The 135,764-nt window shown below is 42.3% G+C and overlaps 12 protein-coding genes across 15 annotated transcripts; 11 read left to right on the forward strand and 1 right to left on the reverse strand.

Annotated features, from left to right (window-relative positions):
- The first annotated feature begins 2,536 nt into the window (after window positions 1–2,536).
- Window positions 2,537–12,182, forward strand: cnpy3 (canopy FGF signaling regulator 3). Its single transcript, XM_083788645.1, has 6 exons — window positions 2,537–2,810; window positions 4,468–4,597; window positions 6,142–6,238; window positions 6,784–6,906; window positions 8,088–8,205; window positions 9,409–12,182. Exons 1-6 carry the CDS (start codon window positions 2,684–2,686, stop codon window positions 9,684–9,686), a joined length of 873 nt encoding a protein of 290 aa, XP_083644771.1. The 5' UTR covers window positions 2,537–2,683; the 3' UTR covers window positions 9,687–12,182.
- A 495-nt stretch (window positions 12,183–12,677) lies between these two features.
- Window positions 12,678–19,693, forward strand: LOC310875514 (molybdopterin synthase catalytic subunit). Its single transcript, XM_083788783.1, has 7 exons — window positions 12,678–12,794; window positions 14,402–14,523; window positions 17,303–17,442; window positions 18,013–18,218; window positions 18,645–18,798; window positions 18,902–19,025; window positions 19,363–19,693. Exons 4-7 carry the CDS (start codon window positions 18,029–18,031, stop codon window positions 19,435–19,437), a joined length of 543 nt encoding a protein of 180 aa, XP_083644909.1. The 5' UTR covers window positions 12,678–12,794; window positions 14,402–14,523; window positions 17,303–17,442; window positions 18,013–18,028; the 3' UTR covers window positions 19,438–19,693.
- A 6,493-nt stretch (window positions 19,694–26,186) lies between these two features.
- LOC310875901 (RING finger protein 175-like) lies at window positions 26,187–38,493 on the forward strand. Its single transcript, XM_083789334.1, has 9 exons — window positions 26,187–26,288; window positions 26,828–26,865; window positions 27,445–27,586; window positions 30,191–30,345; window positions 30,703–30,810; window positions 31,558–31,678; window positions 32,316–32,449; window positions 34,012–34,113; window positions 34,601–38,493. The coding sequence occupies exons 1-9, from the start codon at window positions 26,253–26,255 to the stop codon at window positions 34,719–34,721; spliced, it is 957 nt and encodes a 318-aa protein (XP_083645460.1). The 5' UTR covers window positions 26,187–26,252; the 3' UTR covers window positions 34,722–38,493.
- A 14,371-nt stretch (window positions 38,494–52,864) lies between these two features.
- LOC310876093 (uncharacterized protein) lies at window positions 52,865–63,042 on the forward strand (the record flags this gene model as incomplete). The annotated part of the gene is made up of 8 exons (XM_083789539.1): window positions 52,865–53,006; window positions 53,381–53,521; window positions 56,739–56,917; window positions 57,545–57,652; window positions 58,277–58,387; window positions 60,125–60,214; window positions 61,424–62,149; window positions 63,035–63,042. The coding sequence occupies exons 3-8, from the start codon at window positions 56,809–56,811 to the stop codon at window positions 63,040–63,042; spliced, it is 1,152 nt and encodes a 383-aa protein (XP_083645665.1). The 5' UTR covers window positions 52,865–53,006; window positions 53,381–53,521; window positions 56,739–56,808.
- Window positions 63,043–63,483: 441 nt separating this feature from the next.
- Window positions 63,484–88,254, forward strand: LOC310875370 (rano class II histocompatibility antigen, A beta chain-like). Of its 2 annotated transcripts, none has more exons than XM_083788576.1 (7): window positions 63,484–63,499; window positions 66,598–66,782; window positions 67,689–67,958; window positions 69,144–69,434; window positions 87,040–87,147; window positions 87,315–87,344; window positions 87,467–88,254. In XM_083788576.1, exons 2-7 carry the CDS (start codon window positions 66,722–66,724, stop codon window positions 87,478–87,480), a joined length of 774 nt encoding a protein of 257 aa, XP_083644702.1. In that variant the 5' UTR covers window positions 63,484–63,499; window positions 66,598–66,721; the 3' UTR covers window positions 87,481–88,254. The 2 variants fall into 2 exon arrangements, with proteins under 2 accessions (XP_083644702.1, XP_083644701.1); XM_083788575.1 differs by lacking the exons at window positions 87,040–87,147; window positions 87,315–87,344; window positions 87,467–88,254 and adding exons at window positions 72,918–73,025; window positions 73,215–73,235; window positions 73,497–73,643.
- On the forward strand, window positions 75,176–83,079 carry LOC310875373 (H-2 class II histocompatibility antigen, A-U alpha chain-like). Its single transcript, XM_083788580.1, has 6 exons — window positions 75,176–75,212; window positions 75,328–75,532; window positions 78,227–78,487; window positions 79,181–79,281; window positions 81,273–81,450; window positions 82,759–83,079. The coding sequence occupies exons 2-6, from the start codon at window positions 75,460–75,462 to the stop codon at window positions 82,905–82,907; spliced, it is 762 nt and encodes a 253-aa protein (XP_083644706.1). The 5' UTR covers window positions 75,176–75,212; window positions 75,328–75,459; the 3' UTR covers window positions 82,908–83,079.
- A 3,664-nt stretch (window positions 88,255–91,918) lies between the features above and the next one.
- On the forward strand, window positions 91,919–94,698 carry LOC310876094 (HLA class II histocompatibility antigen, DP alpha 1 chain-like; the record flags this gene model as incomplete). Its single annotated transcript, XM_083789540.1, has 4 exons — window positions 91,919–91,955; window positions 92,569–92,669; window positions 93,345–93,525; window positions 94,297–94,698. The coding sequence occupies 4 exons, from the start codon at window positions 91,919–91,921 to the stop codon at window positions 94,443–94,445; spliced, it is 468 nt and encodes a 155-aa protein (XP_083645666.1). The 3' UTR covers window positions 94,446–94,698.
- Window positions 94,699–95,577: 879 nt separating this feature from the next.
- LOC310875371 (rano class II histocompatibility antigen, A beta chain-like) lies at window positions 95,578–99,810 on the forward strand. 2 transcript variants are annotated; one of them, XM_083788577.1, is made up of 6 exons: window positions 95,578–95,710; window positions 96,889–97,158; window positions 97,732–98,016; window positions 99,106–99,213; window positions 99,381–99,410; window positions 99,535–99,810. In XM_083788577.1, exons 1-6 carry the CDS (start codon window positions 95,650–95,652, stop codon window positions 99,546–99,548), a joined length of 768 nt encoding a protein of 255 aa, XP_083644703.1. In that variant the 5' UTR covers window positions 95,578–95,649; the 3' UTR covers window positions 99,549–99,810. The 2 variants fall into 2 exon arrangements, with proteins under 2 accessions (XP_083644703.1, XP_083644704.1); XM_083788578.1 differs by having other exon boundaries at window positions 95,653–95,706.
- Window positions 99,811–104,637: 4,827 nt separating this feature from the next.
- LOC310876095 (HLA class II histocompatibility antigen, DP alpha 1 chain-like) lies at window positions 104,638–106,884 on the forward strand (the record flags this gene model as incomplete). The annotated part of the gene is made up of 3 exons (XM_083789541.1): window positions 104,638–104,649; window positions 104,820–105,033; window positions 106,427–106,884. 3 exons carry the CDS (start codon window positions 104,638–104,640, stop codon window positions 106,573–106,575), a joined length of 375 nt encoding a protein of 124 aa, XP_083645667.1. The 3' UTR covers window positions 106,576–106,884.
- A 1,140-nt stretch (window positions 106,885–108,024) lies between these two features.
- Window positions 108,025–114,972, forward strand: LOC310876096 (rano class II histocompatibility antigen, A beta chain-like; the record flags this gene model as incomplete). Its single annotated transcript, XM_083789542.1, has 6 exons — window positions 108,025–108,067; window positions 112,738–113,007; window positions 113,595–113,879; window positions 114,450–114,557; window positions 114,748–114,777; window positions 114,902–114,972. The coding sequence occupies 6 exons, from the start codon at window positions 108,025–108,027 to the stop codon at window positions 114,913–114,915; spliced, it is 750 nt and encodes a 249-aa protein (XP_083645668.1). The 3' UTR covers window positions 114,916–114,972.
- Window positions 114,973–117,319: 2,347 nt separating this feature from the next.
- LOC310875225 (H-2 class II histocompatibility antigen, A-U alpha chain-like) lies at window positions 117,320–121,830 on the forward strand. The gene is made up of 5 exons (XM_083788388.1): window positions 117,320–117,413; window positions 119,154–119,414; window positions 119,911–120,011; window positions 120,666–120,843; window positions 121,620–121,830. The coding sequence occupies exons 1-5, from the start codon at window positions 117,341–117,343 to the stop codon at window positions 121,766–121,768; spliced, it is 762 nt and encodes a 253-aa protein (XP_083644514.1). The 5' UTR covers window positions 117,320–117,340; the 3' UTR covers window positions 121,769–121,830.
- Window positions 121,831–123,799: 1,969 nt separating this feature from the next.
- LOC310875359 (uncharacterized protein) lies at window positions 123,800–129,254 on the reverse strand. Of its 2 annotated transcripts, XR_014570643.1 has the most exons (7): window positions 129,061–129,254; window positions 128,835–128,921; window positions 126,814–127,365; window positions 126,113–126,246; window positions 125,499–125,596; window positions 124,128–125,141; window positions 123,800–124,093 (listed from the first exon to the last, which is right to left on the reverse strand). XR_014570643.1 is itself a non-coding variant. In XM_083788564.1 (6 exons), exons 1-6 carry the CDS (start codon window positions 129,185–129,187, stop codon window positions 124,997–124,999), a joined length of 1,143 nt encoding a protein of 380 aa, XP_083644690.1. In that variant the 5' UTR covers window positions 129,188–129,254; the 3' UTR covers window positions 124,091–124,996. The 2 variants fall into 2 exon arrangements, 1 of the variants encoding a protein (XP_083644690.1); XM_083788564.1 differs by having other exon boundaries at window positions 124,091–125,141.
- Window positions 129,255–135,764: the final 6,510 nt, after the last annotated feature.

The following is a 135,764-nucleotide window of genomic DNA, read 5'->3' on the forward strand; positions in this document are numbered from 1 at the left end:
GATCCGGAACGGGCTGAAATCCCACCACTGCCACCAGAGCTGATTGCTGCTACACGGGAGAGTGTTGACGGGGTGGCTCCCTCAACCTCTATCACTGCAGAGACCATCCAGTTCCAGCAGTCTCAGGCCCTGAGACGGTTCATTTCAAGACGGGGGACCCCCTTCGAGGTCCTCGCTGATTGTGGTACCAACGTCCGATCAGGATACACCAAGCTAGAGGAAGCTTTCAGAACGATGGAGCCTCAGCTTCAGCACCAGTTATCTGACCACCAGATCTCCTTCAAATTCAACCCCCCGGGTGCGCCGCATGTCGGAGGTACATTGGAACGGGAGATCAAATCCGTTAAGACGGCCCTGACAGTCGCCTTGGGTGACCAGACCTGCAGCGAGACTGTCATGATCGTGGATCCCCAATTGCCTCGTGCCTCCTGGCCAACCGGCCGGGTCACGAAGACCATTCCTGGTCGTGATGGTCGCGTCCGAACTGTTGAGGTCAAGGTGAAGAACCGGACTTATCTCCGCCCTGTTGCCAGGATAGTCCCTCTTCCGGAGGTGTCTGAGGAGGAACATTGGGCCTTTCATAACAAGGAATTTACCTAAATTCCGGGGTGGCTGTGAAAAGGCCCATGGAGCCTCCCAGCCACTCCTGCAATCAAGGCTGAGTGGCTGGCAGCTTGCTCACTGCACACAGGTGTGGGAGGCTACAAATAGGACTCAATGCACTCACTCACTCATTCATGCATGCTTCACCATACTGGCTGGTATACCAAACCTCCAGCACCATCTCTCTTCACTCTCCAACTGTGTGCGTCCACTAATCAAACGTGAGTTCAAAAGCCTCTGGAAACCCAACTGTTTATTCATTGCCATAACTATTAATCACCCATCATGGACTCACTTCATTGCACCTGTTTATACTATATGACTAGCAGTACTTGAGTTGTTTAATTTCTTAATGGGTCATTGAATCGAACTGTTGACTAAGAGACATAGTGTTTGGCCTGCATAACGGCATCACCCATATGTGTATTCACACATGTGTGTGTTTATGTATATATATATATATATGCATATGTATATGTATGTGTATGTATATATGTAGGTATGTGTATATATATATATACTGTGTATTCAACCTATTATATTCACATATTATTCAACCTATTATATTCATATATATATAGATATGTGTGTATTGTGTAGGTGTTTGATATTGTATATATAGGCTGCCCATGACCTGAATATTATTTAGTATTGACGTTATCGGATGTAACTGCTATTTATGATTTGGATACGTTTACTGATGCCACACCTTGTATATTGTTTGTCCCCTTTGTACAGCACACACCAATTAAAACCTTAAACCGAATCCTCTGCCTCTGCCTCGTCTTGGTCAGCCTGGCCGGTGGCCTTGCCTGCTCACCATTTTGTCCATTACACCTCACCTATACCCATATACGAACTATTCCGAGTGCCAGCACTCTTTCAGACAGCCTGACAGGTATCAGTCAAAAGAGAGACCTCAAAGAGGAAAGATGGATGGGGAAGGATCACCCCCAGGCGTCAAGTTCAAGCTCCGCCTATGCCCGAAACCCCGATGACCTTGGGCTACATCACTGAGGATATGTCCCAGGTGCATCCATGCAATGTTTTTTGTTATAGTTATGATCCCTGATTTACTATCATCCCTGATGATGTCATAGTGATGTCACGAGACCTGGGCACAATATATGGGGGCTTTCCCCATGTATGGGGATGTTACTGTCATCCCTGATGATGTCATATAGTGATGTCACAAGACCTGGGCACAATATATATGACGTCAAATTGAGTGAGAAAATTGAGTGTGACATGAGGTTAAATTGGTCCACTCCTGAGGCTGACCAACAACTCCTACAGAAGGGGGAAAGTGGTCACAGCACAGAGTAAAACAAAACACCTACAGGTGCATGGTCTCTGAGACTGACCATTTTTTTAACAATGTGGGCTAAAATAAAGCCCATTTTAAATTCAACGCTTCATACGCATAGCTATAAGCCAGCCACACATCACATTGTACTTGTAGTTGTAGATCTGCTGTATACGCAATTTGTAAATAATAATACATAATTCCTAATAATTGTAATACACTGACTGCAACATACAGTCATGTCATGGTTATCAATATGCTTATGCAGATACAGTAGGCCTATATGTGTTGTCACTGAGTCAGGCAGGCCGTATCATAACAATAATAATAGTCAGAATGATAATGACTAAATACAAATTTAAATTATCATTTTATGACATGAACAAAAGAGGGATGCCAAGTTTAGTGATTAAGCTACAATATTTTAACAAAAACAAACTCATACTCCTATTCAGTTCCATCATGCATGATTTGATCTTTCTCGCCATCTACTGGATGCTGCTCATCATTGCAGCGTGTAACTGCAACTCCCCCCTCCCGCAGCTCGCTCGCTCGCGACAAGGGGCTGCCACTTCTCCCTCGTTGATTGGTCCACACTAGACGACACGCCCACAACAACACGGAAGTGAGCGGTCAACAACTGTAATACAGTGAGTGTAGTCAGTGAGTGAGTGGATGGAGGGCAGAGCAGAGGCAGGAGACATGCAGGCGTAAATCAAACGAAAAAGAGGCATATTTAAGGCATTGTTTTGTATTTTCCATGCACGCGACATAATGATCGCAGCGGTGGTGTTGTTCATGGTGTGGCTGCAGGTCGCCCCAGCGGCCGCCGCCGGGAAGAAGGACGTCGGAGCGGTGGCGGCTGACGACGAGTGGGTCCACCTGCCAAACAGATGCGAAGGTAAATAATAATTATTATAATCTAATACACAAAATTACTACTTTCTACGTGAACATACAAGCTGCCATGAGCAGATCTACAAGCCCACAACGCGCGGCGAGCTTGTCTGCTCATGATGTCACAGGGTTACATTCGATCTCTCAATCGATGCACATTCTGAGTTGAAATCAACACCCGTTTGTGTTTCGTCGTACAAACGTTTTTTTTTTTTTTTTAATTGATTTATTGAATACTTAACACTAACAGGTTGCCATTTGCCAATAGTACTGTGGTACGATTATAGAAATATGCAATGGTGCCAAAAGGGATAACACAAAAAACTTGTTTACATTGTAGGCTGTGCATTCAATTCATATAGACATTATTTAATTATAGACACACAATAATATATCAGACATCATCAACATAATGTATACAGTTCGGATTGGGGGGTCAATTCTGGTTAATAAGACAGTTAAGACTGTTAAGACCATGCAGTTACAATTTGAAATCAGCATTCAGTTACAGTTGATGTTGTGGTTTGATTTCTAACTTTGTCTCGTCTGTGTGTGATGATGATAATCTAGGTCAAATGTACCGCATAGGGCAGCATCTCTGAGGCGGCCTGCCCTTATAACTGTATCCCTATAATAGACAACCTAATCTTACTTGGAGGAAAAACCCAGGGCCTCCACAGCCACAGGCGATTTCATATGTATGTTGCTGTATAATGTGGCTGGGGTTTTCAATGGTTTTGGAGTGGACCCCTTAGTTGAGAGAGAGCTGAACAGGGACCACCACGATATTGTGTAAAATTGTGTTAGATTAAACAATTTCATGGATAGCTTCATAGACTTGTTTGACAGCGCTGTCAATATCTAGCGTTGTGGATTCATGTTAATGTGGTATTTTCAGACGGTTCACCACTTAAACCCTTGATACTTAGTAAACTTGACCTTTTATTGGCTCTGTACTTGGTCTGCTCTTTCCCTCTGGTGAGACTGAGTGGATTCTACACCAAACCTCTTTGCTGAAAATAGCCAATTTGTTGTTTTTGGCTAACGTTCTCCTCAGAATAGGGATGCTGGGGTTCAAGTGTAAAATAAAATAAAAAATCCAAACTCACAAAGATTTGGCGCCCCTCTCCCTCTCCCTGTAATAACTCTGAGTACCCCTGTTGAAGAACAGTTTTCTGTTGAGAGAACTGTTATTATTAATTTCAGATGAACCCATCTCGCTTAAAGGATATTTGACCAACTCTAAACATGATGGGTTCATACTATCTCCCGACTTCAGTTATTTCCCTTGGTTATTATCTATTAGCCAATACAACACAATATTGTTTATTCTCTGGTCCATCATAGAAGCTGTCCCAGTTAGTCAAAGTAGTCATATACTACTATTCCTTTTTAACATGTTGGACAAACTAGCCAATTTTACTTTGAGGTGCCAACTCTTCCTTATTGGCCATTCTTCCAATATTAGCAGATTGTTAACAATATTAGTGTTGTTCTCACATTGTGTGTGTGTGTGTGTGTGTGTGTGTGTGTGTGTGTGTGTGTGTGTGTGTGTGTGTGTGTGTGTGTGTGTGTGTGTGTGTGTGTGTGTGTGTGTGTGTGTGTGTGTGTGTGTGTGTGTGTGTGTGTGTGTGTGTGTGTGTGTGCGTGCACGTGTCCAGTGTGCAAGTTTGTGTCCATAGAGATGAAGTCGGCGTTTGATGAGACGGGGAAGACGAAGGAGGTCCTGGGGACAAACTACAATTTCATAGACGACAACAAGGGAACGCCGCCAATCAAATATGTCAAGTCGTAAGTGTTTATGATGATGATTGGGGTGGTTGATGGGTTGAGACTGGCGGATAGATGCTACGTTAATCAGTTGTATACGTTGAACCACAATGGAAACTAGAAAGATGCAATCCTGCGGAATTGCGAGTGTGGTTGCCTATCTCTACAGGAAACCACACTATTATAGGCAAAAGTGTAACAAGAGTATACTGTCCAATCAGATGAGAGCGAAGCGCACAAAAGCCTTGGCAAAAGTTCCGAATCGCTGGCACAATTTAAGTGTTTTAAACGGGGATGGAGTGCAATAACAATAGTCTGCTTCCTATAGGCAACCGCACTAACAAGTACCCAGGACCTTTTTGTGTTATACTTATAGCCTTGATAATGTCTTGCTGTGCCATGTTCTGACTAATACAAGTATTCAATCAAATCACATGCTACAGTGTTGTTGAAGTCTGGAACATATGAATACAACTTACATTTCAGTTTGGCTTTTAGGCTTTGAAGTGGCACAGGGCAGATATGACAAATAACCTAAAACAATTACTGACATGTTTAATACAAAATAAATAACTAAATAAACTTCAATGGGTGCTTACAAATGTGCCTGTTGCTAAGAATAAACCAGGCACTTGTCACTAGTACATTCAACTTGAAAAGAGATAGATGAATGGCTTGATACTATATATATATTTTTTTTATAATTTTTTTTTTTGCGGCTTACGCCTTTTATTGATTTTTGAAGGGACAGACAGTAGGCTGACAGGAAACGGGAGAGAGATGGGGGGATGACATGCAGTAAAGGCCGTGTCGGGCTCGGGAGTCGAACCCGCGGCACACTGCGACTGGATTACCAGTCAGGTGCCCAGACCGTTACGCCACGGCCTGGGCCGCTTGATACTATATTGATCAATACCTACATACTGTAGGTGTCTTTTGTGTCTCAAATACAGAACATGTTCCACAAGTCTTCATCAGTCTACCGGTGATGGTATTTCTGCTAGAATAGAGAAGTTGTACTGTGTGTGTGTGTGTGTGTGTGTGTGTGTGTGTGTGTGTGTGTGTGTGTGTGTGTGTGTGTGTGTGTGTGTGTGTGTGTGTGTGTGTGTGTGTGTGTGTGTGTGTGTGTGTGTGTGTGTGTGTGTGCATGCGAGAGATAAAGTGTGTGCATGTGAGAGCAGATGTTTTAGTATTTGTAGAAGATGTATTGTTGATGTTTCTCTATTTGTCACCATAACTGTGAGTTTGTTTATGAGAAATTCTTGTGTGTGTGTGCGTGCGCGTGTGCGACTGTGAACTGATAATCTCCGGCACCATTAGACTGTTCAGCATGGAACGACCTCTGCGCAATGACCTGTTATAGCGCCACCAGGAGGCAGAGTTCATTGATGTGGAAAACTAGTCTGCGCACTATTTCCATGCAATGTCCTCTGTTTCCTACTTTCTCACCATTCATCCCCTACCATGTGTGTGTGAAGGTTTTCACTTCTGCTTTCAGCTGTGAATGTTTAACTGAAGAACTCTCTCTCTCTCTCTCTCTCTCTCTCTCTCTCTCTCACTCATAGAGACCTGAGGTTTATTGAGGTTGTGGAGAACGTGTGTCAGAGACTGACCGAGTACAGCCTCCACAAGGAGCGGTCAGGCAGCAACCGCTTTGCCAAGGCAAGTGTGTGTGTGTGTGTGTGTGTGTGTGTGTGTGTGTGTGTGTGTGTGTGTGTGTGTGTGTGTGTGTGTGTGTGTGTGTGTGTGTGTGTGTGTGTGTGTGTGTGTGTGTGTGTGTGTGTGTGTGTGTGTGTGTGTGTGTGTGTGTGTGTGTGTGTGTGTGTGTTTAGTCAAGGTCGCTTTTCGCCCTCAGGCATCTTACTGGTATAGAGGGTTTAAGTAGTACGGAATTGCAGCTCAACAAAAGCCAATTCATCCTGGTGTGTGACGGAGGACAATTTCACGATGAATTTAAATCTCTGCGAGCCGATTGTTGAGAGCATTTATTTATCACAACAAACGATAATACCTACCAGTAAGACGCCTGAGATATGGGGGCTTTCCCCATGTATGGGGATTTGACAAAAAAAAACGCAAGGTTTCATAGTTAACTGCGACCTTCGGCCGCAATTATCGTCCCATTCCTAGTTAATAAAGGAATGGACTACTCGTGCACACAACCCTAGATAAAAGTCAATTTATAATAGAAGTGTGTCTCTCTGTAGGGGATGTCGGAGACCTTCTCCACCCTCCATGGTCTGGTGAATAAAGGAGTGAAGGTAGTCATGGACATTCCCTATGAGCTGTGGAACGAGACTTCTGCTGAGGTGGCCGACCTAAAAAAGCAGGTAAATGATGTAATGGTAACTTTAACCCATTTAGACCTGAGGACGATTCTACACATGCCTGACAGTTTTCTGAAAAACCCATATTTCTATGTCAGTGGTTCAAGGACCCCCAAAGATATATGTAATTGGCCGCCGACCCCCGTCTGAAAATATGTTGTTCCAGGGACCCTCCGGAAGCAAAGATTAGAGTTAAAAACGAAATAATTTATATTCAAAGATTTGTGCCCCATTTTCACGATTTTTTCCAAAATAGCTAAAGTATAACATAATGCTTAAAACACCAAAAGGGGTTCCCGTCCTGAATGGGTCAACTTTTGTGATGTGAAACTTTTTCATGTCAAGGAGCCTCAAAAGTATTTGTATTTGGCCTCGGACACCCATCTCAAAATATTGTTATCTCGGAATTGAGGCTCAGATTGACGTTTTTGAACAGAACGTTTTTCATGTGTCTGAGGTGACAGTAATTAATTGGGCACCCTGTGGAGTCGTTTTTAGGGGCAATGATGTATTCCCTTTGTATTTAGGGTTTCCCAAATACCCTTGACAGTAAAAAAAAAACTGTAATTTAGTGAGATCACATTATCAACCCCTCTCCTAAGGCCTCACTCACACCAGACTGATGTATGCTTGTTGTATACAGGGGTGTGATACATCTTGCCCCAATGCATTTCCAATGGGAGTCACATGGTTTGACACACTATTTGTGTTGTATGAGGGTGAGGGGGGCAGTCGAAACACAGCCGAAAGCCATACAACAGCCTGTAGTCCAAAATGTTGTATCAAACCATGTGACTTCCATTGGAAATGCATTGGGGCGGCCATGACACTTACATCTTGCTTACATCTAGCATGCATCAATGTTGTATGCTAGATCAAAAGGTGTGAGTGAGGCCTAACCCCTCTCCCTTTATCATACAACTACAGCTGTGGGTGCGGCTTAAGTTCAGGTGGATCACCACCCATCACCACCCACCAGGCAAACCAGGCATACTTAATGAACTGGTGGGGGTGCCCACATAAAAACAACATTTTAACGAAGTGTGTGTGTGTGTGTGTGTGTGTGTGTGTGTGTGTGTGTGTGTGTGTGTGTGTGTGTGTGTGTGTGTGTGTGTGTGTGTGTGTGTGTGTGTGTGTGTGTGTGTGTGTGTGTGTGTGTGTGTGTGTGTGTGTGTGCGCGACAGTGTGACACTATGGTGGAGCAGTATGAGGAAGTGATTGAGGACTGGTACAAGGGCAATCAAAAAGAAGACCTTACCTCCTATCTGTGTGAGAAACACGTTCTCAAAGGAAAGGACTCAGGTACACACAACACACACACTCATATCCCGCTTCTGTGATTTGTTCAGGATATTTTAATCCACTGTATGACCAAAAAACCCTTTTCTAGTTAGTGTTTCCAATTGGTGCCGTTGTTCCATTGAATGGCAATCTTATTATTGCTACAGCCACAATGACATGGACTAGACAAGCGTGTGCTTCCAATTCTGTGGCAACGGTTTGCAGGAGGCCACTTCCTGTTTCAGAATGACATTCATGGGGATTGTCTTTGGTGTGAAACGGGAAGTGGTCTTCCCCATGCACAAATGATATGCAGAGACGAGACACATGAGTGACAGTCCTGGCGGTAATGACTTGAACCTAGGGTGACCACTGACCAGAGTTCATTTTAGGGACAGAAGTAAAGCTTGTGTGGGACTAATATTGCCTATCATTTTGTTATTAAACCCCTCTTTTGTTTTAAAATGCAAATGTTGTTAATGGGTGGTATAGGGCGACTTAGTACTGTAGCTAGCCCTAGACCTAGAGGAATATTTCTGATATGGCTTATAAACCATATAAATCTTGGTGGAAAAGAGACTATGAGAGAGCTTTACAACAGAACGCCAACTATTTGGGGACTAGCTATTTTGGGGCATTTGAGCCTGTCAGTCACAATGTGGGACAGGCTCTCAATTTGTGGGATGCCTGAAAAGTCTTTAAAATGAGGTACTTTCCCATGCAAAGGGGGACTTCTGGTCACCCTACTTGAACCAGTGGTTCTCAACCTTTCCAGGCCGCGACCGACCCCCCCAGAATAATCATATTTGAACTAGACCCTCCACCCTGACAAGCAATTGGTTTAGTTTGACTCGGTTCCACAGATAAATATTGTGAAAAAAAGCTGATCTACAAGCTCGCAGCGCGAGAAGTTAGAACGCAAGGCGTTGTGATCTTGTAGATCAGCTATTTTCAATTTGTTCTGCCTTTTTCTTATATTATTTGACAATTTTGGTCAATGTTTGACCAGTTTTTATAGTAAATAGGATATTCGCCCTCAGCATCTAGGCATGCTAGTGTTCACGTTTTTAAGATTTCCAAGAACACTAATTCGTCACTGACCTTTGGGGCATAATGTGTATATAATCTCTTGCCAGATTAGATCACTTGTGATCTTACTTCACTTCCCAGTCTGCGTAAATGGTACATTTGGCCTAATGGGAACACTTTATTTCCTCCATCCAGCCTGTCTGAGTGAGGACTGGAAGCCAGAGAAGAAAGGAGACCCGGCCGCACTGTCGGAAGACAAGAAGAAAAAGAAGAAGGGAGCGAAGAAGGGCGAGGGCAGCACGGACGGAGAGAAGACGAGCAAGAAGAAGAAGGAAAAGAAGGCAAAGAAGAAGAAAAAGAGCAAACACCCTGTGCACAAGACGGAGGGAGGAGGAGGAGGAGGAGGGGGTTTGTCCTCGGACGAAGACATCCAGGGGAAGGCATCTCTTCCTGGGAAGAAGACGGAGCTGTGATCCCCCTGGACAGACCATACAACAAAACGAACTCTTCTGTTTTTTTTAATCTGTACTCTTGGACCAGAACAGCTCGTTTTCCGATGTATGAATGAACACGTCCCCTTTTCCTACATGGCACTGAGATTGTCCTCGTTTACCAGTGTTATCCAATCAGAGTGCGAAGAAGAAGCTGCCGGTAAATATTTACCCCCTCCCCCCCCCCCCCCCTCTCTTCTGGCCACACTTTGAGCCCGACCTCCGCCTAATGATAATGCTGCCGCGATTACACATTGAAGTAGACAATTGATTGTCTCACAAAATAATTGCGGTTAATGAATTAATTTTGTTTGGGGAATTGAACAATGTAACTTAATTCCTTTTCTTTTTTAGGCTTCATGATCACAAATTGCACAGGGCAGATATGACAAATAAACAAACATACACAAAATAATAATAATGCTGACACGTTTAAGAATATTATAATATAAAACAATAGCAGAAATATCTGATCTACAAGCTTACAACCCGTCACTTTGATGTGTTGTGAGCTTGTAGATCAGCCATTTCAAAATTTGGAAAATGTTTGAAATGTTTCTACTGACAATTATGTAAAAATAATTTAGATTATCTCAAGTAATTGCGAGTAGGTGATTATGCAATTGTGACAGGCCAACGATTGGGATCGTACATTTTAATTCACCATTATCTGTACTGCTAGCAATCCGTGTTCCTTTCTACTTATGTGTTACTTTTCTATACTTAGATGGAAAGATGTGACAACACACCACAACACATTCTTAGGTTTTTTGATCGATTTTTCTTCACTTCTGCATGATACCCTACATAGTATAAACACTGTTGCCTCGGAAAACAAGGAAGTGTTTATCAAATAGAATCAATTTTCGGTTACTGCATCCTGAGAGCAATGTTTAGCTGTAAATTGCATTGTGCTTTTGTTCACATGACTGCGATGTCATGTATGGTGCTCTGAGTCTTTGATCAGACAGTGGTCTGTCATAGAGCTCATCGGTCATTCAGAAATACCACACCGCTGAATTCAGTGATCAACCCGTCAGAATCAAGCATTAAACCAAGCCGTGTAATAAACGAAAGTAGTGAACACGCACGCAAGGAAATTCAATAATTAAATTCTCTTTTCTTCCTTGTTTTAATGGTAATTAAACACGGACGCAGACATATTTGTGCACCACTGATTTGTTTGAAATGATGCGACTCGTCTCTCTACACATAATTCTTAGATGTCACAGACGTATCAGTAGAATCGTCAAGAATGAGATAGTAGAATCGTCAAGAATGAGATCTCTTGATCATCTACGCAAAACTAGCTTTCACCCAGTGAACAGTGAAGTCCAGAGAAAAGAATCACTAGTATGGGTCCTCGAGACTGGAGCTGGAAATGACTGTTGTCACTAGCATACATGCATCTGGAAATATATGTCCCCCTTTTTTTTTTCTGGCCCCGTTATTTATGTTTTATATTTTTAACAAAAATGGATGACAGCACCGGTTCATTTATCCCTTATCATAATGTGAAGTGTTGTTCAGTCTGTGCTTTGTTACAATCCTATTTTTAATACCGTTTATTTTGCATTCCTGTCTGAGGTCCAGTGTTTTTAATTACCAACCTGCATTTAAATAATTTCATCATCAACTTGATTATATGCAGTAGTTTTAAACTGAGAAACTTGAATAATATTGTATTAATTTATAAAATTGGAGTTGAGCAACTTCGTGTGTGTATACCGTGGCCTGTCTTTTGAAATATAAAACATTTTCATGTAAGGCTGTGCAGTATATTCATATATTGACAAATTTATATAGTGATATGGAACTAGATTGAGACTGCATGTAGTAATATGACATGACATGGGTGTTGTCCTTTCCTGGTTTTAATGACTTTTTATACTGCAAAAATAGCACATGTAGATTTGCTATTTTTGAAAATGTTTTATTTTCGTCACAATACACACAATTAGAGAATGTAGAATAATTGCTATTTTGATCAATGTTTGCCTGTTATGATACCACATCAATACAGTATGGAATTGTGGACAAAATCTCACCATTTTAAGTCTTGGTTCTGAGAGGATAAATCTCATCAAATGGTGGTCAAATCCCTATTTTCCCATATTGTCATTTTGCTGGTTGTGTATGTGCTGCTATTTAAGTGTGTGGTTTTGAGTGCTGTCTGAGTGATTGACCAGCTGCTGCTGTTACTGTATGTCTGCCTTTTGCAAATTCCAACATATTTTTTAACTTGAAGAGGATAATGCTGTTCTACAGAACTGCTTTTTGGAATCTTAAGGGACATGAAATAAAGTTATTAAATGTATTGCTTATTGAAACATGAATTAGGTTTTCGTAACTTTCTTATTGTTGCATAATTTGTTTTGATATGTTTCGTTTTGCTCCTTTTTGTTCTAGAGTTGTCTCTTGTCTGTGTGGTTTCTTGTACCATTTTTATTTTCATTAAATATTGAGTTTGTGACATTATTTTGGTGTGTGTGTGTTTATTTATATTAAAGTGTAAATGGGGTTTTCTTTCTTTTGTACTTCATACATACACTTGGAGCTTGTAGATCCACGGATTGCTAAGCTGTGTATATCCACGGCTTGCCAAGCCGTGTATATCCACGGATGTATATCCCAACTTGCCGTGTATAATGTATATGCACGGATATCCCTGTACTTTTCCTGTACTTTTAAATATTAGAAGTCAATGTATTGGCACAGTCAGTATAGTTTCTTGATTTGCTCTTTTCATTTTTTTTTTAGGTTTGAGCATACATGTCCATCTTTCATGGGTGACAGGTCCATACAGTGGAAGTTGTTGACTTTTCCTGTGTGTGTGTGTGTGTGTGTGTGTGTGTGTGTGTGTGTGCGCGTGCGTGCGTGTCACGTGACCCTCTCACGCAGCTCTCACATCGTGACCGGAACCAACCAATCACGTTACGGGGGTAAGAAACACTCCTCTCCCTTTGCACCAATGAGCAAACGGCCGCAGCAAGCAACCCGGAAGATGTAGAAGGAACGTTGGAGAAAGTTCCAAATATGAAGGAAAACATTTCTACCAAAACTTCATAGAGATTATTAATGACGGCGCAGGTAAGATACATATTCATTCTGTGTGGTGTGTCAGCACTAATAGTAGTATTATTGGTTATTTAGTAGTGGTTGGAGCCAGGACTGATAACAGCAATAGTATTGAATCATTTTATGTACTTTTTCTTGGGAGGTGCATGCGAGGGCTCCTGTTAGGGTCTTCAATATGTTTTTGTTGACCAGTCATTGTGATGACTGATAATAATCTCAATTACAGAGGAAAGCAACCAATGAACTGTACTTTCCTGTGCTTTTTTTCTGCAAACTGTTAATAAAGTATTACACCAATCAATACTAGTATTAGTAGTAGTAGACTATAGTACTAGTAGTAAAAAGAAAAGTTGGTGAAATTATTTTATTCATGCATCATTTTGTAGTTTTGGTGAGAGTAGAAAGCTGAAGGAGAGTTAAGGAAACCAACACAGGATTGTTTATTGTTTATTGTTTATAAGGATCCCCATTAGCCCTGTAAACATGACTCTCGGGCTAGATCCCCATTAGCTTTTGCCTTGACAAAAGCTAGTCTTCCTGGGGTCCGACACAGACAAACATTTTACATAGGCAATACTTACAATTGTTTACAAACACTAACTCAAAATAAAACATAGTGAAATAAAATATAAAATACGAAATAAATAACATAGGAGAAATAAAAAACAAAGAAAAACATAGCAAAAATCACTTTCAACAAATTATACATTTGAATTATTATTTTCCCAGGGTTACAACGGGTACCATTTGGTTCCATTTATACACTGTCAGAGTTAAGGGACGACCTTGAAATGTAAAAGTTTGAGAACCACTGGTATCTAGTATCTACAGTATGAAAACTAGTAGTGTAGATAGTAGTAATATAATAATATAATAGTATTATATAGATAATAGTAGTAGTAGTAAATAGTCATGTAATTTACAATGTAGGCATTTAGCAGATGATCATCCAGAGAGATTTACAGGTGTGATATCTATCAGAGTAAATGTCATCATAACTCTGTAAAAAAAAGTATAGCACTAGTCAGGTGTAGTGCCTCAAAATAACTACACCAGGTGAACTCAAACCTTACACCTGTCTAAACCAAATAGCATTCCTAACATTTGTGGCCATGCAAAACAAATATAACTAAATGTGTGAGAAGTTGCCGGTATGCACTGCATTTCTAGCTTCCCCACCATTTCCTCAACTATGAAATATCCTCTAAATTCCCCGCTGTCATCCATGGTCTATCCTGGCAATTGGTTGCTTTTCTCTGTAATTGAGATTATTATCAGTCATCATTCACAATGACATTGTCAATGTCTTGTCACTTCAGTTGAACCACTTAAAACCTCTATAGTATACTTAGTAAGACGGACCACCAAACCTCGCCAAAAAATAGCAGATCTTTGGTGGACGCACTCTGAGCCCCCCCACCACACCACTGTATGAAATGCACGTTTTGGCCAGAAAATAAACTAAAGTAACTAATATTATTTTCTTCCGGACTTACGCTTCTCTATTTCTCTTCTCTCTCTGCATGGTGTGTAAGTGTTGTATTTAACTCTATATTTCTCTTCTCTCTCTGCATGGTTGTAAGTGTTGTATTTATCTCTCTATTTCTCTTCTCTCTCAGGTGTTGGTGTTGTATTTTGCACAGAGTGCAGAGGTAGCTGGACTCAGGTCAGAGACCTTGACTCTGCCGGCACAGCTCTCCAGTAGCCTCCTGTGGCAACAGCTGGTACTGCGACACCCACGGTAAATGCAGTATAATTAATTGCGATTGCAATGAGCACTAACTATGAGACCCTGCAGATCATGTCTGTGTGTCCGTGTGTCTGTCCCGCTGTGACACCACCCACCCGCCACCAGAGGGCGCAGCTGTAGCACACACACACACACACACACACAAGCTGCGTTCGCTTCCCGCGTTTGCGCGTCTTACTTGTATTATCAATATATTATATTATAGAGGGTATGCGCATGCTTAAAGTGAATGGAACATCGAGTGGCAAAGTGAGTTTAACATTGTTTAATGTTGTTTAATGCAATCAGATATGACTTTTCTGTTTGGATGCATGGTCTGTCAAGGCCAGAAAGTAGTTTTTTACCACTCAGTAGGCATTCCTGCATAACTTCCGGGTTTGATGATAATGTCATGCGCATACTCTCTATTATTAGGGCTGTCAAAATTCGATTCTTCTTTTTACGCAATGAATGCATGCTTGAATGACCCACCCCATAATCCCATCCACTCTGCACTATCTAGCCCTTTCTGGATGGGGAAAGAGTCAGTTATTGCCTTAAAAGGCTGCACAATTTACATAGGCAGTAGCTCAAATCGCATAGCACGACAACGGGGTGAGAGACACCATCCTACCACACTGGATTAGTTATAAAGAATTAAACATACATACATACATACAGTATGTAAAATCTATATATCTGCCTTCTGTTATTAGTGTGGTTGCCCGAATGGGCAACCAGACTCTTGTAACTGTGACACTTTATTTTCTCACTGGAGTAGTCTTTATTTTGACGCTTTATACCTCCCACACTGTACGCTGTACGCACTTGAGCCATATGTCAAATTGACCGGAAAAATCGGGAATCGTGTGCTTGTATTTTGTTAAGAGAAATGTTGTATAGTTTAATTGATATGAATTTATTAGTGAATTAAATTTCCCCATTGACATGAATGGGAAAAGGCAAAAATTCACATTCAAGTATTTGTTCCTCGGAGACTGTAATCACTATAGTTACAAAACTTTTAGGGATAATTCAACATTATCCCTAAAATTATTTAACCCTAAAATTTTATCGGTCGGCCTCATGGTGGCGCTATAACAGCCCACTTTACCTTTTGGCTTATAACTCTTGAACCGTAGGTCGTAAAATCAAAATATTTTTTTCCCTGGATTCCTTGGGTCATGACGCATCTCCCCATATCTCCGCCATGATAGATTTTCCGCCATTTTGAATTTTGTCCAAAACACACTTTTTGCTTTTCCTCCTACAGATTTTGTCCAAATCTCACAGAAATCGGCACACGTGATCTCTGGACCCATCCAATTAAAACTGAGCCGCAGAATTTTGAAAGTGCGTATCGTTCGGCCGTAATCGTCTTCCGAAGTTAGTAGGAGGGGTCTATATCACAAAAAATGCCATAAATCACGAACGGAATGTCCAATCCATCCCAAATTTCAATCACATGTCCGGGGTGGTACAGTCAACCAAGTTCTAAAAGCAATTCCATTTTCATCCATAGGGGGCGCCGCAAATGCGAGAAATGTAACCGTTTGTCGCAAAAACATGAATTTCGGGGGTTAAATCCCCTCCGAATTACTTACGCATGATCTAAGGCGTGACTTGAAATTGTAATTGGCTGGCAATACTAGTGGGAGGGGCATATGTAAGCCACTGCGGCAACCACACTCTGCAATTTTTTTAAATTGCGAATTTTCTAGTTTATCTTTGCATTCCCACAACAATATACAGAAAAACATGGCAAATTTTGGTTCAAATGGTGATTCATCAGGATTAATTGATTTTTAAGCTGTAATTAATCAGATAAAATAATGTCATCGTTTGACAGCCCTAATTATTATTGTAGTTATTATTGATGTGATTATTGGCATCAAACAACAAAACATGTTTTGAGAGAGAGAGAGAGAGAGAGAGCTGGGATCGGTGCGGAGTGATTGATTGATTGCGCAGTGGCGGCAGCCGGTCACTCAGGGGAGAGAGAGACGCTGAATCACTTTTTTGTGCACGCAAATCTGCGAGAAATGTCACGATTGCACTGTAGTGTAGTTGGAAACAATTGCTCTCAAAGACGTGGTATTTTCATCCTGGTGCTCCTTGAACCAGGCGAGTCTCTTTGGTGAATTCCTGATCAGTGTTATTATGTCACGACTCAAGAACAACTACCATGAAATTCTGACACGCTTTGATGTTGTGGACATCTGGCTAGGTGAAAACAAAAGAAACCCGATTAGCATTTGAGTACTTTTTAACACCTCTTGGACGACCGGCGGAGTAGTCTCGCAACAGTTGAGGAACAACAGGGGAGGCGCTGTTTTCCCGAATATTTGACGATGGGATTCTCAGATTTCCGGTGGAGAGGTCCAAAATGTTCGGAATTCCCAGAAAATCTGTAATGTAAATGTAAAATGTCCACGAAAATCTTCATGGGGGCCTAAAGGGGCCCTGGGAGTCTTCATGGGGGCTGTGGCCCCGTGGCCCCCACAGACTCTACGTGGTTGCTCTCATGTACAATTCAAGATATTTCATTGGCATGAATGTACCAAAAATAATATTGGCAAAGCAAGCATTTATGGCATGGAAATAATGAAATATAAATATAATTGATCAAAACAACCAAAATACTACTTGAACAGACTGACATTTTGAAAAAAAAAAAAACAGGTCATAGTAGCTCCACATCTCCTGTCTTTCTCTACTCTTCTCTACTGAACCACTGCTTAGTTCTCTTCACCCTTCTCTAAGCTCTCTCTCTCTCTCTCTCGTCCTCCAGACTGGACATACTGAGTGACCAGGTGGTCCTGGCAGTGGGCCAGCAGTACGTGGAAGTGGGCGACCAGGCGGTGACGCTGTCGGACGGCGAGGAGGTCGCGGTCATCACACCCGTCAGTGGAGGCTAGAGGGGAACCCAAGGTGGGACACTTGTTTTCAAATGTAAAGTCCTTTTCCACATGTCCCCCATTGGTAGGAATGGATGGAGCTTGAAACCTGATACCCCAAAAAATCTGATAACAAGCTTATTGAGTACCCATTATCAATAAGCTTTGGGCTTATCAAGCCTGCGATCGAGCATAGCGGCCCATGACGTCATATTTAAACAATCAAGACAAGAGGCGATCAAGAAATGAATGTAATTGCCCATGCTGCATTGCTGCCACAAACAAGTACGGTACACACAATAACCAGTTAACAGTTTCTTAAATATTATTTAAGTAAAAAGGGTTTTTAACGATTGAATTGTGGTTTTGGCATTGAACATTGGAACATATGAATACAAATGTATTTTCTGTCTGCCTTTTAAGGCTTCGTAATCAAATATTGCACAGGGCAGGTATGACAAATACCTTTAATATACAAAGATTAGATATAATGCTATACTTATTATAAGAAATGGTAACTAGAGCTAGACAATTAAAACTAGACTAAAACGAAAATATGACTGAAACTAAATAAAATATGACTGTGAAAATGAACACCGATCAGGATATCGTTATTGCTGATGAGCTCAGCCGAGGAGTTGGAGGACGAGAAGAACGGCAAGCGAAGGGATGAGAACGGAGGTGCAGAACAAGCGATGGAGGAGAGGAAGGGCAGCGATTGGCTGAAACTGACGAGCGAGCTGCTATCGGTGGACGACGCCACACGCCTCGTTGGCGACGAAGGCTGTGGAGCCATCGCTATGTTTATAGGTACTGCACAAAGTGTGTGTGTGTGTGTCAGTGTCAGTCTGTGCGGTGTTTTGGTAGCACATTTCTATTTTAGTTTAGTTATAGTCTTTGGAACGAAACTTAATTTGGTTTTAGTCACATTTTAGTCACCTGGAATGTTTTAGTGTTACGTGCTGTGACATGTTGTGAACTTATAGATCTGCTATTTTCAACATGCAACCAAGTGTAAAATGACTTGTCTTACTTATACTGGATCTTTTTTCCACTAATCCCTTGCAAACATTTTAGTCTAGTTTTTATTTATATATTTAGTCTTACTTTTAGTCATCATAGCTTAGTTTTCATGTAGTTTCCATTTAGTTTTCGTCAGTGAAAAGAGGTAGTCGACAAACATCATAGTTTTAGTGTGTGTGTGTGTGTGTGTGGGTGCGTGCGTGGGCGCTCCAGGCACGACGAGGGACACATTCGAGGGGAGGCGTGTGATTCGCCTGGAGTACGAGGCATATGAGGCCATGGCCCAATCGGAACTAAGGAAGGTCTGCCGAGGCGCCAGGGAGGCGTGGCCAGGTGTGAGACACATCTGCATCCATCACAGACTGGGGTATTGATTGATTATATTAGCTATCGTATCGTCACTGGCGGGTAGAAACGATATATATACTATATATGTGTGTGTGTGTGTGTGTGTGTGTGTGTGTGTCCAGCATTGTGCCAGTGGGCGAGGCCAGTGTTGTCATAGCGATATCGTCACCCCATCGTCAAGACTCCCTTCAGGCTGTCCAGTACTGCATCAATACCCTGAAATCTACTGTCCCCATCTGGAAAAAGGTACTACTACTTTAGGAGTACAGTGATTCATACTCAGGGGTTCTCAACCCGTGGGTCGCGACCCCTCGGGGGGGGGGGGGGGGGGGGGGGCGCCAAATTATTTTGGGGGGGTCCCCTAATTATAAAAAAGAAAAAGAAAAAGAAAAACTGAATGGCTGGAAAATATAGTAGTACAACAGTAGTTGTATTAATGTACAGTAAATGGTATAATAGTAGTTATGTGTTTTCTACACAGAATTTAGTGTGTGTGTGTGTGTGTGTGTGTGTGTGTGTGTGTGTGTGTGTGTGTGTGTGTGTGTGTGTGTGTGTGTGTGTGTGTGTGTGTGTGTGTGTACAGGAGGTATATGAGGACGATGGTGCGAGCTGGAAGGAGAATCAGGAATGTCCATGGGGTCACTCTAAACGAACCTGAATCTATTATTAGTTATTGTTATCATTATGAAAACAATGATTATAATAACAATATGTCTTATCATTATAATGTTAATGTTTTATAATTATATACTATTATCTCTATTGCTCTATTGTAATATTATAATTTACAGTGCTAGTATTGGCTTTTACTGTTAGCAATATTAAAGGCTCTAGAGTCTAGAGGTACTTTTTAGTACTGACAGGCTAGATGGAGAAAATCTAATAAAACTGTCTGTATTAAATTTCATTGTAGTCGTGTTAATTTATTAGCAATACTGGTAATGCAAGTTTTTATTTATTTGTATGAATACTACTTGCAATCGTACAAGCAAAAGCACAATTTTATATTTATATATATAATATATTATATTCTTTCTTGTAATACTAGTAACTGCCGTAGTAATACCAAGTTCCATACAGATTCACAATATATGGGTCATAGATGATTGTGTACACTGGTGTGATGGGGCATTCTGAGTGTGTCAATTACAAAGGATTGATTGATTGTAGCCATTTGGCTATTCTGAGTGGCCAAAGAGCATTGATCACGCCTCCAGGTCTTTAGTTTACTCAAGTTCGGTAATAAGACCTGGTACTTAAGACACACAAAATACAGCCCCTAGAGTTATAGAAAGAAGAATATTTCAGCTCCAGCACAGAGAAACATCACTGCAACAACCGTTTCTTCAAGGGGTAGAACACCCTTGTAGATAAGACCCTTTATTATAAATCCTATGTTTTGTTTGTCTTACCACTTTCCAGTCAGTACTAAAGTCTTTTAGGGATAATGCAGGCCGCTGTGATTCTTCTTCACAACGTTCAAAATGTGTTAATTTATGCTCTGTTGTATGATGTTGTGTGCTGAAAATAGCAGACCTACAAGCTCAAAATGCACCATTCCACATCACAGCACCTCTGATGCTGGACAGACACACACGGCCACTCTTGACCAGGAGGAACATTCCCCCTGCTTGCGGCCAGAATGCCCAGAGTCAGTCCCACTGCACAGACCACATCCGCTACAGAACTGGCCTTCACCACCTGCAGAGGGACAAAAAATCACAGAGACAGACGTGGCTGAAGCAGAAGTGATTTCTTTTTATTTAGCCTATCACTTGGTTAATTCCTAGTTCATTCTCAAACTGCTTAATTTTAAGGACGCCCAGTTTGGTATGCATTCGTCGTACTCAACCTTTTCATTCCCCACTATTTAGAAAGGGGGCTTAAATTTATTTAGGAAATTAGGCCTTCATGCCTTGATATTGTAAATAATGGCTGATTCTATTTTACACATGCTGAAAATAGCCATATACTGTACGTGTTGTGCTCTTTTCAGAACACATCACCCGAGCGTAACTAAACATGAAATGACTTGTCTTCTACATAGTTCTACTCAATCTCTTCTCCACCAATACCTCTCTAACATTTTAGCCTACTGTAGTTTTTATCTGTTGGTGAAATTGTCAATATATTTAGTCATGGTTTTAGTCATCATAGCTTAGTTATTATTTAGATTTTAGTTTTATAATTAGTTTTCGTCAGTGACAAAAGGTAGTCGGCGAAAAAATTTCTTCCTAGTTTTAAATCAACTGGGAGGGTATTAGGGTAAGTATGAAATATGTATGTCGGTGTTGTCCACCGGCCAATAGAGGGTATGCGTGTGACATCATCATACCTGGAAGTTATGCGGGAACGCCTACCGAGTGGCAAAAAAATACTTTCTGGCCTTGACAGCCCATACATCCAAACAGAAAAGTACTATATGATTGTATTAAACGATGTTAAACTCACTTTGCCACTCTATATACAGTAACCCAAGTGCAATAGTGCTGGTGCAATGTAATAGTGCAAAGTTCAGTGCAAGTCCAAGTCCATTTTCAGTACCCTTTAATACTATAGAGGGGGGGGGGGGCTCGGCGATGGGGGGGCAGGTTGTTCATTCAGCAGCCTGACGGCCTGTGGGTAAAGGCTGTTGGACAGTCTGTTGGCCTGTCCATCGAATTATATACTTTTACTCCACTCCACAAACTTTAGTTACAAAACATACATTAAACACTTAAGCCCTATATTGTTGGCCTTTGGAAACAAGCTCACACAATGGCTAGCGATGCGACACATTGTGAGCTTGTAGATCGGCTATATATTTTCAAAGGATTTCATATCAATTTGAAAACTGAATGGGACATTCCGCCATTGACGTCCCTGGACATCATTTCAAATCCAACACTTATGATGATCCTTGCGTGAGGGACATGAGGGACGTCACGTGCAGTGGTCCACGGCGTGAAGTGTGAAGTGTAAAAGGATGCGTTCCAAAGACTGGGGGGTGATTGTATACAGCACTCAGCCAAGACCCGGCTCACAATAGCCCTGCCAATCAGGCTCAGTCCTATTGGCACGATAGGTTGTGCGTCGGTCTGGCAAGTGGAAGACTACATCGGGTTCAATCCCTGCTCCTGCGCATGACCACACATAGAAAGTTTACTGAATTTGCAGCTAAACCAAAGCTAATTCATCCTATAGTGTATGACGGAGGACAATTTCACGTTAAATTAAAAACTCTCCAATATGTCCCATTACCTAAACTGTGTACATGACGTTCCTGAGTTTATGATGTAACAACAGTACCTGAGGGAAAATAAGTCCATAATGATATGGATGCTCCAGAGAAGTGTATAAGTAGCCTATAAACATATCATCACCTTGTATTGCTCCTTGGCATAAACACACACCTGAGGTGATGGAGCGGCAGTCGCTCAGTCATGCAAAGTAAACTGACGCACTAATTATTGCGTGAGCTTCTATGTGTGTGTATGTGTGCATACATAGAAGTCTGGAAAAAACAGATTCTACCCGAGGTTTGAAATTAATCCTCTCCTCTCCTTTCTACTAGTAACACTGTACTTCCCTATACTATAGTACTACGTGCGTCTCTCTCTACTAAAGGCAACACCATCTTCGTCATTATCAATTGCCATGCGGATGCTGACTGCCTGTCTATTTCTCTGCGCTTTTATTGGTCTGACTGAAGCCGAACTAGGTGAGTGTGTGTGTGTGTGTGTGTGTGTGTGTGTGTGTGTGTGTGTGTGTGTGTGCACGAGCGCATGCACGAGTGTGTTTCTTTGGTGTAGAGTCACTATTACCCTATTGGTCTGAATATAAGACTATGTTTGTTTGTTTTTTCAAATGGAAATATCCTAAAAAAAAACTGGGTCGTAGTAATCAGGAACTAGACTATTTGACATTCAATGTTCTTTTCCACAAATTAGTCTGAAAAAATGGGGTCGTCTTATATTCGGCACAATACGGCAGATGCTGTCCAGATCAATGGGAGTGAGAGTTTTCACTGTTTCTTTGTTTAAGGCAAAGTCTCCTGTTTGTCTCTCTCTCTCTCACACACACACGCACACACACACGCACGCATGATGTAAATGTTCATAATGTGGGCTGGTATCTTAAATCTATTGTGGACCAAAAATTGACCCGTAATGGTCCATTTGGTTCCATTTGAACACTCTCAGAGTTACAGGCCTGTTGTGGTCATTCAGGGATATCTATTGATGTGTTATGGTATTATTATTGTCCACTCATGTCCGTGGTAAAAATGGAATGTTGACAAAAATGTCCGCCACAAGCCATGGCGATGACCCCATGTATTGACATTGTGTGCATGTCTTTGTGTGCTTATAGTTTTCGGGGTCCGGAGAAGGTGTCCAAATGGATGGTCTCATTTCAACCATCGCTGTTTCCGTTTTGTCAGAGGTGGAGTGGATTGGATTACCGGGGAGGTAATTAGAATGAACAGTTGTTGAAATGCATACTTTTACTTAAGAACAAAATCTGAGTAGTTCATGTTAATGAAACGGGATAATATAAGGCCCATAAAATAAAGTACAAATATAACTACGGTTTTACTATAGGCTAATAAAAGTGTAAGTTCACACTTCACATGACCCTAGGGTTTCTTTTACAGTAACTTGCTGTTCCATTGAAACTGGAACATGAAAACTTGCTAAAATTTGTTTAGGCTAAAATTTCATTTATTTAAGATAAATACAATATATTTGATGTTGACAGAAAAAAGGAAAAGACCAATTAGTACTGTATATAGCTCCAGGGGACTCGAGTCAACTAAGTATATATGTAGGGTTTAAGTGGTTAAGCCCTACAGTATAGCCTATACTTTGTTGATAGATCAAATAGTGAAAATATCCAAATGCACGCTTACAACATTGAGCTTGTAGAGCTTGTAATGTTTACCTATTAAAACATACCCAGAATACTGAGAACAGAGGTGCTAGCTAGGGTTCATATGGTTAATGATTGTTTTATTATTTCTTATTTGATCAATATATTTATTGCATTTTTCTTTCTTTTTTCACAACACAAAAAAAACATGAAATCAGACAATACAATCACTTAAAATGACAAAACAAAAGACATACAGTATACATAAATACAAGTCCTTATGGCCACAATACCAAACAACATGCAGAGAATACAATTATCCAGCCGTTAGATGAGGTAAATCCTCCCCATATCTTTTCAGCTCTTGTACATTCTTTATACTCTTATTATACTATTTTTTTTTTATGTCCATCTATCGATCCATTCTCTGACATGAAAGGTTATTTATTCCCTTCTCTTCTCTTTACCTTCTCCAGAGATTCTGTTTGTCCAAGGGTGGAAACCTAGCATCAATACGCAGTAAAGATGAGCACGCATTCATTCAGGAACTAGTAAGAAAAGCAACTGGCACAGATTCTGGCACAGCTTCAACGTGGGTTGGAGGCCATGACGCAGCAAAGGTATATGAACCAACCATTAGAGGGTATGCGCATGCATAAAGCGAATGGCAATGTGAGTGGCAAAGTTAATTTAATGTTGTTTAAAGTCATTAAAGTCAAGGGGGAGGTAGCATTAAGCATTTTTGATTGGGTGGGCAGCATTTTATGAGACATTTAGACATACCTCAACACCATCACTCTGTTTGCCATCAAGAGAGAGTATACCAGTAATCAGTTCCAATTATATTCTTTCATGTAGGAGGGTTTATGGTTGTGGACCGATGGTACCCCGATGGTCTTTAAAGACTGGAGCAAGGGAAACCCTAATGATGGAGGACGTATGCACAACCAGGATTGTATGGCTATTAACTACGGAGGTAAGTCACAACATGTTGAATTAACCATATGGGGAAAGAGGGAGAACTTACCTTACCTACAGTATATTTTAAATATATACATTGGCATGGTACGCTGCAGAGCAGACAGCACAACGCAAAGATTTATTGTAAAGTAACTTCATCTGTCTGACATTTTTAATGCTTTCTGTCTACATAGGTGAACACCTTTGGGACGACGACAACTGTGAAGCAAGAAAACCATTTGTCTGTGCTAAAACCATCTAACTAACAGTGGTTTTCAACCCTTTTCACATCAAGGCCCATTATTTATTCTTCATTTGAGCCACGGACCACCGTTTGATGAGATTTAGCCTTGCAGACCAAAAACTAAAGTATATGTCCATCACATTTTCATGCTGTATTGATGTTGGTACCATTAGGAGAGATAACAGGCAAACATTGATCACAATAACAATTCTTCTACATTCTCGAATTAAGTAATGCAGATGTTTAACAATGATTTAACTCTTGAGAGTGCAAATTGAAACCGTTCATTTGGTTACCAACTCCATCATATGGTGGGGACCACCTGGAACCCCCTCAAGGACCACTGGTGGTCCCTGGACCACTGGTTGAAAACCACTGATCTAACTGAACAAGTGACCCTTATAGGTCTTGTGCCGATAATAAAAGAAACAGGGATGGAATGAGGGGTTAAGCTTCACTTAAACACAACATGCCTTTATTTGAACCAATGAAAGGCCAAATAAATCATTACTGAAAGTCTGTGTGATTCGGTGTGTATATTGTACCTACCAGCGGTGGAACCTACCGCCTACTTGAGTACTATCCCAAGCGTCTCCCAATATCGTATGGAACAGTAACATGCCATTGGTCCGACCTCCCGTTTGTCCAACCTCCCATGCTATTCTCAATCTATTCGATGCATATTTGCGACTGTATAGGTCGCAGTTTACTATGAAAACCTGCAAAACCTGTCAGACTGTCCATCACGCTAAAACATCAGTCAGTCCGTCACGCCTCGTGACACACTCCATATATGGCCAATACAGAATTAATTTCATACGTTGATCTGACCTCATCAAACCCAGTATGTACACTCAAGACACTGCCCCCACTGCCACCCTTAGATCTCCATGAAGCTGACCTGTTCTGACATGTTGATCTGACCTCATCAAACCCTGTACATTCAAGACACACAATAGCAAATAGATGTCAATGCTTACTACCTCAAGGTGGACAAAGCCTAGCTGTTTAGTACTAGTCTCATTGGTGGAAAAATCACTCTATTTTAAGTATCAATACCGCAATGTAGAATTAGAAATATACTTAAAAGTAAAAGTCTGGAATACTGGTGCATTGGTTGGAACACGCACACTGTCAGAGTTAAATTAACAATGATGATTTTACTTTACAGTGTACAGATTGGGGTCCCAGAGATCAAAAACATAGGCATGACCCCAAATGGGGACATCAAAATGTTTCAGGTGGTGCGTGGTGGCGGTATGCACCTGAAAGCAGTGGTTGAAGCCCGCCATTAAATCAAAAGAAGAAGAAATAGAAGCAAAAGAAGAAGAAGAATGAAAGTCCCTTTCGGCTCCCGTCGTCCTGTGCAAACGCGGCGCTGTTAGCCGAACAGGCTAGCTGTTGTTAGCCGATAAACAGCCATGGCAGCAGGTGACAGTGTGCAAGTACAACCACAGGTAGGTGGTAGTTATTATCCGGTTCGTTACCATTACATGGCGACATATTGTATGGAATTGTAAAGTTGTATTGCTCATCATAATACGGTAACAGATGTGACAGCTGATATGGTATTAATTGAATTGTCAGGAAGGAAAGCCTGAACTATAGTTGACGTGTTGCTGTTAAAGCTGTCAGATGACGTTTCCACTGTACTTTACGTGCCACAGTTTAATCCACAGATTTGCCCGGTTTAAAGCCTGTTGGCAGACCTTGTATTGAACTGTACTTTCCAAACTGTTAATAAAATATTCAATCACAATCAATCATCTTAACCTCGACCTGTTGTCTCCCTGTCTGCCCTAACGCTAAACTCTTTATTTATGTTTGTCTTCTCTCTCTCTCTCTCTCTCTCTCTCTCTCTCTCTCTCTCTCTCTCTCTCATATATATTCCCTTCTCGCCCACTATGCCTTTATTCTTGTTCAATACCTATATATCAATCCATGTATATCTCGTTCTATCTCTACACACTCTCTCTCTCTTTTCTTCTCTCTGTAGGACGATCTCCTGAAAATGACACACAGGGAGAGCTGGAAGTAAGTTTGAGAGAGAGAGAGTGACAGACTGTGTGTGTGTGTGTGTGTGTGTGTGTGTGGAGGGGACTCATGCTCCCTGTCCTGCCCTCTTCAGTCCCTGCAGCAGTGTTGATTTCGTCGACTAATACTCTTGACAAAAAATGTTTGACTACTTTTTTTCACTGACAAACTAAGCTATGATGACTAAATATATTGGCAATTCCGTCAACAAATAAAAACTAGACAAATGTTAGGAAGGGACTAGTGGACAAAATGAGATCCGGTATAAGTCATGCATGCTGAAAATAGAAGATCTACAAGCTCACAACAACGCGTCGCAGTGCTTGTAGATCGGCGTGTAAAATCATTACGACGGCATCAAGGCCCACCAAAATACATTTTAGTCGACTAAATCAACTGTAGATTTAGTCGACTAAAATCTCATGATATTTAGTCTACTAAACGTAGACTAAAACACTAAAGCATTTCAGCTGACTAGAATGTGACTAAAAACTAGATGAAAACTATTCAAGAGACTGACTAAAACAAAACAAAAAAATTATAATAATCTTGCTGTAAAAATCAACACTTGCCTTGCAGGGTCAGCCATGAGCGCCTCCACGTCATGCACCGCGGCCACGAGGCCATGCACGCCGAGATGATCATGATCCTCATCGCCACGCTGGTGGTCGCCCAGCTCGTCCTGGTGCAGTGGAAACAGCGCCACCACCGCTCCTACAACGTGAGTATACTAGCCTTGGATCCATAACCATAGAAGCAAGCAGATCATTAAATTGCATTGGACTATAATACTCAGTCTTATTTATATTGGGATTTGAGGCAGCTCGCTCCCGTGTCAGTCTGTGTCGCTTGCGTCTGTCTTGTGCAGTGCTGCTAGTCTCATGCTGCTCGTCGAGTCGTCGGTGTGCACGACATGCGCATTTTCAATGAAAAAACAGTATTCAAAGTGAGACTTATTTTCTGTGACGTTGGAATCTTTTTGTAACCACCGCTTGGAAATGAATCTTCCACACCGAAGTTCCGGACTAATATCTGCACAGTGATAGTAGTCTGGCCTGACAGGTGAACAATGTGATTAAGCAAGGACAGGTGGGAGGAAGCCGTTAACCACATGAACCCTATTTTTCTGGGGGCGAACATTAGGCAAAGCAGATCTACTTAACACGCTTCCTTCCATTGCCGTAGATCTGCGTCAATTAATAAATACCACACTTGGCGCCAATAACGTAGCTCTACGGCTAGCTCTTGCTAGCTGATGTTCTCAACACTGGAGTGCGCCATCTTGAATTGCGCACGCATCTGCGCCCACTCTTATCTGTTTCTTTCAATCGCCTTTATCTCCAAATACTTGTCCCAGATGGCATTTCTGGCCAAAATGAGGTCTATTCCACAGCCCATAGCCAATGCAGTGATGGTCGCGATGACGCTTTCTCGCCTGGAAGTGGATGCGACAATACACAGTAGTAGTAACATTTGTATCATCCGGTCGCAGGTTTTGGTTCTTCAAAATAAGAGTTGAACGGGGGAAAATCTTGGCGTGAATTACATCGATTAGGTACTGTAATCGGGTAATTGCAACAACCGCCGAACATTCCACGATTCTGCCAGGGCATGGGCCATGAATTTGCTCAATATTGACTTATGTCATATCCAAACAGCGCTATCTAAGTGATTTAATAATAACTACTACCCACAAATGGGTTTATTCAATACTCCCATGTACAAACTGTAGTCACTGCTGATCCCTTGCCTTGCAGAATAGCTGACCCCTAGCATTGGTCTCGAGGAGTATGTAGACAACCACGACTCAGACGATATACAGGTAGTAGAGTCACCAGTCATTTCATTTCACCCGACATTTTTATTCTACAGTACAAATCATTCACATTTTCCTCCTGTCCTCAGCACTCCCTCACTCCTTAACCAACAGCACCATCTAGTGGCTGGATTTCCTACCTGTCCCCATGGCCACCTAATTCTTCTGCCTACACATAATTTGTCACCTCCTAGATGAGAATCATTTTGGGTCGCACCATATAACATTACGTTTGCCAATAACGAAACTGTATCAGGAAACATGTAAATAATACAAATGTCATTGCGACCAAAGGTCACAGTTAACTTTGGAATCGTGCGTTTTTTGTCCGTCAGTCACTCAAAATCCCCATATATGGGGAAAGACCCCATATATTGTGCCCAGGTCTCGTGACATCACTATGACATCATCCGGGATGATAGTAAATCAGGGATAATAGTAAATGCGACGTGCTGTCGCAATTTAGCCCATATATGGAGATCCCTGATGTCATCAACATTATTATATGGACATATGTCAGAACCTTCTGACATTCCATATGTTGATCTTTCCCAACCCATCCTCCTTCTTCTGTGTCTCCCTTTTGACTGATACCTGTCTATTTAAACTCTAGACGGGCCTGCCCTAGAGTTATTTGTGCAGCCGCGCCCGGCAGCCTTGTGAAAACTAGAGTTCTCAACAGGCCCGAAAATGTATTCCCGGCCTTACCTGGGCCCTCATCAAACCCTGTACACTCAAGACACTGCCCCTGCTGCCACCCTTTTCCATTTACGGAGCTGACCCGTTCTGACATTCCATATGTTGATCGGACCTCATCAAACCCGGTACAATAAAGAATTATGGCCAGTGCACGCGACCTTACTGGTAATGTAAGGCTGCGTATGTGGATTCTGGCCACAGTGACGCGTAGCGATTTGAACGTGTGCTGCTGAGATCATGTGATTTGCTGTCAAATGCGGTGGTCCGCCATCTTGTCTGCAGTCTCTCCAATGAATTCCTCAGTGCAGAAAACACAGACGCACAGAATTGGGAAAACGTATGTCACACATTACATGGAAGTGCATGGAATTTTGAGATTGATAGATGGTTTGTGAACATAGTGTACTCTGATAAATGGTCTGCATTTCTGTAGCCTCACTATCCAAAGTGCTTAAACCCATTTAGACCTGAGGCAAATATTTATTTGAAAATTACAAAATATTGATTACCAGCTGGCTTATTATATCTGCAGAATTGTGCTATGAAATGTAAATATCTGTGTTTGCGTGTATTTGTGTGTGTGTGTGTGGAAACAAATTAGAGCACTGCAGAAAGCCAAAAGTAATACAGTAGTACACATCCACACGCAAGGAACCTGCTCAGTGGTTCAGTGTCTTGCTAAAGGCCGGCATAGACGGTGGAAACTCGCAAATCGGTGCCATAGGGTCCGACCAGTGTTTTTTGCATGTGTTAATTTAACCGTGTGTGTGTGTGTGTGTGCGGCCGTGCGTGCACGTTCTCTCCATCCAGATGGTGACTCTACTCCAGATGTGGGTGGTTCCTCTGTACTTCACCATCAAGCTGTACTGGTGGAGGTTTCTGTCCATGTGGGGCGTGTTCTCCGTCATCACCAGCTACGTCATCTTCAGAGCCACGCGCAAGCCGCTGTCCGGCCGCACGCCCCGGTACAGTACCACCATGTGCTCACATGCTGTCATAATTACAAGTTTAACCCATTCTGGGTGGGAACCCCTTTTGGTGTTAGCATTATGTCATGCTTTAGCTATTGAAAAATAGCAGATCTACAAGCTCATAGCTATTTTTGAAAAATCGAAGAACGACTGACATAGAAACAAGACATTTTTAGAATCTGATCTCAGGTCAAAATCGGTTAAGCAGATGATTAACCCATTTCAGACCGAGGCTGATTCTAAAAAAATAATCTTCTAAATCTTAAAAGTAGATTGTTAAAATTATTTGGTTAACTGTGTGTGTGTGTGTGTGTGTGTGTGTGTGTGTGTGTGTGTGTGTGTGTGTTTCAGGATGGTGTATAAGTGGTTCCTATTGATCTATAAGCTGAGCTATGCGGTGGGGGTTCTGGGCTACCTGGCCATCATGTTCACCATGTTTGGCTTCAACGTCTTCTTCAGGTGAGGACAGACACGGTCTCCGGTTGCACGACGCCTCATGCATTTCAAGTGTAGGCCGGAGGAAAGTGGAGAGCCAAGATGGAGGACTTTCTGTTTCGCCGTCGCATTGTTCTCCCAAACATAATGTGCAGTAATAAACGGTATCTATTTTTACATTTGAGAGATTTCCATGCCCACATTGTTGTCGACACATTTTTGTCCACACAGAGGAATGTGAGCAGCACCCCCGTTCCACCATTACTAAGTCTGTGTACCATGTAATAAAGTTTATTTCTCTTCAGAAGCGTTAATATTATAACCGTGACGCAGCATAACATCAGAAGTGAGCCCAGAACATCTGCGAAAAAAAGAGTTTGAAGACGGCACTGAAACAGGAAGTGGATGGTGGGCAAATCACAAACGATTGGCTACGGCTACGCCCGTTCATGTGACACGCACGTTGCACAACTCAGTTCACACGGGTGTGATTTATGGGTGTGATTTTTAAATAACGGATGTACAACCTCACAATGTGTCACTGTGAGCTTGTAGATCAGCTATTTTCATTTGTGCTTGTTTTCATAGACCTGGCCACTTGTTTCTCTTGCAAAACTGGCAACACAGCAAGAGAAAGAGGAACTTATGCAAACACAAACGCAATGCACTATGGGCTGTAAGAAAAAGGTGAATATTATTATCTCTCTCGCTCCTCTCTCTCTCCCTTTCTTGTATTCTCTCTGTCTCTCTCATATCTCTCTCATATCTCAGGATCAAAGCAGAGGATTCTATGGATGTTGGAGTGATCATGCTGTTCTATGGTCTGTATTATGGCGTGATGGGGAGAGACTTCGCGGAGATCTGCTCAGACTACATGGCTTCCACAATCGGGGTAAAAATCAAACGAGTCTCGACTCACAAAGTTATCAGTCTGTGTCACTTGGAATGTATGTGTGTACTGTACATACTGTATGGACGGGCGCATAAGCGAATCTCTGAGTGTGCAGGAGTACGCATGTATACAGTATGTGTGTATGTATACGCATATCTGCATGTATGTCTTTGTGAGAGGTTCTGTGTTTCCGCAAGCACATGGAGAGGGCTCTGACTTATCTATTTGAAATTAATGTTAAATTATTCATATCCAGGTCTTTGATTGATTGAATGAAGAAATGTCAACGATGAAGGGGGTCATTATAAGGAGGTGGGGGGTAGTCACTTGACTAAGGGGTCAATGAACACAAAGCATCTAATGCTTAATTTATACACTACCAGGCCCTTTTTTCTGTGAGTGAATTATAATTCTGAGTCAAATTGGTGCTTGCTTCATTGTTGACATCATAATCGATGTGCTGCCTAGGATCTATTATTCTGGTATTTGACTGGCACTGACCTCACGATCCCGCTTAGTGTAACAGGAGGGATTGTGTTAATTTTTCATGCAGCGAACGGGTCTTTCTGCCAGTTATCCTAGCTTTTGGACTTGAATCGGATTTGATGGGAGAACTGCGTTGGTATTTTTCTTGCAGTACTACAACGTGGGAGGCATGCCCAGCAGAAGCCTGTCGGACGACATCTGTGCGGTGTGCGGTCAGCGGATTCTGGTGGACGTCGATGAAGAGGGAATCCTCGAGGACACCTACCAGCTCTCCTGCAACCACATGTATCCTACTTTACTACAATTCATGGATCACTCGAAAAAGTTAAAGACCGTAGGGAAATGAAAAATACCCTCCAGGTTATGGAACGTAGCTCCGCTGCATGTGTGCGACATGTGAGTTGAGATTGTTTAGATATGTCACACAGAGACGGGCAGCAAAGCTCGTGGCTTATTTCTAACTTATGTTTTCAGATGCATATTTTAGCATGCTGATTAAGTTTAAAATGAGTAATACTATTACACTGTCTGAATGTCATCTTGAATGAGAGTATAGACTGAGTAGTTCTGTAATCAGCTGTGTTGGAGTTGCATGCAGCAATGGGAATAAAACAGGTGAATGAAATTAAGCTTAATATTTATTCATGCAGGTCTCGATAAATCACCACATCACGTTTTTGTTCAAATTAAGTAATTAACGGCTTAATGTTTTTGTTTGTAGTGTACTACTAAAAGATAATGGAAGTAAATTCATCTGTTATTTTGGATTATTAGAAACTAGAAAGCACTTTGTTTATTAGTCTCATAGAGAGAGTGACATTTGTTCAAATCATCAGGTACCTAGAGAATTTACGCCCCTACTCTTTAATCAGTGTGTAGTAGGAGATATAGCCAGGGTTCCCACAATCATGAAATTCTTGTAAATATATTGAAATGAGTTCAGAAATCAGTTTTCCAGGCCTGGGAAAAGGTTTGGAATTAAATCAAATACTTAACTTAAGAAACATTTGTTAAAAAGGTGTTGGAACCCTTTTTGACATCATGACACAACACACTGATCCTAAGCCATGTTTAGGACCTGTGTAGTGTGATTATGGGGTTGATGTAGTACCTGGTCTAACCACCAGATGTCGTCCTTACATTTCAGTTCTTTGGCCTACTGGCAGAGTGCTGTCCTATGGTTTGTGAGATTATCTCTGTACACAAAAATAGACTATCTATCTAATCCCTTTTATAGACTGCTAGACACCCGCAGTGCCACCCCGTAAACAAAAACACATGCCGCCTGCCTAAGCCAATGGGAGTTTGACCCAATACTCTGAAACACCGCCTAAACCAATGGGAGTCTGACCTCACCCTAACCTCCCACGGGCAGCACACCTAAACCTAACCTTAACCCTCTCCCAACCCTTAACGCACCCCTCACCAACCTTAATCCGGTCATTTTAACGCACCCCTCACCATCTTAATCCGGTCGTCTTAATGCACCCCTCACCAACCTTAGTCCGGTCGTCTTAACGCACCCCTCACCAAGCTTATGTCTAACCAGTGACTACTCTAAACTAAGTATGCACCCCATGATTGCCTGCCTCCTAAACTATGACACACACACAGAGGAAGGGCTGCTTTCAACCAACACCCATACACACACACCGCAGCAGAGCACGGCTAATGTTATGGCTTATGACCTAACTGGAGAGCAGGAAAGATGCACAACGGAGACAGCGTTTGTTTCACCTGACAAATATGACTGTAATATGTCTTGTTTCATTGTGTGTTACTAGGTGACCATATTTATTTCACAGTGGTTGTCATGCCTTAACCTTTGCCCCCCCCCGGGCCCTCAGATTCCATGAGTTCTGTATCCGTGGTTGGTGCATTGTGGGTAAGAAGCAGACGTGTCCCTACTGCAACGAGAAGGTTGACTTGAAGAGGATGATGAACAACCCGTATCCTTTTCATTCAACATTTAGCATCGGCTCATGTCATGAATGCAGGTTTAACCCATAAGACCTGAGGCCAATTCTACAAACACCTTCTAAAACGAATATTTTTGATTGTGTGTGTGTGTGTGTGTCTGATTTTCGCCGGACCGTTGAGTGATTTCCACCGAGCGCTGCAAAACGCCGCTACTCAATGTTTTGCCACTCGGTCTAGCCCATTAAGCCCATTAACCATTTTTGCTACTGTCTTTTATATCAAAACCGTGGGGTAGAGTTCTTGACGGGTCCAAAAAAATGGTTCCGAAATCCGAAATGAATCTGTCCTCTCCTTCTGCAATGTACTCCTTGTTGATTTGCGCATGCGCACAGCCTTCACCTTTTGCGGCTCCAAAAGAATGGCTCGTATCTCCTAATCTAGGGAACTCTCCATGGTTTTGACGAAAAGAACAATGCTATAAGTGACGGTGTTCTCCTTAATGCATTCCCCCTCCAGTTGGGAGAAGACACATGTTCTGTATGGACAGCTGCTGGACTGGCTCAGATACCTGGTTGCCTGGCAACCCATCATCATAGGAATCGTCCACGGAATCAACTTCTCCCTGGGCCTAGAATAGAGCCCTGCAGAACACCCGTGCGATGTCGCAGGGCGTCCCAGGAACACGTGGAACCCCGTGACAAGGTTTGACAGGAAAATGTTGGCCCTCTAGGCTAGCGCTACCAGGTGTCGATGCTTCATTTGTTTTTAGCTTTTTCTTTTGCATACATTGAGGATTTACAAGCTATGTCTGGAGGAAGAATACCTTAATGGTGTACACGGGATGGTGCCAATATATTTTTTTAAACGGATCTGCTTTGTAAAATTGTGATGCAAGTTCCAAGAGTATGTAAAAAGAGGACATGGCGGTTGCCATGGAATTTGTTGTGCACCTTGCCTCTGGTGTGGGCCTAGTTTGGCCAAAAATACAACTTTACACATTGTTATGTAATGGGGCAGATTGCAGGATGAACCGTACTGATTTTGTTGATCTGATGGCCTTCCCTACAGCACCTTATACACTGGTTATGCCGTATTCCCTAGCAGCTAGTGATGAAGGGTTAGTGCTAAATGATCTTTTTTTTCTTCGCGGACTAAATGCTGCGTTAAAGCTACAAAGCGAACAGGCGGGGTCAGCTACACCGTCACAGAGACATGATTATGAATCCCACCTCAGCTCTAGGATAGACCCGTCTGATTGGCTCCCGTGCAGGCATGGTTTTGCTGAGGTTAGGTTTAGGTATAGCTTTTCTGAGGTTAGGGTTAGGTTTAGGCATAGTTTTACTGAGGTTAGGTTTAGGGTTAGCTTTTACTCAGGTTAGTTAGGTTTAGGCATAGTTGGAAAAAAAACAAGAACTGTCAATCACAGCGACTACTGGCCAATCACAGCGGCGTTTACCTAAAGCTGCGGTGGGGTCCATAACGCATCGCAGTGTTGCTCAACATCCTTGTTTGACGTCGTCAAGTGTGCGTCTGTGTGTGGCGCCGACAAGTGAGAACATTATTAAGGCTTGGGTTAAAAAGAACAAGGGAATTGCAGGTGAGAAAAGTCATATCTCTCCCCATTACAAGCAGCAATTGTGTGCAGACTGAAAGAAGGCTTGTGTAAAGGGTGAAACTTATGATTAAGTGTGACGTTGGAGTGCTGATTCTTTTTGTTGCTGCCTTTTTTAGTTTATTTTTTAGTTCTTGTGGGCATCTTCAAGTCGTCGGGTTGTAGCCTGTGGCTTTGTTGCCACTAACGTGAACACAGCATAATGATGGCAATGTCTGTCAGTTCAAACAAACCACTTTGTTCTGGCTGGCTGTGATGAGCAGCATTGCCTCTGGGGGGCGCTTAGCAGGGCTTTTACCTTTTAGACGCTAAAGGGCCACCTACACCTAGAATAACAACTATGAGGACAATGACGTGAACATTGACGCTGATAAACAATACCGTTCTGTGAATAGTTTGTACCAGAGCCATAGAGTAAGACAGAGTTACGACAACTCCGTTCACTTTATGGGGCCAGTCCAATCTGTTCTACATTGACTTCTATTGGCGAAAAGCATTGCGAACAGTGACAAAGTCAGAATGCACTGGACTCGGGCAACAGCCCAGCTTTAATGATCTTAAATCCCTTTATTTTAGATAGTTTCTTTTTGTAATAGTGGTACAACATAAACATTACAGAGACTTTAGTTGTCACTATACAATACTTTAAAGCAGTTGTTTAAAGCACATGCCTAAAATAGCTCTTATTTGCGCCGCCCTCGTTGAAAACATTGTATTTCAAACTCCAGCTGGTCACCGTCCATTTTTACTTATAGTTATCGTTCCTGGTGTGGATGGTCCTTTAGGGTTTTGTTTTGCAAATCATATCATATTTATTGCTATCAGGTTTTTTTTTAATATCATCTGAAGACCATGTTATGTAAGTGTGTTTACAAACTAGAATTGGCTAAAAACAATTCTTCACATGTTATTTAATATATTTAGTTTTATTTACATATTTGATTTTGTTCATAGAAGAGAAAAATCTGGACATAAAAGATGTTTTTTGTAACTTGTTTTAATAGTTTACATTTTGTTATTGACACTCCACATGTTTTCATCTGATTTTATGAAAAAGCCTTGTTATTCACTCCAGAGTATCGCACACGTGCGTATATGTGCGATTGTGTTAAATTTAAGTCACATGACTACATAAATTCATAGTTTGCTTTCTGAAGAGCTTTGTTAAGCTTTAGCATTATTTTTGTTTCGTGACAGTATTAATGAGGGAAATAGAATGGAGCACAAGCTGGGACCTGCACATGCTATGGCCATTATCTAGTGTTTGCTATCATAAAATGCTCCTAAGCCATACGGTTATCCCACAATGTGTTTTCTATTTCCTCATCATTTAATGCATTAGTTTTGTCAGCTACTTGACTGACAATACAACCAGTCTGTTTGCTTTCATTTCCTCAATATTTCAGTGATGATGACAATGCTTGACGTTTTGTGCAGGAAATGGAGAGATGTCTCTCTTACAAGTTGCAGTGTGCAATTCACGAATGAATTTTGCAACAAAGAAATGTGTCGAACGGTCCATCAAATTTATCCTTTGATTCATAGGGTTGAAATTTGGAATGCACAAATCGTTTATCTTCTATCTTTTTTTTTAAAGACTTTTTTTTCTTTTTTTTTTTTTAATTTTAAGCTGAAACAATGTTTTGTGTGATTGAAGGCTGAAAAATAATATCTTTTTTTTAAAGATATTTTTGGGGGCTTTCTACCTTTATTGATTGACATATTGCTCTCCGCTGCAAACCCCGCTGCGAAACCTGTTACTCGGGAGCTCGGTGATGAAAAGCACAAGCAAAGGAAAGCTTTGCCCAGGTTGCTAATTGAGCACCAATCGTGTACTGTACTTCTCCTTTGAGCATTGTTTACTACCAATTGTTTTATGGGAAATATTTTTTATTTAAAGTCTTATAGGTTTTTACAGTAAAACTGTGGTTGACACAAGACAGCAACAAGCAACAAAGATGGTTGGGATACTCTTAAGCCTGCTTCTTTCTTCTATCTAGTCAGAATGTTCCCTATTAGACCCAATCACACAGTCTGTTATGGACTATTCAAAAAAGGCTTATTTTGCCTCATATGATGATGTGTTGACAATTTGAGCCCCATTTGCCTTGCTTTAAAATATCTCTTGTGTTGCGTTTATGATTTATACAGAGGAGTCACCATGATGCAAATTTGTCTTGGGACTTATGTTTGAGTCCTTAAAGTTTGTCAAGCTCAGCTGTCAAATTAAATTATGTTTTTTTCCAACAACAAATTAAATGCAATAAGTAAGTGTGGATGATAAATGGAAAAACGTAAACCACATATCAATAAGGCAATGTTTCCACTGTCGATTGTCTTAGGTTCTCTCACATCTCGATGTTCTGCAGTATGTTTTGGTTGTCGACAGTCGACACAAACTACAGATTTGCTTTAGTTTCAAACCATGTGATGGAAGCCTATTGTTCCCAACTGGCATCTAAAGCACTCCAATCAAATCAAATAACAAATCCTTTATTATTGCTGGGGATAGTAGTTACCGGTACTAGTTTCTCACAAAAATAGTAAACTCACACAAACCGCAAAAGACAGGAAAGTTTAACAATGACCTTCTGGCAAGATGAAACTCCTTCATGACACATTGGTACACCTGGTATAGAGTCTTGTTCTTGCTCGTTCGGAGCACAGTGGACATGGACAGTGGAAGAGAACTCTCTTAAGTGCCAAATTCTGGCAGACCACACAGTAACCTGCCATTTTGCTGTACTAGTGGAGGCTGCTGCTGGTATACCGTCTTCATATTTGAATAAATATTGTACAAAAGTCAACCAGTCAGTGTGGTTGTATTTTCAAACATGTCAGTTGTCTCGTTACTTCCTCTTCTCTCTTCCCCATGTTGTCCGGTCTCTCCATACACCTGTTCATGTGTTACATTATGGATGGGATACTTTGATGATATATTTCCACACTCGGAAACCTTATCTCCGAAATTTTAACTTTTTACTGTAAATGAATGCCTATACTTTTTTTAATTGTTATCCTGAAAAGTTAAATGCATTTAATTACACTTCCAATATATACATTGGATATAGTGTATATATTATATATCATTAAAGGTTTAGTTCAGATTTTTGGACTTAAAGGTATATTCAGTGATTTCACTTAATTCAAATATCACTTATTTTTTTGTTTTGTTGTGATAATCCTCCCTACTATAGAGTGTGCTGGCCATATAAGGAGTTCCTCCCTCTCCCCAGTTAACCCCTGGGGGTCAAAAAACCTTTTTTGACTCTCTATCCTGATTGGACGAAAGGCTGGGTCCCACAGCCAAAAACGAAACCTAAGGTTTTTTGAGTGAAATCACTGAATATACCTTTAAACCTGTAGGAGGCCCAGGCCGTAGCGTAACGGTCTGGGCACCGGACTGGTAATCCAGTCGCAGTGTGCCGCGGGTTCGACTCCCGGACCCGACACGGCCTTTACTGCATGTCATCCCCCCATCTCTCTCCCGTTTCCTGTCAGCCTACTGTCTGTCCCTTCAAAAATCAATAAAAGGCGTAAGCCGCAAAAAAATATCTTAAAAAAAAAAAAAAAACCTGTAGGAAATAATTGCCATATAGTGGTTGCAAATTAGTTAATTCATTGCCTGAGTGTAGTTCTGGTCATTTGGTGGGACACATTCACATGCCTAAAATAGGTCTTATTTGCGCTGCCCTCGTTGGAACAATGTATTTCAAACTCTAGCTTGTCACTCCAGGCAGCATGAACGGCGCTCAAGCGCTCAGTTTTCTGCCCCCTCAATGTTGTAACTCTGTCTTACTCTATGGCTCTGGGTCCTTTAACAACTTAAACCCCAGCATCTGGAAAATGTCCGGTAACCGGAATGCTCGCCTTAAAACACGTTCACTCTTTTTATTCCGACGACCTCACGCCAAACACTCAGCCGGGCCCTTCTTGTATTCTTGTAATTTTTTCTAAATTTCTAAAAGTTTAAATTACGCTTAGAGCTATAGGCATAGTTTGGCTGAGGTTAAGTTTACTAATAATAGGGTTAACTTTTGGCACCGTTTTACTGAGGTAAAGGAATATAGGAATAAGGTTAGGTTTAACCGTTTAGGCATGGTTTACTGACGTTACGTTTAGGAATACCAGGCTGAGACAGTTCCACCGGCTGTATGCCCGCAAAGCTACTGTACTGTGTTTTGCGTCGAGCATTCTGGTATTCTACCAGCTCAGTGGCCTTGTGTTTAGAGTGTCCGCCCTGAGACTGGGAGGTTGGGGTTCAATCCCCGGGCCGGGTCATACCAAAGACTGTAAAAATGGGACCCAGTGCCTCCCTGCTTGACACTCGGCATCAAGGGTTGGATTGGGTGTAAGTCCCTGCGACATACTAGCGTCATATCCAGGGGGTGTACTTGTACATCAAGCTGCCTCACGCTACAGAGACAGGAGATAGGCTCCTGCCCTATGGGCCCCATGGCTCGGCCATGGAAAATAGCCGATCTACAAGCATTTGTAGAAGGATTTGAAAATGTGTGAAAATGGATATTCTGCATAATGAGTACTTTTACTTTTTGTTCAATGGGGAGACCCAAAACTCCATTGCTGTACTTCAATATATTTTATTGATACATATTTTTATGGAATATTTTACATTAGGAAAAATATACCTGTGTTTAGTGATGGTGTAACAAAAAATATGTTTAGTGTTCCAGGGTTGAGAATTTAAAATGGCAGAACTTTTTCAACCACTGAGTGTGACAACATGAACATAGTGGTTATGTTGTTGTCATCGTGCTGGGCAGAGAGCGGATGTTCTTTGCACACAGGAAGGGCTTCTCGATGTTGCATGCTAGGTCGTTCCATTCCATTGACACTGAACAGGACGACAGACAGTTATTATTAATGGGACTGTGCACAGTTATTATTAAATGGCATTCTGATTGTGTGTGCGCGTGCACTCACACGCTCGTGCATGTGCTTACCTCCAACATTCATTTCCAGACAGAGTTCACTAGAACTCATGGTCAGTCCCCGGAGAAAGTTCTCATAGTCGAACCTGCTCCCATCGCTCCACAGCCAGAATCCATTCTACACACACACACACACACACACACACACACACACACATATATACACACCAGTAAGACGCCTGAGGGCGAGAAGCGATGAGGTCGTGTGATGCATCCGCCTCATTGACGGCAGACTTCTGGGCGAGAGCTGGCACTTTGTCATGGGGGGTCAGATCAACATGGAATGAATCCTGTACTGGCCATATAAGGAGCATGTCTTGTACAGGGCTTGATGAGGCCAGACCAACATTATGGAATGTCAGAACAGGTCAGCTCCATACAGTATATGGAGATCTAAGGGTGGTAGCGGGGACATTCTCTTGAGCTTATAGGGTTTGATATCCATCCCTGATGATGTCACGTGATGTCACGATGACCTGGGCACCATATATGGTGACTTTATGAGCATGTTTTCTTAAGTCTCGATCTAAGGAGTTCTCCTTTATTTTTATACAGTGAGCGAGTCTTTTTCCGTCAGCTCTCCTCTTGATTCTAGGCTTAAAATAATTGATATCAATATTTTTGTGAATCTCTATATGGGAAAAATGAATTAGAATTTTTCAGTGGAACCAGAAATCCACGCCCACTGCTATGCCCTGCTCAGAGTGTAGAGTAGGAGAGTAGCGACACGCTTTGATCTCACCGCAAAGCGGGTGCCTATGAGCTATAGCTGGAACTATCCCATTGAGATAGAATGAGCACTTCCGCATTCCATTGTTACAATGGGACTCAACGCTAGTGTCGCCACTCTCTTACTATATTACTCTGGCCCTGCTATAGTACCTAGCCTGATTATCAGGCTGAACTAAGCTGCAACAAGCTCAACTCAGAGTAGGCGGGGTCTATCCTGGCTTTGTTATGATATAGTCAGTGGTGGAAAGTGACTAAGTACATTTTGAGGTACTTTTGGAGTATTTTAGTTATAAGTTACTTTGTAGATTTTGATTATTATTACAAAACATCCAGTAACCACTTTAGCCATTTGAAAATAGTAGATCTACAAGCAATGTGCCGCATTGCGATGCATTGTGAGCTTGTAGATCTGCTATTTTCAAAATATTTTTATACCTTTGAAAACTTGAAACGACATTCTGCACAATGAGCACTTTGTACTTTTGGTACATTTTGAATTCTGGACTTTTACTTATAACGGAGTAGTTCTATATTGCAGTATTGATAAAAAAAAATTAACTTTACTTTTTTTTCCCACCACATGGTTATAGTACCTGTATTGCATCCGTTCCTCCTATCCAGGTACGAGGGAAGTCATGGCTGTCTCCTCTGGTCAGAGTCTGCAGGAAGTGATTCTCCTCCGCGCTGTGGACCGACGCCAGCGTGGCCCCCTCAAACAAACAGTACGCCTGGCAGAGACAGACAGACAGACAGACAGACAGACAGACAGACAGACAGACAGACAGACAGACAGACAGACAGACAGACAGACAGACAGACAGACAGACAGACAGACAAGACAAGACAGCAGTAGTAGTTTGGTATAGTATACATATACAGTAATCCATTTCTGCTCTCTCTCTCTCTCTCTCTCTCTCTCTCTCTCTCTCTCTCTCTCTCCATTCTACTCACCTCAGCTTCCAGCCAGGTCTTCAGGGTGCTGATGAAGATGAAGCAGTGCGTGCCGAAGCGAGACCAGCCAGGCGCACAGAAGTCATTCTCTCTGTATCCCTCCGAGCTGGAAGCTGAGGAAGAGGATGGATGGACGGGTGAGTGACTGCCTGGGTGGCCCGGTGGGTGACTGGGTGGGTCTAATATTGAACCAGTTCAGAGTGTTTCCATTGAAAATGAATTGGTTCAGAACCCTAAAAGTTGGTTCGGAACTGGAACAAAAAACAATACTTGTTTTTTTCTTGCCCTGAACTGTGAACCAAAGTGGGCGTGTCACTATTGTACAGGATGGAAGGCGCAGATGCTATAAAAACAATGTCAAAAGCAAGCAAAAAACCATTATTAAAAAAAGAAAATGAATTGTGAAACTTCATCTGCCTTTGTCCATTGAATTTCGAACCTGGAGCACGTTTTGTCCCAACGCGACCCTTTGGTGGAATCTAGAATCCAGGAATCTTTTGGTGGAAAAGGGGTTCAATGGGGAGACCCAAAACTCCATGCTGTATTGATGTTGGTACCATAGGTCCAGATAACAGTGATCAAAATAACAATTCTTCTACATTCTCTAATTGTGTAGACTTCTTGTAAATTAAGTAATGCAGATGTTCAACAATAATTTAACTCTTGAGAGCGTAAAATGAAACCAAATGGACCTCTCAAGCATTAAAGATCTAATAAGGGTCCATTTGGTTACCAACTCTCCATTATTTAGCTGGGGACCACCTGGAACCCCCTCAAGGACCGCTGGTGGTTCCCCGGACCACTGATTGAAATTGAAAACCACTGTTTGACACCGGGACTACCTTTTTTGCCGATCCTCGGTTTCGTTGGGTGCTGATGAAAGGTAACAAGAAAACTCACCCTTTTTGCACCTCCAAGTGAGTTGTCCGGACATCTCACCCCGAAAGTCCGGACAACTCACCAGACATCTCACCACTTTCGGGGTGAGTTGTCTTCACTTTCGGGGTGAGTTGTCTGACTGAATATGTATACCCTTTGAGAACAACTCACCAGGGTGAGTTGTCCAGTATTCTGATGGGACGCTTGTTTTAGGGTGACGGCTACTGCTAGGTAAGGCCTGTATAACGGTGCAGTACCGAACTAAACAGTGAGAGGCAGCAATATGCCGATGGGCGTCCAAACCTAACCCTAACCTCACAAAAACTATGCCTAAACCTAACCCTAAACCTAACCTCAGTAAAACTATATGCCTAAACCTAACCCTCTAACCTGTAAAACAAGCGCCCACCCCTTAGCGACCATTGACTCCCAGGCTCAGCAAAAAAAAGACTCAACCGTTTGACACCACTGGAAACTCACTGCAGTCCACAGGTAGAGATCCAGGCGGCGTCCTCGTGGCGGGGATCTCCGCTCCGCTGAGGACGTTCACACACCAGCAGTAGCCCGAGGAGGCCCAGCACTGCTGCGGCAGGAAGGTCCCGTCCGGGCTGCACTGCGGGACGTATGCTCCGTACGCTCTCCCCTCTCCTCCCCTCTCCTCCCCAACCTGCTCAGTGGTGGTGGGACATCTTTTTTTTAACATAACCCATTTTTCAATAGCTAAAGCGTAACAACGCTAACACCAAAATGGGTTAAGTAAAAGTATCAATACTGTAATGTAGAAGTGCTCTGTTACAAGTCAAAGTCTGCTATTCAAAATGTACCTGAGTAAAAGTACAAAAGCATTGGTATCAAAATGTAATTAGAGTATACCAAAAGTAAAAGTATAGTCATCATGTGGAATGTCCCGTTTCAAAATTTCAAATGTAGAAAAGTCTTTTGGAAATACAATCAAATAAACCTCTTGTATTTTCAAATGGCTGTACATGTAGAGCTGAAGTGACAAATCTGTGTTTTGTAATAATAATAATAAAAATCTACAATCTACAAAAATCTACAAAGCAATGTAAAGTTTAACTAAATGTAGTGGAGTAAAAGTACAATGCTTGCCCCTGAGATGATTTGGAAATACTCAAATAAAGTAAAAAATACCTCCAAATTGTACTTCATTACACAGTACTTAAATAAATGTACTTAGTGACTTTACACCACTGCACCTGTGTGACGACCGCACAGCGTGACGGAGACAGCCCCTCGCGACCGTCGACGTCACTGTCCATGATGATCGTGGAGTTCAAGGGCATGCCGCTGACCGCGAAGGACTGGCAGAGGACGAGGAAGAGGAGGAGGAGGAGGAGCGATGGGAATGGCGGTCGAACGACACTGAGGGTGTCTGGAGGATGGAGAGAGAGAGAGATCACCAGTGTTTATTTCGTCAACCTAAACTATGGCGGAAAATGTTCGTCGACTACCTTTTTTCACTGATAAAAACTAAGACTAAATATTTTGACAATTACTATGTCAACAAATAAAAACTAGGGAGGGAATAGTGGACAAGAGATCCAGCTGCGACGCACTGTGAGTTTGTAGATCTTCAATTTTCAGCATACGACGCCATCAATTCAGTCGACAAGACATCAAACGGGGAAGAAAACTAAACTATTTTGTAAACTAAATACAAAATATCTACATACAAATTACATGGTTTTAATCAATTAAGCTTCATTTATTGTCAAAAAAGAAAAGCTCACAACTGTTATGAGCTTGTCGACCTTCGACCTTTTTTGAAACAAAGGAAAACGATATTATCATCACAATACGTATTTCGACAAAAACATTTTCATTTGATTTTGTCCATATCCTTCAGCACTAACATAATAACTTTAATTTAAAGCTGCACTATTTAACTTTTCCTATTTTTAACTTTCCAAACTCTGTTTCCTGTGCTGAATGTTTCATCATTGAGCTCATGAAGCCTGCCCTGCTCGGGGGATACAATTATTGAACCTTGACCTTTGTCTAGGTGAGACATGACCTTTGACACAATCTAAATGTCTCAATAGAATTGCAGGCGGAAGACATATACAACCATCCCAATTGCATACGTTATATTGTATTTACATACGGTAGGCTACTCCACCATACAGATTGGACAAAATTACATTTTATTCGTCAAAAGGTTGTGCCGCTTTAGGATAACTTGAATTAAACATAGACACTCACTTTTTGAAGAGCATAATATTGCAGGTCCTGAGCGTATCTTTGACATTGGTCCAAAGTGAAGTTCTGCGTCTGTGTATTTCTCATGTCCAGCCAGGCCGTTCTGCATCCTTGCTACATATGGCGTCCGGCCCGTCCCAGCCTTTATTGGAGTAGAAGCCAAATGAAACTTGAATCTTCCGACAGGCCCGGCAGCATCACCTTACTTCCCCAAGGCTTCAGTTTGAGTGAGTGGGTCAATTCCATATTTCAAAGAATATCCGCTCTCGTATGATTCCTATTGTGTGTCTTGTCTAATACAATAGCACTTATCCTCCTGTGGTCTTGTGTGGATTATATATCTATTGTGTGGTTGTTACCATGATACAAGGAAAGTCATTGTAGACGCACACGATTCACTAATCCCCGTTGATATCAAATGATACAGCTTTTCTGCTCATTAACTGCAAAACATTTGTGGCAGATCACTTTGCTGTCTAACTGATTAGGTTTGTCTTTATTGTTAGTGTAGCAGTATGGGCTTTTGGTTCCCTGCTGTGCAGCCCATCCTCTGCCCACACATTAGTAGGTTGATTAGTAATAATATTTAGGCTGCACAGCTCTTACCAGCAGCAGCTGTCTGTCTCTAGTAGCCCGTGGTGCCACGTTTGTCAACGGCGCGTGCTACAAATGTCCTCGATCAAAGTTGGCTCAGTCTAACTTTGTGGGGGGGGGGGGTTTTATGTTTTGTTTTGTGTGGGTTTTGCCTTTATTATTATTATTTTCTTTTTATGGAGGGATAGACAGTAGGCTGACAGGAAATGGGGAGAGAGATTTGGGGAAGACATGCAGTAAAGGCCGTCGGGATCGGGAGTCGAACCCGCGGCACACTGCCAGACTGGCTTACCAGCCAAGGTGCCTGGACCACTGAGCCATGGCCCAGGCCAACTTTGTGGTTTTAATGTTCACCAAGAACATATTCTGTCTACTACACTCCTTCCCATCCTGTCCCATCCACGGCAAGGTCTCCCATGAGATGGAAGGGAGGCTTTCTATCTGACTGAGTCTGAGAGAGAGAGCAGACTAATACTATGATGGCCAACCCTTGGTAGCCTCTTATTATTGTTTTCTGTCTTGTGAATTATGTTGAGTTTCTTCTGTTTTAGTTGGAAGTTTTGTGAGGCCACCGGGCGCTAGGCCCATAACAGACTACAAGCCACTGTTGTAGGCTAAACTATTTCCTTTGAATGTAATCCACTATGAGTCCCTAACTGCTGTTCTGTTCCCTCTTACAGGACTGGTGCTGGGGAGCCCCGTTTGGGACCAGGTGACGTGGCAGCCCATGGCAGTGGTGGTAACCCCCTTTCTGTTGTGTTTGCTTTGATTTGTGGGGGTGCCCTCTCCTCTTGCCCTTAGCACTGGTTCCTATAGGCCCAGTATGGTTATTGGTTAACTTACTGTTTTAATACTTTTATCCTGAATGCATTACTCTTTTAATGATCATGATGATAATGATGTAACTGTTAATATAACCCCTTTGTACTTATTATGTTATACCCATTTCTGCCATTATTATAACTAAGTGTACAACAAACCTTGTGCTTGTGGAGAGTAATTCATGTTTCAGGTGGTTTATTAGTATTTGGAGTATTTACTAAAACTATTTCCTAGGGCGCAATCCCTACTAGGTGGCGTAGTTGGCTATACTAATTTATACCGCCATGCTACATTAGACAGCAGCATTGTTGTGTCAGGAGGACTCAGAACCTGTTTTCAATCTTCTCATCTAGAACTAAAACGTCACTCAGCCTCGCCCTCTGCAAACAGGTAAGACAGATTTAGCAGCCAGCAGCAAATTGACGAGACGTTCTAGCTAGAGCCAGGCCGACATATCGGCGTGGCACTCGCGGCAGTTGTTATTATTATTATTATTATATATATTTTTTAAACAAATAAACTAATCAAATTGATTAGAACTGATTTTGCACTTTTTGCCAAAATATTGGTCAAACCATCGCTAATCGGTGGGCCATTCAAGGCTATCTCAGCATTGTTGGGGTGGGGTGGGACGGTGCATATCTACGCCTTTGATCTGGAATGTTTGCAATCCTCCCAGTAGACATGACAGGTCGGTGATGAAATGGGACGGCACTTCATTCATTTGACGATGGTTCCCAGAGGTTTGTCGCTCTGCTTCACCTTCCCTGTGAGCTGACATTGTTTTCTGTTTCCTGGTACCGAAACACAATGATATGCATTTCTTTCCTTGACCGTCGTCCAAGTATCTGCAACAAAAGGCGGACTCAGAATGTCTTTATCCCTTCAGTCTGATTCCAGACGTTACTTTACACCCTCAGTTTTGTTTAAAATCTAGGCTGCATCTTTCATGATGCTGGGCACACCCAGGCCCTTGGCAGAGCAAGACATTCTAGGGTTTAAGCCCTTCATTGTTTCCAGAGCAGTGCCCGTATAGGAATTTCACGAGACATGAGAAGATTTGGTCGAGGTTGAACTTCTACCTTCCATTGTGTTTACAGAGGAGTTTATCAGTATTTTATCAGTCTCTGTAACTTAACCAGTAAGACGCTCTGAGGGCGAGAAGCGACTTCGCCCTAAAGGCTGCTGAAATAACAGGTCTGGGAATGCCCATATAAATAACTTTTTTTTTTTTTTTTATGTTTTCGGGCCAGGTAGAGCGTAAAATGTGTGTTAATTACTAATAAGGCCAGACCCAGTTACACTGAATGAATTGAAAGATAATAGATCATACTATCATAATGTATATTGTATATCTGCTATTTTTGAATAACTAACGTAAAAAATATGGATAAAGGGGTTAATATGTATTATCCCAATTTGCTGGGGACCCCCTGGAACCCTCCAGAGGGAGCCCACTTTGAGAACCAATGTCTTAGAGAACTGGTCTCGAGTTTGAACTGTACTCTGAACACATTTCCATCCGACTATTCCGTCTATAAGAAATGTCTCTGCTCAGAAAAGAATACCCTGATCTACAAGCTCACAAAGTCACAATACCCAGAACACCTGATCTACAAGCTCACAATGCCCGGAATACCTGATCTATGTTGCAATGCGACTAGTCTCGCATTGCCAGACCTCTCGCAATTTCCAAATGCTTCGGTCATACAGTCTGGAGCAATGGAAAAGCTAATAGCAAATAATAATCTCAGCTATAGGCAGATGGCTTCTTGGTTAGTGGGTGACAATATTATCACATGAAAAGATGGAATTACCTACCTAGGTTCCATCCTGGAGGCTAATCTTCCCGGTGATAAAATGGCCACCAACGTAATAAAAAAAGTCAACCAAATAACAAGATTCCTTTACAGGATCTCCTCACTGGTCAACACAAACACCTTGAAGACCCTAACAGGAGCCCACGTACAAGGTTTCTTTGACTATGCATGCACCTCTTGGTACCACAGCACCTCAAAGGCCCTTAAAACAAGGTTCCAGACTTCCCAAAACAAACTGGTCAGGCTCCTACTTGGCCTCACCCTCCGAACCCACCTCACCCCTGCCCACTTTGACAGGCTGGAATGGCTTAGGGTCGACGACAGAGTACAGCATCTTGCAATGGGTCTGGTCCACAAGATTCGATACACCACCAAGATACCCATGTACCTCTCTAAATACTTCCTTAATGTTAACGAAGTCCACACCCACAACACCAGAGGGAGTGCAACAAACCATGTGCAACCCAGATTCTGCACAAACAAGGGACACATTCTTTTCCACTCCTATGCCATCAAAATGTGGAACGCCCTACCAACAGTCATTAAGACATGCAAATCCCTTGACTCCTTCAAAACCAAAACTGGCCCCCGTAAAATCTGAACCCCCCCCCCACCCCTTTTCCCCCTCACTAGTGTATATGTTTCTTTTCCCTTTTTACCTGCTTTATGATGAATTCCTGTTCTCTTTTTTTTTGCTATATAGAAGTGTATTTGTACGTCTCTAAATGTTTTGATGATTTGAACAAGTTGGACCCTCTTGTAAACAAGTGTAATGCTTGGGTCGTCCACTCACAGTTAACAGTCTTTGTATTTAGTTGTGCTTTAAATGTACTGTAATTTTGCAAACTATAAATATGTCAATCAATCAATTAAAATGTAAATTTTCCCTTCAATGTCATGGCGTTTAATGTCTTGGTGTTTAATTTCCGTCATAATTAGTGGAATTTTGACCTAATTTCTCCGTTCATTGTCAATGGCAAATCGAGACGTGTGGGGAGGAGATTTAGCGGACATTTGACCTGAATTCCCCTTTCATTGTCAATGGCAAATCTTGAGACATGTGGGGACAAAAGCTGTATATAAGAAGGGGCTATTGAGTCAAAAATCACACCCGTGTGAAGTGAGGCCGTGGATCTACAAGCTCCAAGTGTTTCGTAGTTCGTACACAGCGCGCGTTGTGAGCTTGCAGATCGTCGGTGCCCCACTCTCACTCACCATCATGAATCCAAGCACAGGTCCTCACAAGTAGGCCTATAGTAGGCTATAGGTAAAACACTACAAGTCATGTTTTTAATATGCCATTATCAAATTATATAGATCTATATCATTTGATAATGCAAGTCCAAACTAGCCAAGTGCAAGCGCTTCGACAGTGATCTCCAAACCAAACTGCACAACCTAAAAGCCCAGTGTAACAAGCTAAGAAACGGTGTAATTGCCATGACCAAATCAGCCAAATGTAACTTTATCAATGATAAAGCCGAGGAAATCAAAAACAATCCTCGGGAGCTATGGAAGTTACTAAACAACCAACTAGGCTGTGGTCGGAAACTAAAAACCAGGTTTACTAACATAAACATCAAATCGAATAACACCCTCATCACTGACAAACTCGATGTAGCCAACCACTTGAACATCTTCTTTACAAACATTGCAACAAAGCTTGTTAGCAAACTGCCCTCCCACTCTGGGCGTTTTGGTGTAGAGCACATCAAAGCCTTCTACAAAAACCTTGGTGTTTGTAAAGATGATTTTAAAATGGCAATGGTAACAACCGAGGAGGTACTTAAAAAACTGAGTGCCCTCCAACCCCACAAGGCCACTGGCCATGACAATATTCCCTCCAAATTTCTCAGAGACTCAGCCTTTTCCATAGCTCCAGTCATCACCCACATAGTTAACCTCTCCATCAAACAGGGACAGGTCCCCCAAGATTTTAAACTGGCCAAAGTAACCCCCTTGTACAAAAAAGGGAGTAAATTAGAACCCGGCAACTACCGCCCTATTTCTATTCTAAGCTCCATCTCGAAAGTGATGGAAAAAATAGTCTATGAACAGGTTGAAAAGTATCTTGCCACTAATAAATTGCTGTACGAGTTCCAATCTGGCTTCAGAACATCCCACTCCACTGACACATGCCTCCTCTATTTGAGCGATCACATCAAACACGAGGTGGATGCTGGAAAATACTGCGGCATGGTCATGCTGGACCTCCAAAAGGCTTTTGACACCGTGAACCACTCCATACTGGTTAACAAGCTTAAAGCTATTGGTTTTGATAGCACATCAGTGAGCTGGATGCAATCCTACCTGGAGGGGAGAGAACAGATGGTGGAGGTGAACGGAACACTGTCCCCTCCCCTCCCAGTGAGCTGTGGTGTCCCACAAGGAAGCATACTAGGGCCTTTACTGTTCCTAATTTATGTTAACGACATGACTTCAGCTTGTGACTGCAACTTGTTCCTGTTCGCAGATGACTCAGCACTGCTGGTCTCGGACAGGAACAAACTGCAGGTTGAAAAGACCCTCAGCTCTGAACTCGGTAGAATCTGCACCTGGCTCGCTGATAACAAACTATCCTTACACCTGGGAAAAACTGAATCCATCCTCTTCGGATCAAATAGTAAACTCAGCAAGGCAGATGGCTTCTTGGTTAGAGTGGGTGACAATATTATCACACGAAAAGATCAAATTACCTACCTAGGTTCCATCCTGGAGGCTAATCTTTCCGGTGATAAAATGGCCACCAACGTAATCAAAAAAGTCAATCAAAGAACAAGATTCCTTTACAGGATCTCCTCACTGGTCAGCAAAAACACCTTGAAGACCTTAACAGGAGCCCTCGTACAAGGTTTCTTTGACTATGCATCCACCTCTTGGTACCACAGCACCTCAAAGGCCCTTAAAACAAGGCTCCAGACCTCCCAAAACAAACTGGTCAGGCTCCTACTTGGCCTCACCCCCCGAACCCACCTCACCCCTGCCCACTTTGACAGGCTGGGTTGGCTTAGGGTCGTCGACAGAGTACAGCATCTTGCAATGGGTCTGGTCCACAAGATTCGATACACCACCAAGATACCCATGTACCTGTCTAAATACTTCCTTAATGTAAACGAAGTCCACACCCACAACACCAGAGGGAGTGCAACAAACCATGTACAACCCAGATTCGGCACAAACAAGGGACTAAATTCTTTTCGCTCCTATGCCACCAAAATGTGGAACGCCCTACCAACAGTCATTAAGACATGTGAATCCCTTGACTCCTTCAAAACCGCTCTCAAAGGGCACCTACGGATGGCTGCAATTCGAAACTGGCCTCTGTAAAATCTGAATCCCCCCCACCCCCCCACCCCATTTCCCTCACTGTATATTGTATATTTTCCCAGTGCTTGTATATTTTCCCTTTTTTGCTTCCCATATGATGAATTCCTGTTCTGTTCTTTAGCTACATAGAAATGTCTATTTGTATGTCTCTAAATGGTTGTATGTCTTTAAATGTTTTGATGAATTGAACAATGTGGACCCTGTTGTAAACAAGTGTAATGCTTAATTGGGTCGTCCACTCACAGTTGACAGTCTTTGTATTGAGTTTGTGCTTAAAATGTACTGTAAATTCTACAAACTGTTAATAAATATTTCAATCAATCAATCAATAATGGCATATTAAATAGTCCGGCGGAGGACACGATCGAAGGCGCGGGGACCGCCTCACGTCAGCCGCGTCACGCCATGACTTCTAGCTGGGAATAGACGACGTCACACCGATAACATAGGCTACCGGCAGTAGAAGAACCCTGCCTCCCATCCATAAGATGCAATGGAAAAGTTCTAGCTGCACTCACGTGTAAAAAAAATGCACCATCAAACTTTCAGATGCTGTTTTTCTACCAGTGTGGAGGAAGAATGATTAGGATAAGGATTCGTATTGTAGGCCTATTCTCTCACTCTTGAAATATATAATCCATTGGTTTCTGTTGTGTGTGAACAATAATAGTAATTCAAAGCAGTTGTCCTCAAAACCACACCTCCAGTCGCTGTCATAAGAACGGGAGGTGCGCTCGGCAGCAGAGCCTGTTTGTCCACGGCTGCACGCGCACCAGCCCATCAAGTATAATTTATGCTTCCTCCTGATGATGTCGCGCACGCAGACATCTATGCTCACAACAGTCGCGTCCGCGATGCGATGTGAGCAGCTTGTGTATATATCAGCGGTTCTCTCTGTGCGCAATACTGTTGCGCTTTTAAGTATAAATGTCTCCTAGACTCGAGTGCACCTCGCTAGCTAACACACAAGAGGAGGTTGAATGAACTGAAACCAGCGCTCCCCAAAACAACAGGTTTGGAGATCTGTTGGGAATTGATTACATGGAACAGTCACCCCGTGCAGCTCTTATCCCAATGTTTGTAAACAAATAATTGGTCTATAAAGTCAGACAGACTTGAGGTTTAGATTGAGCGGCATCATTTTGTTTACGACGAGCCATCAGTGCCACTGTACGATTATAATATAGGCCTACTAGGCTTCTACCGAATTAATGTAGTTACTAGCTCATATAAAGAAGGCGGTTGCCTACTTCCTCTAAGAGCTCTGCTTCCTCTAAGTCTAAAGCATAGAGTCTAAAGACAGGAAGACAGGAAGTTCGGCATTCGACAAAGAAATACAGAGGTACCGTATTCAGATTTCAGAAGCGTGTCTTTCCTATTTTAACAGATGGTATACATGTCCGAAGAAACGGAGAACAACAGCAACAACTATATGACGGGGTTTTGACCAAAAGCTGTTTTCTGCTATTCGTGAGTTGTTGAAAGTTTAAACAACAAACCAGAGAACAAGACTCAGTCAGAAGAACAGGTATGTGCAGTTACATTAGTCACTTTCGTTGTTGACTGTAAACGTTTGGTCTAATTTACTGTTTTTTGTCCTAAACTAAACTGGGTAATGGATATAGGCCTACATTTCATAAGTTATGGCGGAAACATGTTTTCTACCACAATTTGACAGTTTAACTGTTCTTAAATCTTTGTGAGCTTGTACTTGCAACTCTCTCTCTCTTTCTCTCTCTCTCTCTCTCTCTCTCTCTGTGCGTGTGTTCATAATGTTAATGTCAGAATCATCTTTATTGACACTGTGTTAATCACCAAATGTTTAACTCTGAGTTAAATTAACATTGATTTTACGATTAAAAGTGGGGTGCCAGAGATGTAGAAATGCCATCAACTACATGGGGCTCCGTAATGCAGGTCAAACTGGGGGTCGATCCTTGACATTAAAATGGTTGAGACGAGAGTCACTGCCAGAGCCATACAAATCTTCTCTTATGGGGGTCCTTGATATGAAAAAGTTTAAGAACCACTGTCCTACTGAAACAAACCTATTTAGGCCTACAAATGTCTTCCAAATCATGACAGTTTTCTGAGAAACCTATATGTTTCTATGTCAGTGCAGTTCTCAAACTATTTCATGTCAAGGACCTGTAATTATTCTTTTCAAAATCTTTTTATTTTCGTTTTTATAACCGTATGCGTGTCAAGTCACAGATTCATAGAAAAATTTAAATTAAAACATTCGATTTTAGTATCAGTGACTGTGGGGTAAACAAACGTACTGTATAAATCACAGAGATCGTGGGCAGACATATTAAGAAGACTGTTATTGTGCAAAACATGGCCCTTCAAGACAAAAGAAAAACGAAAAACATTTTCTCCCCAATTTAGTATAGCCAATTCCCAATTCCCCAGCCTCTCTACAAGTACTCCATCTCTGCTAACCCCCACAATCAGTCATTGGGAGGGTGAAGAAAGCCTCAGGTCTCCTCCGATACCCGGGCCGTCAAGCCAACATCTTCTTTCCACCCGACAGTGAAAGGTCTCACTAGGGGGGCGTAACGCATGTGGAGGTACACGCTATCCCCCCCACCTCCTCCCTCCCCTGTGTGTGCTACAGCTGTGCCCTCTGGTGGCGGGCGGGTGCTGTCACAGCGGGACAGACAGACAGACAGACAGACACACACACACACACACACATACATGATCTGAAGGGTCTCATAGTTAGTGCTCACTGCGTTCGCAAAAATGTTTTTTTTAATGCCGACTGGGACGGCGATGCATGCCCTAACAGGGATGGCGATGCCAAGAGCGAGGACGGTTCCGGCGGCCACAAGGATGACCCCGACCGCGATTATGGGAGAAAACGCCAACGTGTACAAAATCTTTTGTTTTGTGCTCCACGAAAAGAGGCGACAGCCTGACGAAGAAAGGAAGTGGTCGGCTTGGTTGACAGACGATAACTTCTCCATGCACAGCCAGCAGAAGTCACAGCTGCAGACGGTGCAGGTCATGTGATTGCATCCCCCGTCGCCCCATTTGCTGATGTGGACGGCGCAGCCGGGACACGGCCTGACCTCGCCAGACGCCACCGCGGCCTTAACACGTCCGCTCGGGATGCCAGCGTTGCCTGCAGCCGTAGCAGAACTCTGTGCCGCAGCCCTCGCGCCCGCACGTGATCTTGGGAGAGCAGCGGCCGCCATGGCCGAGGGCGATGACGGCGTAGCCACAGTCGGGCGCCGGGCACCAGCGGCAGGCGGGATCGGCCGCCAGGCACCTCCTCAACGCAAACTCCTCGTACTTGTCCGCGAGGGCCCGGTCGACGCTGTCGCCGGCCAGGATCCTCCGGATGTCGCACGGGTCGAATCGCTCCGGGCACTCGGGGCAGCTGACGTCGACCCGGGACTCGGAGATCTCGCCGCAGGCAGTCGGCGCACGATCGGTGGCTGCAGGTCGCGATGTCCGGGAAACGGTCGGGCGCTCACTGCAGCCAGCACACCGGGCACCGCAGCGAATCTGATGACGACGGGGAGGCTCCCTCGCTACCCGGTGGTGACAGAAACATATCGTTGGTGTCGAAGGTGACCTCCATTTGAGACATATCAATACAGCAACTATGACCACACTCCCTGTGGTGCTGTTGGTTCAGATCTACCTTTGTGCCGAAAATGTCACAGGTCTGAGGCATGTAAATAAATATAGCCAGTACTCTGACATCACAGTGACATGGTTTCGATTGGTCAATCGAGGGCATTCTGCTGACGGTGCACACGTCACGCCACACGCCGTTCTGTGATTGGCCAGTAGTCCGCTTCGATTGGCCAGTAGTCCGCTCTGATTGGCAGTTCTTTGTTCTTGAATGGGCGTGGGACACATTGTCGCGCCAAGAGGTGGCATGAGAACACCTAGTCCACGCGTCTCTTCCGGGGGTTTTAAACGCATGGTGGATGGAAATGACGCTCGTGTGCGACTGCAACTTGACGCGTCGGGAAAGCGTTTACGTTTTTGTTGTCGTTTAAAAACACGGGAAGAAACGCGTGCTCTAGGTGTTTTTTTTTACATAATCTGTTCATTATTGTTCTCTTCACATTTTGTAACTTCATCATTGACATTAATCACAACTAGAGCGGTGCCCGTGTTGTGATGTCAGAACAGGCCAGATCCATAATATGGAGATATAGGGGTGATCAGGTCCGGAGCCCACATCTATCCTGGTGGAGACCTGTGTCCCGAGGGGCACTTTTTCTAGTTTATATTTGGTCAAGTGGCCACGTTGCTCGATGAAAAATGTCACGGTCATGTGATGAAGGCTCATTTTGCCTCAACACCCATTATGTCAACATTGCTATATAACCAATCAAAAGGCAGGAGGGAACAAGAGAAGGAACAGGGAACAGTACATGGAGAGGAAGACATACTGAGAGAGCCACGGTGCTGTTCTGAGAATCAGTGCCTCCACAAGGATGTTAATGGTAGGGTCACAAGAAAAAAACCCTATAAAAAAGTTGCTCAATACCGACAGCTGGTCAGCAAGTGGATTCATGAATATAGACAATAATTTTATTAACACTGAGGAAGGCCCATCTGGCGATAAACGCTTCCTTCTTTACTGTTATTCTCATAGCCTAGTGTTTTAAATTCAGTTGCCGTTGCGCAGTGCTGTGCGTGTGTTGCATTGTGTTTGTGTGCTGCTCAGTAAGTTTGACATGGTGTGTTTTTACCTCTCTTTCTCTCTCTCTTCACAGAGAAGGTCCAGTGCGGAAGTGCATTAACAAGGAACCTTCCAGTCCCCGAAAGGCAGGCTTGCTGTTTGGTATGACTATGGAGATGCCAGGGATCCGTGCCGGGCATTACCCTATGTCCGAGCGGCAGCAGGTGGCCTTGCTGATGAAAATGACGGCCGAAGAGTCCGTCAACAGTCCAGGTGCGTGATTGTAACGGAGGCCCACGTCCCCATTGTATCGCCATCGTCTTGTATAGATTTATTTATTGATAGATAGAAAACATTTAATAATAATAGAAGTTGCAAGTCTAGGCAGCAGGCATATGAACTGTAAAAAAGAATGGACACACTCCAGAGAACAGAGATGGACAGCTTCCTACGGCACAAAATTATTTATTAGCATGATGCATTTTGCTGTGAGCTTCGTCAGGTTCTACAGCTATAGCTTTGTCAGGACTCAGGTGCTATAGTTAAAGTATATACCGGTAGCTATATAGTATATAGCTATTCCCTGTGGTATCAAACATGGTATTGAATATCGATATTTTGCACAATATAGTATCAAAGTTGGAAATTCCATTACAATTCTCTCTTTTTCTCTCTAGTTTTACCTTTAACAAACAATCGATGAATAAACGCATTCTATCTCGGCCATATGGGCTCCTCAAAACATTAATGTCGAGCTTGCTCTCCTTAACACTTGCTCTGCATCATGATCAAAATAATTCCAAAATTGATACACAAGTGATTGACCAACTCTCCTCCTCCTCATATTGTCTGTTATTATTGAAGTTAAGTATTGTATTTCCCTTGGATCCTTCACTACAGACTCTATGAGGTCCAGACTGCAGGTTAAGATGAACTCTCCAGACCCAGCTGTTCCCACGTCCAAGAGGCAGAGTAAAATAACAGCTGAGGAGTCCGTCAACAGTCCAGGTGCGTGCTTGTAACAGAGGCAACATCTCTCCAGTGTATCTCCATTGTCTTGTATAGTTTTATTTATTGATAGAAACAAAAACAAAAATCACGCTCCTGTGAAGTGAGGGGCGCTCTTATCATCACACATCATCATACATCACATTCCGTGCGCAGCCAATCAAATCGTCACAACTGTCATTCCGGTCAATCACTTTTGGCGTCTTCACTTTTCTGCTCTCACTTTTATCCTCAATATGTAAATCATCGCTATGGGGTGATCAGCCAATCAAATCATCGTGTTTGTGTTCACACAAAAACAGACAAAGCTGGGCATAGGACGGGCTAGAGCCCCTCAAAAAGGGGACATTAAAAAACTTCACTCGTGTGAAGTGAGGGGCGCAGCGACGGCTGCATGTCATGACATCACAGGTCCTCTCAAATTTTGAATGGCTGGCTCCCCGGCTATTAGAATACTGGACAATATATAGTTGCGGGAACACCACAGTGTTCCCACCACCTAAAATATTTTTGCCCCCCCCCCCCCCCCAAAACATGTGTGTCTGGTCTGTTTGCATGCCTGCTGTTATTATTGAAGTTTGGTTAATCCTGTATTCCCCTGGGATTTCAATTCCTTCATTACAGACAAGTCTATGAAGACCACCAGACTGCAGGTGAAGATGAACTCTCCAGACCCTGCTGTTCCTCTTAAATTGAAGAGGTTGACAGTAATGCTTGACAGACTGCCCGTGGCAGGTAAATAAAACGGTCGGGCAAGTGAAGTTTGCTTTCAGGTTGCCCCTACGGGCAAGTGCGTTTTAGTGGGGATTGCACAAACACACACACACACACACACACACACACAGCGTGCATTGGAAATGGAACGATAAACTGTGTAGTCCTAGACTGCTAGGTGTGCAAATCCGGCGACCTGGGAACGATCGCCAGCAGGTACTCCTAAACACAACCTCAGTAAGAAATGGGGGCGAGTGTGTTTTTTCCGGTTACCTCAGGATACCGTCTCTCTCTCATTGCGATGTCATTGTTTGGCGACAGGGCACGGTGCATTCGGGAAATGCCATCGGCTCACAGAAGCCTTTTTGCCTCGACAACGCTAATAGTAGGCATAATGTCTTCGGCTATCATCTTGGCTGTCAAATCAGTGATCAAGTCGCCAGTCATCACAATGGCCCGCCATTCTGCTTTGCTTGGGTGAAGGCCCAGGGCTGAAGGCTTTGTGTGTCTCGCTTTTGACATCACTGATGTTGACTGACATTGTTCATCGTCAATCTGGACAAAAGTTTCCCCACTCCTACAGTATAAAGCTGCCATTTTCAAGCAGGCTTTCAAGCAAGCAGAAATTAAACAAAACTAGTCAGCGCACACACGACCAGACCGAACATGCACTAGAGCAGTGGTTCTCAACCTGTGGGTCGGGACCCCCAGGGGAATCTCCACATGATTGTTTTGGGGTCCCCAGCGACGTGACAATTCAAGGACTTTTAAAACCTTTGTAATACCTCAAAAATAAAATGTAGAGAAAGAAATACCATTTCTGCATCAAAAGTAACAAACTGTACCATAAACTATACTATAAAAACTCGTCAAACATTGACCAAATTGTCAAATAATATAAGAGGCAAAAATTGAGAAAATAGCCGATCTACAAGCTCACAGCGCGAGGCATTGCGAGCTTGTAGATTGGCTATTTTCACAATCTGTGGATCCGAGGCAAACAATAACAACTTCAGTTTAAATATGATTATTTTGGGGGGTCACGGCCATATGGGCTCCTCAAAACATTAATGTCGAGCTTGCTCTCCTTAACACTTGCTCTGCATCATGATCAAAATAATTCCAAAATTGATACACAAGTGATTGACCAACTCTCCTCCTCCTCATATTGTCTGTTATTATTGAAGTTAAGTATTGTATTTCCCTTGGATCCTTCACTACAGACTCTATGAGGTCCAGACTGCAGGTTAAGATGAACTCTCAAGACCCAGCTGTTCCCACGTCCAAGAGGCAGAGTAAAATAACAACTGAGGAGTCTGTCAACAGTCCAGGTGCGTGCTTGTAACAGAGGCAACATCTCTCCAGTGTATCTCCATTGTCTTGTATAGTTTTATTTATTGATAGAAACAAAACCACACTCCTGTGAAGGAGGGAAGGGATTTAAATTCCTTTGCAACACTCAGTTCACACGGGTAGTGAGTAAATGTCTGTTAATGACCAAATGAATAGAAAAAATACAAATAAAAAGTATGTCATGACATCACAGGTCTTCTCAAATTTTGATTGGCTGGCTCCCCGGCTATTAGAATACTGGGCAATATATAGTTGCGGGAACACCACAGTGTTCCCACCCCCTAAAATATTTTTTGTTCCCCCCCCCCCAAAAAAATGTGTGTCTGGTCTGTTTGCATGCCTGCTGTTATTATTGAAGTTTGGTTAATCCTGTATTCCCCTGGGATTTCAATTCCTTCATTACAGACAAGTCTATGAAGACCAGACCAGTGAAGATGAACTCTCCAGACACAGCTGTTCTTAAACGGGCGGGACCTAAAGACCAGCAGGAACTCTGTAAGTTCGCCATATTTAAGTTTGCCTATAGAGCGCCGAAGTCCTGACGTCACTCGCTCAGACCCTTGTTCATGGAAGTGTTTCTCTATGGAGAATAACATGGGGTCATCTTAAAATCAAGTATTGTGGTCCAAAAGTAAACAAACTATCTCTGCGAAATTGTCGGGGAGGTGTCTCTGTATCGTTTAACAGTCAGTCACTCATATTTGATAGTCTGTTTCTAGTGAAAATGTAACAAATTCAGCAGCAGTAACATTAGCCTCAGTTGATTCTTCATATCCAATTATGAGTGAAATGCCAGGGATGATTTGATTATTTTTCAATCACAGTTCTTATATGAGGCGATCTAAAATTCCTATGGGGATTACAATGCAAATAAAAAGTACAGTAACCTCTGGACTTAGCGCCCTCTATCGATATTGACGTCAGACTCTATTAGGTGCTCTATTAGGTATGTCCCGATCACGTTTTTTTTTTTTTTTTAAGATTTTTTTTTTGCGGCTTACGCCTTTTATTGATTTTTGAAGGGACAGACAGTAGGCTGACAGGAAACGGGAGAGAGATGGGGGGATGACATGCAGTAAAGGCCGTGTCGGGTCCGGGAGTCGAACCCGCGGCACACTGCGACTGGATTACCAGTCCGGTGCCCAGACCGTTACGCCACGGCCTGGGCCCCGATCACGTTTTTTGCTCCCAACTCCGATCATTTGATTTTGAGTATCTGCCGATACCGATATTTCCCGATCAGATATTTATATTTTTATAGAATACTTATGCCATATCACAATAGTACAATATCCAAAATTACAGACAATATCCAGTCTAATATCATGATATGGATTTAATATTGATACTAGGGATAACGTCTTTTTGCTCTCGATCCGATTCCGATCATTTTCAAATGATGACGTGATCGGCCCCGATTAATCTGTTCTCATCTCCCACTTCTCATGATGTATAGACCCATATGGTCTCACATGACCACAGTAACTGTGCTGCTACCGACTAATAGACACCCAGACACACAACGTCACCCCAGACACACAACGTCACATGTTGGAGCACCGCTCAAAAAATAAAACCTAAGAAGAATATGAATTGTGTTATTTATTTTTTCTTCTTTTTAAGTAAAACTGACTTGTACTGCTGGCTCTGAACTCAAAGGCTAGTTGATGCATGAAGCCGGTTATTTTCTGTTTTCTATCTCAGATGCCCGTCTTGCCCCGTCCTCAGTCAAACCAAGAAGTTGGAGCTGTGACCAATGTGGTAAATGCTTCACTCGATGCTCTCGTCTCACAACACACCAAAGAATTCACACTGGAGAGAAGCCTTACTCCTGTGAGCTATGTGGGAGAAGTTTTAATCAACAGAGTGGCCTCATCGTGCACAAGAGAAGTCACACTGGAGAGAAGCCATACTGCTGTGACCAGTGTGGGAAAAGCTACAGTCACAGCTCTAGTCTTATTAAACACAAGCATCTTCACACTGGAGAGAAGCCTCACTGCTGTGACCAGTGTGGGAAAAGCTTCGCTACAATGGCTTACCTCGCTTCGCACAAGATCATTCACACTGGAGAGAAGCCTCACTCCTGTGACCAGTGTGAGAGAATGTTCTCGCATAGGCAACACCTTGTATCACACAAGAGAAGTCACACTGGAGAGAAACCTTACGGCTGTGACCAATGTGGGAAAAGCTTCGCTCATGCATGTGGGCTTTCGACTCACAAGAGAATTCACACCGGAGAGAGGCCATACTGCTGTGCCCAGTGTAAGAAAAGCTTCACTCAAATCAATCAACTTGTGCAACACAAGAGAGTTCACACAGGAGAGAGGCCCTTCTGCTGTGACCAATGTGGAAAAAGCTTTACTTATGAGTCTTCGTTTGTGGCACACAAGAGAACTCACACTGGAGAGAAACCTTACAGCTGTGACCAATGTGGGAGAAGCTTTAATTACAGATCTAACCTCAAAGCCCACAAGACAATTCACTCTGGAGAGAAACCTTTCGGCTGTGAAACATGTGGGAAGATCTTTTCTCGGCATGAAACATTAAAAGTTCATCAACGCAGCCATACTAAAGAGAAACCATACTGTTGTTCCCTATGTGGGAAAAGCTTTTCTGAAAAGCGTATCCTTAGGAACCACAAGAGAATTCACACTGGAGAGAGGCCTTACTGCTGTGTCCAATGTGGAAAAAGCTTCATTCAAAGGTCTGAGCTCATCTCGCACATGAGAATTCACACTGGCGAGAAGCCTTACCATTGTGACCTATGTGGAAAGTGCTTCGCTCAAGGAAATGGCCTCTTGAGACACAGGAGAATTCACACCGGAGAGAGGCCGTACGGCTGTGAGCAGTGCGGGAAAAGGTTCAGGCAAAGTGATGTCCTTGTGAAACACATGAGAGTTCACACCGGAGAGAAACCTTACTGCTGTGACCAATGTGGGAAAGGTTTCACTCAACGGACTGACCTCGTGGTACACGAGAGACTTCACACTGGAGAGAAGCCGTTCAGCTGTTATGAGTGTGGGAAGGGTTTTTCTTGCCAGAAGTACTTAAATGCCCATAAGTGCGTCCATGCCGTGTCCCAACCAGGGCCATCCCTATCAAACTAACCTGTAGACCACCAGTAAGTGATATTCTCTGTTTCTTCTTTGTTTCTTCCTCTCATATCCAGGATAGTTCCGCTATTAGTACAGTAATTCTCAACCTTTTCAGGCTGCGATCGTCTATATGTTTCGCAAACTTTCTTGTACATATACATAAACTACATAATATAGTTTCAGTCAGTTATTGTGGTGTTTTTGTATGTTTTTTTTCCAGTTCTGTAATCCAAGAAATATGCCGTTGTATACAACTTCCTGAGACGTGTGTGTGTGTGTGTGTGTGTGTGTGTGTGTGTGTGTGTGTGTGTGTGATGACTTCAAACTTGCTGTGTAACAAAAAATTGAAAAAAAAAATTAATGATGAAATTGTAAATGATTGCAATCCAATTCAAGTGAGATTTGTGTTTAGTTCTTGTATATTTAGTTGTATTATGGTTAAAACATTGAGAGCTTCTGCTCTGCTGTCTGCACTGACAGTAGGGAGTTTAAGCAATGACTGTTTCCGGGACGGCTCCGCTAGGCGGATGAAGCAATCGCCGTAGCAGTCAAAATCGTTAAGCAAACGGTCAGCGACGGGTTCCCACCCCTTTTTGCTTCCCAAAGCTAACAGTTGATCAACTGATTATGACGAATAGGCTATGTGTAGAAGGCTACTGAAACGTTTTGAAGGCAACATGATCTGGTAAGATTGTAAGATGTTACTTTTTGACAGTTTGTGAAATGTTCAGTGAATTAATTTAGACTAAAGTGTAATTAGCAGAGCTCATAAATACAAACGCGTCCAAAGTACTAAAATCACAGACGTTGTAGTCACTACGTGGAAGGCTAGTTCCTGCCATAGTAGGAAGGCCTGCGACAGCAAGCAGGTTTATCTATCGAGCACTGATCCATTTCTGGTTGCCGCCGGAGCATGACTTCATTGCTTAAAGTCCCTAATGCCTACTGTGTTGTGGGGTAGCTTAGGCCTTATCCAGTCCAGTCTAAAGCCCACCATGCAGAGCGACTAGTGTCTGTCTGTCTGTCTCTTTTGGGGGGGTGGGTACCCCAAAATTAAACCAAACTACCCCCTTTTTTCCCGGCAATTTGTGCACCGCGCAGGGCCCTGAAATGTTGTCTAGCCCGGGAGCTCTCAGCCAATACTACTGTAAATCCAGCCCTGCTTGAGGGTGTGCTTTACCTTGATTATCGGCACTTCAGTGATCCTTGTGGAACTCGGGTCATCGCTGGTGTGCCAATAATCAGGGTAAAGCACACCCTCTCTTGTAATGTTGCTTAATCAGAACATAACTAGTAACTACATAAATTACAGTGACCTCCGTGTTCAATAGACATACTGAACAGCAGCAGCCAATGAGGTGCCCATTTGTAATTTGTAGTTCTCAAACATTTGAATGTCACAGACCCCCAAATTGATATATATTAGGCCACGGACCCCCATCTGAAAAGATTATGTGCCAGGGAGTCAGGGACCCCATAAGCTCACATTGCGACATGTTGTGAGCTTGTCGATTTGCTATTTTTGAATAGCTTATGAAATGGAGGCCATTCAGCTTTAATTCTGAGTGTTATTCATCTTAACTATATAGCTTAACCTGACCCGGATATATTTATACTTACAAAAAAATAAAAAATAAAATAAACCTTTCAGATGGTGTTGTAGGAGTACTTTGGAGAGGAAAATATCGTGTTTATTTTATGTTTGTGTAAGGTTTTATTGAAATGTAATATTACGACGTTGGGTCTATTGGGTAGCAGAATTTCCTATAGGCCATTTTAGTCAGAATAACATGACGGATGTCTATATACTTCACTAAAACAACTTAAGGGTTTATATGGTTATGGTTTATTATTTGGCCTCAGAACAGTATAGGCCTATACAGTAATATAAGACGACTCTGATTATAAGAAGACCCCCATTTTTCAATGACTCATTTGTGGAAAAAAGAACATTGAATGTCAAGTTGTCTATAGTCCCCGATTATAATACAACCCTGTTTTTTTAGGATATTTCCATTGATGTTATTATTCATATGAATAATAACATCAATAAGCCATATTTTTAAGAATTGTGATTGTATTAAGAACAACAAAATGAAAAACAGTACAATTTTGAATGTACCAAAGAATCCTAATTACAATAAACACACACAATACAGAGTTTGTCCTTTTCCCTCTCTGGCACTGTCAAGTTGTCAACTATCATGTAACGAGGTCAACAAAAACTGAAATATGTTGCGTGGCATCACATCAGCTACAGGGGTGTGCCGTGTGGCGGCTTCCCAGTACATTTGGCATCTATTCATTTGTACAAGGCAAGGCCCATCTTCAGGTGCATGCCCATCATTTGCTCTATTCCTTTTCTACTACTTTTCCATGTTCCTGTTGTTTGAAGGCTAGGTACACAATTTTGTGTTTGTTGTCGGAGAGTCAATCATGTCTTCAGACAAACCAGCGGACGTACTGCAGTGGTGTGTGGAGAGAACTCACGTCTTCAGTCAGAGGAGGACCAGAAAAGTGTATTAGGGCTGCCACTGATTCACGGGGCTGGCCGTGTTTGGCCGGTTCGGGTTGTCTTTGGACTCCCCTCTTCATTCGACTTTTCATCAGTTTCAGTGAAGTGAGGCTCTTTCCTTGCTTGTGGCAGTAGTTCACTCAACAAAGGGTAGCTATAGGGTGGGTAGCTTGTCAGAGGTTAGGTTTCTGGTTGAAGCCAAGGACTTCTGTGTTTTGTACCATACATTTGTATGTATAAGTACAAAACAAAGATTCGCCAACTTTGTTGAAGAAGAGTCTGGGCAATTATGTTTCTGTTCCTTTTACGCCAGTGTTTATTTTTGTTTAGCTAAAACTAGACTAAAGCTAAATAGTTTAAGTAGACTAGGTAGGCCAAGAAAATGACAAGAAAATGTTTTGACAACCATTCCTTTGTCACTTTGTCTGCTATCTGTCCACCACTGGGCGGTGCTGAAAAACAAAACCAGTCAGACACCATAAATGACAGATGATGAGCCACACAGCTCAACTAAACACATCTCTAATTAAGTTAACATTCAATTTACTAATTGTTGTCAAAATGATATTTACCCGGGATTCGACCGAACTATTGCAGGGGTTTTCAACCTTTTTATACAAAGTACCACCTCAGAAAATATTTGGCTGTACAAGTACAAACCAACTGACGTTACTACAGGAGCGTAGGCCTGCCCCATCCTATTCAGCTACCAAAGGAGGAAAATGTAATTTATTCTTGAATTGTTCTGCTTGTTCCAATCCTAAGCCAATAATGCTGCTGCTCTGACGAAACTGTCTAATCACTAATCAACACAACTGATGATATTTCTAATGTGATTAATCCATTCTCAAATCTTCTATTAACGGCTATAGGCTACTGTTATGCTCATTTCAGCATGGCTGGAGAGCCTATTTTAACCAATTGCTTGGTCAGAAGAATTACCTGTAGTAATATAAATATTTCATTCCACTTTTGTCTTTTCCCCCCTTGTTTGAGGAGACTCCTCTGCATACCAGTGGTTGGGAACCTCTGAACTGTTGTACTTCAGGCAATACTACTTGTCATCCAGTAGGTGTCCTCCCAACACTAGGGTGTGAAATTTGTGAACGTCTCAATGTAAGACCAGGGAGAAAAAAGGGGGGGGGAAAGTACGGTTTCAAAATTCAATGCTAAAAGGATTTAACCCAAGAAAGCACTATGGCTTGTTTCCATTGGGGATCCTGTGTATTCAATTCATAGAAACATAATCTGTTGTTTGTGTTGTATAGTAATCAAATCACAGCTTGTAGCTTTCCTGGTGCACGCCCACCGTCGAACGCCAAAGTCTAGAAGGAGTGCCACTGTGCCAGTGACTGCAGAATGTTTCCTCATCCCTCCATTCCTGGATAAATCATGGCTGTGCTTAAATGCGTCTGCTCTGTTCTCTGGCTGCTCCTGTCTCTGACTGCAGTAGGTGAGTTGAGTGGAGATTGAGAAGTGTTTATTTAAAAAAAAATGTGACATTTCAGAGTTTATTTTGTATCATTATGATCATTATGACACACACACTTGTCTGTCTGTGTGTGTACAGTGTGTCTGTCTCATAAGTATGCATGTTCAATTAGGCAGTGCATGCGTATTAGGCACACACACACACACACACACACACACACAAGGGGGGGACCTCTTAAAGGTCACTGTGCGTTAAAACTTGTTGCAGACGAGAGAAGTATCACCTTTCACTTCCTACTCTTGTCTCTCTTGTTCTGGAATCATGTTTCAAAACCTTTTTTGACAAAGATTTCAGAGCGAGGACAGGGGAGCACTTGTTTTGTTTGACTGCATCCTGTGTGCGGTATGTGAAAACCAAATACTGTACAAACTAAGCTATGAGGACCAAATTGGGGTCCATGGCCTAATGCATATCGAACTGGGTCCATGAACAACTTTGAGATTCACACTGACCTAATATTCCTTCCACAATGGCTTTCCGACTTGGATAGCGCGGCGCATGTGTCACAGCATTCAGGTCATTGGCGGCTTGACACGGGCTGTCCATAGGGGCTATCTGGCACTCAGGCTTGATTCTCAGGCCTTGCTGTCGGCGCACCAAGCACCTCCATTTATGAAGTGCGTGTTAAAAGCATTCCGTTGAGAGTGAAATAAAACCAGCACTTCCCCCTCCCTCACCCATTCAGTCTAGCATTAAAACGCCTCAGAGCATTCTGATGGTCTGGTGGAGGCTTTTTATTGCATGTTCTTATTATTTATTTAGATTTGAGGGTTTGTGCACACACAAACATTGAAGACGAAGGTGAGTGGCCGGAATGAGTTGAAGTTGAAATCCAACCATTGAACATCACTGTCTGTCACCCTGCAGATGGTCTGTTCGCTCATGGCGTTGTGCACTGCCAGTTCTCTGCCAGAGACGGCAGTGATGCTCTGTACCTGGAGAAGGTCTACTTCAACAAGATGCTGGTAGCGGGGTACAGCAGCGCCACGGGCAAGTTCACTGGCTACACGAAGGAAACCAAGCGCTACGCGGAGGACGCTAACAAGGACCCTGACATCATGGAAAAGCAGAGAAAAGATAGCAACAACTCCTGTTTCAGCCGAGTACCTGCTGTTTATGATGCACTAAAAGTTACTGGTGGGTATATGAGCCGAGTACAGCCAACAGGCCTGGCTTAATGCACAGGCTTTAAGGGCTGTAGCCCTTGGCTCAAAATGTGCAAATACTGAAATACTGTCCGGGGGCTGCTGAAATATCATTTAATCAGTGCCGAAATGTGCCACAGCACTCCTCAGAGTCCTCACCTCGAGGTCAAACAGTCAAGTCAACTTTCAGTCAACTGAAATGTAGGCCTATTTTTTGTTATTCGTATTCGTAATTCAGACTGAGGTTTGGCCAGGGGTCATCACCATGTTGGTTTGTGGTGGACATTTTGTCAAAATTATATTTTTGCCATGGCATGGACACAGTGTTGTATAGTGCAACTTTTTGAAGTGGGGGGGACGCCCCATAAGACACGTGAGCGCACACATGCACATGCATTTGCATGCACGTTCGTAGACACGCACGTGTGTAGCCTATACAAAATGAGTAGACAAACACATAAAGAGCTAGCCCTAAAATGACCATTACAGACCTGTCTGTATGGGTTATGGGTGTCCTTGAAAAGAAAATGCTTGAGAACCGCTGACCTAGGTGACTCCTAATGTGTCATAAGCCAAATTCCAAAACCCCACATCTCGGCCACTCGCTCACTCCAGCATGGTGGTGTTACGGTGAAATTGGTGACCTGCTGAAATATGTGAAAATCTTGCAGACATCACATAATGTCAGTGTCCGAATGAAAATCATTGCAGTTTGTTCATTAGCAGAGTTCAACCTAGCGGTATTCAGGCCACATATTTAAAGACCTCCATGTAGTTGTGTGAAGTCCACAAGATGGTAACATATTTCAGCAGGTCACCAATTTCACCATAATTTGCCATACTGGAGTGACCGAGTGGGAGTGAGCCGAGAATTTGGGTATTGGAATTTACCTGGAGACTGACATTCAGTGAATTGGGTCTTATGATCAAAATGTATATCATTGCATTATAATGGTGTTATTGGTGTGTAAAAACAACACCACGGATGAGGCCAAGTCTTGCCACGGACACATTTCTGTACTGTGTGTGTGTGTGTGTGTGTGTGTGTGTGTGTGTGTGTGTGTGTGTGTGTGTGTGTGTGTGTGTGTGTGTGTGTGTGTGTGTGTGTGTGTGTGTGTGTGTGTGTGTGTGTGTGTGTGTGTGTGTGTGTGTGTGTGTGTGTGTGTGTGTCACCTAGTGCCGCCCAACATCAGACTGAGGTCAAAAGGTCTAAACAGCAGCAGCAATCATTCTGGCCAGCTGGTGTGCAGCGTTCACCGCTTCTGGCCCAAATCCATTCGAGTCACATGGCTGAGGAACGGACAGGAAGTGACCTCGAACGTGAGCTTCACGGAAGTATTGTCTGATGGGAACTGGTTGTACCACACTCACGCTTACCTGGAGTACATGCCCGTAATTGGAGAAAAGATCACCTGTAAGGTAGAGCACGTCAGCCTCCAGCAGCCCATGTTAACTGATTGGGATAATGGTAATAATAACTAGAACTGCACTCTGTCGAGTGACTACTTGCTTGTTGCACACAAGTAGGCCATAAATGGCCTACTTGTGCGCAAGAAGAGCGTGCAAGTACTGTAGATCTCAGCCTCTCTATGAAAGAATGTTTACAATATTGAATTATTAGGTTTAGCTATTTGCTACGTACCTTGCGTTTGGAGGAGAAAAAGTAGTATTTTGAAGTATGGTAATGATTACTTCTGCCTGTTATGGCAGTGGTGTCAGATTACATACATGTATACATAGGGGAATTACCTTTAGCCCACCCGACACTGAAACATGTCATCGTTACGTCACCACCGATAACCAATTATACCCTGACATTGTTACATATATTAATCACGTCATATGCTCATATGTCTATAATATTACATATACACATATATTATATGTGTATATGTAATTTCTGAGTGATTAGTGGTATAATGTGGTTACTCGGGTGGTTTGATGCGTATGTCCCTGACACTGAAACATATCATTACGTCACCATCGTAAACCAATTATACCCTGGCATTGGTACATAATCTTCACGTCACGGGACATCTGCGGAAAACATACCTGCGCGGTCTGCTTCCGTATGTCCGGGGCCAGCATAGCATATGACATCATATCATATGCATTCTAAGGGACATTGGTACATATCTTCATGGGACATACTGTATGCTTCGTAGCATGACGGAAAACATACCTGCACGGTCAGCTTTGTGCCAGCATATGACATCATAACATATGCTGGCCCCAGACATGTCACGTGATGTCACATGCTCTCTCAATTAATAATAATAATAATAACCACAACCACACTGTGCAATTTTGAAAAATTGCAAAGTGTGGTTGCCACAGTCGCTTACTACAGCCTATTACAATGTCACGTTACCCCTGTGATCATGTGTCGGGGGGATATATCCCCTAAAAATCGTGTTTTTGCAATAAACCTTTTTAGCCCTGTCTTGGTCTTGTCCTTCAGATCATTAAGTGATTTGGAAATTCCGTAACGCTTGAACAATTGGTCTTTTGACCCTTTGCTTCAACCTCTGTCCAATTTATGTTAGTGGACATTTGACGTTGCTACATAAGGTGGTCCCTTATTGGCCAAGCGCTCCCACCAACATGTGATTGGTTGGCTGATTTGCTCGTTTACATATGATGTAAATTTTCCCTTCAATGTCTGTCATATCTTATAATGTGATTCTTATTGCATGCTGTTATGTTGTCTACAATTACAATCCGCGAATTTGTCTATTCAGTATTTTAGCCGTGACGTAAGCGCCCCCCTCCAGAGATACTTCCGGGTCCTACTTTTGTGTCGCTTTTGTGTCCCCATATAGAGTTATACTGTGTCCCTCCGTCTGACTAAATCTCAGATGAAAACAACCATGAAAGTCTCATTTTACCGCTTTCCTTGCAACAACAAAACTACTGGTCTCCCAAATCTGGCTGTGACAGGCCGTCTGCCCCACACTGAATACTATCGGCATTTTATTTCATTGTGCCAACTAAATCCTCCATTAAGATCGTATTAACGCAAACTAGATTCAACATACTCAACCCTGCACACATTCTAAATATGCCCCCGAAATATTGTACTGAGCAAATGGACTGTTACCACCTTCAATAATAATGACAATAATAGTCTTTATTGTCTCCACATCATATATTTTCCTTGTCATGGACAAAACATTAATAATTCTACGCGAGTTGGAAGCATTAAGACCCATTTCAACCCTGAAAAATAACGTAATTGTAAAAAGATTCACACGTTTAGATATTGCCATTTACAATGAGAAGCGGACGGGAGCTGGTGCCACTTGGACCCGGGCGTAATGTAAGACTATACAACATGACGTCGGACTTAAATACCGAATAGAGCTCTCCTCCAAAACCGCTTTCAGTTCTGGCCGTAGACTCATAGAGGGTGCCACTGCCACAAATAAGTGAAGTTGCACCGTTTTCACACACATGCTGTCTTTCCAGTTTCCTCACACGACCACAACCTATGACTAAGGGCCGATTCATACTCCTATTTTAGAGCCGAATAAAAGTCGGTTCGGCGCTGTAGAGCCTACAATGTGACGTCATTTGAGGTTCGGGGGGGGCGGGTACCGTCCTAAAGCCAGCAAGGGCAGAATCCATTTGTACCGGCCTATGAGCCGGCCGGTGCGATAGGTCGGCCGGTCCGTGGATAGGTCGGCCGGTCGTTTGATATGTCGGCCGGTCCGTGGATAGGTCGGCCGGTCCGTGGGTAGGTCGGGGGTGGGCTCATTTGAATCGTGTTGCCCCCCTGAGGGCGTCTTTGGGGGTCTCAAGGTTCGGGGACCCCCAGGGACCCCCAAATGGTAACTCTGTCATTCCTCTACCGTTTTGGACGGGGTGGGCTCATTTGAATCGTGTCGCCCCCCTGGGGGCGTCTTTGGGGTCTCAAGGTTCGGGGACCCCCAGGAATGACAGAGTTACCATTTGGGGGTCCCTGGGGGACCCCGAACCTTGAGACCCCCAAAGACGCCCCCAGGGGGGCGACACGATTCAAATGAGCCCACCCCCGTCCAAAACGGTAGAGGAATGACAGAGTTACCATTTGGGGGTCCCTGGGGGTCCCCAAACCTTGAGACCCCCAAAGACGCCCCCAGGGGGGCGACACGATTCAAATGAGCCCACCCCCGTCCAAAACGGTAGAGAAATGACAGAGTTACAAAAAAAAGAACTTTTTTTTTTTTTTTCGGCCGGCCGACCCACCCACGGACCGGCCGACCTACCCACTGACCAGCCGACCTATCGCACCGGCCGGCCCATGGGCCGGTACCAAAAAAAGAAAAAATATTTTTGTTTCTTTTTTTTCGGCCGGCCGACCCACCCACAGACCGGCCGACCTACCCACGGACCGGCCGACCTACCCACGGACCGGCCGACCTATCCACGGACCGGCCGACATATCAAACGACCGACCGACCTTTCCACGGACCGGCCGACCTATCGCACCGGCCGGCCCATCGGCCGGTACCAAAAGAAAAACGGCCGACCCATCGCACCTGCCCATTGGCCGGCCGGTACAAATGGATTCTGCCCTCCCTCCCTAAAGTCGGCTCATCGGTGCTACTGAAAATTTCTGACGAGACGAAATCATTTCGGCACTACAGCGCCGAAACAGCGTATGTAGTGTATGAATCGGCCCTTACAGTACACAGCCTTGACAAGGCAACTCAGCCTGGCAGAGATAGGGCATTTAGAAGAAGCAGTTTTCTAGTCTTGATATTAGTGGCATTGTAACATACTGTAGAATGAACTGCATAATGTTATATGGTATAACATAGTTTGCTACTTTGCTCAAACATAACCTGTCATATGTAAGCCATTTCACAGTTATTTTGTGTGATTGATGTTTGCAGATCACAAACAGATGTGGTCTGAAATGTTAGTTGTTTATTGACTGTGTTGTTGTCGTCGTCGTCAAATCCTACAGGTATGACTGTGTCCCAGAAGGTTAAGATAGGGATGGGAATAGCTGGCCTGCTAGCGGGACTGATGGTTCTCATTGCTGGATCCATCTGCTACAAGAGGAACACGTCTGGTGAGACTATGAACACAAAGAAAGAAAGAAAGAAAGAAAGAAAATAACCTAATATGAATTTGTTAGAATTCAATGAGTGTTTGTCATGAGTAGAATAATTAGTATACAGTTGTAATTGAAAGACTTATGTGTTCTGACTTATGTGTTCTGAATTTTCCATGTTAACTTTCCACCGCTGGACTGGCGCAGGTGTGCAAACACTAAGTGAAGGTACGTACATTACTGTAGCCTTTATCTTCAAACATTACATTTAACCGGTTACACACCGCCATTCAGAAACACTGCCATTCAGAACCCTAACCCTAACCGGGTTTCTGAATGGCGGTGTTTCTGAATGGCGGTGTTTCGGAATGTGGGTCTGTTCCCCATTTAACCACATGAACCCCCAGTGTCCAGATCTACAAGCTCACAATGCATTATAGATTAGTGGTTCCTTTCACCTCTCTATACCTGTCTCTGTGTGTGTTACAGCATCGTCAATGAGAGACGAGACACCTGCCGTTCCACAGTGATGTTCACCTTCACCAGGCTTTCAAACCACATGCATTTTTGACATTGTTTATTTTTGTAATCTAACTTGTGATTTAACAGTAAAAAGTGACTAGTCTGTGACTCTCCGTACTATACATTTTCTTTAACTGACATTATTGCCTTGTGCTCAGAGGCGTATTTACAATAGAGCCAATTAAGGCAGGCTGCCTCCCCAACTGCCTAACTAACTAAGAAAAACAAGAGAGGTAAATCACCAAACCGAGAACTATTAGTGGTCGGCCTCACCCGTAGGAATGCAAATGCATGGCTTTGTCTCATGGGGTGCCCGGTGTGGGGGTCTGAGTGCACCCTCACCTGTACTCGCCTGGCAGGAACAATCCCCGTTTAGTGTTTCTGAAAATGCATTTGAAAAGTCGGATGCAAATTAAGTTTGTACAGCCCGACAACGCTATAATGTGTAATTGCCTTTCGCAGACCTCCCGAGGGGGGGGGTCTGCGTATTTTGCTCCCTAAAATATCATCCCTGCATACGCCACTGCTTGTGTGTATTCATTTAGGTTGTTGTGTAATGTTTTTCCGAGCATACATATTCACATGTGCAGTATGTACCTTAAAACAGTGCATCTAGGCCCAGGCCGTAGCGTAACGGTCTGGGCACCGGACTGGTAATCCAGTCGCAGTGTGCCGCGGGTTCGACTCCCGGACCCGACACGGCCTTTACTGCATGTCATCCCCCCATCTCTCTCCCGTTTCCTGTCAGCCTACTGTCTGTCCCTTCAAAAAAAAAAAAAAAACAGTGCATCTAAAAGTGACAATAAAGTGAATCTGAAATCTAAGGTTGACGTTTTCCAGGGTGCTTAGCACCTGTACGATAATGTCTTACAGTATTGTCAGATGTCATTTGGGACATTCAGCTATATATATCTGCACCGTGATTATCATCAGCGGGGTTGTTTTTTTCCCCGTTCACCCTGCTCTGTTCCCAGTGTCAGAACGGCCTGACGGTTGGCATCCTGCCAGGCTGACACTCTATCTTACCATCAAAGATGGAGTGTCTTAAGGATCTTAAGTCAAATTGTCTGGGAGGGTGAAAAGGCCGGGGTGGAAACCGTAGTTGAGGCTAGGGCTGGGATGTTGATGGGTGTGGCTAGGTGGGAAGCTAGTCAACACATGACGGTTTGGTGGTGGTGTTGGGGCAACATGGTGTGTTGGGGCAACATGGTGCATGAGGACATGTTGCAGCCCTGGTCGTTAAAATTAGTACATATAGCACCTTTCGAAATGAAGTTACAAAGTGCTTCACAGAGAATAAAGCAATCCACAACATGGAAAAACAATGTAATGTAATATGTTTCTTGTTTCTTATTCTTACTAGGTATTTGTATGCTATGTCCTGTATGTCAGTCCTGTTTGTATTGTTTGATGTCTGGGGACTGCAGATGGAAATTAGCAAGTTTTGCTAAATCTGGTATATTTACACTGCATTTCTAATGTAATGTTCATCAATATACACTGTCCCGACCAAATAAACGTGTAAAGTAAGTAAACAACAATAAGTAATGATACAGGATAAAACAAGCAAGCAATATGGAGAAATGCATTAAGATACAATAAGTTAAACAATTAAGGGATAAAAGCAGCTTTATATAGTGTGGAGGGCTCCATCCATTCATGCCGTTTGTGTCTCTGATGACTGTGAGTCGAGAGATGAGGAATCCTACCGCCACCATCCTCCCGTAAAGTCCCAGTTTTATTGCTTTTTTCCATTAACTATGAATCAGTTTTGTACTTTGCTCCCTATAATACAAAGGCAATCAAAGGAGTTGAATGGCAAGACTGTGACTCATTGGTGAGAAGGAGGAAGTAAAGTCAATACAAGTGCTGTTGAATGACTCCAGTAGTGTCTGATGTCTGCATGTGAGCCACCTTACTGCCGAGAGAGATGAAGAATCCTACCACCACCATCCTCCTCTTCATCTCACTGACTTTCACAATCGGCTACGTCACTTCTCAAAGTAAGTAATCTTGCCACAAATGAATAATGACGATGATGAAAATAATTAAACGTTGGCCAATATGTTTATAGGATAATATGGAAGGACCAGTATCAATCCATTTGAACTGCAGGAGTATGAACGCAAACTTTTAAAACGGTGTTTAACACAACTGGGAGAGAAATTCACAGAAATCTCTGAGAGCTGGCTTGCAGTATATGTTATATAATTTGAGGGATATGAGATATTTCTTAATACTAGGACTCATAAAAAGGGTGGGGAGTTATGCTATATATTGATAAAAAGCTATCGAATTAAATATGTAAGTAAAATGTCAATGGTAGTAGTAGATAATATCATGGAATGTATTACTGTAGAAATTGAAAATTCAAATAAAAAAAATGCATTGATAAGTTGTGTCTATAGAACACCGGGGTCTTCCAATGAAACGTTTAGAGATGTGCTAATGGAGATGTATGATAAAATAATAAGAAGATGGTCTCTGTCTGTGGGGACACTAATATCTATATACTTTCTGAGAATAATACAACCACAGAGTTTATTAATTCCATGTACAGTAGGAGCTTGTATCCCACCATCACAAGACCCACTAGAACAATGCATAGTGCTACACTCTTTACTAACGTTATTGATAGGAAAATAGTAAGTGGAATAATTATTAATGATGCAACTGACCAGTCTTTGTCACTAAGGGCGGTATCAGAACCAACAAGGATACAAAAATTCAAATATTGAATAGAATAAAAACACTAAAGGCAGTTCAGTCTTTTAAAAGAGAGTTATATAACCAAGACTGGAATAACATTTACGTTGAGGTTGTGAATTATTCACTTTTTTGACCACATTAACTGCTCTCTATGATAAGAACTGTCCTCTAGTGAAGAAAACTGGAGGTTTAATATGCAATAACCGTGGTTATTTAATCATCATTTGCGAAGAATACGCATTGAGAGTCCTCTCTGACTATCTATAATACAGAAAAAAAACGTTTCATAAACTCACAAGACCCCTTTTAGGTCTTGGGCTTTAGTGCGTGATGACGCCAGCACCCGGTACATAAGACGGGGCCACGCCTCCACGCACTCACCCAGATTAACCTTTTCTTCTGCTAACACAAGCGAGAAGGACAAACATGGCATATTCTTCGCAAATGCTGATTAAATAACCACGGTTATTGCATAACCTCCAGTTATTTTAGATCAGCTATTTGCTCTGAATACACATTGAGAGTTGTTCATACACTCCCTTAGCTATCACGAGAGAGAGAACAACCTCCCGGGCTGATCCCGTCCTTGAACGGCGAACACGCCCTCATAGGACCATCAATCTACCACTCAGATCCCCGGGCTGAAGGAGAGATAGGGTCAGAAGGTCGAGGCTCACTGGGTCCCTGGCCGTACACTTGCAAAAAATCACTCCAAACTCTGTAGATCCCTACTACTGCCAAATTTAACATATTGTGTGGAAGTGTGGGGAAACACTTATAAAACCATAGTTCATCCCATCTTTATGCTACAAAAAAAAGCTATTAGAATTGTAAATTTGTCTGACTATCATGCACCAACAAACCCACTCTTTATTGAAAACCGTACACTGAAACTGCAAGATTTAGTCAACCTCAACTCCACTGCAATAATTTACAAGGCTCATAATAACTCACTTCCAAGCTGCATGCAGGAGCTGTTCAAGCCAAGAGAGGGCAAATATGACCTCAGGGGAACAGCTATGTTTAAAACAACAAAGGCAAGGACAAACACCATGGGGAGATGTATAACTGTGATAGGAGTGAAACTGTGTAACCAATTGGATAACGAGCTTAAATTGTCTAGGTCAATACAAACATATAAGAAATTATTTAAAGCAAAGATAATTGATACATATATAGCAGCAGAACAAACAAAATGAGAAAACGGTTGAATGGGTGCTTGGCTGTATATATTTGTAAAAAGAAAACAAAAACAAATATGTATACATTTTCATGTATAGACATTTAGATAAGTATGGTTATATTTAGAAATCTATATATAATTATATTTATGTTTATATTTATATTCATATCTATATTATTATATATTATATTATAGTATGTAATGACAAATGTAAATCAACATCCTGTTTACTTTTGTTATTTCTTTTTCGTTTTCTGTTTTTAGTAATATTTCTATGATATTACTCTTTTTTTTCCATTTGTGTTTTCATAAATGATGCTACTGTGATAATAAATTGATCACAGACTATTATTATTATTATTATTTGTATTATATAAAAAGGTGGGCAAAATAAGCTTTATGCCATGCTTCAGCCCATACCTTTTCGGTCAGAACTAGTCACTGCGTTGACTAAGTAATGTAAATTGCTTACACCTATTTTTGTTTATCTGTTTTGTAAAAATGACCGAAATAAAGATTCAAACTCAAACTCAACTCAAACTCAAGGAGCTGGCAACCGAAGTTGCCTCATAAGCTCTGATTCGACCATACTAGACTCAACCCCCTAAGTAACTTAACCCTCAGGACAAGGACTAGGTATTGGATCAAGAGACTAAAACAATGTCTGAGTTGACATGGAAATAAGCCCAGAAGTGTTGAATTAGTGATAGTGAAATTCCCCTTTAATGACCAACCATGGAACGTATCAATGCATACATTTTCTACTAATTAATGTAACATTGTTTTTTTTTGTTTTTTTTTTCAGTTAGCCACGATGTTCAGTATTTGGTGGGCTGCTTTGTGAACAGCACTGAGATAGAGTTGACCGTTGACGGCGACGAGACATTTTACGTGGACTTCCAGAGAGGAGAGCTCGTGTTCACCTTTCCCCTATTCATTGACACCATGGTACCCTCAATCTTCGACGATAAACACATGTTTGTCAATGCTGGGAAGCACAAGAGAGTGTGTCACGATGTTCTGTCAGCGATGACAAACGTGGAGAAGAATCCACTCGAAGAACAAGGTAAAGCAGGCGTTCTCAACACCTGGGGACCACCGGAAATGCTTTGGCCATGTCTCGCCATGTTATGCATACTGTACATATATACGTGCACGCACACAAACGCACGCATGCACGCGCACACACACACACACACACACACACACACACACACACACACACACACACACACACACACATACACACACACATCCTTTGTATCATCACTTCCAATGTCACTGGTTTATGCTGTATCTTGAATGAGTTATCTCTGATTAGATACATTTGGTATTTGACATCTTTTTGTTTACCAAAGAGCTGTGGTGGAAAAAGTACTCACATTTGTTACTTACTGTAAGTAAAAGTATCAATACTGCAATGTAGAAACTACTCCGTTACAAATACTGTAAAAGTACAGTAATCACAACTGACTTGAGTACCAAAAGTATAGAAAGTACTCATTATGCAGAATATCCCATTTCACGAGTTCAAAATGATAATGTGTCGCATCACGATGCAGTGTAAGCTTCGATACAATTGGAAATCCTCCAGACTCCAGTAAAATAAAAGTACCTCAATATTGTACTGGGGAAGACCAATGAACACTCCAGCAATGATTACTATCAGAATATTAACACTTATTTTCTGTTTTTACCAAAATAAGTCACTATACCTACTGCACATATACATTTTGGGACCCGTTTCTGCACCCAACAGAAGCTCCTGACAGTTTCCTGTACGCATCTGAGGACGAGGAGCTGGGGGTGGAGAACACACTCATCTGCTACGTCAGACACTTCTACCCTCCATCCATCGAGGTCAGTAGGCCTACCCAACCCAAGTACTCCTGGTCAAACATGACCTCAACTACAAGTGAAAGATTTATTTTGAATTAAAACCGGGAAAGCATTTTGCGTTGGTTATAGAGCGTCCGGGGCCCGTTTCGAGGGCACCGGAAGAGAATTTCCCATTGTCCATACTTTTTGAAACGTATGGAAAAATTAGTGGTACATTATCTTCTGGTGCCCTCGTCGTTCTGAAAGTGGGTAGAACTGCGACATTCTATTAAAAACAGCAGATGCACAACCTTGCAGTGCGGCACAACGAGCGCACATCTGCTATTATTTTAAACATTTTTGCAAAGTCTTGAAGCTCACAATGCCGTATTGCAGTATTTAAAAAAATAAAAGATGTTCCAGAAACTGTAACATATATCAATAATAGTGAAAATAGCTATATTTGAAATAGGACTAAAATGAAGAGGTTAATAATTGAATGCCACAGACGAAAAACAGTCTAAGTCCACAGTATTGATCCATAATGTATAAATGATTGATAAGGGTTCAGGACAACGAGGCCTTTTCGTGGAGGGGTCAGAATGAAATTTGGACTTAGACTGTTTTTCGTCTGTGGTACTTGTACTTTTCTCACGTCTTGCCTGTGTTGATTTCGTCTAATAGTATGACGAAAAATGTTCGTCGACTAACTTTTTTCACTGACATAAACTAAATGGAAACTAAATGAAAACTAAACTATGATTACTAAAACTAAGACTAAATATATTGACAATTTCATCAACAAATAAAACTAGACTGAAATGTTAGTAAGGGACCAATCTGAGAATCCCATCGGCAAATAACGGGAAAACAGCAATCCCTGCAGTCAACAGTCTGTCTTGAGAGACTAGCGGACCAGAGATCCAGTATAAATAAAAGTCAGTCCACAAATGGGCATGTGGTGGATGTGTGGTCAATGTGGCCAACAAGGGCTTATGTGGGGGGCCAATAAGAGCTTATGTGGGGGGCAATAAGAGCTTATGTGGGGGGCAATAAGAGCTTATGTGGGGGGCCAACAAGGGCTTATGTGGGGGGCCAATAAGAGCTTATGTGGGGGACAATAAGGGCTTATGTGGGGGGCCAATAAGAGCTTATGTGGGGGGCAATAAGAGCTTATGTGGGGGGCAATAAGAGCTTATGTGGGGGGCCAACAAGGGCTTATGTGGGGGGCCAATAAGAGCTTATGTGGGGGACAATAAGGGCTTATGTGGGGGGCCAATAAGGGCTTATGTGGGGGGCCAATAAGAGCTTATGTGGGGGCCAATAAGGCCTTATGTGGGGGGCAATAAGAGCTTATGTGGGGGCCAAAAAGAGCTTATGTGGGGGCCAATAAGAGCTTATGTGGGGGCCAATAAGGGACTTGTGTGGGGGGCCCAGTAAGGGCTTGTGTGGGGGGCCAATAAGGGCTTATGTTAGTAAAATGCAAACTATTCAAAAGACTATTCAGAAATCTAGTCTCTCCTGTAGTGTAGTAGTGTAGTAGCCTACTATAGCCTCACGTAACCAGACTTTTCTGCCTTTGCAATATAAATTGCCCCAGGGTGATATTGTCTGGCTACGCATGGGTAGTGTACTGATGGGGTGCATACGTTGGTTAGACATACTAACAGTCTGACAGGCACTAGTCCGACAACACTGTCCGTGGCTCCTGACATGCGTGGCCGGCTACAACTAACCCGTGGCCGGTTACAACCAACCCGTGGCCGGTTACAACTAACCTGTGGCCGGTTACAACTAACCCGTGGCCGGTTAAAACTCACCCGTGGCTCCCGACATGAATGGCAGGTTAGAACTCACCCTTGGCCTTGGCTCCCGTGACATGCGTGGCAGGTTAAAACGAACCCATGGCAGGTTGCCATGGGACTATTGCCTTTCGTTCTGTTAGTACGTCGGACCAAAGTACCGAGGTGAAAGTCTTAAGTATCCAAAAATACAAATTATCAAGTAAACGTACTTGTCCTCCACCACTGCAGGTCAGCTGGAGCAGGAACGGTGAGGTGGTGAGCGGAGCGTCTCTGAGCCGCTACTACCCTGATGAGGATGGAACCTTCCACCAGTTATCCTCACTGGACTTCATTCCCCACGAGGGAGACGAGTACAGCTGCAGTGTGACGCACCCTGCCCTGGACCAGCCCACTGTCAGGTTCTGGGGTCAGTATACCAGTGCACATTTTGATTTAGATTTTTTGCCAGGTACAACCTGTTTATACTGTCAATGTGTTGAGACTAGTGAGGACCTAGTGGACACTTTTTCATGATTGGCTGCCTCTAGTGCCTCTAAGTCAATGGGAGATAAAACCCATTGATTTGGGCGGCTGTGGCTCAGGAGGTAGAGCAGGTCGTCCAATGATCCCTGGGTCGGCGGTTCGAATCCCGGCTCCTCCTGTCCACATGTCGAAGTGTCCTTGGGCAAGACACTGAACCGTGTGAGCTTGCCACCATTGGTGTGTGAATGTGGGAAGTGAGGAAGCAGGCGTCGACTGTTCGCCGCTTCACCTCCCAATGTATGAATGAATGAACCATTGTAAAGCGCTTTGAGCACTCGGAAAAGCGCTATAAAAATGCAATTCATTAAAAATGCAATTCATTATATAGTCTGAACGCTGCAACATGAATCACGGCAAGCATGAATCACGTGTGATATTGTTTGATTGTACTTGGTTGCTTGCCTTTTGCTTTGGCAATGTAAACGTATGAACTTATAAACATTGAATTGAATTGAATTGAATTGAATTGAATTGAATTGAATTGAATTGAATTGAATTGAATTGAATTGAATTGAATTGAATTGAATTGAATGGTTGTGAGAGATAACAGCCAAAACGTTGATCAAAATAACAATTATACTACATTCTCTAATTGTGTAGACTCCTTGAAAATTAAGTGATGCAGATGTTTAATAAGCGTAAAGAAATGGGAAAGAAATGGGAAACTGTTATCTAACCATGTGCTTCAAAGACACAAAAAGAAGAAGAAGCATCAATGGATATTTAAATTTAACAGGAAATTATACTTTTGAACTCTACTTAAATTTATACTACTGTATAATGGCACAGGGGAAATTCCACATTAAACAAGGAAGTGGAAGTTTTAGGTAAAAAGTCTGTTACAGCAACATTGTGGATAAAGGAGAACTTTGGCAGAAAAAAGGTGATATACAATATTTGGACTCATACGGCTATACCCAGATAACCGTACAAGCCTGCATGCACAACATTCTACCAAAGTTAAATTATCATGGGTTTATGTAGAGTTTAGACCTGCAGAACTAAAGGGAGTGACTCAAATTCAACTAATGTTGTTGTACACTTATATTATTCTTTCTTGTGTATCTATTCTAAACCAGTGGGTTTCAAAGTGGGGTGCGCGGAGAACCACAGGGATTCTTGAAGGGTCTCCAGGTGTTCCTCAGCTAAATCTTTGATAGTTTTGTTGTGTCTCTGGTGTCATTTGTTGCAGACTCAGAACCTGAGCAGGTGGTGAAGGCCAGTTCTGCAGCGGATGTGGTCTGTGCAGTGGGACTGACTCTGGGCACTCTGGCCGCAGCAGGGGGAATGTTCCTCCTGGTCAAGAGTGGCCGTGTGTGTCAACCATCAGAGGTGCTGTGATGTGGAGGAGGAACTTCGGAAGCTGTACGACGACTTTGAGCTTGTAGATCTGCTATTTTCAGAACACGACAACGGAGCATAAAATTGCACATTTACAGCATTGCGAAGAGAAATCCCAGCGGTCTGCATTACCCCCTATAAGGTTTTAGTTTGGACTTTTACTCTTTTGGAAAGTGCAGTTTTTCCCTCTACACTGAGATTGCCATATACTGTACATGCAGCCAGATTACAGAAAATGCTAACACAAATACAATGCCCCCATGACAAGTAAATGTTTTGACAACGATTCCTTTGTCACTTTGTCTGCTGTCTGCTGTCCACCACAGGGTGGTGCTGAAAAACAAAACCAGTCAGACACCATAAATGGAGGAATTACAGATGATCACATCTCTAAGTTAACATTAAATGTATTCATTGTTGTCAAAATGCTCAAAAGCTGGAATCCATCACTTTTCTGTCCTATACCCAGGATTCGAATTTTCGAATTTCGACCGCTCCGGGTGAACTATTGCAGGGGTTTTTATTTTTAATTATTTATTATTTGAATATGTTTATGCTTTTCGTTTCTTTCTTTCTCCATTGCTCTGTAAAGCACTTTGAGCTGCATTTCATGTCATGAAAGTTTTTTTTATTATTATTATTATACCAAGTATCACCTCAGAAAATATTTGGCTGTCCATGTACCACCACAATAACTGACGATAATACAGGAGTGTAGACCTGCCCCATCCTATTCAGCTATTACCACAGGAAAATCTAATTCTAAATTCTAAATCTAAATCTAATATTATTTGAATTGTTTTGTGCTAATCCTAAGCCAATAATGCTGCTGCTCTGACAAAACTGACTAATCAGCACAACTGATGATATTTCTAATGTGATTAATCCATTCTCAAATCGGCTAGGTGTGCTGTCATGCTCATTTCAGCATGGCTGGAGAGCCTATATTTTGGTCAGAAGAATTACCTGTAGTAATATAAATATTTCATTCCACTTTTGTCTTTTTTCCCCTTGTTTGGGAGACTCCTCTCCTCTGTGTACCAGTGGTTGGGAACATCTGAACTGTTGTCATCCAGTAGGTGTCCTCCCAACACTATAGGGTGTGAAATTTGTGAATGTCTCAAATCTTCTATTAATGGCTAGGTGTGCTGTCATGTCATGACCATAGTATGCCTCCCCATATAAAGTGCCAGTGACTGCAGAATGTTTCCTCATTCCTGGTTAAATCATGGCTGTGCTTAAATGGGTCTGCTCTGTTCTCTGGCTGCTCCTGTCTCTGACTGCAGTAGGTGAGTTGAGTGGAGAAGTGTTTATTTAAAAACAATGTGTGTGTGTGTTATACCGTAAGTGCGTTGTGTTCAGTTAGGCAGTGCATGCGTATTAGGCTGAATCTACATTTGAGACCAGAACAAAAGTTGGAAAACTCGTCTGTGCATCCTGTGTGCGGTATGTGCAATTAAAAAAAAGGGGGGATAACCCTGTTCAATGTTTGTCAATGTCAGGTCCGAGGACTACCCGTGGTCCAAAGGTAAGGTAACAACACCAGTTGTTAATTTTGTCGACTAAAACTATGACAAATGTATTTTTTCACAGACGAAAACTAAATAAAAACTAAGCTATGAGGACCAAATTGGGGTCCATGGCCTAATGCATATTGTTCTGGCAGCTTTTGATATTACTATTAGTAAGTAAACAACATCAGGAAGAAGCATGCAGGACTCAACCATCAGGATTCGAACTCCTTTATTTTATTGTATAATATGTCATCACACCGGAGAGAGACTAGTGTCTCCCTCCAGAGCTTCCCTCAGCACTCCTTTTCACACATTGTTCCACACATTTTATACTTTCAGGAGTGTACAGAGATTCAGGAGTAACAAGAGATGGTCATGCCTTAAATGGACTCTATTCTATAGTTGACTCACACAGTTTGAAATAGGTTTACATGAGTCGGCAGTCTCTAATGAGTTTGTCAGTGAGGAACAGGTGGTAATTAGAGTGTTAAAGGACAACTTTATTTTTTTTCAACCAAGGTTCATGTTTTAGGTTGTTATTAGAGAAAGCGCCTCCATTTATGAAGTGTGTAGTTAAAAGCATTCCGTTGAGAGTGAAGCAAAACCAGCGCTTCCCCTGCCCTCACCCATTCAGTCTAGCGTTAACCCGCCTCAGAGTATTCTGATGGTCTGGTGGAGGCTTTTTAGTGCATGTTCTAGAGTTTCATGTTTTAGTGCATGTATATATTTAGCTTTGAGGGTTTGTGCACACACAAACATTGAAGACGAAAGTGATTGGCCGGAATGAGGTGGTGATATGATATAATATAATTTAATGAAGTAACTAATTTATTGATGTATGCGCTTTAATATTTAAAAAGGAAAACATCTGCAAGACTATAGTGTATACAAAAAGGAGAAGTGAGAACAAGTTGAAATCCAACCTTTGAACATCACTGTCTGTCAACCTGCAGATGGTCTGTTCGGTCATGTCGTTGTGCACTGCCAGTTCTCTGCCAGAAACGGCAGTGATGCTCTGTACCTGGAGAGGTACTTCTTCAACAAGATGCTGATAGTGCAGTACAGCAGCGCCACGGGCAAGTTCACTGGCTACACGAAGGACACCAAGCGCATCGCGGAGGACGGTAACAAGAACACTGCCATCATGGAACAGCAGAGAAAAAATAGCAACAAAAGCTGTTTCAGCCGTGTATCTGCTGGGTATGATGCACTCAAAGTTACTGGTGGGTATATGAGCCGAGTACTGACATACAGCCAACCTAATGCATGGGCTTTAAGGGCTGTAGCCCTCGGCACAAAATGCAATGCAAAATACTGAAATACTGTCCGGGGGCAGCTGAAATATCATTTAATCAGTGCGAAATGTGCCACCAGCACTCCTCACCTCGCTTATCTTTTATCTTATTATCAGCGAGGTCAAACAGTCAACTAAGATGTATTGGGTCAACTGTATTTTTGTTATTTTGTTTTCATATTTCACCCGAGGTTTGGCCAGGAGTCATCGCCATGTTTGGCTTGTGGTGGACATTTTGTCAAAATTGTATTTTTGCCATGTCATGGACATACAGAATGAGTAGACAAACGCATAAAGACATGCTCCTTATATGGCCAGTACAGAATTCATTCCATGTTGATCTGACTCCCCCATGCCAAAGCGCCAGCACTCGCCCAGCAGTCTGCCGTCAACACACCAGTAAGACTGCCCTCAGGCATCTTACACATCTTACTATGTGTGTGTGTGTGTGTGTGTGTGTGTGTGTGTGTGTGTGTGTGTGTGTGTGTGTGTGTGTGTGTGTGTGTGTGTGTGTGTCACCTAGTGCCGCCCAAGGTCAGACTGAGGTCAGAAAGTCCAGACAGCAGCAGCAATCATTCTGGCCAGCTGGTGTGCAGCGTTCACCACTTCTACCCCAAAACCATCCGAGTCACATGGCTGAGGAACGGACAGGAAGTGACCTCGCACGTGAGCTTCACGGAAGTACTGCCCGATAAGAACTGGTTGTACCACACTCACGCTTACCTGGAGTTCACGCCCGTATTTGGAGAAAAGATCACCTGTAAGGTAGAGCACGCCAGCCTCCGGAAGCCCATGTTAAATGACTGGGGTAATTATTATTATTAATAATAATAATAACTAGAAATGCACTCTGTCGAGGTGCCAACTTAGTACTGCTACTAACTAATGTACATATATTACAACTGCTGTTCTAAATCCTTTAGACCTTTATAGATCCTACTTCTGGCCGTAGAGGGTGCCACAAAGTGAAGTTACACCGTTTTCATACTGTACACATGCTATCTTTCCAACTTCCTCACATGTTCACAACCTATGGCTTACAGACAGTGCCTTGGCTAGGCAACCCAGCCTGGCGGAGATACTGTATGCACTTAGAAGAAGCACTTTTCTAGTCTTGATATTAGTCGCATTGTACATAATGTAGAATTAACTGTATAATGTAATGTTATATAATAACATGCAGTTTGCTCAAACATAACCTGTCGTATGTAAGCCAAAGCGTGTATATCTTGTGTGATTGATGTTTGCAAATCACAAACAGATGTGGTCTGAAATGTTAGTTGTTTATTGACTGTGTTGTTGTTGTCGTCGTCAAATCCTACAGGTATGACTGAGTCCCAGAAGGTTAAGATAGGGATGGGAACAGCTGGCCTGCTAGCGGGACTGATGGTTCTCATTGCTGGATTTATCTGCTACAAGAGGAACACGTCTGGTGAGACTATGAACACAAAGAAAGAAAGAAAGAAAATAAACTAATATGAATTTGAATGAGTCCTTTGTCATGAGTAGAATAATTTAGCATACAGTTGTAATTCAAAGAGTTATCTGTGTTATAACTTTAAGCTACATCTCTGAACTTTTCACGTTAACTTTCCACAGCTGGACTGGTGGAGGTGCCACTAAATGAAGGTACGTACATTACTGTAGGCTTTATCTTCAGACATTACATTTAACCACATGAACCCCCAGTGTCCAGATCTACAAGCTTTAGTGGTTGCTTTCACCTCTCTACCTGTCTCTGTGTGTTACAGCATATCGTCAATGATATAGACGAGACACCTGCCGTTCCAGTGATGTTCACCTTCACCAGGCTTTCAAACCACATACATTTTTGACATTGTTTGTTTTTGTAATCTAACTTTTGATTTAACAGTGAAACGTGACTGTGTAATAACTCTCCTTACTTTGCACTACACTTTCTTTAACTGACATTCTTGCCTTGTGTTGAGAGGCGTATTTACAATAGAGCCGGTTCTGGCGAGCCGCCCGCGACCGAAACGGTCGAGAAATGACAGTGACACTTGGTGTTGAAAACCAACCAAATGTAATTTCCGTGCTCAGACCCAGGTACCCAGCCAGTCAGCCAGACAGGCACACTTAAAAACAAGAGCGGAAAATCACCAAATCCGAGAACTATTAGCGGTCGGCGGATTGGCTCCTTGCCCGTTCCGCGTAGTGCGACCCTCACCCGTAGGAATGCAAATGCATGGCAAGGCTTTGTCTCATGGGGTGCCCGGTGTGGGGGCCTGAGTGCACCATCACCTGTACTCGCCTGGCAGGAACAATCTCTTTGAAAACCTGTTTATTGTTTCTGATAGTGCAACCTCAAAATGTATTTGAAAAGTCGGCTGCAAATGAAGTTAGTACAGCCTGACAACGCGAGCAAAGTGTAATTTCCAATCGCAGACCTCCCGCGGCGGGGGGTCCGCATATGTTTGCCTCCCTAAAATGTCATTCCTGCATACGCCACTCCTTGTGTGTATTGTTTATTGAGTGTTTTAGGTTGTTGTATCATGTTTAAATTGTATTGGAGCTTCCGAGCGTACGTATTCACATAAAGTATGTGTCATGGTCTGCATACCATGTCTCCCTGTCAGCCACTCCCACTCTCCATTCCTACCCTCAGTCATTGTCACACACCTGTTCCCACTCCATCCCCAGCCCAGCAGGGCCATGCCCACAATACAAACCTGTGAACACTTCCACAATCAACCTGCTCACTATAAGACTGGACTCATCCCACACTCACACTGTCAGAACATAATCCATTGTCAGGTGCTCCATGTTGGTGTTTTCCTGTGATCTACTGTACCTGGATTTTTCTCGTTCTCCTAAGGTTTTTGACTTCCTATGTTTTGTTCTTTTGGTTAGTTTGACCTTTTGGACTTCCTAGTTTCCCCTTTGTAGTTTTGAACAGTTTGGCTCTCCTGAGTTACTGCTTGCAAGTTGCATTTTTTACTTTGTTTGTAAGCTAAAATGGCTTCTGATTTAATAAATAGTTTTTTATACTGCTCTGCATTTGGGTTCAGTCATTCTGCCACCGTGACAGTATGTACCTAAACAGGGTGCTTAGTACCTTTACGATAATGTCGTAGATGTTGTGACATTCAGCTAAATATATCTGCCTGTGATTACTCACTCTACTCAGTTCCCAGCAGTGAGCAAAGATTATGCTCTCTATTGTAAATCCAGTCAGACCGGTTGTGAATCCAGGCTGACACTCGATCTTACCATCAAAGTAAAATCCTCAGTATTTGGTATACAAATACTTAAGGATCTTAAGCAGAGCATAGAATCTGTGTAGATTTTTGCATTCAAAAATGGCAGATACGCAAGCTAAAGCTTTTTTTTTTTTTTTTTTACTTTTTTAGAAACTACTTAGATAAGGAGATGGACCCCTGTGGACCCCTGTGGTGTTAAATGCACTCGTCTTCCTTATAAGCTTTATAGTCTTCGATATTATTCTAAAAGTCTCCATCTGTTCTTCACCTGGTTGGCAGTAGGCCTATAATATAGAACAGCTGAAACATTACTATAACATCATCATTTTACATAATTGTGTTAATTCCATTCATCCATTCATGCTGTTTCACATTAGGACTTGGTCATACAAACATTTTCAGTGGTGATTTAGATTTTGTTTTAAATTAATCCATGAACGCAAATCATTACGGTAAAACCTGTCAGCAACAATGTGGATTGTTTGTTTATTATCAAATACAAAAATATTTCGGAAATGATACACAATGACAAGGTCAATAAAAATGTGAAGGAGAAAGCCTAAAAACCCTCCAGGGGCTTGCAAGTGGCTTCTCCAGGCATGTTTACACATTCATAGTTGTTTTTGTTTGTTTAAAGAAAAAACAATCATTGAACATGCAGATCTTAAACATAAGAATACAGATAAAATACAGGGACAGTGAGGACGGAAATGTACTGTATAACAAGAAAAAAAAGCACAATAGACAGAAGTCAGACAATAAAACCGCTATAGGAGAACATTGAGTACACCAGGTTAATTCAGCAGACCGTATGGGAAGTACTTGGTGGTAATAGGAGAAGTGATTTTAGAACCTTCTTGAATTGATGAAAAGACAATTGCCATAGATAAAGGTATGACTTCCTCCACGGGTGGGGGGGGGGGGGGGGGGGTGAGTAAAGACAACACAAAGTGCTGTTGACTCCAGTGTGTCTCTGATGACTGCAGTGTGCCACTGTGCCACCTTACTGCAGAGAGAGATGAAGAATCCTACCGCCACCATCCTCCTCTTCATCTCACTGACTTTCACAATCTGCTACGCCACTTCTGAAAGTAAGAATCTTGCCACGATTTAACCCATTTAGACCTGAGATCAGATTAAAAAAATTTCTTCTACATCCTGAGAGTTTTATGTTTCTATGTCAGTCTTTCTTCGATTTTTCAAAAATAGCAGACCTACAAGCTCGTAGCGCGCTATGATCTTGTAGATCTGCTATTTTTCAATAGCTAAAGTATAATGTAATGCTAACACCAAAAGGGGTTCCCGCCCAAAATGGGTAATGATGATGATGATAATAATAATAATAATAATAAAACGTTGGCAAATATGTTTATATAAAAGGCAGGTTAAGCAATGCCAATGACAGGGGTTGGTAGTAACACATGTCGTTGCAAAAGAGTAATTTTAATTACATACATTTCACTTTAACAAGAAATATGTGTAGCCTGTAAACTAAAGCCATGTAAAGGCGTTAAAGCTATCATTTTTCAAATGATCTGGCTATATTCCAATTTGTTACCAATGAAAGCATGGTGTGCCTTGGTGACCCCTTGTGGCAAAATGTGCTATCTCCCAGAAGACAGAACTTTAAAGATTCTGGTAATCTTTGTCCAAACCATTCTTCAAGTTTCCTCAGTAGGCTACCTCTTTTCCAAAAAGACAATCCCAAAAAGCATGTAACATTTTACCTTTACATTTCCAACATCCATTGTCTTCTAAGTTCTACCATGCCCATCCTAAACAGCTTTAACATGAGTATAGTAGAATATTTGATTTTATAATGGTAAATCTGCTTCTAATATCCCTAGTGCCTAGTGAATTATATTTTTATTATATTTTCAGTCTTCCCACTTTGTAATTCCATTATACTTTTGTAAAATATTGAGGCAGAGGCACACATTGTATGTGGCAAGTCAAACAAAGATTTTTAACATATTTGATTCCTCTATACCCCATGTATGTTAAGGTTGAACACATTTCCCGCACTACTCTAGCCTGGCTCCAGCCCTGAATCACTAGCCATAGCAATGTGTAGTAGTGTCAGGCTAACAATAGTTGAAGATATTTCCAAAATTCACCCCAGACCTCCCCGTCAGATTAAATTGATTCCCCAACTCCTGATATGACTTAAAATGTGCATCCCTGTATAAATCATCAATCACAAAGATGACATGTGACCGTTTCTCACTGAACCACTGAAGTCATTTTCTTTTTCATGTAATATGAAAGCAGTGAATCATGGTTTCAAATTGACATATTGGTTGTTCAGTTTGACCCACCAGTTTTGGAGATATGGCTTATAGAGTAATGTCTTGCAGAAAACAACGAGTTGAGAAAACAGGCTTGAAAAGTTCACTTCTGTGCAGTGTTGGGCAATATTACTTAGGAGAGTAATATGTTACTTATTACTTATTACTCCTTAGAAAAAGTAATAATATTACATTACATTTTTTGTTCTTGCTCCAACAAAACACAGTGCTACGATGACATCATGCCCTTGCCCTAGTACACATGGTAAAGGAATCATTGTCATGTCAAACATGTGTCTGTTAAAATTAATATAGAATCAAGAAACTAAAACAATGTCTGAGTTGACATGGAAATGAGCCCAGAAATGTTTTATAGTGAAATTCCCCTTTAATGACCAACCATGGAACTTATCAATGTATACATTATCTACTAATTAATGTAACATTGTTTTATTGATTTTTTCCAGTTATCCACGATGTTCAGTATTTGGTGGGCTGCTTTGTGAACCGCACTGAGATAGAGTTGACCGTTGACGGCGACGAGACATTTTACGTGGACTTCCAGAGAGGAGAGGTCGTGTTCACCTTTCCTCCATTCATTAGCACCCAACTGGTACCCATCTTTTATGACAATCACCACATGTTTGTCAATGCTGGGAAGAACAAGAGAGTGTGTCATGTTGTTCTGTCAGCGATGACAGACATGGAGAAGAATCCACCCGAAGAACAAGGTATAAAGCAGGGGTTCTTTTTTGGCTGGGGACCCCGGAAATGTAAACTCTTAATTTCCATTTTCCGATCATTCAGTTGCCCAAAAAATAAAATAAATGGCCCCCAAGGGGTTGCGACCCCCAGGTTGAGAACCCCCGGGGTAAAGGACAAAATTGAAAATACACTTTCTTTCCTTGGACAAGATCTATTTGCTTGGTTGTTTGTTTTCAGTAGTTGATTTAGTAAGTACATTTTTAACTCGGCTTCCGATTATTAGTCGAATTAATTATGCATACACACATGCACACACACACGCGCGCGCACACGCACTCGATACAATTGGTATCCCGACCTGACATACTTTTGTTTACCAAAGAGCAGGGGTGGAAAAAGTATTCACATTTGTTACTTAAAAGTACCAAAAGTAGAAAGTACTCATTATGCAGAATATCCCATTTCACGAGTTCAAAATGTTAAAATGAACACTCTAGAAATGCTTACTATCAGAATATTAACACTTGTTTTGTGTTTTTACCAAAAAAGTCACTATACCTACTGCACATGTACATTTTGGGACTCGTTTCTGCCATAGAGTTATAATAATAATAACTCTATGGTTTCTGCACCCAACAGAAGCTCCTGACAGTTTCCTGTACGCATCAGAGGAGGTGGAGCTGGGGGTGGAGAACACACTCATCTGCTACGTCAGACACTTCTACCCTCCGTCCCTCCAGGTCAGTACCCAACCCAAGTTCCTACTCCTAGTTCAAATATGACCTCAACTCCAAGTTGAAATTTCATTTAGAATTAAAACCGGGAAAGCATTTTGCATTGGTTATAGAGCTACCAGTGCCCCGTTCGAGGGCACCGGAAGAGAGTTTCCCATTGTCATTGACATAGACGTTTCAGAAAGTATTTATTTAAAGACCATTAAGCCTCAGACAAAGTCAACTCGGATCATGACAATAAACAAAAAATAATTCTTTCTTTGTTTTTCTTATTTTTAATTATTTGTCCGGCCCCATTCTTTTTGTTTGTTGTCATGATTTGTCAGGAGCCGAGTTGGCTTTGTCCGAGGCTTTAAAGGTCTTTAAATAAATACTTTCTGAAACGTCTATGGAAAAATGAATGGGAAATGCTCCCGACATGTGTGGCAGGTTAAAACAAACACGTGGCTTCCGGCATGTGTGGCAGGTTAAAACGAACCCATGGCTTCCGACGTGCGTGGCAGATCAAATCTAAGCCGTGGCGGGTTAAAACTAACCTGTGGCTTCCGGTGACCGGTTATGTTTAGGGTTTGCGTTTTGGGGTAGGGGGTCGGACTATTGCCTGTCGCTCTGTTAGTACGTCTGACCAAAGTACTGAGGTGAAAGTATAAAAGTAAACGTACTTGTCCTCCACCACTGCAGGTCAGCTGGAGCAGGAACGGTGAGGCGGTGAGCGGAGCGTCTCTGAGCCGCTACTACCCTGATGAGGACGGAACCAGCTTCCACCAGTTATCCTCACTGGACTTCATTCCCCACGAGGGAGACGAGTACAGCTGCAGTGTGACGCACCCTGCCCTGGACCAGCCCACTGTCAGGTTCTGGGGTCAGTATACCCCCATAGAACATTTTGATTTAACAACCACGCCAAGGGTTCTAATGAAGTACTGTCACCGCATAAATACATGAACTGGAAGAAATACCAAAATCACGGCACTCCATCTTTAAAAATCTACAAGCTCCCAACGTGTTACAGTGTGTCACAACTTTATCCACAATTCCAGTATTAATGGTGGTACCATAGGAGAGAACAGCTAAACGTTGATCAAAATAACAATTATTCTACATTCTCTAATTGTGTAGACTTCTTGTAAATTAACTGATGCTTGATAACTGATGTTTAATAATAATTTAACTCTTTCGTAAAATGAAATGATTTTATGTTCTCAAGAGCTAAAGAGCTAATAAGCGTTCAAGACTGTGTAAAGAAATGGGAAACTGTCATCTAACCACATGCTTCAAAGACACGAAAAGCGTCCAATTGGTTACCAACTATGATTTAGTTGGGGACCACCTGGAACCCCCTCAAGGACCACTGGTAAAAAAGAAAAAAGAAAAACGCACCATGAACATTATACCCCAAAACGCTAAGACACAATGAATATTTAAATGTAACAGTAAATTATACTTTTGGATACCGTATAAGGGCACAGGGGAAATTCCACATTAAACAAGGAAATGGAAGTTTTAGGTAAAAAGTCTGTTACAACAACATTGTGGATAAAGGAGAACCATAGGGGTCATTGAAGGGGCTCCAGGTGTTCCCCAGCTAAAATCTTTGATAGTTTTGTTGTGTCTCTGGTGTCATTTGTTGCAGACTCAGAACCTGAGCAGGTGGTGAAGGCCAGTTCTGCAGCGGATGTGGTCTGTGCAGTGGGACTGACTCTGGGCACTCTGGCCGCAGCAGGGGGAATGTTCCTCCTGGTCAAGAGTGGCCGTGTGTGTCAACCATCAGAGGTGCTGTGATGTGGAGGAGGAACTTCGGAAGCTGTACGACGACTTTGAGCTTGTAGATCTGCTATTTTCAGAACACGACAACGGAGCATAAAATTGCACATTTACAGCATTGCGAAGAGAAATCCCAGCGGTCTGCATTACCCCCTATAAGGTTTTAGTTTGGACTTTTACTCTTTTGGAAAGTGCAGTTTTTCCCTCTACACTGAGATTGCCATATACTGTACGTGCAGCCAGATTACAGAAAATGCTAACACAAATACAATGCCCCCATGACAAGAAAGTGTTTTGACAATGATTCCTTTGTCACTTTGTCTGCTGTCTGCTGTCCACCACAGGGTGGTGCTGAAAAACAAAACCAGTCAGACACCATAAATGGAGGAATTACAGATGATCACATCTCTAAGTTAACATTAAATGTATTCATTGTTGTCAAAATGCTCAAAAGCTGGAATCCATCACTTTTCTGTCCTATACCCAGGATTCGAAATTTCGAATTTCGACCGCTCCGGGTGAACTATTGCAGGGGTTTTTATTTTTAATTATTTATTATTTTAATATGTTTATGCTTTTCGTTTCTTTCTTTCTCCATTGCTCTGTAAAGCACTTTGAGCTGCATTTCATGTCATGAAAGTTTTATTATTATTATTATTATACCAAGTATCACCTCAGAAAATATTTGGCTGTCCAAGTACCACCACAATAACTGACGATAATACAGAAGTGTAGACCTGCCCCATCCTATTCAGCTATTACCACAGGAAAATCGAATGTATTATTTGAATTGTTTTGTGCCAATCCTAAGCCAATAATGCTGCTGCTCTGACAAAACTGACTAATCAGCACAACTGATGATATTTCTAATGTGATTAATCCATTCTCAAATCGGCTAGGTGTGCTGTCATGCTCATTTCAGCATGGCTGGAGAGCCTATATTTTGGTCAGAAGAATTACCTGTAGTAATATAAATATTTCATTCCACTTTTGTCTTTTTTCCCCTTGTTTGGGAGACTCCTCTCCTCTGTGTACCAGTGGTTGGGAACATCTGAACTGTTGTCATCCAGTAGGTGTCCTCCCAACACTATAGGGTGTGAAATTTGTGAATGTCTCAAATCTTCTATTAATGGCTAGGTGTGCTGTCATGTCATGACCATAGTATGCCTCCCCATATAAAGTGCCAGTGACTGCAGAATGTTTCCTCATTCCTGGTTAAATCATGGCTGTGCTTAAATGGGTCTGCTCTGTTCTCTGGCTGCTCCTGTCTCTGACTGCAGTAGGTGAGTTGAGTGGAGAAGTGTTTATTTAAAAACAATGTGTGTGTGTGTTATACCGTAAGTGCGTTGTGTTCAGTTAGGCAGTGCATGCGTATTAGGCTGAATCTACATTTGAGACCAGAACAAAAGTTGGAAAACTCGTCTGTGCATCCTGTGTGCGGTATGTGCAATTAAAAAAAAGGGGGGATAACCCTGTTCAATGTTTGTCAATGTCAGGTCCGAGGACTACCCGTGGTCCAAAGGTAAGGTAACAACACCAGTTGTTAATTTTGTCGACTAAAACTATGACAAATGTATTTTTTCACAGACGAAAACTAAATAAAAACTAAGCTATGAGGACCAAATTGGGGTCCATGGCCTAATGCATATTGTTCTGGCAGCTTTTGATATTACTATTAGTAAGTAAACAACATCAGGAAGAAGCATGCAGGACTCAACCATCAGGATTCGAACTCCATTATTTTATTGTATAATATGTCATCACACCGGAGAGAGACTAGTGTCTCCCTCCAGAGCTTCCCTCAGCACTCCTTTTCACACATTGTTCCACACATTTTATACTTTCAGGAGTGTACAGAGATTCAGGAGTAACAAGAGATGGTCATGCCTTAAATGGACTCTATTCTATAGTTGACTCACACAGTTTGAAATAGGTTTACATGAGTCGGCAGTCTCTAATGAGTTTGTCAGTGAGGAACAGGTGGTATTTAGAGTGTTAAAGGACAACTTTCGTTTTTTTCAACCAAGGTTCATGTTTTAGGTTGTTATTAGAGAAAGCGCCTCCATTTATGAAGTGTGTAGTTAAAAGCATTCCGTTGAGAGTGAAGCAAAACCAGCGCTTCCCCTGCCCTCACCCATTCAGTCTAGCGTTAACCCGCCTCAGAGTATTCTGATGGTCTGGTGGAGGCTTTTTAGTGCATGTTCTAGAGTTTCATGTTTTAGTGCATGTATTTATTTAGCTTTGAGGGTTTGTGCACACACAAACATTGAAGACGAAAGTGATTGGCCGGAATGAGGTGGTGATATGATATAATATAATTTAATGAAGTAACTAATTTATTGATGTATGCGCTTTAATATTTAAAAAGGAAAACATCTGCAAGACTATAGTGTATACAAAAAGGAGAAGTGAGAACAAGTTGAAATCCAACCATTGAACATCACTGTCTGTCAACCTGCAGATGGTCTGTTCGGTCATGGCGTTGTGCACTGCCAGTTCTCTGCCAGAAACGGCAGTGATGCTCTGTACCTGGAGAGGTACTTCTTCAACAAGATGCTGATAGCGCAGTACAGCAGCGCCACGGGCAAGTTCACTGGCTACACGAAGGACACCATACGCCTTGCGGAGGCCGCTAACAAGAACACTGCCATCATGGAACAGCAGAGAAGAAATAGCAACAGCAGCTGTTTCAGCCGTGTATCTGCTGGGTATGATGCACTCAAAGTTACTGGTGGGTATATGAGCCGAGTACTGACATACAGCCAACTTAATGCATGGGCTTTAAGGGCTGTAGCCCTCGGCACAAAATGCAATGCAAAATACTGAAATACTGTCCGGGGGCAGCTGAAATATAATTTAATCAGTGCCGAAATGTGCCACCAGCACTCCTCACCTCGCTTATCTTTTATCTTATTATCAGCGAGGTCAAACAGTCAACTAAGATGTATTGGGTCAACTGTATTTTTGTTATTTTGTTTTCATATTTCACCCGAGGTTTGGCCAGGGGTCATCGCCATGCTTGGCTTGTGGTGGACATTTTGTCAAAATTGTATTTTTGCCATGTCATGGACATACAGAATGAGTAGACAAACGCATAAAGACATGCTCCTTATATGGCCAGTACAGAATTCATTCCATGTTGATCTGACTCCCCCATGCCAAAGCGCCAGCACTCGCCCAGCAGTCTGCCGTCAACACACCAGTAAGACTGCCCTCAGGCATCTTACACATCTTACTATGTGTGTGTGTGTGTGTGTGTGTGTGTGTGTGTGTGTGTGTGTGTGTGTGTGTGTGTGTCACCTAGTGCCGCCCAACGTCAGACTGAGGTCAGAAAGTCCAGACAGCAGCAGCAATCATTCTGGCCAGCTGGTGTGCAGCGTTCACCACTTCTACCCCAAAACCATCCGAGTCACATGGCTGAGGAACGGACAGGAAGTGACCTCGCACGTGAGCTTCACGGAAGTACTGCCCGATAAGAACTGGTTGTACCACACTCACGCTTACCTGGAGTTCACGCCCGTATTTGGAGAAAAGATCACCTGTAAGGTAGAGCACGCCAGCCTCCGGAAGCCCATGTTAAATGACTGGGGTAATTATTATTATTAATAATAATAATAACTAGAAATGCACTCTGTCGAGGTGCCAACTTAGTACTGCTACTAACTAATGTACATATATTACAACTGCTGTTCTAAATCCTTTAGACCTTTATAGATCCTACTTCTGGCCGTAGAGGGTGCCACAAAGTGAAGTTACACCGTTTTCATACTGTACACATGCTATCTTTCCAACTTCCTCACATGTTCACAACCTATGGCTTACAGACAGTGCACAGCCTTGGCTAGGCAACCCAGCCTGGCGGAGATACTGTATGCACTTAGAAGAAGCACTTTTCTAGTCTTGATATTAGTCACATTGTACATAATGTAGAATTAACTGTATAATGTAATGTTATATAATAACATGCAGTTTGCTCAAACATCGTATGTAAGCCAAAGCGTGTATATCTTGTGTGATTGATGTTTGCAAATCACAAACAGATGTGGTCTGAAATGTTAGTTGTGAAGTAAATATTCTTACTTCTAGTACACTATCTAACTTGACTAAAATAGACAAAATAAGGACGAAGAGTCTGCATCAAAAACTCAGACGGTCGGACCAGGAAAACACGCAGGCAGAGAGAGGTGAACTGAAGATCCATCGATGTATTTATTTGCAGTAAGTCAGACAAAGACAGAGGGCTTTCCGCGGCCCTTGAGTTGAGCCGCGGAGCCCTAGAGCTGACCGTCCGGGCAGGCTGCCCCCACCAACTTAACTCAACATTGTATTTACAGCCATATATATGTGGTCTACAACAGACGGTATTTTTACATACGAATGTCATTGAGGTGCAGATAGAGTGACGTATGAGACTGGCCTCTTGGTGGAAACAATAGAGCATGCTAATTCCTGTCACACCTATGGCCGAGCCAGCTACTTACTATGCAGGATGGCTAGACCCTGCTTTTGAATGACAAAGGCAGGCCTTGCATAGACCAGAGTGACTGCAGACTTTAAGACAGACAGAACACCTTTGTACAAGAACATTTGGTTATAGAATGACGAATTATTGAGGCCATATACGACAGTTGTTTATTGACTGTGTTGTTGTTGTTGTCGTCGTCGTCAAATCCTACAGGTATGACTGAGTCCCAGAAGGTTAAGATAGGGATGGGAACAGCTGGCCTGCTAGCGGGACTGATGGTTCTCATTGCTGGATTTATCTGCTACAAGAGGAACACGTCTGGTGAGACTATGAACACAAAGAAAGAAAGAAAGAAAATAAACTAATATGAATTTGAATGAGTCCTTTGTCATGAGTAGAATAATTTAGCATACAGTTGTAATTCAAAAAGTTATCTGTGTTATAACTTTAAGCTACATCTCTGAACTTTTCACGTTAACTTTCCACAGCTGGACTGGTGGAGGTGCCACTAAATGAAGGTACGTACATTACTGTAGGCTTTATCTTCAGACATTACATTTAACCACATGAACCCCCAGTGTCCAGATCTACAAGCTTTAGTGGTTGCTTTCACCTCTCTACCTGTCTCTGTGTGTGTTACAGCATATCGTCAATGATATCGACGAGACACCTGCCGTTCCAGTGATGTTCACCTTCACCAGGCTTTCAAACCACATACATTTTTGACATTGTTTGTTTTTGTAATCTAACTTGTGATTTAACAGTGAAACGTGACTGTGTAATAACTCTCCGTACTTTGCACTACACTTTCTTTAACTGACATTCTTGCCTTGTGTTGAGAGGCGTATTTACAATAGAGCCGGTTCCGGCGAGCCGCCCGCGTCCGAAACGGTCGAGAAATGACAGAGTTACCGTGTGGGAGTCCCCCGGAACATCCAGACCCCCAGGAATGCGCCCAGGGGGGGGGGCGTGGCTGGTTCCGGCGAGCCGTCCCACGTCCGAAACGGTTGAGAAATGACAGAGTTACCATGTGGGGGTCCCTGTACTGTACTGTACTGTACTGTACTGTACTGTACTGTACTGTACTGTACTGTACTGTACTGTACTGTACTGTACTGTACTGTACTGTACTGTACTGTACTGTACTGTACTGTACTGTACTGATATACACCTGAAATCTTCATATATACAGTTAATATGTATGTGTGTGTTAGGCTGCACAACAGTGACACTTGGTGTTGAAAACCAACCAAATGTAATTTCCGTGCCCGGTGTGGGGGCCTGAGTGCACCATCACCTGTACTCACCTGTATCTCTTTGAAAACCTGTTTATTGTTTCTGATAGTGCAACCTCAAAATGCATTTGAAAAGTCGGCTGCAAATGAAGTTAGTACAGCCTGACAACGCGAGCAAAGTGTCATTTCCAATCGCAGACCTCCCGCGGGGGGTCCGCATATGTTTGCCTCCCTAAAATGTCATTCCTGCATACGCCACTGCTTGTGTGTATTGTTTATTGAGTGTTTTAGGTTGTTGTATCATGTTTAAATTGTATTGGAGCTTCCGAGCGTACGTATTCACATAAAGTATGTGTCATGGTCTGCATACCATGTCTCCCTGTCAGCCACTCCCACTCTCCATTCCTACCCTCAGTCATTGTCACACACCTGTTCCCACTCCATCCCCAGCCCAGCAGGGCCATGCCCACAATACAAACCTGTGAACACTTCCACAATCAACCTGCTCACTATAAGACTGGACTCATGCCACACTCACACTGTCAGAACATAATCCATTGTCAGGTGCTCCATGTTGGTGTTTTCCTGTGATCTACTGTACCTGGATTTTTCTCGTTCTCCTAAGGTTTTTGACTTCCTATGTTTTGTTCTTTTGGTTAGTTTGACCTTTTGGACTTCCTAGTTTCCCCTTTGTAGTTTTGAACAGTTTGCCTCTCCTGAGTTACTGCTTGCAAGTTGCATTTTTTACTTTGTTTGTAAGCTAAGATGGCTTCTGATTTAATACATTGTTTTTTATACTACTCTGCTCTGCATTTGGGTTCAGTCATTCTGCCACCGTGACAGTATGTACCTAAACAGGGTGCTTAGTACCTTTACGATAATGTCGTAGATGATGTGACATTTGTGACATTCAGCTAAATATATCTGCCCGTGATTACTCACTCTACTCAGTTCCCAGCAGTGAGCAAAGATTATGCTCTCTATTGTAAATCCAGTCAGACCGGTTGTGAATCCAGGCTGACACTCGATCTTACCATCAAAGTAAAATCCTCAGTATTTGGTATACAAAAACTTAAGGATCTTAAGCAGAGCATAGAATCTGTGTAGATTTTTGCATTTAAAAAAAAAACAAGCTAAAGCTTCTTTTTTTTTTTTACTTTTAAACTTTTTTTTAGAAACTACTTAGATAAGGCGATGCCCCCTGTGGTGTTAAATGCACTCTTGAGTAAAGACAACACAAAGTGCTGTTGACTGCAGTGTGCCACTGTGCCACCTTACTGCAGAGAGAGATGAAGAATCCTACCGCCACCATCCTCCTCTTCATCTCACTGACTTTCACAATCTGCTACGCCACTTCTGAAAGTAAGAATCTTGCCACGATTTAACCCATTTAGACCTGAGATCAGATTAAAAAAATGTCTTCTACATCCTGAGAGTTTTATGTTTCTATGTCAGTCTTTCTTCGATTTTTCAAAAATAGCAGACCTACAAGCTCGTAGCGCGCTATGATCTTGTAGATCTGCTATTTTTCAATAGCTAAAGTATAATGTAATGCTAACACCAAAAGGGGTTCCCGCCCAAAATGGGTAATGATGATGATGATAATAATAATAATAATAAAACGTTGGCGAATATGTTTATATAAAAGGCAGGTTAAGCAATGCCAATGACAGGGGTTGGTAGTAACACATGTCGTTGCAAAAGAGTAATTTTAATTACATACATTTCACTTTAACAAGAAATATGTGTAGCCTGTAAAGCCATGTAAAGGCGTTAAAGCTATCATTTTTCAAATGATCTGGCTATATTCCAATTTGTTACCAATGAAAGCATGGTGTGCCTTGGTGACCCCTTGTGGCAAAATGTGCTATCTCCCAGAAGACAGAACTTTAAAGATTCTGGTAATCTTTGTCCAAACCATTCTTCAAGTTTCCTCGGCTACCTCTTTTCCAAAAAGACAATCCCAAAAAGCATGTAACATTTTACCTTTACATTTCCAACATCTATTGTCTTCTAAGTTCTACCATGCCCATCCTAAACAGCTTTAACATGAGTATAGTAGAATATTTGATTTTATAATGGTAAATCTGCTTCTAATATCCCTAGTGCCTAGTGAATTATATTTTTATTATATTTTCAGTCTTCCCACTTTGTAATTCCATTATACTTTTGTAAAATATTGAGGCAGAGGCACTTGTATGTGGCAATTCAAACAAAGATTTGATTCCTCTATACCCCATGTATGTTAAGGTTGAACACATTTCCCGCACTACTCTAGCCTGGCTCCAGCCCTGAATCACTAGCCATAGCAATGTGTAGTAGTGTCAGGCTAACAATAGTTGAAGATATTTCCAAAATTCACCCCAGATTAAATTGATTCCCCAACTCCTGATATGACTTAAAATGTGCATCCCTGTATAAATCATCAATCACAAAGATGACATGTGACCGTTTCTCACTGAACCACTGAAGTCATTTTCTTTTTCATGTAATATGAAAGCAGTGAATCATGGTTTCAAATTGACATATTGGTTGTTCAGTTTGACCCACCAGTTCTGGAGATATGGCTTATAGAGTAATGTCTTGCAGAAAACAACGAGTTGAGAAAACAGGCTTGAAAAGTTCACTTCTGTGCAGTGTTGGGCAATATTACTTAGGAGAGTAATATGTTACTTATTACTTATTACTGTAATAATATTACATTAAATTTTGTTCTTGCTCCAACAAAACACAGTGCTACGATGACATCATGCCCTTGCCCTAGTACACATGGTAAAGGAATCATTGTCATGTCAAACATGTGTCTGTTAAAATTAATATAGAATCAAGAAACTAAAACAATGTCTGAGTTGACATGGAAATGAGCCCAGAAATGTTTTATAGTGAAATTCCCCTTTAATGACCAACCATGGAACTTATCAATGTATACATTATCTACTAATTAATGTAACATTGTTTTATTGATTTTTTTTCCCAGTTATCCACGATGTTCAGTATTTGGTGGGCTGCTTTGTGAACAGCACTGAGATAGAGTTGACCGTTGACGGCGACGAGACATTTTACGTGGACTTCCAGAGAGGAGAGCTCGATCGTGTACACCTATCCTCCATTCATTAGCAGCATGGTACCCATCTTTTATGACAATCACCACATGTTTGTCAATGCTGGGAAGAACAAGAGAGTGTGTCATGATGTTCTGTCAGCGATGACAGACGTGGAGAAGAATCCACCCGAAGAACAAGGTATAAAGCAGGGGTTCTTTTTTGGCTGGGGACCCCGCAAATGTAAACTCTTAATTTCCATTTTCCAGTCATTCAGTTGCCCAAAAAATAAAATAAATTGCCCCCCAGGGGTCGCGACCCCCAGGGTAAAGGACAAAATACAGTTTCTTTGCTCTACTGTGGACATGTTCTATTTGTTTTCAGTAGTCGATTTAGTAAGTACATTTTTAACTCAGCTTCCGATTATTAGTCGAATTAATTATGCATGCACGCACTCGCACACTCGATACAATTGGTATCCCGACCTGACATATTTTTGTTTACCAAAGAGCAGGGGTGGAAAAAGTACCAAAAGTAGAAAGTACTCATTATGCAGAATATCCCATTTCACGAGTTCAAAATGTTAAAATTAACACTCCAGCAATGCTTACTATCAGAATATTAACACTTGTTTTGTGTTTTTACCAAAAAGGTCACTATATTTACTGCACATTTACATTTTGGGACCCGTTTCTGCACCCAACAGAAGCTCCTGACAGTTTCCTGTACGCATCAGAGGAGGTGGAGCTGGGGGTGGAGAACACACTCATCTGCTACGTCAGACACTTCTACCCTCCGGGCTGTATTTTGCGTGTCTTAAGTACCAGGTCTTATTCCCTAACTTGAGTAAACTAAAGACCTGGAGGCGTGATCAATGCCATTTGGCTATTCTGAGTGGCCAAAGAGCATTGATCACGCCTCCAGGTCTTTAGTTTACTCAAGTTAGGTAATAAGACCTGGTACCTAAGACACGCAAAATACAGCCCTAAATCTCTCCAGGTCAGTACCCAACCCAAGTACTCCTAGTTCAAATATGACCTCAACTCCAAGTTGAAATTTCATTTAGAATTAAAACCGGGAAAGCATTTTGCGTTGGTTATAGAGCTACCAGTGCCCCGTTCGAGGGCACCGGAAGAGAGTTTCCCATTGTCATTGACATAGACGTTTCAGAAAGTATTTATTTAAAGACCATTAAGCCTCAGACAAAGTCAACTCGGATCATGACAATAAACAAAAAAGAATTCTTTCTTTGTTTTTCTTATTTTTAATTATTTGTCCGGCCCCATTCTTTTTGTTTGTTGTCATGATGTGTCAGGAGCCGAGTTGGCTTTGTCCGAGGCTTTAAAGGTCTTTAAATAAATGCTTTCTGAAACGTCTATGGAAAAATGAATGGGAGATGCTCCCGACATGTGTGGCAGGTTAAAACAAACCCGTGGCTTCCGGCATGTGTGGCAGGTTAAAACGAACCCATGGCTTCCGATGTAGATCCGATGTAGATCCACGGCTTAGATCAAATCTAAGCCGTGGCGGGTTAAAACTAACCTGTGGCTTCCGGTGACCGGTTATGTTTAGGGTTTGCGTTTTGGGGTAGGGGGTCGGACTATTGCCTGTCGCTCTGTTAGTACGTCTGACCAAAGTACTGAGGTGAAAGTATAAAAGTAAACGTACTTGTCCTCCACCACTGCAGGTCAGCTGGAGCAGGAACGGTGAGGCGGTGAGCGGAGCGTCTCTGAGCCGCTACTACCCTGATGAGGACGGAACCTTCCACCAGTTATCCTCACTGGACTTCATTCCCCACGAGGGAGACGAGTACAGCTGCAGTGTGACGCACCCTGCCCTGGACCAGCCCACTGTCAGGTTCTGGGGTCAGTATACCCCCATAGAACATTTTGATTTAACAACCACGCCAAGAGTTCTAATGAAGTACTGTCACCGCATAAATACATGAACTGGAAGAAATACAAAAATCACGGCACTCCATCTTTAAAAATCTACAAGCTCCCAACGTGTTACAGTGTGTCACAACTTTATCCACAATTCCAGTATTAATGGTGGTACCATAGGAGAGAACAGCTAAACGTTGATCAAAATAACAATTATTCTACATTCTCTAATTGTGTAGACTTCTTGTAAATTAACTGATGCTTGATAACTGATGTTTAATAATAATTTAACTCTTTCGTAAAATGAAATGATTTTATGTTCTCAAGAGCTAAAGAGCTAATAAGCGTTCAAGACTGTGTAAAGAAATGGGAAACTGTCATCTAACCACATGCTTCAAAGACACGAAAAGCGTCCAATTCAGTCAGACAACTCAAGGAGGATGTAATATATATTTATTGAATATAAGATAATCAATGCAATATATTTATTATGGTTTGGCGATGTATTGGATCTGCTTTTAGGTACTCAGGTCAAGCGCATCAGTCCCAACCATAGGGACTCTGAATCCCCCGTACCTAAACAGTAGATCCAAAACGACAGGTGGTAGCTGGGGTGGAGGTGGGTGAGCACTTGTATACAGCAGCACGCAGTATACAGTATAGCAGCAGCAGCAGCAGAATTGAGTGCAGGATGTATGACAGCAGCACGCTGATACAACAGCAGTATAAGCAAGCAGAATGAGCGCAGGTTGTATGACAGCAGCACGCTGATACAACAGCAGTAAAGCAAGCAGAGTTGAGCGCAGGTTGTATGACAGCAGCACGCTGATACAACAGCAGTGTAAGCAAGCAAGAAGGCAGAGGAATGCAAACCTCTGGTTCAAGTAGCCGGTATGAGATGGGGTGAGCGTGTGATTGGCTGAGTGAATCATGTGGATGAGAGCTTGATGCTGCGGTGGCCCAATTAACGGCCGGCGCGCTGACTGAGGTTCCCTGACTGAACTTGCTCTGCGCATGTCTACGACAGGCGCAAATGCTCATTTGGTTACCAACTATGATTTAGTTGGGGACCACCTGGAACCCCCTCAAGGACCACTGGTAAAAAAGAAAAGAAAAATGCACCATGAACATTATACCCCAAAACTCTAAGACACAATGAATATTTAAATGTAACAGTAAATTATACTTTTGGATACCGTATAAGGGCACAGGGGAAATTCCACATTAAACAAGGAAGTGGAAGTTTTAGGTAAAAAGTCTGTTACAACAACATTGTGGATAAAGGAGAACCATAGGGGTCATTGAAGGGGCTCCAGGTGTTCCCCAGCTAAAATCTTTGATAGTTTTGTTTTGTCTCTGGTGTCATTTGTTGCAGACTCAGAACCTGAGCAGGTGGTGAAGGCCAGTTCTGCAGCGGATGTGGTCTGTGCAGTGGGACTGACTCTGGGCACTCTGGCCGCAGCAGGGGGAATGTTCCTCCTGGTCAAGAGTGGCCGTGTGTGTCAACCATCAGAGGTGCTGTGATGTGGAGGAGGAACTTCGGAAGCTGTACGACGACTTTGAGCTTGTAGATCTGCTATTTTCAGAACACGACAACGGAGCATAAAATTGCACATTTACAGCATTGCGAAGAGAAATCCCAGCGGTCTGCATTACCCCCTATAAGGTTTTAGTTTGGACTTTTACTCTTTTGGAAAGTGCAGTTTTTCCCTCTACACTGAGATTGCCATATACTGTACGTGCAGCCAGATTACAGAAAATGCTAACACAAATACAATGCCCCCATGACAAGAAAATGTTTTGACAACGATTCCTTTGTCACTTTGTCTGCTGTCTGCTGTCCACCACAGGGTGGTGCTGAAAAACAAAACCAGTCAGACACCATAAATGGAGGAATTACAGATGATCACATCTCTAAGTTAACATTAAATGTATTCATTGTCAAAATGCTCAAAAGCTGGAATCCATCACTTTTCTGTCCTATACCCAGGATTCGAAATTTCAAATTTCGACCGCTCCGGGTGAACTATTGCAGGGGTTTTTATTTTTAATTTATTTTAATATGTTTATGCTTTTCGTTTCTTTCTTTCTCCATTGCTCTGTAAAGCACTTTGAGCTGCATTTCATGTCATGAAAGTTTTATTATTATTATACCAAGTATCACCTCAGAAAATATTTGGCTGTCCATGTACCACCAAAATAACTGACGATAATACAGAAGTGTAGACCTGCCCCATCCTATTCAGCTATTACCACAGGAAAATCTAATGTATTATTTGAATTGTTTTGTGCCAATCCTAAGCCAATAATGCTGCTGCTCTGACAAAACTGACTAATCAGCACAACTGATGATATTTCTAATGTGATTAATCCATTCTCAAATCGGCTAGGTGTGCTGTCATGCTCATTTCAGCATGGCTGGAGAGCCTATATTTTGGTCAGAAGAATTACCTGTAGTAATATAAATATTTCATTCCACTTTTGTCTTTTTTCCCCTTGTTTGGGAGACTCCTCTCCTCTGTGTACCAGTGGTTGGGAACATCTGAACTGTTGTCATCCAGTAGGTGTCCTCCCAACACTATAGGGTGTGAAATTTGTGAATGTCTCAAATCTTCTATTAATGGCTAGGTGTGCTGTCATGTCATGACCATAGTATGCCTCCCCATATAAAGTGCCAGTGACTGCAGAATGTTTCCTCATTCCTGGTTAAATCATGGCTGTGCTTAAATGGGTCTGCTCTGTTCTCTGGCTGCTCCTGTCTCTGACTGCAGTAGGTGAGTTGAGTGGAGAAGTGTTTATTTAAAAACAATGTGTGTGTGTGTGTTATACCGTAAGTGCGTTGTGTTCAGTTAGGCAGTGCATGCGTATTAGGCTGAATCTACATTTGAGACCAGAACAAAAGTTGGAAAACTCGTCTGTGCATCCTGTGTGCGGTATGTGCAATAAAAAAAAAAGGGGGGATAACCCTGTTCAATGTTTGTCAATGTCAGGTCCGAGGACTACCCGTGGTCCAAAGGTAAGGTAACAACACCAGTTGTTAATTTTGTCGACTAAAACTATGACATGTATTTTTTTCACATACGAAAACTAAATAAAAACTAAGCTATGAGGACCAAATTGGGGTCCATGGCCTAATGCATATTGTTCTGGCAGCTTTTGATATTACTATTAGTAAGTAAACAACATCAGGAAGAAGCATGCAGGACTCAACCATCAGGATTCGAACTCCATTATTTTATTGTATAATATGTCATCACACCGGAGAGAGACTAGTGTCTCCCTCCAGAGCTTCCCTCAGCACTCCTTTTCACACATATGTCGTATATTTTAGATAAATGAACTAATTAATTAAGGTACTATTTTCACTAAAGTCAGTGAAATGTGGTTAAAAGCTCAAAACTTAGATCATCCAACCAAAAGGTCTTTTCACTTAGGCTCTGATTACATTTTCACATCTATTGTTCTGAAAACCTTTGAAGCTGCTCGGAGGTGTGAGTGAAACCAGACCCTATTGTCTGCCACAGAAACCTGTGTGACCATTTGCTACGTACAAACTAATCCTACAGGTTAAAACTCGATGATTCTATGAACAACAAATCTGTCAATAAGAGAATGATGAGAATCCATAACTATTAATAGTGAGTGTTTTACCTGTAACATTTCCTAACTACAAGTGTTTCCATTTTTATATACTTTTAAGGTATGATTAACCATGTTCATAAGTTGTTTACAGTTTACGTTTAAGTTTTGTTAAGTTTCATTATAACTATCTAAAGGTTATTGTCTCAGTTGAAACGGAACAGTCCTTTGTCCCAAGTCCCGCCTCTCTCCGACCGGAAAGAGTTTTATCATTGGTCAAAAAGTCAGGAAACGCCTGCCTTATGGTGGGGAGAGGTGGGACTAAGGACAGGATATAAACAAAGACTGTAACTAATTTCGGGGTCCTGGATCCGGTTAAACTCATTTCGGCTAGAGTTGTACTGTGTGTTGCGTAATCCAGAGAACCACGGAGGATTTCCTTTGTTCTCATCGTTTTGCCTTGACTGTTGGACTGCTTTTTTTTTTTTTTTAAACACTTTATTTTTATTTTTATTGATGAATAAATGAAAAAACATGTGTACATTTTGTTGTATCCGACATGTAAATATCCCCCCCCCCCCCCCCCCCCAATCAAGGTCAAAACAAGACAAATAAAACAAAGACAGACAGTACAAGACAGTAAAAGTAATTAGTAAACTAGTTTTGAAAGTACTAATGAACATAGTAATACATTATAGAAGAAAAAAAGAAATAAAATAAACAGCATTTTCCATCAGGGTATGGTATCTAGGTTACATACGTTGTATCCATCTTTCAGTTTAGATAGTAAATTGCTCTATATCCAACTGTCTACTTACTGAGGGCCTCCAACCAGAGGTCGCCCAATGTCAGGTTTAGTGTGAGGTATCAGATTGTACAAGGGAATATGGGTTTAAGTGAAAGGTATACTTTCTACAAACTCTATGAAAGGGGTCCAAGTCATAATGAATCTATCTTTAGAACCACTACGGTTGTACCTTAGTTTCTCTAGGGGAATCATGGAGAGGACCTCTTTGACCCACTGTTTGAACGAGGGAGGTTTCCCCGACTTCCATTGTCGAAGTATCAATCTACGAGCCAAAAGCGTTGTGAATGCCACAGCGTTTGCCTGGAGACCCGTGAGCCGTTCCTCGATTGGAGACACCCCAAAAACAGCAATCACCGGGCATGGGTCCACCGTTCCACCACATACAAACGACACCGCCTCGAAAATTTTCTCCCAAAACCTGACTAGTGATTGGCATGACCAAAACATATGACCCAGCGTGGCAGGCTTGTGCTGGCATCTCGGACAGCCAGCATCAAAACCAGGGTAAATCTTGGCTAGTTTTTCATTAGAGTAGTGGAGCCTATGTACAACCTTGAATTGGATGAGGCCATGTCTTATACACAAGGAGGTGGTGTGAATTCTACTTAGACAGTTAAGCCAAGACTCGTCCGATAACGTGATGTCCAGATCTGTTTCCCAAGCCAATTTAGTGTTATCAAATGAAGGGGGTTTGATATTTTGTAGTACTTCGTACATTTTTGATATATTCTTTTTCCTCAAGGGATGGAGTTCAAGTATTGTGTTTATAGCAGTCTTAGACGGCGGGGAAGTGTTTTTGAGCGAAACTGCGCACCTGCAGGTAACTAAAGAAATGGTTATTCGGGATGTCATTGTCTTGTTTCAGGAATTCAAACGAGGCAAATGAGCCCTCAGTGAAGAGATCTGTGCCAAACCTTAAAGGCTGCGTCGTTCTGTGATGGGGGGAATAGGTGGTTACCAACCAATGGGAGGAGTGTGTTTTGTTGGACTGCTTTTTAATACAAATAAAGCTGCCGCTTTGTAACCTAATAAATTGCTGTACGAGTTCCAATCTGGTTTCAGAACATCCCACTCCACTGACACATGCCTCCTCTATTTGAGCGATCACATCAAACACGAGGTGGATGCTGGAAAATACTGCGGCATGGTCATGCTGGACCTCCAAAAGGCTTTTGACACTGTGAACCACTCCATACTGGTTAACAAGCTTAAAGCTATTGGTTTTGAATGATAGCACATCAGTGAGCTGGATGCAATCCTACCTGGAGGGGAGAGAACAGATGGTGGAGGTGAACGGAACACTGTCCCCTCCCCTCCCAGTGAGCTGTGGCGTCCCACAAGGAAGCATACTAGGGCCTTTACTGTTCCTAATTTATGTTAACGACATGACTTCAGCTTGTGACTGCAACTTGTTCCTGTTCGCAGATGACTCAGCACTGCTGGTCTCGGACAGGAACAAACTGCAGGTTGAAAAGACCCTCAGCTCTGAACTTGGTAGAATCTGCACCTGGCTCGCTGATAACAAACTATCCTTACACCTGGGAAAAACTGAATCCATCCTCTTCGGATCAAATAGTAAACTCAGCAAGGCAGATGGCTTCTTGGTTAGAGTGGGTGACAATATTATCACACGAAAAGATGAAATTACCTATCTAGGTTCCATCCTGGAGGCCAATCTTTCCGGTGATAAAATGGCCACCAACGTAATCAAAAAAGTCAATCAAAGAACAAGATTCCTTTACAGGATCTCCTCACTGGTCAGCAAAAACACCTTGAAGACCTTAACAGGAGCCCTCGTACAAGGTTTCTTTGACTATGCATCCACCTCTTGGTACCACAGCACCTCAAAGGCCCTTAAAACAAGGCTCCAGACCTCCCAAAACAAACTGGTCAGGCTCCTACTTGGCCTCACCCACCTCACCCACCTCACCCCTGCCCACTTTGACAGGCTGGGATGGCTTAGGGTCGACGACAGAGTACAGCATCTTGCAATGGGTCTGGTCCACAAGATTCGATACACCACCAAGATACCCATGTACCTGTCTAAATACTTCCTTAATGTAAACGAAGTCCACACCCACAACACCAGAGGGAGTGCAACAAACCATGTACAACCCAGATTCGGCACAAACAAGGGACTACATTCTTTTCGCTCCTATGCCACCAAAATGTGGAACGCCCTACCAACAGTCATTAAGACATGTGAATCCCTTGACTCCTTCAAAACCGCTCTCAAAGGGCACCTACGGATGGCTGCAATTCGAAACTGGCCTCTGTAAAATCTGAACCCCCCCCACCCCCCCCCCCCCCACCCCCCATTTTCCCTCACTGTATATTGTATCTTTTCCCTTTTTTGCTTCCCATATGATGAATTCCTGTTCTGTACTTTAGCTACATAGAAATGTCTATTTGTATGTCTCTAAATGTCTGTATGTCTTTAAATGTTTCGATGAATTGAACAATGTGGACCCTGTTGTAAACAAGTGTAATGCTTAATTGGGTCGTCCACTCACAGTTGACAGTCTTTGTATTGAGTTTGTGCTTAAAATGTACTGTAAATTCTACAAACTGTTAATAAATATTTCAATCAATCAATCAATCAAACCTCATCACATCGATATCCTGGGGTCTTCTTTCTTCACCGCCGCACGCCGAAAATATACCACACATATTTTATACTTTCAGGAGTGTACAGAGTTTCAGGAGTAACAAGAGATGGTCATGCCTTAAATGGACTCTATTCTATAGTTGACTCACACAGTTTGAAATAGGTTTACATGAGTCGGCAGTCTCTAATGAGTTTGTCAGTGAGGAACAGGTGGAAATTAGAGTGTTAATGGACAACTTTAGTTTTTTTCAACCAAGGTTCATGTTTTAGGTTGTTATTAGAGAAAGCGCCTCCATTTATGAAGTGCGTAGTTAAAAGCATTCCATTGAGAGTGAAGCAAAACCAGCGCTTCCCCTGCCCTCACCCATTCAGTCTAGCGTTAACCCGCCTCAGAGTATTCTGATGGTCTGGTGGAGGCTTTTTAGTGCATGTTCTAGAGTTTCATGTTTTAGTGCATGTATTTATTTAGCTTTGAGGGTTTGTGCACACACAAACATTGAAGACGAAAGTGATTGGCCGGAATGAGGTGGTGATATGATATAATATAATTTAATTAAGTAACTAATTTATTGATGTATGCGCTTTAATATTTAAAAAGGAAAACATCTGCAAGACTATAGTGTATACAAAAAGGAGAAGTGAGAACAAGTTGAAATCCAACCTTTGAACATCACTGTCTGTCAACCTGCAGATGGTCTGTTCACTCATGGCGTTCTGCACTGCCAATTCTCTGCCAGAAACGGCAGTGATGCTCTGTACCTGGAGAGGTACTTCTTCAACAAGATGCTGATAGCGCAGTACAGCAGCGCCACGGGCAAGTTCACTGGCTACACGAAGGAAACCATACGCCTTGCGGAGGCCGCTAACAAGAACACTGCCAGAATGGAACAGTGGAGAAGAAATAGCAACAGCAGCTGTTTCCGCCGTGTATCTGCTTTGTATGATGCAGTCAAAGTTACTGGTGGGTATATGAGCCGAGTACTGACATACAGCCAACTTAATGCATGGGCTTTAAGGGCTGTAGCCCTCGGCACAAAATGCAATGCAAAATACTGAAATACTGTCCGGGGGCAGCTGAAATATCATTTAATCAGTGCCGAAATGTGCCACCAGAACTCCTCACCTCGCTTATCTTTTATCTTATTATCAGCGAGGTCAAACAGTCAACTAAGATGTATTGGGTCAACTGTATTTTTGTTATTTTGTTTTCATATTTCACCCGAGGTTTGGCCAGGGGTCATCGCCATGCTTGGCTTGTGGTGGACATTTTGTCAAAATTGTATTTTTGCCATGTCATGGACATACAGAATGAGTAGACAAACGCATAAAGACATGCTCCTTATATGGCCAGTACAGAATTCATTCCATGTTGATCTGACTCCCCCATGCCAAAGCGCCAGCACTCGCCCAGCAGTCTGCCGTCAACACACCAGTAAGACTGCCCTCAGGCATCTTACACATCTTACTGTGTGTGTGTGTGTGTGTGTGTGTGTGTGTGTGTGTGTGTGTGTGTGTGTGTGTGTGTGTGTGTGTGTGTGTGTCACCTAGTGCCGCCCAACGTCAGACTGAGGTCAGAAAGTCCAGACAGCAGCAGCAATCATTCTGGCCAGCTGGTGTGCAGCGTTCACCACTTCTACCCCAAAACCATCCGAGTCACATGGCTGAGGAACGGACAGGAAGTGACCTCGCACGTGAGCTTCACGGAAGTACTGCCCGATAAGAACTGGTTGTACCACACTCACGCTTACCTGGAGTTCACGCCCGTATTTGGAGAAAAGATCACCTGTAAGGTAGAGCACGCCAGCCTCCGGAAGCCCATGTTAAATGACTGGGGTAATTATTATTATTAATAATAATAACTAGAAATGCACTCTGTCGAGGTGCCAACTTGCGCCTTGCACACAAGCAGGCATGGCCTGCTTGTGTGCAAGCAGAGTGTACAAGTACTGCTACTAACTAATGTACGTATATTACAACTGCTGTTCTAAATCCTTTAGACCTTTATAGATCCTACTTCTGGCCGTAGAGGGTGCCACAAAGTGAAGTTACACCGTTTTCATACTGTACACATGCTATCTTTCCAACTTCACACATCTTGTTCACAACCTATGGCTTACAGACAGTGCCTTGGCTAGGCAACCCAGCCTGGCGGAGATACTGTATGCACTTAGAAGAAGCACTTTTCTAGTCTTGATATTAGTCGCATTGTACATAATGTAGAATTAACTGTATAATGTAATGTTATATAATAACATGCAGTTTGCTCAAACATAACCTGTCGTATGTAAGCCAAAGCGTGTATATCTTGTGTGATTGATGTTTGCAAATCACAAACAGATGTGGTCTGAAATGTTAGTTGTTTATTGACTGTGTTGTTGTTGTCGTCGTCGTCAAATCCTACAGGTATGACTGAGTCCCAGAAGGTTAAGATAGGGATGGGAACAGCTGGCCTGCTAGCGGGACTGATGGTTCTCATTGCTGGATTTATCTGCTACAAGAGGAACACGTCTGGTGAGACTATGAACACAAAGAAAGAAAGAAAGAAAATAAACTAATATGAATTTGAATCAGTTAGAATTCATAGATGAGCGTTCTCCTTTGTCATGAGTAGAATAATTTAGTATACAGTTGTAATTCAAAGAGTTATCTGTGTTATAACTTTAAGCTACATCTCTGAACTTTTCACGTTAACTTTCCACAGCTGGACTGGTGGAGGTGCCACTAAATGAAGGTACGTACATTACTGTAGGCTTTATCTTCAGACATTACATTTAACCACATGAAACCCCAGTGTCCAGATCTACAAGCTTTAGTGGTTGCTTTCACCTCTCTACCTGTCTCTGTGTGTGTTACAGCATATCGTCAATGATAGACGAGACACCTGCCGTTCCAGTGATGTTCACCTTCACCAGGCTTTCAAACCACACAAACGGTCGAGAAATGACAGAGTTACCGTGTGGGAGTCCCCCGGAACATCCAGACCCCCAGGAATGCGCCCAGGGGGGGGGGGGCGTGGCTGGTTCCGGCGAGCCGTCCCACGTCCGAAACGGTTGAGAAATGACAGAGTTACCATGTGGGGGTCCCTGTACTGTACTGTACTGTACTGTACTGTACTGTACTGTACTGTACTGTACTGTACTGTACTGTACTGTACTGTACTGTACTGTACTGTACTGTACTGTACTGTACTGTACTGTACTGATATACACCTGAAATCTTCATATATACAGTTAATATGTATGTGTGTGTTAGGCTGCACAACAGTGACACTTGGTGTTGAAAACCAACCAAATGTAATTTCCGTGCCCGGTGTGGGGGCCTGAGTGCACCATCACCTGTACTCGCCTGGCAGGAACAATCTCTTTGAAAACCTGTTTATTGTTTCTGATAGTGCAACCTCAAAATGCATTTGAAAAGTCGGCTGCAAATGAAGTTAGTTCAGCCTGACAACGCGAGCAAAGTGTCATTTCCAATCGCAGACCTCCCGCGGCGGGGGGTCCGCATATGTTTGCCTCCCTAAAATGTCATTCCTGCATACGCCACTGCTTGTGTGTATTGTTTATTGAGTGTTTTAGGTTGTTGTATCATGTTTAAATTGTATTGGAGCTTCCGAGCGTACGTATTCACATAAAGTATGTGTCATGGTCTGCATACCATGTCTCCCTGTCAGCCACTCCCACTCTCCATTCCTACCCTCAGTCATTGTCACACACCTGTTCCCACTCCATCCCCAGCCCAGCAGAGCCATGCCCACAATACAAACCTGTGAACACTTCCACAATCAACCTGCTCACTATAAGACTGGACTCATCCCACACTCACACTGTCAGAACATAATCCATTGTCAGGTGCTCCATGTTGGTGTTTTCCTGTGATCTACTGTACCTGGATTTTTCTCGTTCTCCTAAGGTTTTTGACTTCCTATGTTTTGTTCTTTTGGTTAGTTTGACCTTTTGGACTTCCTAGTTTCCCCTTTGTAGTTTTGAACAGTTTGGCTCTCCTGAGTTACTGCTTGCAAGTTGCATTTTTTACTTTGTTTGTAAGCTAAGATGGCTTCTGATTTAATAAATAGTTTTTTATACTACTCTGCTCTGCATTTGGGTTCAGTCATTCTGCCACCGTGACAGTATGTACCTAAACAGGGTGCTTAGTACCTTTACGATAATGTCGTAGATGATGTGACATTTGTGACATTCAGCTAAATATATCTGCCCGTGATTACTCACTCTACTCAGTTCCCAGCAGTGAGCAAAGATTATGCTCTCTATTGTAAATCCAGTCAGACCGGTTGTGAATCCAGGCTGACACTCGATCTTACCATCAAAGTAAAATCCTCAGTATTTGGTATACAAATACTTAAGGATCTTAAGCAGAGCATTGAATCTGTGTAGATTTTTGCATTCAAAAATGGCAGATACGCAAGCTAAAGCTTTTTTTTTTTTTTTTTTTTTACTTTTTTAGAAACTACTTAGATAAGGAGATGCTCCCTGGACCCCTGTGGTGTTAAATGCACTCGTCTTCCTTATAAGCTTTATAGTCTTCGATATTATTCTAAAAGTCTCCATCTGTTCTTCACCTGGTTGGCAGTAGGCCTATAATATAGAACAGCTGAAACATTACTATAACATCATTTTACATAATTGTGTTAATTCCATTCATGCTGTTTCACATTAGGACTTGGTCATACAAACATTTTCAGTGGTGAGATTTAGATTTAGTTTTAAATTAATCCATGAACACAAATCATTACGGTAAAACCTGTCAGCAACAATGTGGATTGTTTTTATTTTCACATACAAAAATATTTCGGAAATGATACACAAGGTCAATAAAAAATGTGAAGGAGAAAGCCTAAAAACCCTCCAGGGGCTTGCAAGTGGCTTCTCCAGGCATGTTTACACATTCATAGTTGTTTTTGTTTGTTTAAAGAAAAAACAATCATATTGAACATGCAGATCTTAAACATAAGAATACAGATAAAATACAGGGACAGTGAGAGGACGGAAATGTACTGTATAACAAGAAAAAAAAGCACAATAGACAGAAGTCAGACAATAAAACCGCTATAGGAGAACATTGAGTACACCAGGTTAATTCAGCAGACCGTATGGGAAGTACTTGGTGGTAATAGGAGAAGTGATTTTAGAACCTTCTTGAATTGATGAAAAGACAATTGCCATAGATGTAAAGGTAGACTTCCTCCATGGGTGGGGGGTGAGTAAAGACAACACAAAGTGCTGTTGACTCCAGTGTGTCTCTGATGACTGCAGTGTGCCACCTTACTGCAGAGAGAGATGAAGAATCCTACCGCCACCATCCTCCTCTTCATCTCACTGACTTTCACAATCTGCTACGCCACTTCTGAAAGTAAGAATCTTGCCACGATTTAACCCATTTTGACCTGAGATCAGATTAAAAAAAAAAAGGCTTCTACATCCTGAGAGTTTTCTGAAAAAGCTATGTTTCTATGTCAGTCATTAGATTTAAAAAAAAAAGCAGACCTACAAGCTCGTAGCGCACCACTCGGTAGCGTGCTATGATCTTGTAGATATGCTATTTTTCAATAGCTAAAGCATAATGTAATGCTAACACCAAAAGGGGTTCCCGCCCAAAATGCGTAATGATGATAATAATAAAACGTTGGCGCATATGTTTATATAAAAGGCAGGTTAAGCAATGCCAATGACTTGGGTTGGTAGTAACACATGTCGTTGCAAAAGAGTAATTTTAATTACATACATTTCACTTTAACAAGAAATATGTGTAGCCTGTAAAGCCAGGCGTTAAAGCTATCGTTTTTTGGTTGGTAGTAACACATGTCGTTGCAAAAGAGTAATTTTAATTACATACATTTCACTTTAACAAGAAATATGTGTAGCCTGTAAAGCCAGGCGTTAAAGCTATCATTTTTTCAAATGATCTGGCTATATTCCAATTTGTTACCAATGAAAGCATGGTGACCCCTTGTGGCAAAATGTGCTATCTCCCAGAAGACAGAACTTTAAAGATTCTGGTAATCTTTGTCCAAACCATTCTCCAAGTTTCCTCAGTAGGCCACCTCTTTCCAAAAGGGTAAAACGATCCCAAAAAGCATGTAACATTTTACCTTTACATTTCCAACATCTATGTCTTCTACCATGCCCATCCTAAACAGCTTTAACAGGAGTATAGTAGAATATTTGATTTTATAATGGTAAATTTGCTTCTAATATCCCTAGTGAATTATATTTTTATTATATTTTCAGTCTTCCTACTTTGTAATTCCATTATACTTTTGTAAAATATTGAGGCAGAGGCACACATTGTATGTGGCAAGTCAAACAAAGATTTTTAACATATTTGATTCCTCTATATGTATGTTAAGGTTGAACACATTTCCCGCACTACTCTAGCCTGGCTCCAGCCCTGAATCACTAGCCATAGCAATGTGTAGTAGTGTCAGGCTAACAATAGTTGAAGATATTTCCAAAATTCACCCCATACCTCCCCGTCAGATTAAATTGATTCCCCAACTCCTGATATGACTTAAAATGTGCATCCCTGTATAAATCATCAATCACAAAGATGACATGTGACCGTTTCTCACTGAACCACTGAAGTCATTTTCTTTTTCATATAATATGAAAGCAGTGAATCATGGTTTCAAATTGACATATTGGTTGTTCAGTTTGACCCACCAGTTTTGGAGATATGGCTTATAGAGTAATGTCTTGCAGAAAACAACGAGTTGAGAAAACAGGCTTGAAAAGTTCACTTCTGTGCAGTGTTGGGCAATATTACTTAGGAGAGTAATATGTTACTTATTACTTATTACTCCTTAGAAAAAGTAATAATATTACATTACATTTTTTGTTCTTGCTCCAACAAAACACAGTGCTACGATGACATCATGCCCTTGCCCTAGTACACATGGTAAAGGAATCATTGTCATGTCAAACATGTGTCTGTTAAAATTAATATAGAATCAAGAAACTAAAACAATGTCTGAGTTGACATGGAAATTAGCCCAGACATGTTTTATAGTGAAATTCCCCTAATGACGAACCATGGAACTTATCAATATACATTATCTAATTAATGTAACATTGTTTTATTGATTTTTTCCAGTTATCCACGATGTTCAGTATTTGGTGGGCTGCTTTGTGAACCGCACTGAGATAGAGTTGACCATTGACGGCGACGAGACATTTTACGTGGACTTCCAGAGAGGAGAGCTCGTGTTCACCTATCCTCCATTCATTACCGCCATGGTACCCTCAATCTTTGACAATCACCACATGTTTGTCAATGCTGGGAAGAACAAGAGAGTGTGTCATGATGTTCTGTCAGCGATGACAGACGTGGAGAAGAATCCACCCGAAGAACAAGGTATAAAGCAGGGGTTCTTTTTTGGCTGGGGACCCCGCAAATGTAAACTCTTAATTTCCATTTTCCAGTCATTCAGTTGCCCAAAAAATATAATTCACGACCCCCAGGGTAAAGGACAAAATACAGTTTCTTTGCTCTACTGTGGACATGTTCTATTTGTTTTCAGTAGTCGATTTAGTAAGTACATTTTTAACTCAGCTTCCGATTATTAGTCGAATTAATTATGCATACACACATGCACGCACTCGCACACTCGATACAATTGGTATCCCGACCTGACATATTTTTGTTTACCAAAGAGCAGGGGTGGAAAAAGTACCAAAAGTAGAAAGTACTCATTATGCAGAATATCCCATTTCACGAGTTCAAAATGTTAAAATTAACACTCCAGCAATGCTTACTATCAGAATATTAACACTTGTTTTGTGTTTTTACCAAAAAGGTCACTATATTTACTGCACATTTACATTTTGGGACCCGTTTCTGCACCCAACAGAAGCTCCTGACAGTTTCCTGTACGCATCAGAGGAGGTGGAGCTGGGGGTGGAGAACACACTCATCTGCTACGTCAGACACTTCTACCCTCCGTCCCTCCAGGTCAGTACCCAACCCAAGTACTCCTAGTTCAAATATGACCTCAACTCCAAGTTGAAATTTCATTTAGAATTAAAACCGGGAAAGCATTTTGCATTGGTTATAGAGCTACCAGTGCCCCGTTCGAGGGCACCGGAAGAGAGTTTCCCATTGTCATTGACATAGACGTTTCAGAAAGTATTTATTTAAAGACCATTAAGCCTCAGACAAAGTCAACTCGGATCATGACAATAAACGTGTTTTTCTTATTTTTAATTATTTGTCCGGCCCCATTCTTTTTGTTTGTTGTCATGATTTGTCAGGAGCCGAGTTGGCTTTGTCCGAGGCTTTAAAGGTCTTTAAATAAATACTTTCTGAAACGTCTATGGAAAAATGAATGGGAAATGCTCCCGACATGTGTGGCAGGCTAAAACAAACCCGTGGCTTCCGGCATGTGTGGCAGGTTAAAACGAACCAATGGCTTCCGACGTGCGTGGCAGATAAAATCTAAGCCGTGGCGACTTAAAACTAACCTGTGGCTTCCGGTGACCGGTTATGTTTAGGGTTTGCGTTTTGGGGTAGGGGGTCGGACTATTGCCTGTCGCTCTGTTAGTACGTCTGACCAAAGTACTGAGGTGAAAGTACAAAAGTAAACGTACTTGTCCTCCACCACTGCAGGTCAGCTGGAGCAGGAACGGTGAGGCGGTGAGCGGAGCGTCTCTGAGCCGCTACTACCCTGATGAGGACGGAACCTTCCACCAGTTATCCTCACTGGACGTCATTCCCCACGAGGGAGACAAGTACAGCTGCAGTGTGACACACCCTGCCCTGGACCAGCCCACTGTCAGGTTCTGGGGTCAGTATACCCCCATAGAACATTTTGATTTAACAACCACGCCAAGGGTTCTAATGAAGTACTGTCACCGCATAAATACATGAACTGGAAGAAATACAAAAATCACGGCACTCCATCCAAAAATTTACAAGCTCCCAACGTGTTACAGCGTGTCACAACTTTATCCACAATTCCAGTATTAATGGTGGTACCATAGGAGAGAACAGCTAAACGTTGATCAAAATAACAATTATTCTACATTCTCTAATTGTGTAGACGTAAATTAACTGATGCTTGATAACTGATGTTTAATAATAATTTAACTTTACTCTTTCATAAAATGAAATGATTTTATGCTCTCAACAGTTAGAGAGCTAATAAGCGTTCAAGACTGTGTAAAGAAATGGGAAACTGTCATCTAACCACATGCTTCAAAGACACGAAAAGAAGAAGCGTCCAATTGGTTACCAACTATGATTTAGTTGGGGACCACCTGGAACCCCCTCAAGGACCACTGGTAAAAAAGAAAAAAGAAAAACGCACCATGAACATTATACCCCAAAACTCATAAGACACAATGGATATTTAAATGTAACAGTAAATTATACTTTTGGATACCGTATAAGGGCACAGGGTAAATTCCACATTAAACAAGGAAGTGGAAGTTTTAGGTAAAAAGTCTGTTACAACAACATTATGGATAAAGGAGAACCATAGGGGTCATTGAAGGGGCTCCAGGTGTTCCCCAGCTAAAATCTTTGATAGTTTTGTTTTGTCTCTGGTGTCATTTGTTGCAGACTCAGAACCTGAGCAGGTGGTGAAGGCCAGTTCTGCAGCGGATGTGGTCTGTGCAGTGGGACTGACTCTGGGCACTCTGGCCGCAGCAGGGGGAATGTTCCTCCTGGTCAAGAGTGGCCGTGTGTGTCAACCATCAGAGGTGCTGTGATGTGGAGGAGGAACTTAGGAAGCTGTACGACGACTTTGAGCTTGTAGATCTGCTATTTTCAGAACACGACACGACACGAACAGACACAAAAATAATCCCAGCGGTCTGCATTAGCCCTATAAGGTTTTAGTTTGGACTTTCACTCTTTTTGAAAGTGCAGTTTTTCCCATGACACTGAGATTGCCATATACAGTACGTGCAGCCACATCAGGGTGCAGGGTCATATAGATCTTACCAACATTTTCTCAGAGGCAGAGCAGTTTTGGCAGGCATTTTGCAAAGTAGGCCTATCTATGTGCGGGAATTACGATGTATTTCACTGTCAAAACATCTATGACACAAAGATTTGTATATTCTAAACAAAAAATCTATATCGAACTTGTTATTACTATTGCAGTAAGTAGTCTACAACTACAACTACAAATGTGTAGCACACGTGGTTCAAATTATATATTTTTGTACAGTGGAAAAACTATGGACATTTTCAGATGCTAATTCTTTCTTGTGCTGGTTCTTATAATCTTTTTTGGCTGTATTTTACCTTGAAACATTCGCAAATTGTTCCCATTTTCTTTTACAGGAACAGTTTTGCGTGAAGCTCCAACCTGACATGTTTTATTTTTTATCTTGCATTGTGCCCTAACTCTTGTTGTTTATTTATCATGATTTTCGTATACTGAAAAGTTGCGATTTCCCATTAAAGCCTTTAACTGCATTTAAAGACAGTGTGCGTGAGTTTTTTCTTTTTCAGTACTATAAAGTATACCACTAGTAGCCAGCCTACTAACATTTCCCAGCTAACATGTCCATCTGGGCCCCACTTGGGTTTTGACATGGGCATGGGTTCCAAGTGGGCCGTGCACCCAGTTTTCACAAAGGAACCACCCATGTTAGCCCATATGGGCTTACGTGGGTTTCTAACTGGTCTTAGGTGGTATCCAAATGGGCCATTTTATTTTAGAACCATGTGTGCGCCACCTGTGTTTGCCTATATGGGTTTGAACTGGATCTGATTGGGCCTTAAATCCTATAAGGGAACATTTTCGAAATTTCATTATGCTTTAAGTGCATGTCACTGCCCCCCCTGGATTCCTAGAGAATCGAGGCGGAAGGAGGAGGTTGGGGTGGAGGAGGGTGGCGATTTTGAAGAATAGTGAAAATAGCCGATCTACACGTGCAGTACTCACAACCCATGTTTGGTCTGTCGTGGAGCAGAACAAACAACTTGGTTGAGAGATCGCAGGTGTATTAATGCTGTGGTGATTTCACCAGGGATTGGCCAGGTGATAATGAAAGGCAGGTGAGTTTGATGAGGAGGGAGGAGTTGTTGATAATGAGGGAGGAGTGGTTAAGGTCAAGCGGAAAGAGGTCTCTTCTCCCGAAACTACGTTGTATAAATACAACTTCCCATAATACTATGACAGGGGGGGAAATATTTAGATATTTGATATTAATTTTATCAGACAGCCCTCTTCCTGTAACTTCAAACTCACAAAGCCAGAGTAGAGTAAAATGACCCCCAACATGTTAATATCGCTTTAAGTTTCATTATGACATCACTATTTTATTTGAAACCAAAAATCCTCTCTCTCATTTGTGCCTGTGTGCCAGTGATTACATTCCCCTGTGATGTTGATTGATTTTATTTCATTAGACGTCATACAAAACCAGCACAAATCAGATTTCCTATCCAGATTGGCATCAGATTGGTTTTATACAGTGTGAACAAGCTAAGGAATGTGATTCAAATATAATTAACATATAGAGCAAGAAATCAATAAGCAAAGAGGGAACGATTTTAAGATGGCGAACCAGGGGATGAGCGAGTGACGTCAGCACTCTAAAAGAACAATATGCACAATAAAAGACAGGTCTCCAAATAATAATAATAATAAAATAAAACTTGGCCTGACCTGTAGGCATTCTTGAGGAAAATACTTAAATGTTGTTTCTATATGATTTTTATGTGCTGAATCCATGCTGAGTGATTCGAGTCACTGTTTCATCAGAAATTGAGTAATTAGCATAATTAATCACAAAAAACTAAGTTATAGTTATAGTTAACTTGAGCGAGCTCAGGCCTCATTCACACGTACCAAACACCAATCAAGCAAATGTTTGGTCGTTTCACAATGCTTTTCCAATGGGAGTCACATGGTTTGATCAAACATTTGTGTTTGATTGCTGGTGGTGTTCTGCCCCTACCCCAGTCCCCCCTCAAAAAACCACCAAACATTTGCTTGATTGGTGTTTGGTACGTGTTAATGAGGCCTCAAGTTACGTACATACTTGAGCGCTCGAGTTAGTAAATTGCTAACTTGAGCGCTCAAGTTAATAACTTACTAACTTGAGCACACACACCCTCCCCTCACCTGGCCCTGTCAAAGCAATGTGATTGGTACTTTTTATCAGCTTGCAGAGGTGATCTACATTTACTAACGACCATAGTGAACACTATTTCATGATTGGCTGCATGCCTCTAGGCTGCCTCTGAGCCAGGGGTTCCCAAACTGTGGTTTGTGCACTCCTTGTGGTGCGCAAACGCCCTCCAGGGCGTGCGTGACATGAAAAGGGGAATTTTATGATGTTATTTAACACAAATAGCAAAATCTGGTATACTGTTGTAAGGAGATGTATAGGGCAGCTGCGGGAGTATACAGCAGCTGCATGTCTCTCAATGCAGTGACATTCTGTGATTATTTGCCAAATATGTATCATTTTCGGCCAAATAGAACGCGACTGAGCGCTGTGGGTGCGTCAGCTAGGTCAGGAGCTATAGGTAACACAGCCAAAAAAGTTTGAGGATCGCTGCTGCCAATGGGAGAATTACCTATAAACCCATAGTCTGAACAGCATAAAAACCCATACTCTGAACAGCGCAACGTGATGGCGGCTGTGTTGTGAGTCAGGTTAAGTCTATTTATCACCTGAACAGATCAACTCTACTTGAGTAGCCTACCATGCATGCTATTGCTGAACTCAGGAGCAAAAACAAACTCGCTTCAAGCTTATATCCTATGACATCAGTCATATCTTGTGTTTACAGCTTTTACAGACATAAAAGTGATCCCTACTGTAGATCTCGCCCCAGTGCTCCGGTCCGGTCCACTATGGGAAAAGATTAAAAAATAAGCAAACACACAAACTACCATCGCATGTGCAAACGCAGCCGTTGTGTATGTAACCGGACCGCGCACGAACACGCCGCGCTTTGTGAAAATGATGGTTTCAGTTCAGAACTTTTTCACAGATCCACTGGAAGTTGGCAGAGCACGGCTTGTCGTCCCATCCTCTCTCTGGATAGGCAGGCAGAGCTCCGTCATAGAACTCGACACAGTGTCCATTTTTACTGGGCTCCCAACTCCGCCAGTACCTGGTGAAGTATATACAGGGACATTTAATGAATTTAGACTAGGCTCCCAACCCTCCCAACGCCGCCAGTACCTGCATGGTGAAGTAGTGACACTTGATTCATTTACAGTATACAGTACTATAGGCTTCCCTACGCCGGCAGTACCTGGTGAAGTAGGGACATTTAGGGGGGATTGTCGGATATAATAACATCATATGGTAAGAAAAGTGCTGGTCCGGAAATCTCCTTTAACCGCAAAGCACAAGGGTTTGGTTGAACGCAGTAAGAACGTGCCTCGGCGTACACAAGTGGACAATAACATTTAATACTATTTAGAAGAATGGAGGTAAAACAAAGATGATCATAATTATGTCTTACGTTGGTGTGGTCAGTGGCGTTCCATCCACCCACTTAAACGACCCTTCTCTGTCGGTCAAACCCAGCCAGACTCTCTTGTTGACGCGTTCCACAAAGTCCTGGACAGAAAAGCTGATGGTTATATGTACAACCTGTACAGTGTACAGTAGTTGTGTGTCTCCTCAAAGAAACACTGTACTGAAGCTGATTTCCCCTGATTATATTCTTTCTTTCTTTCTTTCTTTCTTTCTTGCCCATGCATGCATGCTGATATTGTGCCTTATTGTCATTTGTTATTTAATGTGTCTCTTTCTCTATTGCTTACCCATAATAACACTATTCTTGAAAATGAAAATGTAACATTTTGAGAACTTTGGGGAAAATAAATGTCACACCCTTTGACACTTGTAAACTTGTGATGAAGTTGAACGTGGAATAGGTATAGCTAGGTTACATTACAACATGAACACACGTGCACGCACACACGCTCGCACACACACACACACACACACACACACACACACACACACACACACACACACACACACACACACACACACACACACACACACACACACACATACACATACACACACACACACACACACACACACACACACACACACACACCATACCTGTTTTTCTTGGCTGTTTATGACGATGAGGTCAGATTGTCTGTCTCTACACCACTGTCTGCTCTCCTCCCAGGATTTTGTCTCAGTAGAGATGAAATAACAACCGCTGTCAAACGTCTGCCATCCAGGCGATTCTAGCAACAAAATGACAATGTTTAGCCAATGCTGTTCTTTCATTTGATTCACTTTCCCTCACTAACACGAGTTACACGACTTAATTGACTGTAGAATAGCTTCCCTCCCAATAACGAGTTATGTTTTCATTGTTTAATTCGCGTTTTTAATACGTTTTAAAACGTACAGGGTTCCTATCGGACAGAGTGGGATAAGTCATACGCGTTTTGATGTCAACGGAAAAAAAACATCCGTCACACTGTCATGCAAAGGGTTCTGGGAAATTGAAGCCCAATGCATTACAATGGCGGCAGTGTCGCGCAGCGTGAGCGTTCCTCCTCCGCTTTGTTGTTGTGATCGCCATTTTTAAATATTTTTCAACACTACGACAAACGATTACACCATTTTAAAGCGGATTTTCATGAAAAGCAACGATCATATCGGCACAGTGGCTCTTCAAACGTTAGTGAAAACTAGAGGCAGGGAGATCTGAATCACGATTATTTAATCCCTGCAGTCAAGCTGTTTTTAATGATGAAAAACACAATTATTATAACAATGACGAAAAACAGTGACGTCTCACTGACCACAGAGCCTCATCTTCAGGTCATCTCGTTCTTCAGTCAGGTTCTTATGGCTGGTCAGTAACTGGTCAAAACTGCTCTGTAGCTGGAAAAAACTGACCTGTAAATGGTCAAAACTGATCTGCAACTGGCCTTTCTGTTCAGTCAGGTTGTTATGTCTGGTCTGTAGCTGGACAAAACTGGCCTGCAAATGGTCCAAACTGGTGTGTAACCCTTCAGAACTGGCCTGCAGCTGGTCAGAACCGACCTGTAACTTGTCAAAACTGGTCTGCAACTGATCAAAATGGGTCTGTAACTGGTTAAAACCGGCCTGTAATTGGTCTTTCTGTGCAGTCAGCTGGTTGTGTCTGGACTGCAACTGATCAAAGCTGCTCTGCAACTGGTTGTTCTGTTCGGTTAAGTTGTCATGTCTGCTCTGCAACTGGTTAAAACTGGTCTGTAACTGGTTAAAACCGCTCTGCAATTCGTCTCTCTCTTCAGTCAGGTTGTTGGTTCTGGCCTGCAATTGGTTGTAACGGGTCACCAGTTGTCCCCTCTCCGCCATGTTTGACTGATCTGTGTGGAAACAATGAAAACAAACTTAATGGGAGATTGACTATTTAAAACAATGTACCTCTACTGGAGCAAATCGATTGCTATAGCATTATGTAGTAGGCTACTCATTGGTTCCCAAACCTTTTAGCCCGTGACACAAATGAGCCCCTGCAGGGTCTCCCCGGGACCCAAACTAGTGAAAATAGCAGATTTACAAGCTCACAACGCGTCACTTCGCATTGCGTTGTGAGCTTATAGCACTTTTACTGTTTTCTAATTTATGTTTTATTTCTTCATGAAATTACAAAAAACTTTTAATTTGTTTTTAATTCATGAAGATTTTTTTTTTTTTAACAAAATGTTAGAAACAAATAAATGGACCCATACATTTTTTTTCCCCGACCCACTGTTTGGTAACCATATGTCATGACTCATGAGTAAAGTTGTCAGTGTGGTCAGTGGTCACTCACTGTGTTCACACAGATGATTAGCAATAGATGACAAAAAACTTAAATGTTTAAAGCAGGCCTATACCCAAAAGCCAAATTCCCACCAAACCAAAACAGTGTGTGATTACATCAGCGAGCCCCATTTACACTCACACAGCTGATTGTCATTATGCAGACGCCAGACAGTATTTCAGACTGCTACTTGTATCTGTTCTGAATCTAATTCAAGACGACGGCCGCATGCGTATACGGTGCATCACAAACCTTATCGCTTTCAACTTAAATGCCAAGATATTCTTTGTATTTGATACATTTTCAGTGAGATATGGGTCATGCATTTTCTAAATATAATAAATAATCATATTTACAACAGCTATAGTATATAATTTAGCAAGTTGTTTTAATGCAAACTATAATAAAAATAAGGTAACATAAACCCATAATAATTGAATAAGTGTGGAAAAGAATCATTAATGTCACCCCTAATTATGCAAACACAACTGTATTTTAACATGTAAGTGTAAAGTACTGAAATAAACTATTGGTTTGTGATCAGATAGACTGCTTAATGAACAGTAAAGGATTAGGTTAAGCCTGTCTGTTAGCCGGTTCCAGAGCAGGCTAAGTGCACAGCATTAGTTTCCATGGTAACTAATGTGGCATTGCTTTCATGAAACCGAATCAAGCCTCAACATATCCATGTTAACTGGCTAAATTAATCTGCCAAGATTAACCAGTTTTCATGAAACCAGTTAATCGTTGATCCAGGATATATTAAACCAGGTTATGTGGTTTAATCCCTAATACAAGTTTCGTGAAACAGGCCCCTGGACAGACTTCAGACAGTGCCTCCTCAGGAGACTCGGCATAGATCTGAACCCATTAGATTTGGAGTAATGGAACCCGTTGCGACCACGTGCCCTCGCTGACGTCGAGCCCAGACAGAGTTTGAACCCACAACCTTCTGCATGAAAGGCATGTGCTCTAACCACGTTAGACAGTAAAAAATATGGATAACCATTGTTATGAAAGTTGACTTACAGAGATAGAGTGGGACGACGATGATGAGAAGACTTAGAACAGCACAAAACAATCCAACACCCACTCCAACCCGCTTGTTCCTCATATCTGGAGGACACACACACACACACACACACACACACACACAGTCTCACACACAAGTGAGATCAGTTAGATTAATTGTTTAAAGACTATGTTGTTGTTGTTTGGTGGTGATGTATCATTGCAGTATAGTAACATCTCTCACCAGACTGCAGGGTCTTCCGTAGAGCTTTCTCCAGAGCTGTAGTCGTGGTCTCACTCTCGCTATCGTCGTAGATCAGATTCTCCTTATCTTGGAGTTCAAGGTAGTCGTAATATCCATCTACAGCCATTTTTTCTCTACCCAATTGTGACTTGAGTCCTTCTCGCAGGTATTTGATATGTTCCAGCTCTTCACAACAACACACTGAGGAAGACTTATCCCTCACTGTCCTGAACGTAGACAGCGGAGTCAGCACTGTTACATTTTTATCACATATGGCACCAATGAAAACACCCCCCCCCCCCCCCCCCACACACACACACACACACACACACACACACACACACACACACACACACACACACACGCATGCACACAGTCACAGAGTTTGCAAAACCAGCAGACCCAGAAGCAGACACTACACAAAACAACAAAGTCCAAGGGTTTTTATTTACACAAGGGAGGGGAAACGAGGATATACTGTATAGGTGGTGCTGGCTGGCAGGAGTGGACATGGCAAGCTGGCTGTCAAAGCAACCTAGCGAGCGGGTGGCACACAAGTGGGCAAAGCAGGTGGCACACAAGTGGGCAAAGCAGGTGGTAACACATAGGTGGGCAGAGCAGGTGGTAACACACAGGTGGGCAGAGCAGGTGGCACACAGGTGGGCAGAGCAGGTGGCACACAGGTGGGCAGGGCAGGTGGTAACACACAGGTGGGCAGAGCAGGTGGTAACACGTCCTACTTTGGCGGAGACCACATGTTGGGGCAAACTAAGAAAACTAAGGAAGGGGGCGAGGGGGACTTTTACTAAGTAAAAGTCCGGAATTCAAAATGTACCTGAGTAAAAGTACAAAAGTATTGGCATCAAAATGTAGACTGAAGTACCCAAAAGTAAAAGTACTCATTATGCAGAATGTTTTAAATGTATAAGAATCTTTTGAAAATAGCAGATCTAGAAGCTCACAAGTCTATATTTTCAAATGGCCGAAATGTATATAAATGCTGCTGAAGTGGTTAATGTATATTTTTTAATAATAATCTACAAAGTAACTAGAAAATAAAGTTTTCAAATAATTGTAGTGGAGTCAAATTTGAATATTTGTCCCTGAGACGTAGGAGATGGAGTATAGAAGTAGCAGTATTGGAAATTGGAAATAGTCCAGTAAAGTAAAAATACCTCACAATTGTACTCAAGTTAAGTACAGTAGTACTTGAGTAAATGTCCTCACCTCACATGACTTGCGTGCGTTAAGTCAGTGAGGGCTCTGGCAGAGACCTTATTTTGGCGAATAGCGTTACCAGGGGCATGAGGGGAATTCTCCAAACATCAATCACTTATGTATGCAAATTGGAAATGTATCTAGGGCTGTTATGATTGTAAATTTAAAGGTTTCATAACATAAATTTTAATTTATTTTAATTTTTAGGTTTTCTTTTAGGTTTTATAACCTCAGTTACTGCACCCACACAACCTGAACTTTGAAGATTCAGTGGATTTTCTGTTAACTGGGATTTTCTCTGTGTGTTCTGAAGCCTTTTGAGCTGCAATTGCAATGACAACTAAGTAGCTTGAAAATAATCTGTACTGTACAAGCTCTCCTCCCTGACCCCTCTCTCTCTCTCTCTCTCTCTCTCTCTCTCTCTCTCTCGGTGTGTGTGTGTGTGTGTGTGTGTGTGTGTGTGTGTGTGTGTGTGTGTGTGTGTGTGTGTGTGTGTGTGTGTGTGTGTGTGTTAAGCTGCGCAACAGTGACACTTTCTGGTCAACAAACTCTATTTCCATGCTTGGACACATGGACACATACACATAGTGGACACGTATAGGCTACACATAAGGACACACATTGATATAGCACTCAAAGAGCTTCAGTGATTGGGTTGGAGTGATACCAGATGCAAGTTGTTTGTGAAACGAGCGTGCAGCAAGCTTCTGCAATCTGGCAGAGTCAGGTTAGGCAGATGCCAGATATCACAAATAACTTCACTGACACATGTGTCACATATGTGTGTGTGTGTGTGTGTGTGTGTGTGTGTGTGTGTGTGTGTGTGTGTGTGTGTGCTGTGTGTGTGTGTGTGTGTGTGTGTGTGTGTGTGTGTGTGTGTGTGTGTGTGTGTGTGTGTGTGTGTGTGTGTGTGTGTGTGTGTGTGTGTGTGTGTGTGCGTGCGTGCATTCTTGTGCATGCGTGCTTGTGCGTGTGTGGAAAACAATACAAGCTTGAAAAGGAAACATCTAAAAATACTAAGGAATGCACATAATCAATAACAAACTTAAATGGAACGCAAATCAAATGGAATGCCTAAACACATTTTACATGGTTTTAAAATGGAACATACAAATTGCTGTTAGATTAATATTATTCACATTCTATAGAATATGTAAATGAAAATAATGAAAATATCAATTTGTATTGTAATGTGCATATTGGGTATAACTGCAAGGCAGACAAACCAAAGCAAAAACACAAACTACCACATGGTGCAAACACAGCCATCATAGCTGTAGCACCAGCTAACTGATACATTGTAGCTATAGGGGTGGGACGATATGGGTACCTCACGATACGATATCTGTGGCGACATTAGGTCCTTGATACTGATAATATCACCATATTCGATATATTGAGGTATTCAATATATTGAGATATTCAATATATTGGCTGCAAGAGATTTCATCAACGATCATCACGATATCTGTAACTGAAAATAACCATAAAAGACATAAATCTGGGATTTTGTATTTATTCCAAAATCTTACAAGATATTGTGTGTCACAGACTGCAGCCAATAAGTACATGAATCCTGCCTCCTCCAAACAGTAAAACACTGACTGCAACTTTGCAACTTGTCCACAACTTGTCTGTCCACAACAATGGGTAGCCTACTACTACTACTAGTACTAACTATAGTCAATATCACGATATTGTATAACGATACGATATATCCCGGCGATATATCGCAATATCGATATATCGTCCCAGGTCCCACATCTAATTGTAGCAACACAGCAGTTAACTGATACATTGTACCAACACACCAGCTAACTGAACATGATATGATTTCAACAAATAACTCTTTCACAGATCCAAGTGTTAAATGCTTCACACATTCTGTCATTCCATCCTCTTTTAGGAGTGGAAGTCCCGTTGAAAATATGATACTCAACACAGTCTTGTTCTTCGTGAGTTCTGGGCTCTCTGTTGTTAGGCTGACCAGGAAGCCAGTACCTGGAGAAGTAGGGACATTTGGTTCAACATTTATGGAGTTACAACAGATGTTCAGGAGGAGGAGAAACGCACATTGGCCCTGCCCTTCATGCCACTCTCCGCCCTCCATGTCAATCTACCTGTCTCCATTTATACCTGCCCAGTACCACCCAGAATCCTTCATGTTTTCGCCCGCCTCGCCACGTCGCACACTAGCTGCCTTCCCACAGGCTTCTCGCAACCCACCCCTACCCCTTCACCCCCATAGCAGCTCCTCTCCCCGCTCCCCCCAAAGGAGCTTTTTCGGCACTAGAACTACTACATTCACCTTGCCAAAAGTGGATCAAACGATTAAAACAAAACTCCCTCTCTCTCTCCTCTCAGGTTCCTGCTGGGGGATATCGTCCATGCGCACCATGAGACGAACGCCTCACGACGAACGCCATACGACGAGTGCCATACGACCTCCTCCCCAAAGACTCCAGGGTCGGCGACCCCCCCCGGAACCTACACATCTGCATTCATTCATCCTTCCTTCATCCCTCCATTTCCTCACTGTCAATAAATTCCTTAAACCTCCCCAATGGTGTGTTTATTCCGACTAGTGAGTTATGCTCTTCAATCCAGCTCTGTGGTTTCCTTTTCCGTGATGCAATATGGCCCGAGAATATACACGGACAGCGGACACATGCACGGCCCAACAACAAATGAAGTTGGAACAACACAGGTTCAGGAGGCAAGACCACACCAAAAACAATCTCCTCCCATCACACCTCCATCACCACCAATCAGATTGATATCAACTCCTCCTAATCTCACCTGCTATGATGTTCTGATAACAACTCCTCCCTTATCTCCACCTTCCAAGCTAACCAAGGACGTATTTAAACCCAGCCGTGCCCACCAGCACTCATGCACAGTTTTCTCACAGAAACGCTGCATACGTTTTCGCTCAGTATAAAGCAATCTAACGCCTAGCTCAGCCTAAACAACCTACCTTCGTTATGAACAACGACATCTTTGTTTTGATGGCTCAGTCGCGGGGGCCTCATGTCTCCACCCAGCCGCCCCACTGCACAACCAACAGCCATTTTCACTTATACAGTCCCCAACACGTCGAGCCCAACAATTCTCCAACGACCCAGCCAGCCCAACAAACCCTGTAACAGTCCCACCGTTCTCCAGCACCAACAACTAACCATTTTCCTCCCTTCTTTAGCACACCATTACATGTATTTACCTGTCCATTCCTTCAATAAATACTTCACATGCATTTACCTGTCCATTCCTTCAAAACATACAACTAAATATGATTCTTGTTTGATGGTGTGGTCTTTACTAGTGAACAACACAACCGGCCCAGCACGGAAAACAGCTTCTAGTAAAGGTACAATACCTTTACATGGATGGTTTTTCACTCTAACCATCTTTTGTTCTTGAATTATGACCTCAATTGATATTCTAGACATTAGAAGCAAATGATCTAGAATCTAGATCACCGAACACCATCTAGATTCTAGATGGTGTTCGGCTGTGCCTGAGGGCCCTGATAAGAATGACAGACAGAAGAAGAATGGAGGTGAAATGAAGATAGGTCTCACGTCGGTGTGGTCAGTGGCGTTCCATCTACCCACTTGTACGTCCTTTCATCCTCTCTGTCGGTCAAACCCAGCCACACTCTCTTGTTTACACGTTCCACAAATTCCTGGACAGAAAAGCTAATGGTTACTGTTGTACAAACTATATATATAGACTTGTGTCTCCACTCTGCACACGAAGCAATGCTTTTATTGTATTGCTATTTATTTTTTACCAGACACATATGTGTATTTGAGATTGTATTTATGATATATATTTTATATTGTAACGGCTTGTTATATGACTTTGTTTCCCTTGTTTGTTTGTCTCTCTATTCATATGAAAATTGATGTGACATTTCAAATCGTTCCCCTCTTTACACCTGTGAAGTGTGAACTGCCAACTTGTGAGCACACACACACACACACACACACACACACACACACGCACACGCACGCACACACACACACACACACACACGCACGCACGCGCGCACGCACACACACACACACACACACACACACACACACACACACACACACACACACACACACACACACACACACACATGCACACACACACACACACATGTACACACCATACCTGTTTCTCTTGGCTGTTTATGACGATGAGATCAGATTGTCTGTTTCTACACCACTGTCTGCTCTCCTCCCAGGGTTTTGTCTCAGTAGAGATGTAATAACAACCTCTGTCAAATTTCTGCCATTCAGGTGCTTCTAACAACAAAACGATAAACTTAGTCACTGTTCCTCCATTTGATCAAAGCCATTACAAATGAATGAACAACATGATTTAACAATGAATAAAACCAGTGACGTCTCACTGACCACAGTGTTGCCTCTTCATATCGTCTCTCTCTACAGTCACATTGTTATACATGGTCTTCAACTGGTCAAAACTGGTTTGTAACAGTTCTTTCTGCTCAGTCAGCTGGTTGTGTCTGGTCTGTAACTGGTCAAAACTGGTCTGTAACTGGTCCTTCTGTTTAGTCAGTTGGTTCTGTCTGTTCTGTAACTGGTCAAAACTGGTTTGTAGCTGTTTTCTATGTTCAGTCAGTTGGTCATGTCTTGCCTGTAACTGTCCGAAACTGGTCTGTAGTTGGTCTTTCTGTTCAGTAATTTGGTTATTTCTGGTCTGTAGTTGGGCTTTCTGTTCAGTCAATTGTTTATGGCTGGTCTGCAACTGCTCAAACCTCGTCTGCAACTGATCGAAACCGGTTTGTAACAGTTTTTCCTGTTCAGTCAGTTGGTCATAATGTGTCCGTAACTGGCCTTTCTGTTCAATCAGTTGACCATGTTTGTTCTGTAACTGGTCCAAACTGGTCTGTAACTGGTCTCTGTCTCCAGTCAGGTTGTTGTTCCTGGCATGTAGCTGGTTGTAACGGGTCATCAGTTGGTCTCTCTCCGCCATGTAGGACTGATCTGTGTGAATATTTAAATATTTAAGAAATTGGAGATCCATTTAAAACACCTTACACCTCCTGTTCAAGTCATATAATACGCAACTAATATCTATCTTCATAGGTTCAACGGTTAACACTGTCTGAAGGTCTTGGGGTCTAATATGTGGGGAGTTTGAGTTCTCCCAGTGTTCGCCACGAGGCATGTGTAAAGATGTAACGATCACAGCATAATCTGTGGCGTTGTCACTTTGTAAAATCGTTGATGTCATATCATATCATATCTATTGGACCTAGGCATTATTTATAGGCTATGCATTGGAAAACAATAACGCTCATAACGTTTCTATGGTGGATTTTCATGAAACAAAAACTTTGCAGATAGAAAGAGGATAATTCAAGCTTTTCGTACAGCTGCAATGTTGGTGAGTTTAACATTGTTTAATACAATCAGACAGGACTTTTCTGTTTGGATGAATGGGCTGTCATGGCCAGAAAGTAGTTTTTT

This window comes from Protomyctophum parallelum (genome assembly GCF_964188405.1).
Source record: "Protomyctophum parallelum genome assembly, chromosome: 18".
Taxonomy (NCBI): Eukaryota; Metazoa; Chordata; class Actinopteri; order Myctophiformes; family Myctophidae; genus Protomyctophum; species Protomyctophum parallelum.

Excerpts from the sequence above, each read along its gene's own strand:
- cnpy3 (XM_083788645.1), top strand. The coding sequence starts at position 2,684 with ATGATCGCAGCGGTGGTGTTGTTCATGGTGTGGCTGCAGGTCGCCCCA. Across the intron at positions 4,598-6,141 it reads CCAATCAAATATGTCAAGTC|AGACCTGAGGTTTATTGAGG; the intron begins GTAAGTGTTTAT and ends TCTCACTCATAG. Across the intron at positions 8,206-9,408 it reads TCTCAAAGGAAAGGACTCAG|CCTGTCTGAGTGAGGACTGG; the intron begins GTACACACAACA and ends TCCTCCATCCAG.
- LOC310875371 (XM_083788577.1), top strand. The coding sequence starts at position 95,650 with ATGGCTGTGCTTAAATGGGTCTGCTCTGTTCTCTGGCTGCTCCTGTCT. Across the intron at positions 95,711-96,888 it reads CCTGTCTCTGACTGCAGTAG|ATGGTCTGTTCGGTCATGGC; the intron begins GTGAGTTGAGTG and ends GTCAACCTGCAG. Across the intron at positions 99,214-99,380 it reads CTACAAGAGGAACACGTCTG|CTGGACTGGTGGAGGTGCCA; the intron begins GTGAGACTATGA and ends AACTTTCCACAG.
- LOC310875225 (XM_083788388.1), top strand. The coding sequence starts at position 117,341 with ATGAAGAATCCTACCGCCACCATCCTCCTCTTCATCTCACTGACTTTC. Across the intron at positions 117,414-119,153 it reads CTGCTACGCCACTTCTGAAA|TTATCCACGATGTTCAGTAT; the intron begins GTAAGAATCTTG and ends GATTTTTTCCAG. Across the intron at positions 120,844-121,619 it reads GCCCACTGTCAGGTTCTGGG|ACTCAGAACCTGAGCAGGTG; the intron begins GTCAGTATACCC and ends CATTTGTTGCAG.
- LOC310875901 (XM_083789334.1), top strand. The coding sequence starts at position 26,253 with ATGGCAGCAGGTGACAGTGTGCAAGTACAACCACAG. Across the intron at positions 26,866-27,444 it reads ACACACAGGGAGAGCTGGAA|GGTCAGCCATGAGCGCCTCC; the intron begins GTAAGTTTGAGA and ends CTTGCCTTGCAG. Across the intron at positions 27,587-30,190 it reads GCCACCACCGCTCCTACAAC|ATGGTGACTCTACTCCAGAT; the intron begins GTGAGTATACTA and ends CTCTCCATCCAG.
- LOC310875359 (XM_083788564.1), bottom strand. The coding sequence starts at position 129,187 with ATGGCTGTAGATGGATATTACGACTACCTTGAACTCCAAGATAAGGAG. Across the intron at positions 127,366-128,834 it reads CGTCGTCCCACTCTATCTCT|ATCAGTCAAACATGGCGGAG; the intron begins GTAAGTCAACTT and ends GTTTCCACACAG. Across the intron at positions 125,597-126,112 it reads TAAACAGCCAAGAAAAACAG|GACTTTGTGGAACGCGTCAA; the intron begins GTATGGTGTGTG and ends TTTTCTGTCCAG.
- LOC310875370 (XM_083788575.1), top strand. The coding sequence starts at position 66,722 with ATGGCTGTGCTTAAATGCGTCTGCTCTGTTCTCTGGCTGCTCCTGTCT. Across the intron at positions 67,959-69,143 it reads TGATGCACTAAAAGTTACTG|TGCCGCCCAACATCAGACTG; the intron begins GTGGGTATATGA and ends TGTGTCACCTAG. Across the intron at positions 69,435-72,917 it reads GTTAACTGATTGGGATAATG|GTATGACTGTGTCCCAGAAG; the intron begins GTAATAATAACT and ends CAAATCCTACAG.
- LOC310875514 (XM_083788783.1), top strand. The coding sequence starts at position 18,029 with ATGAGCTCAGCCGAGGAGTTGGAGGACGAGAAGAACGGCAAGCGAAGG. Across the intron at positions 18,219-18,644 it reads AGCCATCGCTATGTTTATAG|GCACGACGAGGGACACATTC; the intron begins GTACTGCACAAA and ends TGGGCGCTCCAG. Across the intron at positions 19,026-19,362 it reads CTGTCCCCATCTGGAAAAAG|GAGGTATATGAGGACGATGG; the intron begins GTACTACTACTT and ends GTGTGTGTACAG.
- LOC310875373 (XM_083788580.1), top strand. The coding sequence starts at position 75,460 with ATGAAGAATCCTACCACCACCATCCTCCTCTTCATCTCACTGACTTTC. Across the intron at positions 79,282-81,272 it reads TCTACCCTCCATCCATCGAG|GTCAGCTGGAGCAGGAACGG; the intron begins GTCAGTAGGCCT and ends CCACCACTGCAG. Across the intron at positions 81,451-82,758 it reads GCCCACTGTCAGGTTCTGGG|ACTCAGAACCTGAGCAGGTG; the intron begins GTCAGTATACCA and ends CATTTGTTGCAG.